The 144,179-nt window shown below is 42.4% G+C and overlaps 3 protein-coding genes across 4 annotated transcripts in view; all 3 read left to right on the top strand.

Moving 5' to 3' along the window:
- The first annotated feature begins 25,259 nt into the window (after positions 1–25,259).
- LOC120927314 (pancreatic secretory granule membrane major glycoprotein GP2-like) lies at positions 25,260–44,821 on the top strand. The gene is made up of 11 exons (XM_040337898.1): positions 25,260–25,366; positions 29,005–29,025; positions 33,796–33,993; positions 34,116–34,217; positions 35,656–35,876; positions 38,152–38,306; positions 38,910–39,152; positions 40,303–40,459; positions 40,592–40,655; positions 41,988–42,017; positions 44,397–44,821. The coding sequence occupies exons 1-11, from the start codon at positions 25,318–25,320 to the stop codon at positions 44,456–44,458; spliced, it is 1,302 nt and encodes a 433-aa protein (XP_040193832.1). The 5' UTR covers positions 25,260–25,317; the 3' UTR covers positions 44,459–44,821.
- Positions 44,822–84,211: 39,390 nt separating this feature from the next.
- LOC120927313 (pancreatic secretory granule membrane major glycoprotein GP2-like) lies at positions 84,212–124,597 on the top strand. The gene is made up of 11 exons (XM_040337896.1): positions 84,212–84,404; positions 88,982–88,996; positions 92,586–92,765; positions 92,865–92,966; positions 107,042–107,262; positions 111,332–111,486; positions 113,699–113,944; positions 116,862–117,018; positions 117,998–118,067; positions 121,038–121,079; positions 124,149–124,597. Exons 1-11 carry the CDS (start codon positions 84,347–84,349, stop codon positions 124,208–124,210), a joined length of 1,308 nt encoding a protein of 435 aa, XP_040193830.1. The 5' UTR covers positions 84,212–84,346; the 3' UTR covers positions 124,211–124,597.
- Positions 124,598–129,976: 5,379 nt separating this feature from the next.
- Positions 129,977–144,179, top strand: part of LOC120927310 (uromodulin-like) — a 141,416-nt gene continuing 127,213 nt past the window's right edge. For both annotated transcript variants that reach the window (XM_040337893.1, XM_040337894.1), the window contains exons 1-2: positions 129,977–130,094; positions 133,531–133,569. In XM_040337893.1, coding sequence (XP_040193827.1) covers positions 130,046–130,094; positions 133,531–133,569 — 88 coding nt within the window. In that variant the 5' untranslated portion in view covers positions 129,977–130,045. The remainder of the gene's footprint in view (positions 130,095–133,530; positions 133,570–144,179) is intronic.

Raw genomic sequence — 144,179 nt, 5'->3', positions numbered from 1 at the left:
CACATCAGACTGAAAATAAGACATACTGTATAAAATGAAGCTTAGCAGGGATGGTGGAAATCCTTCCTATAGATATTGGCCCAGATTCAAGAAGCACTTGCGCCCGTGCAACCATAGGTTGCGCGGCGCAAGTGCTTACTTGCTCCGGTGTAACGAGTGCTCCTGATTCAGGAACCTCGTTACACCGACTGCAGCCTAGGATATGACAGACATAAGCCTCCTTATGCCTTCATATCTCAGGCTGCATTCTTGCGTTGGCCGCTAGGGGGCGCGGCCATTGTGATCGGCGTATAGTATGCAAATTGCATACTACCACCGATTCACAAAAGTTGCGCGGGCCCTGCGCACGCAAGGTACGGAGTTTCCGTACGGCGACTTTAGCGCAAGGTTGCTCCTGCTGTAGCAGGGGCAGCCAATGCTAAAGTATAGCCGCCCTTCCCGCTCGTGAAATTTAAATTTCACGTCGTTTACGTAAGTGATTCGTGAATGGCGCTGGACGCCATTCACGTTCACTTAGAAGCAAATGACGTCCTTGCGACGTCATTTGCCGCAATGCACGTCGGGAAAGTTTCCCGACGGAGCATGCGCTGTTCGCTCGGCGCGGGAGCGCGCCTAATTTCAATGATTCCCGCCCCCGGCGGGATCATTTACATTAGGCGCCCTTACGCCGGGCTATTTAGCATATAGCCCGCGCAATTTACAGAGCTACTGCTCCGTGAATCGCGGGCAAATCGAAATATTTGCGTGGGCGCAGAGCAAACATCGTTGCCCTTTGCCCACGCAAATATTGCACGGATCTACCTGAATCTGGGCCATTGGCTATAAAAAAGTATTCATCGGTTTAGGCCAATATGTATCCTGCTACATATTTTTGGTTAAAAAAAATCACAATAATGCTGCGTACACACGGAAAATCCGACCGTGTGTATGCTCCATCTGACATTTGCTGTCGGAATTTTCGACAACAAAAGTTTGAGAGCTGGTTCTCAATTTTTCCAACAACAAAAGTTCTTGTCGGAAATTCCGATCGTCTGTTGCCAATTCCGACGCACAAAAATCCTACGCATGCTCGGAATCAATTAGACTCATGCTCTAAATCATCAAACTTAATTTTTCCCTGCTCGTCGTAGTGTTGTACGTGACCGAGTTCTTGACGTTCGAAATTTCCGACAACATTTGTGTGACCATGTGTATGCAAGACAAGTTTGAGCGAACAATCCATCGGAAAAAAATCAACGTTGTGATGTCAGAATGTCCGATCGTGTGTATGCGGCATTAGAATATAATGATTTGTTTGTGTAAAAGTTATAGCGTCTACAAAATAGGGATTCGATTTATGGCATTTTTAATCCGATTTTCGGATAAATTTACGTTTAGTTATTATGATATTAAATAATGAATGTGGGGGCCTTTTGGTGGGCGTGATTGTTTTTTGTGGGGGGCAGAATTTAATTCTTGGGCCCAGGCAACACAATGTCTTGGGCTATCCCTGCCCCCCAGGCACTATATTTAAAGGAATTTTTATTGTTTCACTTTAAGCATCATTAAAATAACTGCTCCTGTAAAGAGGACCTTTTAATTATTTATTTTTTGCATTGATACAAGTCCCCCAGGGCAGTACCCGTGCCCCCGTTGCCCTTTTTATGGCCAATGACATGCATATAAGCCTTCAAAATGGGGACTTTTGATTTTTCAAGTTTGGGTGCCATAGACTTTAACCTCCCTGGCGGTCTTCCCGTGTCTGACACGGGGTTAGATTTTCCTGCTACGATCGGTAACCCCGTGTCAGCCACGGGCTTGCCTCGCTAGATCCACAGGCACAAGTTACTTACCTTGTCCCTGGATCCAGCGATGCCACCGCGCTGTGTGAGCGAGCGGGACCTCGCTCGATTCACACAGTGCCTCCGTGTGACGCCGATCTCCGTTCCCTGCGACGTTACGACGCACGGGGACGGAGAACGGCGCCAAATTCAAAAAAGTAAACAAACACCTTACATACAGTATACTGTAATCTTATAGATTACAGTACTGTATGTAAAAAAAACACACCCCCCCTGTCCCTAGTGGTCTGTCCTGTGTCATGCATGTCATTTTATATAATAAAAACGTTTCTTTCTCCCTGCAAACTGTAGATTGTCCATAGCAACCAAAAGTGTCCCTTTATGTCAAAAATAGTTTTAGATCAGCTAAAAAACAGCGATAATAAATTATAATCACTTGCAGAATTGTGCGATAGCGATTTGTGGGGAAATTCGTCATAAAAAAAAAAAAATAATGACAGCAACAATTCTGCAACTGAGCAAATTTCAGTGATTTTGATTTGATTACATTATTGAATAATTTTTATTATAATTATATTATTATTTGTTATAATTATTTATAATTATTTATTATATTATAATTTATAATTTTGTTTTTAAAAAAATGTCATACCCGGGATGCCTATTAGAAGCTTGTTTGGTCAGATTTAAGTGAGTTATTTCTAAAAATTACAGACCTACAATATAAAACGCCAAATTTCCTTGCAAATAATGGTACCGCTTTTAGCATGTTTTTTCTGACAGAATCATACCGCCAGGGAGGTTAATAGGGTTAAGGGTTTGGGTCCGAACTTTTGCAATGTTTAAGAGTTCCAGCGCTAACTGAACCAGGGGGTGTTTGGCCCAATATGTATAAATAAAGTAATAATGCGCAACCAGTGGCGTCTCCAGCTTTCATATTTAGGGGGGGCACATGGGGGGACAGGGACAAAAGTAGGGGGGCCAACTATAAAATGCAATTATATATATATATATATATATATATAACTGATAAACTACAGCGCTACTAAATCCAAAATACACCACACAATTAATAAATAAATGTAAAAAGCTGCAGTATGTGAAACAGGTTACCAACCAAACAACAAAATGTGAAAAATATAAACATATGCGCTAAAAACAACTAATTTATGTGATACCTTACTAAGATCAATCCAATTGTGATAATAATTCAAAACCCTGAATAGGGGATTAGTCGTGTTGCCACAGTGGGGTGAAGCACACAAAATATATATAGATGAGGAAAAAAAAAAAAATAATTAGTGTATAGAAATTAATTAATTAATAAATTAATACAAAGCTAATTAATTCAGAGCATCAAATAGTACTCAATCTCAGAATACCGTCCCTGTAGAGTAGATGGTAAAATAGGGTTAAACAATGTTGATTAGCAGCAGCGTGAGAGTGTCACTGGATACAACAGCTCTGTGAAACAGGTATCTTATACTCAGCTTCAAATCACTTCAGTAGCTCCAACGACACAGCCTTGGTCATTAGCGATGGTGCAAAAAACAGGCTTCAGCCCCCCTCTTCAATACACCACAACAGGTGTGGGACATGTAAGAAAAAGGGAAATACAGCCAGACACGACAATACCGCTGCCAATGCTATGCGCCGATCCACTCACGCTCTCCCCGTCTTTGAATCAAGCCACTCAGTAATGAAAAGTATAGAGGTCCTCACTCGGGAACTTCCGACAGATCTCGTACAGCAGACTCCTCCCCCACGCGTTGCGTCACTTGCCACGTGACTTAATCATGGGTAATGTCCATAGAGCCTATGGACATTACCCATGATTAAGTCACGTGGCAAGTGACGCAACGCGTGGGGGAGGAGTCTGCTGTACGAGATCTGTCGGAAGTTCCCGAGTGAGGACCTCTATACTTTTCGTTACTGAGTGGCTTGATTCAAAGACGGGGAGAGCGTGAGTGGATCGGCGCATAGCATTGGCAGCGGTATTGTCGTGTCTGGCTGTATTACACTATTGTGTTTCCCTTTTTCTTACATGTCCCACACCTGTTGTGGTGTATTGAAGAGGGGGGCTGAAGCCTGTTTTTTGCACCATCGCTAATGACCAAGGCTGTGTCGTTGGAGCTACTGAAGTGATTTGAAGCTGAGTATAAGATACCTGTTTCACAGAGCTGTTGTATCCAGTGACACTCTCACGCTGCTGCTAATCAACATTGTTTAACCCTATTTTACCATCTACTCTACAGGGACGGTATTCTGAGATTGAGTACTATTTGATGCTCTGAATTAATTAGCTTTGTATTAATTTATTAATTAATTAATTTATATACACTAATTTTTTTTTTTTTTTTTTCTCATCTATATATATTTTGTGTGCTTCACCCCACTGTGGCAACACGACTAATGCCCTATTCAGGGTTTTGAATTATTATCACAATTGGATTGATCTTAGTAAGGTATCACATAAATTAGTTGTTTTTAGCGCATATGTTTATATTTTTCATATATATATATATATATATATATATATATATATATATATATATATATATATATATATATCCTGGGGCCCTTTACTACGATCCCACTATGGGCCCTTTCACATGTTCTGCAGTGAGCTCCCTTCCTACTATACTGGGGCCCCCCAGGGTGGCAGAAAACAAGAGATATATGTCACCAGCACACCAAGAAAATATAAGGGTCCAAAGCAGTGGGAGAACTATCAGGGTTTATTTATTTATTTATTTAAAATGCTTATTGGGAGCGCAGTCATTACCAGCAGGCCTCGATGCGCTCATAGAACCAACATATAAAAATACAGAACACATTGCAAAGGTTGTCTTGCCACCGGGCCCTGGTGTTCTGCCACTCTAGGGTTCCCCAGCTGTCCTGTCCCTGCTATTTACAGAGCTGGTCTGGCGTCTGTCTCCTTGGCAGCGGCGGCAGTCTATTAGGACCTAGTGCTGGTGACATTATGGGTGCATGCAGGGGAAGGCTGGCACTATTGGTTATAGAGAGCTGAGCACCCAGCTGGTCACCTAGCAGCAGTAATGCTGTATAACCTTCTCTGTTGACATGCTGATCGGGATGTGATCCAGGTGATGCTCCCAATCAGATCTAATAAACACAGTATTTATTAGCATCAAGAGTACAACCACATAAATATAATCAACCGTATGATCATCAGCCATGTGGGCTCTATGCCTGTAAAGTGTGGGCTTTGATCAATAAAATCACTGATATTTATGACTAGGATTTGACTAAGAGCATCACCTGGATTGCATCCCGATCAGCATGTCAGAGAAGGGTCCACTGCTGCTAAGCAACCTGCAGGGAGCTCAACTGTCTACAACCAATAGAGATGGGCTCGGGTGTGTTTGAAATCCCACATGCCCGATCACGCCAAGAAGCCGACACTCCACAGTGCTAATCAATGTATGGGCTGCCTAAGAGCTAAGACCAGCCATAGACAGTTTAAATCTCAGCTGGTTCAGCAGAAACTGGCTGAGATTTGAACCATTAATGAGCAGATTCTCTTATAATTATCACTAGTGGTTGCTGTATAGCCACTGCTGATAATCACTGTTTGTCGGGAGAATATAATTGCTGGGCAGGAGGGATATTCCCCTGTCACCACTGTCTGTTAATGGGGGAATCATGCAAGTTTCTTTCCTGCAATCTGTGGATGCAGGAAAGAAAATTGCACCGTATATTATCTGCCTAACTGAAAGTGAAAGTAAATTGTGAATGTTTTGAAAGAACAGGAGAGGGGGAGGGAGACAGATCGGGGGGACAGATAGGATGGAGATAATGTAGTTCAGTGATTACAGTGTACTGCAGTCTGCAGTGCACACACTTAAACACGGTCCAGGCTAGAATATCTGGTTGTGTGAGCGCTCGCATTATGCAGTGTCGACGAGCACAGGGAGGGGGAGGAATTCCCCGCAGAGCTTACTGGGGATGCTCTCCCTCTCGGGGAGCAAAATACAAAAATTGCAAAAAAAAATAAAAATAAAAATTTTTTTTTTGGGGGGGCACATGGTGGGGCACAGCATGATGTTGGGGGGGTCAGGGCCCCCTCTGGCCCCCCCCTAGGGACGCCCCTGTGCACAACCCACAAACATATCAGTGCAGAAAAAAAGTGTACATTTGTGAAACTGAACCAGCATAAAGTCTGTAGTTAAATTTCCTGTGTAGAAATATATATATATATAAAAATAAAATAGTCCAAAAAAATATATATAAACTGTTGGGATCAGATGCATAAAATCATATATAGTCCAAGAAACTTCCTAATTTCTGACACCAAACGATCAGCTTGCTTCAGTATGCTTCAGTATAGACAAAACTCTACATCCATATAGTATGGGTGAAAACAATGGAAGGTGCAGATAAATAAGCCTCTTACCAGAGAGACGGTTTCATAGGCATGTCATCCCCGACCTGGGAGCTGCGGTTCATGCAAGCCGACAGGATCTGGCGTTCTCTGGTAAGAGGCTTATTTATCTGCACCTTCCATTGTTTTCACCCATACTATATGGATGTAGAGTTTTGTCTATACTGAAGCATACTGAAGCAAGCTGATCGTTTGGTGTCAGAAATTAGGAAGTTTCTTGGACTATATATGATTTTATGCATCTGATCCCAACAGTTTATACAGGGAGTACAGAATTATTAGGCAAGTTGTATTTTTGAGGATTAATTTTATTATTGAACAACAACCATGTTCTCAATGAACCCAAAAAACTCATTAATATCAAAGCTGAATATTTTTGGAAGTAGTTTTTAGTTTGTTTTTAGTTTTAGCTATTTTAGGGGGATATCTGTGTGTGCAGGTGACTATTACTGTGCATAATTATTAGGCAACTTAACAAAAAAAATATATATACCCATTTCAATTATTTATTTTTACCAGTGAAACCAATATAACATCTCAACATTCACAAATATACATTTCTGACATTCAAAAACAAAACAAAAACAAATCAGTGACCAATATAGCCACCTTTCTTTGCAAGGACACTCAAAAGCCTGCCATCCATGGATTCTGGCAGTGTTTTGATCTGTTCACCATCAACATTGCGTGCAGCAGCAACCACAGCCTCCCAGACACTGTTCAGAGAGGTGTACTGTTTTCCCTCCTTGTAAATCTCACATTTGATGATGGACCACAGGTTCTCAATGGGGTTCAGATCAGGTGAACAAGGAGGCCATGTCATTAGTTTTTCTTCTTTTATACCCTTTCTTGCCAGCCACGCTGTGGAGTACTTGGACGCGTGTGCTGGAGCATTGTCCTGCATGAAAATCATGTTTTTCTTGAAGGATGCAGACTTCTTCCTGTACCACTGCTTGAAGAAGGTGTCTTCCAGAAACTGGCAGTAGGACTGGGAGTTGAGCTTGACTCCATCCTCAACCCGAAAAGGCCCCACAAGCTCATCTTTGATGATACCAGCCCAAACCAGTACTCCACCTCCACCTTGCTGGCGTCTGAGTTGGACTGGAGCTCTCTGCCCTTTACCAATCCAGCCACGGGCCCATCCATCTGGCCCATCAAGACTCACTCTCATTTCATCAGTCCATAAAACCTTAGAAAAATCAGTCTTGAGATATTTCTTGGCCCAGTCTTGACGTTTCAGCTTGTGTGTCTTGTTCAGTGGTGGTCGTCTTTCAGCCTTTCTTACCTTGGCCATGTCTCTGAGTATTGCACACCTTGTGCTTTTGGGCACTCTAGTGATGTTGCAGCTCTGAAATATGGCCAAACTGGTGGCAAGTGGCATCTTGGCAGCTGCACGCTTGACTTTTCTCAGTTCATGGGCAGTTATTTTGCGCCTTGGTTTTTCCACACGCTTCTTGCGACCCTGTTGACTATTTTGAATGAAACGCTTGATTGTTCGATGATCACGCTTCAGAAGCTTTGCAATTTTAAGAGTGCTGCATCCCTCTGCAAGATATCTCACTATTTTTTACTTTTCTGAGCCTGTCAAGTCCTTCTTTTGACCCATTTTGCCAAAGGAAAGGAAGTTGACTAATAATTATGCACACCTGATATAGGGTGTTGATGTCATTAGACCACACACCTTCTCATTACAGAGATGCACATCACCTAATATGCTTAATTGGTAGTAGGCTTTCGAGCCTATACAGCTTGGAGTAAGACAACATGCATAAAGAGGATGATGTGGTCAAAATACTCATTTGCCTAATAATTCTGCACTCCCTGTATATATCTTTTTGGACTATTTTATTTTTATATATATATATTTTTCTACACAGGAAATTTAACTACAGACTTTATGCTGGTTCAGTTTCACAAATGTACACTTTTTTTCTGCACTGATATGTTTGTGGGTTGCGCATTATTACTTTATTTATACATCCTTAGCTTGCTGAATATTCCAGCGAATTTCACTATTGCAGCACCTAATTGAAAAAAAATTTTCACCTCAAACTTTCACTTATTTTTTTCTATTGGAATCCTATGGTATCCCAATTAGAATCATAATTTTTGTTTAACACTCACCCTTTCATTTTGTCAACACGTTTTTTCATTTATTTTTTAATATCTGATACCATTAAGGAGAAGCGCAAATCTACCTTGCTTTACATACGGTGTTTGGCCCAACTCTAACAATTATAAATGATACAAACAATACCCATTTTTCCTGACGTGGTGGTTTAATACCACAAAATGTATCAGAATCTGCAAGCATTTCTGTCATTCTTTATTGACTCCGAAAGCACTGTATAGGAAAATATTTGAACGATACAATGTATATTTATGTATACTATTTATCTAACGTGGAGAATTCAAAACCCTTAAAAAAAAAAAGTCTTGTTTGAGACTTTCTAATGCTTTTATACAAAAGTATTTATATGTATTTTTAATAATAAATTATTCAAATGAATTGATTATCGATATCTACTAATTTTAAGTATTACTTAAAAGACCCAAAAAGAAGGATGTTACATAGGGACCATTTAAATCAAGGTGAAGTGGGTTTTCTACACTAATTATAGTCCCTGTTATAATATTTTATATTTATAGTGCTTAAAGGTGTCTTTAAAAAACAACTATAGAAGACTAGGCCCAGGCTAAGGATGGCCATAAAACAATTTTTTTTGCAGACAATGCTCCTGATTGGAATGCTACTTTTAAAGATATAGCCCTATATGAGAAAACAGAAACAATGTAAAGCAGGCACCAATCTTTCCCTTGTCAGTAGTAGTAGAGAGTATTACTAGGCACTCACACCATTGTTGCATGCTCCCTGAGTATCATTCTGTGTCTCAGTATTAAACTTTGATAAAATTAAATAAGGGATCCTGTGCTTATCCCTCTATCTCTCAAAGCAAAACAAATTGGTACAAATTAGTACAAATTAAATCAAAAATTGTAAGCTGCAACTAAATAAGTTGAACACAAGACTAAATAAGCAATAATAAAAAATAAAAAAAAACACTAATCTAATGCCAATCTTAAAAAAAAAAAAACCAATGAAAAATGCAATGCCTTGGCCCCACATAAATAAACTTATACCAAATATTTCAGAATCTCGTCAGGAAAAACCTGTCGTTTTCCCTGACGAGATTCTTGGCAAGAAACTCTTGCCGCTAGAGTGTACTGACTGTCATTTCAAAAGAACCGCATTTCTCTTAAAAGGAAAGAACGCAGTGACGTCATTGCGTATGACGAGCATGCGCTCGTCACATTCAATGCCGTCGCCACCATCTTGCTTCACCCTACCATGCATCAAAGTCATTTCAAGCATGCGCGGGTTTCCACGGCGACAGCTAAGTATACACATGCTCGGGTTTCTCGTCGGGAAACAGGCCAACAAGAATCTCGACGAGATTCTTGTCGGCCTGTTTCCCGACGAGAAACCCACCAGCAAAAAGAATCAGTTTTCTTGCTGGTTTTTGCCGAGAAACCCAGTCGTGTGTACGAGGCCTGAGAAAAGAAAAATGTCTTTCAAGGAAAAAGTGTCCATACATAAGTCCAAAAAACAAACTCTTATGAGAAGAGTTAGCAATATCAACACCCAATTCAGAAATAGGGGATCTCAGATAATAGAGCTCACATACGCTTGTTTAAATTCCAAGGAACTCATCGGTCAGGCTGGGGAAAATATCTGATTCACAGGTGATGATGGTACTGACTCCAAAGTAGCCAATGCTTAGAAATCTGGTACCAGTACGTTGAGTATGTGTGGAGCGAAGAACATTTATTAAAAAATTAAGTATACACTTACAAATAGGCAGCTTAAGGTCAGCATAAAAACAAATACGGCGGCGGTCAGCACCAGCCTGCTCCTTCCTTGAGCCTAGGTTCACACTGCTGCGAATTCAAAATCGCTGTAAAATGCGCGATTTTACCGCGATTTTGCGGCTGCGATTTTGGCCGCAATTTAATGTAAATCGCGGCCCGAAATCGCAAAAAGTAGTACAGGAACTACTTTTTGAAATCGCAGATGCGGCGTCGCACTGATTAGGACAGTGCCATTGCCGACAATTGCCACCGATTTGAGATGCGATTTGACATGTCAAATCGCATCTCAAATCGTTCCAAATCGTACCCAGTGTGAACCAGGGCTGAAAGACATTTTTCTTTTCTCACAGGGTGTTTGTGTTCATTAATCATGTATACTCACATGTTGTTTATGAAATATTTTGCATATGTTTATTTAGTTATGGTCAAGGCAATGCATTTTTTTATAGCTTTTTCGATTTTTTTTTTTTGAAGTTTGACATTAAATTAGCCCACTTATTTTTAATTAATACACTTTAATACACATCAGGACAAGCAGGTGTGAATTAATTGCACTGGATGCCAAACGAAAAAAGTTGATAAAAGTGACAAAATAACAAAAAACATATACCAAGAATGATTAGGAATAACAGAAGAAGCCCTCTTCCTGCCTGGGCACTACCAAAATTCACAAAGGAAGTAGACTAGAAAGAGAACCAAATCTTTTGCGCTTGAGAACAATGTGCAGCTGGATGTGGTCGTGTATCTCCACTGGTTCAACCTCCAGATTGGCTGTACTGCCACTCACAACAGGTCAGGGAAACCCAAGTGGAACTCTATAAAGAAAGGAACAGATGGCTCACCAGCCTGGCACATTACCTTTGTGACAATTTATTGTTAAAAAAGCGTAAAAAAAATATACTCACAAACAAATTCATATATCAAGAAAAACACAGTCCACCTAGTGCTCAACCCCAGCATGGTTTAACAAGTGAAATAAAGTGAAACTAATGCGCAACCTAAAAAATCGCATAAACAAGCGACTATAAAAGTGTATATGTATATGTATATGTATATGTATATAAACTTAAAAAAACATATGAGAATTAATGTGAATATAAACACAATGCCGCTCATACACAAGTGATGAAAGCAAGCAGCAATATAAGTGAATGAAAACTGCCGCACACTTTCAGCAATAATCCTGAGTGATCACTTAAAGTCCAACAGAAAAGCAATAAAAAGCAACTTTGAAGTCCAAAATAGAAGCAAAGAAAAGCAAAAAAAATGCAAGGATTCAATCAAACACAGGAGCAGGGATACAAATCTTCAGTTTTGTGCTTCCATCAGGTAAAGGTAGATAAATTGGCCGCTCTCTATTACGGAGATCAAAAGGGCTCAGCACACCGGGGTTGGTTCACGCCCACTCAGGCACGTCACCGCTAGCACAGAGAAGTGTGGGAAATGTAGATTGTAGGTGCGGTGTACGATTTCATTATTTTTTCGATGACATTTCTACAGTCTCACGGCGTGCCCACCGAAACGGCTTGCCGTGTCAGGAGCGGCACGCGTGCCACGCGTTCACCATCACTGGAATAGGGCATACCGACAAAGGGGAGATACCAATAGCAAGTAGGACATATATATAAAAAATATATTAATACATTTAGAAAAATTAGTTAATCAAAATTAATAATTAGATAATAAACGGTTTAGTAAGAAATTATATATCTAACTGTTATCGATAAGAAAAGAAAAGAGTTGTCATTAAAAACATCCACTTTGGAATTTGTTTTAAAGTTACTTTGTTTTGCCATGGAACACAATTATTTTTTCTATAATGGACAGTTTTACCTGCAAAGTACCGGTGTGGCGATGGGGGCCACATTTGCCCTCAGCCTTGCTGGCCTTTTCATGGTTCTATGGGAAAATGACAGACTTTTTTCTTTGGTAGAGAGCCGCCTTCTTTTATGGCGTTGGTACATTGACGACGCCTTCTTTTTATGGAAAGGGGATGTGGGGTCTCTATGTGAATTTATGACTTCTTTGAACAATAATGAGTGGGGTATTACATTTACATGTAAATACGAAAATACGAATATAGTAAGACCTCTGTCAGCTTTTTAGATTTAGTTATTTTCAAGGAACAGGGTGCCCTTTTGTCTAAAACATTTTTCAAAAATACAGACAGAAATGGGTATATCCCTATTGACAGTGGACACCATCCGAATTGGCTCAAGGCCATTCCCAAAGGGCAATTCCAACGGATGAGGTGTAACTGCTCACATTTTGAAGATTTTGAATCACAAGCTACAATTCTAAAAAATCGTTTCCTAGAGAAAGAATATAAGTTATCCATGCTGGATAAAGAGCTACAAGCAGTAGCCTCCCTAGATCGACAGACCCTATTGGTGCCCAACAATAAAGATAAGAACAGTGCAACAACTGATTTACAATGGTCCTTTTTGACCACTTTTTCATCCCACTTTTGGTGGGTAACAAAAATCATACGCAAGCATTGGCCTGTTCTCAAATGTGATAAGATCTTGGGACCTGCACTGCCTGATTGTCCCAAGATCTTATTTAGGAGGAACCAAAATCTTAAAGATTTGGTGGCACCGAGTGTGGTCGATCCACCCCTGAAAACTCACATGTTTGGGCACCTAAAAGGTTTGTGCGTCATCTCAAACTATGAAAACCTCCACTTTCACTTTGCATTCTACTTCGACAGAATATCAAACAGCAGATTTTATCACTTGCAGTACTATTGGGGTGATATATTTGCTAGTCTGTCCTTGAGGTCTTCACTACATAGGGAGGACCACCCGTGCTTTGAAAATCAGAATAGGAGAACATCTATCTAATATACGTAGGGGTTTTATTAACCTCCCTGGCGGTCTTCCCGAGACTGACACGGGGTTAGATTTTCTTGCTACTATCGGTAACCCCGTGTCAGTCACGGGCTTGCCTCGCTAGATCCACAGGCATGGTTTACTTACCTTGTCCTGGATCCAGCGATGCCACCGCACTGTGTGAGCGAGCGGGACCTCGCTCGATTCACATAGTGCCTCCGTGTGACGCCGATCTCCGTTCCCTGCGACGTTACGACGCACGGGGACGGAGAACGGCGCCAAATTCAAAAAGGTAAACAAACACTATACACACAGTATACTGTAATCTTATAGATTACAGTACTGTATGTAAAAAAAACACACCCCCCCTGTCCCTAGTGGTCTGCCCAGTGTCCTGCATGTCATTTTATATAATAAAAACCTTTTTTTCTCCCTGCAAACTGTAGATTGTCCATAGCAACCAAAAGTGTCCCTTTATGTCAAAAATAGTTTTAGATCAGCTAAAAAACAGCGATAATAAATTATAATCACTTGCAGAATTGTGCGATAGCGATTTGTGGGGAAATTCGTCATAAAAAAATAAAAGTAATGACAGCGACAATTCTGCAACTGAGCAAATTTCAGTGATTTTGATTTGATTACATTATTGAATAATTTTTATTATAATTATATTATTATTTGTTATAATTATTTATAATTATTTATTATATTATAATTTATCATTTTGTTTTTAAAAAAATGTAATACACGGGATGCCTATTAGAATCTTGTTTGGTCAGATTTAAGTGAGTTATTTCTAAAAATTACAGACCTACAATATAAAACGCCAAATTTCCTTGCAAATAATGGTACCGCTTTTAGCATGTTTTTTCTGAAAGAATCATACCGCCAGGGAGGTTAAACACAGTGTTTCATTGCATTTTCGTCAACATCATAATCGTGATCCATCAGTTCTGAAAGTTATAGGTATTGAAAAATATACTCCACACTGGAGAGGAAGTGACCTTAAACGTCACATCTCACGTAGAGAGACTCCATGGATTTTTGATATGAAATGTTATAGCCAGTGGGGCCTCAACATCGAGTGGGATATCAACTGCTATATCGATAACAGTTAGATATATAATTTCTGCCTAAACCGTTTATTATCTAATTATTAATTTTAATTAATTCATTTTTGAATTTATTAATATATTTTTTATATATATGTCCTACTTGCTATTGGTATCTCCCCTTTGTCGGTATGCCCTATTCATTCATTCTTGTTTAGGGAACGAAGAGTTAACTACAATCGCAATAAGGGGAGTATCCAAATGTGTTTGCTATTGATTACATATAAATATATAATTTTCAGTGATTGGATATTAAGTGTAATGAATATGTTTTATGAATTCTTTAATTTTGTTCTAATGTTTTTTGTATAGTATGAGTTGTGCTGACAAATAACATGCACCCTTGGGGAGCTTGTTTTTTGAACCAACACCTGGGGGTTACACAGGGTTCCTATTAGAGGAAAAGCTAAACTGACATCTTATGTTGTTAAATTTAGTTGTTACATGCAATGTGTCTTTTTGGTTTGGTTTGTCTTTTTTCCTTTTTTAATATCTATGTACATTGTTTTTGTTTGACACTCACAAACCAACGTTTATGATGGAGTGAATTAAAGTATTTATGTCAGCCGCTCGGTTGCCTCCTTATGGTATACCAAGATGCCGCTCATGTATTTACTTTCTTTCTATGTAATGGATGGCAGGGGACAAGCAATTTCCCTTGTTTGGTTCCGGTGTCATCTCTCCTGCAATGGTATTTAATGTGGTGAGTGACGTCTGAGCCTCAGCCTCCTTTCCCAGAGGACTCTGACGTCATCACACTCCAGTTGGTTTGGCGTGAGCGGCCGCTGGTAGTCTGTTATTTATTTGTTTTATTTGGATGTCAGTAACCCATTTATTTTAATAAAGGGTACCTTTTTGATATACTGCACCATGAAGTTTTCCTCTTCTTTTCATTTATAATATGCCCAAACCTGCTCATTGAATGCCTTTACCTATCACTATCCCGGGAGGAGATAGTGTATGTGTCCTGGGATAAAGATCCAGCTGATACAAAGGGTTGCTTGGTATCCCATGGAGAGGTGAAAAAGTTTGCTAAGGAAGGATTTTCTGCTGTGGATCAACTTCCATGTCCGAAGCCTGGTGAACCAACCCCGGTGTTACGTACCTGGTTTCCAGAGTCTGATGCAGGGTAGCCTCTCTTACGACTCTGGTTCGCGAGCCACTGGATATGGGACAGCGGGCTCGGAGCACAGAGGGGTAGGAGTGCCGGGTGGTGATGTGTAGAAGCAGGTGGACGAATACCTCTGGCAAGTAGATGCTGAACGTACAGCGGAGGATGGGTCAGCGACCCGCACAGAAGCTGCGACTACAGCGGCACAAGTTAGTAACAGTTCAGGTATACCGGGAAAGCAGGGTCAAACAAGCCGGGTCATAACAGGTGATCGTGCAGAAAGATGACTGAAGAATAGTTGGTAAACAAGCAGGTGGATCTGGCAGCAGTGAAGTCAAGCAGGCGGATGGTCAAACGGAGCCGGGTCAGGATAGGAGAGATGAGAGGAGTCAGACAAGCCGGGTTCGGTGTTCAAATCAGGTTTCAGGTAGAGTAGTCAAAACAAGCCAAGTTCAGTGTTCAAATCAGGTTTCAGATAGCAAACAGGTCTCAGATAGGATCCACGTCAGAACTGCAGATCAGGCAGCAAAGACACTGTGCTGCTGAGGTGTTTAAATAGGGCAGCCTGCTGTTAATCACTGAAATCAGTCTGCACCATTAACCCTTAAGTGGCAGATCCATGACATTGCCCCCCCCCAAGGGGCAGCCTCCGGATGCCCAGTCAGGCTTCTTTGTCAGGATGAGCAAGGAAAAAAGCACGTAACAATCTCTTGGCATGTATATTACCTTCTGGCTCCCAAGAATTATCCTCTGGGCCGTACCCCTTCCATTTGACTAGGAATTGATTCTGGCCTTGTCGCTTCCTACAGTCCAAGATAGCTTCCACCACGTATTCTTCCCAACCGTCAACCTGGATGGGTTCGGGAGGTCTGGATCCTCTGTTGAGAAAAGGATCGGCCACTGCAGGCTTGAGTAGAGAAACGTGGAACACAGGGTGAATTTTCAATGAGTCAGGCAAAAACAGTTCGTAAGAAGCTAAGTTGATTTTTCTTTTAACTGAAAATGGACCCAAAAACCTAGGTGCCAACTTTTTGGATGGGCAAGGTAATTTGAGATTACTTGTAGACAGCCATACCTGATCGTCTGGTTTCAGGTCCAAGTCACCCCTTCTTTTCTTGTCAAAAAATCTCTTGCTATCGGCCTGGGCTTTAGTTACTGCGTCGTGCAATAACTGATTGTTGCGTTGGAGAAAGTCCATAGTACTCTGCACAGCTGGAACTGCTGACTCTGAAAAGAAATCTGGTAAAAATGTTAAATTAAAGCCATAATTAGAGAAAAAAGGGGATTGCCCAGTAGCTGAGTGATTGGTGTTATTATATGCAAATTCTGCCAAAGGCAGCAGAGAGACCCAGTCGTCTTGAGAGAAGGCTGTGAAACACCTAATATATTGTTCCAGGGTTTGATTCGTCCTCTCTGTTTGCCCATTAGACTGGGGGTGGTAGGCTGAGGACAAGGAAAGTTGAATCTGTAGTGTTTCACAGAGGGCTCTCCAGAAACGAGAAGTAAATTGGACTCCCCTGTCCGAAACGATGTTGGAAGGTACCCCATGTAGTCTAATGATTTCCTTGATAAACACGCGGGCCGTTTCTGCAGCAGAAGGTGTGTTTTTTAAAGGCAGGAAATGAGCCATTTTAGTAAAACGTCCACGACAACAAAAATTGCGGTACATCCCTCGGAACGAGGAAGTTCAACAATAAAATCCATTGCGATCATCTCCCATGGTCGGTTAGGTACTGGTAAGGGTTTTAGTAAACCCCAGGCTAGTTTTCGGGGTGTTTTATTTATGTTGCATATCGGACAAGAACTGATGTAAGACTTGCAAAATTCCTCCAAATTGGGCCACCAGAAGGTGCGTCGTACCAATTCAAGAGTCTTATTAACTCCAAAGTGACCTGCAAGTGGGTGATCATGAAGAAGTTTCAAGACTTCCACTCTAATGTTTTCTGGGACAAAAACCTGACTTCCTCTCCAAAACAGCCCGTTTCTGGAAGTTAGTGAGACATTAGAGGGTTTGGACGAATCGGAAGATGCTCCTCGGATCATGGAGATTAGGTCAGTGTGTAGGAGCAGGAAGTTGCCATCCGACAGGATGGTATCGGGAATAGAAGTATCCTTTGGGTTATCGTACATTCGGGATAATGCATCCGGTTTAATGTTTTTGGATCCTGGTCGGAAGGTAATATGGAAACAAAAACGAGAAAAGAAATGAGCCCAACGGGCTTGTCGAGGTTTAAGACGTCTGGCAGATTTCAAATACTCCAAATTCTTATGATCTGTGTAGATCAGTACAGGATGAATGGCGCCCTCCAATAGATATCTCCATTCCTCTAGAGCTGTCTTAATGGCCAGTAGTTCTCGATCTCCTACATCATAGTTCTTTTCTGTGGGGGAAAGCTTTCGAGAGAAGAATCCCACTGGGTGTATTAAATCTTTGTCCCCCAAGTGCTGAGAGAGAACGGCTCCTACCGCAACTTCGGAGGCATCGACCTCAAGAAGGAAAGGTAACGTTGGATTGGGATGTCTAAGGATCGGAGCTGAAGTAAAGAGTCTTTTTAAAATGTCAAAGGCCTTCTGCGCTTCAGGGTTCCAACAGAAACGAAGATTTTGTTTCGTGAGTTGTGTGATAGGGGCCACAATAGCCGAAAACCCTCTAATAAATTTTCTATAGAAGTTTGCGAATCCAATGAAACGCTGCACCCCTTTTTTATCCAAGGGTGTTGGCCAGTCTAAGATTGCAGATACCTTCTTTTGATCCATCTCAATTCCTGTAGGGGAAATTACCAGGCCTAAGAATTGGATGGTTTGCTGTTCAAACTCGCATTTTTCAGCTTTCGCATATAAACTGTGCTGACGGAGGCGATCCAGAACCTTACAGACATGTCCTCGGTGCTCCTCCAAGGAACGGGAGAAAATCAGTATGTCATCTAGATACACGATTACAAAAATGTCCAAAAAATCTCGGAATACGTCGTTGACGAAGTGCTGAAAAGTAGCGGGCGCGTTACATAGCCCGAAGGGCATGACCAAATATTCGTAATGGCCATAGCGGGTACGGAATGCTGTTTTCCACTCATGTCCATCCTTGATACGTATTAAATTATACGCTCCCCTTAGGTCTAATTTTGTAAAGATAACGGCAAATCTTAATTTTTGGAAAAGTTCAGGTATTAAAGGTAGAGGGTAACGATTTTTCACGGTGACTTTGTTGAGTTCCCGGTAGTCAATACAGGGACGGAGAGTTTGGTCCTTCTTTGTGACGAAAAATATTCCGGCACCTGCTGGTGAAGTGGACGGGCAGATAAATCCCTTTTCCAAATTCTCGTCAAGGTAGATTTTTAACGCGTCTTGTTCTTTTTCAGAAAGTGGGAAAATTCGTCCGAAAGGGATCTCGGCCCCTGGAAGAAGATCAATCGGACAATCGTACGGCCGATGAGGTGGAAGGGAATCTGCCCCTTTCTTACTGAAGACATCCAGAAATCCATGGTAGGGTTTGGGGATGGATTGAATCAAACTTGGGTCAGTGTTTAAGCACAGCAGGGCAGAAGATGGTTTGGGACGTTCGGGAAAACAGTGTTCCTGACAGTAATGAGATGGGAACGAAAGATTTTTAGATGTCCAGTCAATTTGAGGATTGTGTACCTGAAGCCAGGGTATACCCAGGATTACTGGAAACAAAGGAGATGAAATGACGTCCAAAATTAAAAGTTCCTTATGATTGGATGAAGTAATAGCAGGTAAAGGAAGGGTCTCATGGGTCACTTGCCCAGACTTGATGTGTGAGCCATCAGCCAAAAAAACGGAAAGTCTAAAGTCCTTTGTGCGGACGGGAATGTTATGCAGATCGGCAAATGAGGAATCGATTAAACAACTGCATGCCCCTGAATCAACGATAGCGTTGACCGACACCGTCTTTCCCGGAAGCTGTAAGGAAAGGAAGAGAGAAAGATGGTTGGGGTTGGTAGTAATAGCAGAGATGTTACCAGGAACTGAAGAACGGAACTTCCGTATTTTGACGGGACAATTGTGTACGTAGTGACCGGCCTCACCGCAATATAGACACAGGTTTAGCTGACGGCGGCGTGTGCGTTCTTCAGGTGGCAAGGTGGGTCGCATCACGCCTATTTGCATGGGTTCTGAAGTATCCATGGGTGGACCAGCAGAATTGGAAGAAACAGGTGGTGGAAAACGAGAAGGAGGCAAGGGAGCCCGGGTGGTGACCCAGACTGGGCGACTCTGTTGAGAGGATCGTTCCGCTCGGCGTTCCCTTAGTCGTCGGTCGATCTGAACGGCTTTGTCAATCAGATCATCCAGGGTGTCAGGTACCCCAATGTGGGCCAATTCATCCTTTAAGGCTTCAGACAGACCTAAGCGAAATTGGTGGCGCAAGGCTGCGCTATTCCACTGGGTGTCCGCACTCCAGCGGCGGAAATCAGTAACATAGTGCTCCACTGCTCTACGCCCCTGTTGGAGAGCGAGTAAAGCAGCTTCAGCAGTAGCAGTCCTTTGCGGGTCGTCGTAGAGCTGTGCCATAGTCTGGAAGAAGTTTAGCAAAGTCTCTGTCTGGACACCGTTCTCCTCTAACAAGCGATGTGCCCAATTTTGGGGTTCCCCTTGGAGTAGGGAAACGACAAATCCCACTTTAGTGGCTTCCAAAGCAAAGGTTCGGGGTTGCAAAGCAAAGTATAACTGACATGCGTTTCGGAAGTCCCGGAACTTGGTTCGATCCCCGGAGAATCGTTCGGGCATGGGAACCCTGGGTTCAGGTGGCAACATTAAAACTGATGGACCCGCAGATTACGATGATCTAGCGGTGGATGCTGAAGTTGCGTCCCCAGAAGCTGATAAGTTCTGAACCTGCCCCTCCAATCTCAGGTAGCCATCTTGTAGGTTTTTAACGGCCTGGGTAAGTGATGCTAAGTGTTTACACACCTCTTCCATAGCCGGAACTACGCCTGCAGACTCTGTCATGGCTGCCTGATACTGTTATGTACCTGGTTTCCAGAGTCTGATGCAGGGTAGCCTCTCTTACGACTCTGGTTCGCGAGCCACTGGATATGGGACAGCGGGCTCGGAGCACAGAGGGGTAGGAGTGCTGGGTGGTGATGTGTAGAAGCAGGTGGACGAATACCTCTGGCAAGTAGATGCTGAACGTACAGCGGAGGATGGGTCAGCGACCCGCACAGAAGCTGCGACTACAGCGGCACAAGTTAGTAACAGTTCAGGTATACCGGGAAAGCAGGGTCAAACAAGCCGGGTCATAACAGGTGATCGTGCAGAAAGATGACTGAAGAATAGTTGGTAAACAAGCAGGTGGATCTGGCAGCAGTGAAGTCAAGCAGGCGGATGGTCAAACGGAGCCGGGTCAGGATAGGAGAGATGAGAGGAGTCAGGCAAGCCGGGTTCGGTGTTCAAATCAGGTTTCAGGTAGAGTAGTCAAAACAAGCCAAGTTCAGTGTTCAAATCAGGTTTCAGATAGCAAACAGGTCTCAGATAGGATCCACGTCAGAACTGCAGATCAGGCAGCAAAGACACTGTGCTGCTGAGGTGTTTAAATAGGGCAGCCTGCTGTTAATCACTGAAATCAGTCTGCACCATTAACCCTTAAGTGGCAGATCCATGACACCCGGTGTGCTGAGCCATTTTGATCTCCGTAATAGAGATCGGTAAGCGGACAATTTATCTACCTTTACCTGATGGAAGCACAAAACTGAAGATTTGTATCCCTGCTCCTGTTTTTAATTGAATCCTTGCGTTTTTTTTGCGTTTCTTTGCTTCTTTTTTGGACTTCAAAGTTGCTTTTTTTATTGCTTTTCTGTTGGACTTTAAGTGATCACTCAGGATTATTGCTGAAAGTGTGCGGCAGTTTTCATTCACTTATATTGCTGCTTGCTTTCATCACTTGTGTATGAGTGGCATTGTGTTTATATTCACATTAATTCTCATATGTTTTTTTAAGTTTATATACATATACACTTTTATAGTCGCTTGTTTATGTGATTTTTTAGGTTGCGCATTATTTTCACTTTATTACATTTACTTCCAGTTTACTATTCAAACTATTTCTATAATTGCAGCACCTTGTCTTTGTCATATATATATTTTTTGTCATATTTGGAATTTTGTCCCAGTGGGGACAAGTATTATCCACATATATATTTAATTCTTTCACGTGGTGGCATTGTTTTGCACTTTGTTGCACTATTACACACCCCGTTTCCTTGAGGATAGCACGGATTAACCCTACTACACATGGTCTAACAAGTGCCAATAGTCAGATGAAAAGTCCAAAAGAGCTAAAACACTTTGAGGGGTGTCCCCTCTTCCTCAGAGCTCTGAGGAAGAGGGGGCACTCCTCGAAACGTGTCAGATCTTTTGTAAATTGTCACAAAGTTAATGTGCCAAGCTGGTGCCCCCTTTGTTCCTTTCATTTCAAGGTTCACAAATAACTGTCTGATTCGCTCTTCTATCCCATACATGTGTTGAATCCGCTACTCTGGTTTCCCACAAGGTAAAAATTGGATAAACTGTAGGTTAGAATTTCAGATAGCAACAGGGAAATTACCAATATAGAAATATAGCTTCTGACAGGGTTGGCTGTGGGTGCACCTTCTCTGAGCAATATGTTCTAGAGTAAGATAAAATACACCAAAAATAATTTTGTAAGCAGATCACCTACAGTACAGACCAAAAGTTTGGACACACCTTCTCAATCAAAGAGTTTTCTTTATTTTCATGACTATGAAAATTGTAGATTCACACTGAAGGCATCAAAACTAAATATAAAACTAAATAAAATATATTTCATATTCTAGGTTCTTCAAAGTAGCCACCTTTTGCTTTGATTACTGCTTGGCACACTCTTGAGGAGCTTCAAGAGGTAGTCACCTGGCGCAGCACCCCATCACTCTCCTTCTTGGTCAAATAGCCCTTACACAGCCTGGAGGTGTAATTGGGGTCATTGTCCTGTTGAAAAATAAATGATGGTCCAACTAAACGCAAACCGGATGGAATAGCATGCCGCTGCAAGATGTTGTGGTAGCCATGCTGGTTCAGTATGCCTTCAATTTTGATTAAATCCCCAACAGTGTCACCAGCAAAGCACCCCCACACCATCACACCTCTTCCTCCATGCTTCATGGTGGGAACCAGGCATGTAGAGTCCATTCGTTCACCTTCACAAAGACACAGGGGTTGGAACCAAAGATCTCAAGTTTGGACTCATCAGACCAAAGCACAGATTTCCACTGGTCTAATGTCCATTCCTTGTGTTCTTTAGCCCAAACAAGTCTCTTCTGCTTGTTGCCTTTCTTTAGCAGTGGTTTCCTAGCAGATATTCTACCATGAAGGCCTGATTCACACAGTCTCCTCTTAACAGTTCTAGAGATGTGTCTGCTGCAAAAGGTGGCTACTTTGAAGAACCTAGAATATGAAATATATTTTCAGTTGTTTCACACTTTTTTGTTATGTATAATTCCACATGTGTTAATTCATAGTTTTGATGCCTTCAGTGTGAATCTACAATTTTCATAGTCATGAAAATAAAGAAAACTCTTTGATCGAGAAGGTGTGTCCAAACTTTTGGTCTGTACTGTATTTTGTTGGAAATTTAAAGTACCCATAACCTGGCTTAATGTAATGGTTTGGATTGTGGAAATTTGAAAAAGAAACCTCCCTTGAAGTATTATCTTACTACTGCATTTTGCTTTTTGTGTTTGTGTTTTTAGCGTCTTTTGGAACTGTAACATCACAGTTAGTGATGACTGATATACATACATAATCTTTCAGATATAAAAGGTCAATAGTTCATGCATCATAATTATCTGGCTAAAACAGAATTCTTTGTAGATCAGAGATATATTTGCAAATATTCTGGATAATTAATGGGCTAGGTTTACTTAAAGAATAGAGATTGTTTACTGAGCTTAGTGAATAAAGTAAAGCTATGCAATTTCCCATGAGCGTGACATGACGTTCAAAGTGATACCTTTTATTTACAAAGCTAAATAAATGTAAAATACATTTGTAATTACATTACATGTAAAATATAAAAAAATACTGTAAATTTAAAAAAGCAATCCAGGTGGGTTTTGAACTCTCCTGACTCAATCATCCTTTGTTACAGTATTAAAATAAAAAATAAAAATTGTTTGACGAAAAAATAATTATCACTAGTGAAGTGTTTCAATATGTAAAGTAAGATGCTATCTATAAATATGCCCTATTCGTGCTGAAGGCTATTGTTTTATCTGGTTGTTCAACAGGTATTTAGACAGTACTTCCCTCAGTCTACTGCTTGAGGTGATTTTTTTTCTTTTTCTCTTTACTAATTGTTCTGTGGATTATTCTCTGCTCGGGGCATATTGTCTTTTAAGGAAACCTGGCCTCAGCCAAAAATATAAGCACTATAAAATGTCCAAATCCAATTCATATCTCATTACATTTTTCTTTAAAAATGCTTTCTTTTTTATTTTGATTGCTCTAAACCATCAGTCTTTGAAATCATTTCTGCATTCAGCCACAATTCCACTAATGATTTTTGGTGTATTCTATCCTACTCTGAATATTCATAGATAGAACATATTGCTTAAAGCAGGTGTACCCATTGCCTGTTTTTCACTAATCTGTATGGACCATACTGAGTAAAATATGTAGACCATCATCACTGACCTCTCCTGAATCTACTAATTGTCTGGACGTTAAAGTGCATGTTAAGACCTCTTCTTATTTTTAGTTTTGGATTAGGAATGGCTGAAAACACATTTTGTTCTTTGTGTCTCATTTATCAATTTTACATTACTTTATGTCCCATTGGCACAACAGTAAGTCAGAGGAAATCTATCCAAAAAAAGGCTAATGCCGCGTACACACGATCGGTCAAACCGATGAGAACGGTCTGATGGACCGTTTTCATCGCACCAAACCGATCGTGTGTGGGCCCCATCGGTTATTTATCCATAGGTTAAAAAAAAGCAATCTTGTTTTAAATTTAACCAATGGATACCTAACCGATAGAAAAAAAAACCGATCGTTAGTAGGCACAACCATCGGTTAAAAATCCACGCATGCTTAGAATCAAGTCGTTGCATGCATTGAAGCATTGAACTTCATTTTTTTTCAGCACGTCGTTGTGTTTTACGTCACCGCGTTCTGACACAATCGTTTTTTTAACCAATGGTGTGTAGGCACGACTGACCATCAGTCAGCTTCATCGGTTAACCGATGAAAACGGTCCATTAGACCGATCTCATCGGATGGACCGATCGTGTGTACGTGGCATAACAGTAGTTAGCCACATTCAACTGGACTTGTTCTAAATTGTTAAAGACATTTTGAAGCTTATCCAAGCTAGTAAAATAATCCCTAAAATGTAGGCTGCAGATCCCCCCATCTGATATCTGGTAAATATGTATTATAATATAGGACACAGTTGTTCTGCAGCTCATTTGTTAAATTACACATAATGTATGTAGAAACATTTACTAACAAAACACATATATTCTGTGTGTAACAGAATTTGTGACACCTCACTGATGACAGAAAAGATAGGTAAGGCCTAGGTGTCTTGCCAAAATCAGCTTAAAACCTTTGGTTAAAAAAAAAAAAAAGCTAGTACTGTATTTCCACACGTTAAAACAAAATAATACCCATCTTATTTTGATTTGAAAAATAGTTGGTAGAGCTGAATAAGTTGAATTGAATAAATTAGGATTTTACTAAATTTGCACACTTGCTATTTAGACATTGATTGCATTTTTTTTCCAGAGGAATATCAATGTTTGAATTCATCCAGGAGAAATTACAGTCAATTTATTAGTAATAATTATATTACTGGAAGCCACATAAAGCCGTATATATGACTTTATTTTCAACTTCTTTATTTTAAGTGACATATCAGAATATCCATTTGTTGAATGAAGGATACTTCAACTTAACATTTTTGACCCCTATGTTACCTCATCGCTCCATACACTTCCTTTGAATGAATTTTGACGTACATGTTATTATACACTAACAAAACACACCACTCCTATTTTTAAAGTGTCCTTTTCTCCTTAGAAATCCACTCTATTTAGATGTCAATCAGTACATGTATTGAATTGAAATTCCCTCCCACATGACACTATATATTGTCACAATATTAAGGCATGTTCTACTTCACTAGAACTGTTGTCCTAAGAGTGTCCCACCATAAGAGACAACAGCCAACATGCTTGTCCTACATGTCTTATTGCTTGTAGCCGCTCTTCTGCAGAAAGGTATGCTTTTTCAAACACTTTGTTATCTCATATAATTCTGCACATTAGCTAGATGATTGCAGTCCTTCAGCTGTTGATGAACTACATTTTCCAGCATGTTATATCAGCCGCTGATTTGCTGTTCCTCAACAATCAGAGGATACCAGACTTCATATGAAGGATTTGAACATCACTCTAGCTAACTAATTAGGGATTGGATTTGAGCTAGTTGTTGAGATCTCTATATCGGATAGCTAATAATTTATACTAAACTATTTATTTAGGTTACATTCAGTAGAATTAGTGTGGTTCTTGGTATAACTGATTGACCTAAAAATATGGTGTAGCAAGCTATGCTAAATATGTCTTGCACATCAATGTAATGCTAAAACAGAAGCATCAACAGGCAATGTCATTGGGTGTACACATGTGCATTGTTGTAAAGCGGAAAAATGTTGATGCTGACTTGCTGCAGGCTCCATTTTCATGCCTTTGTATGTGGCCAGAGTGCACCATCAAGTAATGAAAGCTTCAGTTAATACATATTTGCATTGCTTTACATGCTTGAAGTAATGAAAATAAATGTATCTCATAGGTATATTTGTATTGGAATTTTAGAGTTGTATACCATACTACAAATGTTATTATTATTTTTATTATAATTAATAGGAGTAATGTTTATTTTATACACAGAATGGGTGCACCATAGGTATATAAAGATACTTAAAAGTTGTTAAATTAATAATGACACACGGTACCTATGCATGTTTTTTAAGCTCAGTTTTAGTAACTCTGGTAAGCTCATCCTAAATGCATCCTCACTGATTGATGGCATGAGATATGAGTTTATCACTATAACAAGGCGATGATGTCACCTTAAGGTGATTTATCACCTTAGCAAGACAACCTTAATATGAGACCCATGGGGCCTTAGAAAAGTTAGTAATAACCCCCCCCCCCCAGCAATGATGTAAGTGACCTCAATAATCTCCCCTTCATTGGTGGTCAAACTCCCCCCTACTGGTGTTCAGACGGAGGCTTAAGCTGTAATAAGACCACTCTCTTCCCGTCCCCACAGTATTGGTGGTCAGTGGCAGGCTCAAGCTATAATAATAAACCCCAAAAAAAGCAAAATATAGCAGCCCCTCTGATCTGTTTAAAACTAGCAACAGGAAAAGTGCACATAGGCAGGGTCATATACAAGACAGTATATTTTAGTTGGATACATTTCCAGACAGATGTGGAAGCCACATCAAGGTACCTCTAAAAAGTGTGGTCCCTAACTTTAAACTGATGCAAAAAAGACAGCAGGCTCATCTGAAGTCAGCTTAGTTTAAAGGCAGCTATACGTTTGCTGGATAGCTCGAAGGGAACCCCTTTTGGATTGTTTTGTAATAGGAACTCCCAACATTGGTAGTCAGTAAAAGGCTCAGGCTGTAATAAGAAATGTCTTGCCCACAGCATTGGTGGTCAGTGTCAGGCTTAGGCTGCAATGATAACATTCCCAGCATTGGTGTTCAGTGGTTTACTTAACTGAGCACACACTCATGTGCTGCAGCCTCTACCCCTCAGATAGAACTCTACTTATGATGTTGGGCAGAGGTGATTTCACCTAACAGTTCCAACTTCTTTCAGTGCAGGGTGCTGGAATACAAAGAGCGTTTCAGCACTCCGCACATCAATGTCACTCTTCATGCCACCACTACACCCTCTAAAGCCTGGTGCTGACCACTGCTCCAGCCCCTGGCTCTGTGGGCAAGACAGAAAAAACACTCATTCTTGCATGCCAACTTACAACTGTTACTGTCAGACAATGCATCTTCACATCAAAACAATATCAACACACAAGTTCACAATCTTCTCCTCCATGACAATGGTCATATTTCCATCATTCTATGATAGAACCCCAGCCATGGATATGGTGGGTAAAGTAGAAAACATATGTCAACTTTTTGTTAATTAGGAACATCCTGAAAGAAGCAATATAATTATTTAAGAACAGAAAATATGACCATCAAAACTTTAGTTTCCCCACTGATTAAAAATATAGTTAAATCATTCTAACGACTGTTTTTACATTTTTTATATAGAATATATTTTAATTATTATTAATAGATTTAGCACCTTGCACTTGTTTCAATGGATTGCATGAATTGTAAAATTAGTTAATCAGCTAGAAATATGTGTTGGTTGTTTTATTACTAGACACACTGAAAAGAGAATATTGTCAGAAACATGTATGGTCTTTACCCATAGTTTGCTTCAATCTGTTATATGACGTTAGAATTGTTTTTAGATTTTGAGGCCCTGTGTCTTATCAAGTTTATATAATTAACAGTGGCAATTTGAAGTATTGCATCAATTCAGATTGCTGACATAGTTTGTGTTAAACCTAGTAAATTATTTCTACAGCTCAAATAAGCAAATATTACACTTTTTTCTAAATTGGATACAAGTTGAATTCACAACTCAAGTTTACATAATAATAATAATTTTTGTGTTCAAAAATAGAAGAGAGCATTATGCAATGTGTGAAATGGAACAATAAAAAAACACAAAGAGCAACAAAGCACAAAGCAATGGATTTGAAAGAGATTAGAAAGTGTAGCTTTGCATTGTAGTGGTAAGCAACAATCCACCGGAGTACAGACTGATATGATGATGTCAGCAAGCACAATGCCTTTTTTCTTTTTTTGGTGAGCAGTGATCCATACAAAACCACTGTATTGGTCTCAGTCTCACCCTACCACACCCTGCACAGGTGCAATACTTGGTAGGTCAGCTTTAATCCTAAGCAAATCACTTCTAAAGGTATGGAAAAAGTCAAATTATCAAAGGTACTTTACTTTTAGAAATATGCCAAAAATACAAAACCAGACTACTTATATATACTGTATTTATTGGCGTATAACACTCACTTTTTTACCCTGAAAATAGAGGGTAAACTGTGCCTGGGTGTTATACGCAGGGGGCTGTGAAACTTCCCTCTTAAAGTTAGGTTGCGTGTTATACACCGATAAATACGGTAATTAAACTAAGCAGGGCTACAGTTTACTCACCCTTTGTTATATGAAGTTTAGACCCTAGCGTCAAATGTTATTTTCTGAACATTTATATCTAATAATTTGAATATGTTTTGAGATGTGTGTGTATATATATATATATATATATATATATATATATATATACATATATATATTATCATTTAGTAATATCGTAGATTTCATTTATCTAAACATACTATCTAAAGAGTAAGTGTGTATATATATATATATATATATATATATATATATATATATATATATATATACACAGTATATATGTAGTGTTACATAGGATTTAAAAAGAAAATCCCCTCTGGTTGTCAAAGAATATACATGGTAAATGGGACATTCAATGTTTTTTAAATTGGGCAAATCTATAAATTATTTTTAAGGAGCACTAAAACCCATTATCTTGGTATCTTTGGACTTATAGTTGCAATAATTTATGATGATAGCAGTAGTCAAGACAAACATAGTCCACCTAATAGTTTATGAGCTGGGACAAAATGTCAGATGTAGAGAAACTGTTAACCAGCTACAATATCAGTTAATGCTTATAAAAACATGATGTATAAATGTTGTACTGATCTTAAGTTCCTTTTTTCTTCCCTTTAGGAGATGCTAATACATGCTACCGTAAGTATTCTTGGTCCATATGTCCCATGGCTTTATATACACAATAGATATATAGATAACCAGACATAACGATAATTAAACTATATATATACTGTATGTGTTAACACATGAAAGAAACATGACCTTTCCTTTGTACTGGCCACACCAGGGGTTGTCTCCGGCCATTTTTTATTTTTTTGCTGATGCTGGAGGGGAGTTTAATCTCTGATTCTGAATCACATGTTAAACTGAACACAGAAATGCTTAGTTGGAAAATGTAAAACTAGATAGTAAGCAATCAATGTGTAGTAATAATACAGACTGCAGCCCCCTTGGGCACATCAAATAGAAAAAAGCTATGGTTCATTCATGATGCACTAAGCAGTTGGCTAAAGAGGCATGGTTAAATAAAACATGAGTCTATTCACTATATACACTTATCCTTACCCAGAAAATTAGCCTTAATTTCTGTTCCACTAGGCAGACTCTCAGGCCCCGTGCACACGTTCGAGGAACTCGACGGGCAAAACTCATCGTTTTGCTCATCAAGTTCTGTGTGAAGCCGCCGAGGATCTCGGCGAGCCAACTTTCCTCATTGAACAACGAGGAAATAGAGAACATGTTCTCTATTTGGCTCGACGAGGAACTCGTCTGCTTCCTCGGCCGAAAGTGTACACACGCCGAATTCAGCTCCGATCGAGTTTCTGGCTGAATTCTGCCGAGAAACTCGGCCGTGTGTACGGGGCCTCACAGACAAACATAAACAAGACTGGGTTTATAATGTTAACATGTCTTGTGTAAAGCTGACCATACATTATACAATTTTCTTATTATATTTCTTTTAGATTTACCTTCAAATATGTAGTGCAAGGGCCTGCCGGATTGCATACAAATTTAAAGTTGACCTACAATACAAATACAATACAAATTTAGGTTTGACCTCATATTATATGGTTTTGGTAAATCTAAAGGAAAATTGTACAAGAAAATTGTGTAATGTATGGCCATCCTAAAGCCAGCTCATTTATTTGAATAGGCTACCTAATGCACCAAAACACTCCAAAAAGGTGCATTCACAATTTTTATTGTAGTGTATTACCATGCATTGCGGTACACTGAAAAAATGAATTAACCACTTACCGACCGCCCAACGACGATATACGCCGGCAATATGAAGAGGGATATCTTGGTTATCTGCCATAACCGAGGTATCCATCTGTTCAGGCGGCAGTCCGGTAAAAGATAATGGTGGTCTCTGTGGCGGATTCGCTGCAAGATCACTACTTTCGGCGGTGGGAGAGGGGCCCCCTTACCGCCACTCTCCCGCACCCTACGCCGCTTACCGGAGCTGTTGGTAATGGCGTAAGGAGATCGGGTCCTGTCAGTGGCTGGGTATGGATACGGGTGAGGGCAAGATGGCCCCCACCAGTCTCCATACCATAGCAGGGCGTAAGCAACGTCAAAACGTCACTTCTGCCCATTGCTCTTAAAGGGCCATTTCTTTGTAATTTTTTCAAATGACAATTTTTTTTTATTGCATTTTAGTCTAAATATGAGATCGGAGGTCTTTTTGACCCCAGATCTCCTATTCAAGAGGATCTGTCATGCTTTTTTCTATTACAAGGAATATTTACATTCCTTGTAATAGGAATAAAAGTGACCCATTTTTTTTTTAATTGTGTAAAAATAAATAAAATAAAGTAAAATAAATAAGAAAGAAAAAAGCGCCTGTCCCGATGAGCTCGCACGTAGAAGCAAACGCCTGCGCGAGCAGGGCCGCTGTTAGAAATCATAGGGCCCCGTACAGCCTACCTGACAGGGCCCCACTTCAACCACGCCCTTGCCACCTCCCCCGACCTCACTCCTGACCCCGACTTGAAGCAAAATGCAGGTTTGTTGCTGTTTACATATGTGTGTGGAGCCAATGCATATGTTTGCAATTGGTAAGCATGACATTTCTTTTAAATTGTATTTTATTTATTACAAATAATAAAAAAATATATATCTTTCACTGTATCTTTACATTTTGTTTGGTAATTTTTGCTTTCACAAGGGATGGACAATATTCCATGTGATAGCATGGGCCATGAGAGGTCCACTTTATGGAGAGAGATGTTTTTTTTTTAGACCCCATATCTGTCTTCTGGCCTCCAAAGCATCTGATCAAACTAAGACCAGTTTGACCAGAGGCTTGTTCAAGTCGGTAATGGCTTCTTTACGTGAGACCAAAACCAGGAGTGATAAAATCTTTGTCACTTCTGGTTTCTGATGTCACACGGTGGGAGGAACGACATCCATCTCTCTCACTGTGTCCCAGCAACTGGATGCTACTGGTCACATCTTAAAAGCAGTAAAGGCTGTGGTGGGACCCCCTTCCATTGCCCGTAAAAGTAATCCAGGGGCTTCTTAGCCACTATGATTACTTTTACTTTAAGCAGAGTCAATGGGTCTAAAAAATGATATCTCGATCATTGCTTTAGTGATGACCGATATATCAACCTTCCAATCCAGTGATGATGGGAAGCAGTTAAAGTGGATTGGTTTGGGGGTGGGCAGTAAAAATGTAGCTCCGCTGCACGTTTACTTCTCCCCCAAGTGACGTTTAAAGTAGCATGTTTCTTATCATCAGGTTACAATTATCACACAGGCAGCACAGTAAGCAGGGGCTCTATCATGGCTTTATCATGGCTCTGTCATGGCTCTATGTCCCATGGCTGTTGAGTGCTGGATTAGTTAACTTATGGATGTATTGTATATAACAGACTGTAACAGTACAACCAACCAAAGTCAGCACCCAAAAGCAATGTGACACAGAGCCATGACAGAGACCCTGATGTGCTGCCTGTGTGATGATTGTAACCTGCTGTGCGATAAATAATAGTATTCTTTCCTCTATTCCCCACTCACTGTGTCCAGTGCAGCCACGATCTCCTCCTGCTCTCCTGATCTCCAGCCGCTCAACTTCTTCACATCTCTTGAGAGAAGCAGCCAGGAGCCGAACGGAGAATCGCTGTATCACTCCGCCAGCTGGGACTCATAGAATAGTGGGGCGGCATGATGTACATGCACCCCGAAAATAGAGAAATAGTCCCACCACTGTGCTCCTCTCCTGGGCCCTGTGTTGACCAGATGAGGCCCAGGAAAACAATATACCCACTCTGTAAAGCAAGTGGAAGTGGGGAAAAGTGTAGAATTTTTTTTTTTAAATGCAGCAACAAATTGTCATGATGCCCGGGCCCCACTGTGTAGCTGATCTGGGCGGGCCCGGTACAACAGGGCTGGTTGTACTGCCCTATCAGCGGCCCTGTATGTGAGCATATGAAAACGGTGTTCAAAGCACACATGTGAGGTATCGCCGCCATAGTTAGAGCGGGAGCAATTATTCTAGCCCTAGACCTTCTCTGTAACTCAAAACATGCAACCTGTAGAATTTTTTAAACGTCGCTTATGGAGATTTTTAAGCGTAAAAGTTTGACGCCATTCCACGAGCGGGCGCAATTTGTCTTATTTTTTTATTCAAAAAAGTACATTTCTTTCAAAAAAAGTGCTCTTGTAAGACCGCTGCGCAAATACGGTGTGACATAAAGTATTGCAATGACCTACATTTTATTCTCTAGGGTGTTACAAAAAAATATATATAATGTTTGGGGGTTCTAAGTAATTTTCTAGCAAAAAAATTGTTTTTAACTTGTAAACACCGAGTCTGAAAAACAGGCTCGGGCTGAAGTGGTTAAGAATAAAACGATTCACACTGATACCAGTATGAACCCAGCCTTAAAGCGGGGTTTCAACCACAATTAGCATTTTTTAAATGTATGTCCTTTCATTATGCGTTTTTATAATATAAATCCGGTCACTTACTATTTTACAATCCGCCGCCGCTCTGCATAGTTATTCAAAAAAGATAGTTTATAAAACTATGTCCACACCGTTGTCATTTTGCTTGTGGGCATTGTGAAGCCCACAAGCACTTACTTCCTGGAAATCATGGATGGGGAGTGATAATTGGGTAGCGCACTGCATCCTGGGAAATGATGACACACATTTCCCAGGAGCATTAGAGGGAGATGATGTCATAATCCTAGGTGATTCCAAAGGCAGATTTTGTGGGACCGCATAGCAACAGGCATTTCCAGATGAGTAAAAAAAAAAATTTTTTTATCTTTTTTAAATCTAATGAGCACAATAATGAAAAAAACATTTTGGGATGAAAACTCCACTTTAGCCCAGGTTCACACTGGGTACGATTTGGTACGATTTGAGATGCGATTTCACATGTCAAATCGCATCTCAAATCGGCGGCATTTGCCGGCAATGGCACCGTCCTAATCGGTGCGACGCCGCATCTGCGGCGCTGCACCGATTTCAAAAAGTAGTTCCTGTACTACTTTTTGCGATTTCGGGCCACGATTTACATTGAACCCTGCACAGATGTCTCTTAAATCGTGGCTGAAATCGCGGCAAAATCGCGGCAAAACCGCAGCCGCAAAATTTTACCGCGATTTTGAATTCGCAGCAGTGTGAACCTAGCCTTAAAGTCAATTTGTTTACTTTAGGATTTCTTTAAGGACTAAATCAAGCAAACAAAATAATGTTTTTTTTTATAGACTAAGGAAAGTTTACAAGATTTGTAATAGTTTCTGGGTCTTCATTGTGGAGATTTCCTCTTACATCTTATACCAATGACAATTATAGAAATCAGAGGTGATACAGAGGATAGCACAATACTATTATGTGGTAAATATTGATTCTAAAGTAGTACATTCCTGCTGTTTTTATTATTCTTTACAGAACCACTAACTGCTGCAGACACAATCCTGTGTAGCGATCCTACATGTGGTGGTGGATCTTGTACAGTAGCCAATGGATGTGCATGTAATAGTGACGCCGCTATAACCTGTGTTCCGACAACTGAATGTGCCACAGTGGCCAATAATATTTGTTGCCCTACAGGCTATTACTGGTCACCAACAGACAAATGCTGTACAGGTAACTTGAGTTATTGAATTTATTTTGTCTTTTTGGATGCCTTTTCAGTAGAATCAACTGTAGGAATCTGAAGTTTAACTTGTAGTACTTTTGACAACTTTTTTTTTTTCCGCCTATTACAGCCACTCTTATCTGCAACCCTGCTTGTACCAATGATAAGATTTGCACAAATGTCAGCTCGGAAGCCATTTGCGACTGTAATACTACACTCTACAGTGGTCAGAGTAAGTCCCAGAAACCTTAAAATATGGTATAATAACTGTTATTGTTGTTATTTGCTCAATTGTTTTCAGCTTGTACATGTTGTTATCACTTGTGAAACAAACTGCTGCATTAAAAGCTGAAAAATGTTTTAGTGACCTCTAGCTTTGGAACACTGGACACTGGAGAAGATTTGCTAAAACTGGTGAACAAAGAATCTGGTGCATCTGTGCATAGGAACTAATCGGCTTCTAGGTTTTAGCACTCGTTCACATTGAATGTGGCATTGAAATCGTGCGACTTCATCTGAAATCGCACAATTTCAAAGCTGCATGTCAGTGCAACTTCAAAGACATCTGTGTGGCTTCATGCACAGATGTCTATGCAAGTTGCGCCCAAAATCAGTAGGACAGATGCTACTTTTTCAAATCGATGCGGCACCACAAAGTTGGTGTCGCACTGATATAAACAGTGCCAATAGGGGGTCAAATTGCTTAACAAGTCGCTCTAATGTGAACAAGGGCTAACTGTCCAAGTTTAACCACTTAAGCCCCAGACCATATTGCTGGTCAATGACCGGGCCACTTTTTGAGATTCGGCACAAAACAAACAAAATTGGCGTCCTTTTTGGTGGTATTTGATCACTTCTGCGGTTTTTAGTTTTTGCGCCATAAACAAAAATAGAGCAACAATTTTGAAAAAAAATTCAATATTTTTTACTTTTTGCTATAATAAATATCCCCAGAAAATATATATAAAAAAAATGTTTCCCTCAGTTTAGGCCAATACGTATTCTACATATGTTTGGTAAAAAAAATCGCAATAAGCGTTTATTTATTGGTTTGCGCAAAATTTATAGTGTCTACCAAATAGGGGAAAGTTTTATTGCATTTTTATTAATATTTTTTTTTCTAGTAATGGCGGCAATCAGCATTTTTTATTGTGGCTGCGACATTATGGCGGACACATCGGACACTTTTGACACTATTTTGGAACCATTGTCATATTTACAGCGAACAGTGATATAAAAATGCACTGGTTACAGTAAAAATGACACTGGCAGTGAAGGAGTAAACCAGGAGGGGGCGCTGTAGGGGTTAAGTGTGCCCGCGGGGACGGTCACAGAGAAGAGGACCGGATCTTAAAGGGGAAGTACATGTACGCCCTTGTGCCCAGGGGAGTACCCTTGTGCCCAGCCGTGCCATTTTGTCGGTGTATATCGTCGTGCAGCGGTCCTCAAGCTGGTTAATGCAGAGGGACTGATAGGAACACCAGATATTTCACACAAAGGAAGCAATATAAAGATAATAGGATACTTTTTAAAACATGCCCATATCAGGAATATGAAATGTTGGGTTTACATATTCTTTAAGATATCATGGAAGTAGACACGCTAAGTATGCATTGTCACATCCAACATTTGTAATAGTGTGCCTTCTTATTTTTTCTGCTTTGTTTTAGACTCATCATCTCTGTCTCCAATAATAAATTGTGGATCAAATGTCATAACGGTCTCCCTTAGTGAATGCTTATTGGAGTCGATTGGCTATGATTCCCAAAGCTTCCAGTTAAACAACAACTCAGACTCCTGCACTAACACCTACACACAGACCATCAACAACCAGACTATGATGACAATCCAGGCTTTACCCCAGACAGGATGGTGTGGGAATGTCATGACTGTAAGTATATCTGTAGAGATCAGTTTATAAATATGTGCTAGTATACTGACAATATAGTATCAAACACATCAATAATCAGACAAGGTTAGTTTGTTTTACACCTATGTCAACATTCAGATACAATGGATGTTTTGCATAAAGGACAGCTAGAATTGAAATAACGTATGAAGCCATTGCCTACATTCACATCCGAAATGTGGTGTTTTATGATTTGGCCAAGTGAGTGTTTATTATAGATAAACCCAATATTTGGGTAAGTAGGCAGTGTACTCAGACATGATTTACAGAGGCTCTAAGGGCCAGATCCACAGCCAGCTGCCGTAACTTAAATATTCCCATTTAAGTTACACCGCCGCAAAATTTCTACCTAAGTCCCCGATCCACAAAGCACTTACCTAGAAATTTTCGGCTGTGTAACTTAAATCTGGCCGGCGCAAGGCGTTCCTATTCAAATGGGGCGAGTCCCATTTAAATTAGGCGCGCTCCCGCGCCGGACGTACTGCGCATGCTCACGACGTCATTTTCCCGACGTGCTTTGCGCTGTTTTAAGTTGCGCTGGTTTTTGAGAATCGCGACGGGCGTAAAAAAAAAATCCGAGTTGCGGCGGGAAAAAAAAAAATTGAAAAAAAAAAGACGGCGACGCGGGATAGAAGGGTCTACTTTTACAAGGCCTAAACAGTTTAGGCCTTGTAAAACCAGCCCCAATTTTGCGTCTGCAAACTAATACTTACGGAGAAAAAACGAAGCGTAAAAGCTTTGTGGATCTCCGTAAGTGCTAATTTGCATACCCAAAGCAGCATTTCGACGAGAAATGCCCCCATCGGCGGCCGAGGTACTGCATCCTAAGATCCGACAGTGTAAGTCCCTTACACATGTCGGATCTTCTGCCTATCTATTGGAAACTGATTCTGTGGAACAGTTCCAAAGATAGAAACATGGATACGACGGCGTATCAGTAGATACGCCGTCGTATCCCTTTTGTGGATCTGGCCGTAAGTGTCCAAGCTCAGAGCAGGCTAGTGTTGGTCAACTGGGCAGATGTTAGCCTGCACACTTGTATTACTGTACATTTGCTAGAAAGTATGTTACACATTGGATACAATTTCAAAATGCTTCTACTTCATCTATGAGAAACACAATGCAAGTGGTGCCATTACATCCACAGAACATTTATATGTGCATTGAACTTCATGGTCTATTCCATGCACCTACAGTAGTCTAAAGCCTCGTACACACGATCAGTCCATCCGATCGTTAAAAAAACGATCGTGTCAAAACGTGGTGACGTAAAACACAATGACGTGCTGAAAAAAATGAAGTTCAATGCTTCCAAGCATGCGTCGACTTGATTCTGAGCATGCGTGGATTTTTAACCGATGGCTGTGCCTACTAACGATCGGTTTTTCCCATCGGTTAGGAATCCATCGGTTAAATTTAAAGCAAGTTGGCTTTTTTAACCGATGGTTAAATAACCTATGGGGCCCACACACGATCGGTTTTGACCGATGAAAACGGTCCATCAGACCGTTGTCCTCTGTTTAACCTATCGTGTACGATACGAGGCCTAATACAGCCTTTTACAACCTGGGGTGCCTTCAGGTTTCTTCAGGAGGGGTGCCTTGGAAAAATGCCTAAAAATTGTCAACATTTTTTGTACAAGACAGCGGGTGTATCAAGTATGCCTTTTAGTTAAACAAAGCCACAGGTTTTCATTGTGCACCATTACAACCTTACAGCCGCCGCCGTCCTAACACCCAATGACATCCTCGGTTGATAAGAAGGACATCGGTTGCCTGCATAGCATCCTTGTTTGTCCCTCCCCTGCCCCTCTTTAATGGGGGGCCTTGAGATTGTGCAGAATTTCAAAGAGTGCATTGACTGAAAAAAGGTTGAGAAAAACTGGTCTAATATGACTGAAGCCTCGTACACACGGCCGAGGAACTCGACGTGCCAAACACATCGAGTTCCTCGGCCAGTTCAGCACTGAAGCCGCCGAGGAGCTCGGCGGGACGAGAGCTCCCATAGAACAACGAGGAAATAGAGAACATGTTCTCTATTTCCTCGCCGAGCTCCTCGTCGGCTTCCTCGGCCGAAAGTGTACACACGACCAGTTTCCTCGGCAGAATTCAGCCAGAAACTCGGTCGGAAGCTGAATTCTGCCGAGGAAACTGGTCGTGTGTACGGGGCCTAAATCTGTGATGTTATCAAGCTTGTTGATCTGTCTATGCAAAAAAAAAAGGATCCAGACATATTTCCCAAATGTTTTGTTTTTCAGATGGATAACACAGCAGTTTATTATTCAAATGTCCTCCACATTGGAATTTCAAACACGAATGTAATTACAGCAAATCCTGTAAACCTCACCTTTTCCTGTTCCTACAACTTGACGATACAGACAAGCTTGGCTGGCGGTTATAATACTTCCACAAAGTAAGAATACTTTTAAAACTATTAAAGTGATTGTAAACCCTCATGTTTTTTCACCCTAATGTAGCCTATACATTAAGGTAAAAAAACACCTTTCAGTGTTCGGCCCCCCAGCCCCCCCGTTTTACTTACCTGAGCCCCGAATTTCGACGTCTCTTTCTCCAACGGCTTCCCGGCTCTTCATTGGACAGATTGATAGCAGCACAGTCATTGGTTCCCACTGCTGTCAATCAAATCCAATGACGCGGCCGCCAGGGGTGGGACCGAGTCATACACTCAGCCTCTATGGACGCTGAGTGTATGACACAGGGCCGCGCCCGCAAGGTAACCTCCTTGGGAGAGAGCTTCCCAAAGGGGGTTATCTAATGCGGGGTAGAGCCGCCGTGGGACCCCAGATCAGGACGATTGGGGCCACTCTGTGCAAAACGAACTGCACAGTGGAGGTAAGTATGACATGTTTGATATTTAAATTGTTTTAAACTCAAAGCTTTAATATCACTTTAAGTGCTAACATTTCACAGAAGAGGTCTAGAAATATTTTGGCCTCTCCCTTACATATACTGTATATTCATTTTCATTTTTCTTCCTTCCTTTCTTGTCTGGTAGCACTGTCAACCTCACGGCAAGCGGGGTTGGCTCCGTGACCACTACAATGGCAGCCTACTGGGATGCACAATATACTCAACCAATACAAAGCAGTGACACAGTACCTGTTGGATCAAGCATCTATATCGGAGTAACTGCAAATGCTGGAGATGTCAACACATTTGTTCTAAGAACAGAGAGATGCGTTGCTACTCCTGATAATAATGTTAATAATGTCAACAATGCAGTCATTTTGAGTGGAGGGTACGTTTTTTGTCATTTCTATAATCATTTCTGTTTTTTATTATTTCCATACTGTATTTCTGACTATCATACAGAGACAAACCCAGTTGTATTAAAGTAAAACTCCAGACAGACAGCCAAATACGCAAAGGAAATACATATAAATGAGTTGTTTTATCTGCCAAATTATTTGTATCTGTGTCCATCCAGTTCTGTCATTTATACATCTCAGAACACAGCTGTTGGGCAGAGCGGGAGACTTGATTTTTCTAATGCTACATTTAAATCTAAAAAGCAAATTTATATTATATTGCAATTTAGCGAAATTCTTAGATGTGGTGGCTGCATTCGTTTTCTTTTTTAGACTTTCTTTCTTTTATTTTCACCTGGTGATCCAGCCAGTGTGTCTGTTGTTTTTCAACACAATCATCTGTCCTGCAGATGTAGCTGTTAAAGGGTTAAGACAAACCATTTACTACTGACAGGGGTGCTTGCAATAGTCAGCTTTTATTTATGCAAAACCTTTATTCCAAAAGGAACAAAACTGTTGCTGTAACTGCTTATAAAGTGTGAGCTGGAGTTTGGCTTCAATTTTACTTAGTGTATCTAAATCTGCTAGTACATCTAACACCCCTCCCCCAAGACTGTTTAATTGTGCCCCCAGTGCTCCTTCATTTAGATGGGGGATCCAAGATTTGTGTTACTGGCCAGATCACCAGGTTTTATTTCAGTGTTAATTTGTCTCATTCACAAAAGGTACCAAGAACCGTGTAGTGTGAGAGTCTAAGGCCTCGTACACACGACCGAGTTTCTTGGCAAAAACCAGCAAGAAACTTGCTGGGATTTTTTTTTTGCCAAGGAAACCGGTCGTGTGTACATTTTTCGACAAGGAAACTGTCGAGGATCCCGTCGAGCCAAAAAGAGAGCATGTCTTCTTTTTCCTCTACGGGAATGGAGAAACTTGCCCGTTGAGTTCCTCGGTCGTGTGTACGAGGCTTCACTGTGTATAATTGGAATGGATTGCTTAGGTAGGCCACACTACTTGGCCGTTCAACCAAAATTCAACTGTGTGTAGACAAAATTAGAGATTATTGACTGCGGACGATGTGTTTAACCAATCTGTAGAGGAAATCCATGTCCAAAATATTAACAATGTTACATTTACTCACAGGTGTCCTGCCAACCAGGGAATCACTGCACAGGTTAAGGATAATGGAGGTTCTCTTGAATCCAGATTCCAGTTTAGCTCATTTGCATTTCAAGGACAGCCATTAGTTTATATCACCTGCACTGTTCGACTATGCAACAAAAACACAACCTGCACAGGGGTAAGAGAATGTCATGTCAAATCCACTAAATATTCTATTCCACATACTTGTAATATTATCATGTGGTTTTATTGTTTTCTATTGTGTAGACATAGTATATAGATCATAACACATTGCACATCTCTATTACAGTGTAATGCTGCTCGTGATGCTGATACTGGACTAGGCGTGTTACAGGTGCCAATCAACTTCATGGGTATGTTCCTCCTAACTGTTTTACAACATTCCTAGGTCGTGTCTTACATGAGAATGTAGGCCACACCTCTCCCTCCCCGAATACCGGCAGTATTCATTTTTAATAAATAAAGACAGTCAACACCAAAGCTTAGTTTATAATTGGCCGCGGCACATTTATTGATGTAATATTTAATAAAGTTAAAATCCATTTAATAATTGTTATTAATACATACATTTCTTAACTTGTAAATAAAAAGTACAAAACAGCTTAGTCTACAGGACCCTAGCAATACTGCGTATCAATAAACACAAGTCCCCCCCTTTAAATGTAAAGGGTGGCCAACCACATAACTTGCCTGCAACAAGGGGTTGGGGGGTGGGGAGCTCCTTGCTGACTTCTGCTAATAGTGGAATATTCCTGCAAGGGGCCGCCTTATATAGAGAGCCCCCTTTCTAGAACACTCCAGTTGATCATATGACCCTCTGGGAATTTCCCCGGTGGTCATGTGACATTCCGGGAAATGCCACAATGTTACAATGTTTTTCCTGCCTAATGCCGCGTACACAGAACCGTTTTTCATAACGTGAAAAATGCAGTTTATAAAATGGTCATTAAAAACGATTGTGTGTAGGCTCCAGAGCATTTTTCTCGACGTGAAAAAGGCCATTAAAAACTTAGAACATACTCTAAATTTTCGCAACGTTTTTCGCATTGTCGTTTTTCACATTGTGAAAAACAGTCATGTGTAGGCTTTGAAAAAACGTGCATGCTTAGAAGCAAGTTATGAGACGGGAGCACTCGTTCTGGTAAAACTAGCATTTGTAATGGAGATAGCACATTTGTCACACTGTAACAGACTGAAAAGCACGAAGACTGAAAAGTGCGAAATGTCTCTCACCAAACTTTTACTAACACGAAATCAGAAAAAGCAGCCCAAAGGGTGGGGCCTTCTAAATGGTACTTCCCCTTTATAGTGCCGTCGTACGTGTTGTACGTCACCTCGCTTTGCTCAAGCATTTTTATAAAATAGTTTTTTCTAGGACATTAAAAATGGTCGTGTGTACGCGGCTTAAGAATCAAATACATTTTTCTTAAAGTGACCCTTTTCTTTTCTTTTTTTTTACATAACAAACAAGTTGGAAGGGGGGGGGGGCACATGCCCATGCTGTTTATGCTCAAATACTTAAGCCCTCTTAGTCCATTCTGATCTGTAACTATTATTCTCCTTTCCATATCTCCCTTACCATCCTATTGATTGTTTCACAACTATTGTTACCCATTCGGCTGTTAGATTTTTTTTTTAATTAGCAGGCTGACTTGCAATAATTGAATATATCATTTTACTTTCAGATGATTACGGAAATTCAGCATCCAGCACAGGTAAGAGAAGCAACGTGATGCTCAGAATTTCATACTATAACACAGGATAACATTTTGAATCATGTGTACATTATGTAATGCATGGTTAATGCTAAGGTCACATGAAAGCTATTGTTGGAGGTTTATTTAAATGAAAATCACAGCAAGAATATTCCTGGTTATGTTCAGATTGCTGTATGATTTCAATGGTGTTCATGTCAGGATCACAGTAGTGACATTGCAGTCAGGAGTGACATTGAGTGTCAGACAGATGATTGTAGAGTGCCATTCGCTGATGAGCTACGTTTGTCAAACATACAAATGAATGGGAATAGCCCTACCCCATCACACATGTTGCTTTTGTTCCAGCAGATTGTTTTCCCAACGCTTGTGTGTCAGAAAAGAAGATTTATTATGATTCAGCACTAAGAACTTAGGGGTTGATTTACTAAACCTGCAGAGTGCAAAATCTGGTGCAGATCTGCATGGTAGCCAATACATTTCTAACTCCAGCGTGTTCAATTAAACTTTCTCCATAAAACCTGAACGATGGCTGGTTTCTATGCAGAGCTGCACCAGATTTTGCACTCTCCAGTTTTAGTAAATAAACCCTCCAGTGTACTTTAGATCTCCTCCTCGTTTCTTCTCCAGCTCTCCCAGGATTGGCTGCTCCACACCTCAACATGATTGGGCATGCTGAAGTCATGTGGTGACTTTTATGGGTTTTGACTAGATGTTAGTAATCATAGCAGAAGTTCAGTGTAAGAACAACACAGGAGAAAATGTGTGTTGACAAGGGGAGTGTAGAGGTGGGTGGGGAGTGTACTGACATCATAAATCCACCCACAAGCTCCGGAACACAGACCCATCCACAGAATCTGCATTTTTTTGGGGTCTCATAACAGACAGAGGGGAGACATTTGACAGGTAAGGATACATGCAGGAGGCATGTATATCCTTATAGATAACCACTATGGCAGTAATTTAGAAAGGATGAGAGTGGGTTTACATCCCCTTTAACACAAAGGGTATTTTTAGCTCAAATGTTTTTTTTATTTATTTTTTATAATTGTGGATAGACTAGGGAAAGGTTACAACTCTTGTAAGGTTTTATTTCTTGCTGTCTGTGTCCCATTGGGGAGTCCTCCATTCACTCCCTGTCCTAAAGACATTATCACTTCTAGATCTTCTGGAAATATTTATTGGTTAAGATTCAGAACATCAAATACAGCCAACATCTCAGGGGGAAGGCTTCTACCTTCTTCAGGGCTTCAGCAATGGAACTTATTAGAATCATGATGCGATGCAATAGAAGACCTATGTTAGGGCTTGTTAAAGACTTTCATCTTTTTGAACTACGCTACAAACATCCAGCAGGCAGACAGCAATACAAACCTGACAAAGGATTTATCACTTCCCTGCTCAAAACTAGACATTTTTTTTTGGCTAGAGATGTACTTTAAATGCTGATAGCTAAATGTTATTGAAGTAATCATTTAAAATCTTTTATTGTTGGAATGTTATTGACAATTGATTGCAGCCCAGAAACCTATATATATAAAGCCCATTATTATTAGACATGATGTGCATTTGTTTTCGTCTGAATGCATTTTCGTTCCGAATTTCAGGTATTTTCGTTATCGTTTTAACAAACGAAAACCGAAAGATCCGACATAAACAAATGCTTTATTTTCGTTTTCGTCGGTCGAATGTGCCTAACCTTAACTCTATTAGTCCAAGATTATTCTACATAGAGAGAAAAGATTCGACATTTTAGAGAGAAAAGATTCGACATTATAGAGAGAAAAGTTTCGACATTAGAGAGAGAAAAGATTCGACATTATAGAGAGAAAAGATTCAACATTATAGAGAGAAAAGATTTGCTGCTGGAATTGGGTGGGGGAAGTAAAATTAAAATAATGATGATGATGAATGTTATTGGCTGATTGTAACCAAAGAGGAGGAGCAGTTAAATAGCTAGAACTAACTTGACATTTCAACATGAACGACGAAGAATCGACAAAGCATTGAAAAACTTTGAATCTGCCATTGAAGGCTTATGGTGTCTGTTGATAGTTCTAAAAAGATTTGACGGAGCAGCTAAACTGTACGACGCGGCAATTGTACATTTTCGGTCAAATGCTTGGCCCATAGGCTATAGAAAAATTCTATTGTTGGTTGACTAGTAATAATAATTAAAAAATATAATTATTACTAGTCATACAACGTTAGAATTCTTCTATAGCTTGTAGGCGGAACATTCGACTGGAAAAGTATGATTTCGGGAGTAACTAAATACATTTATTTTTTGGACAAAAACAAAAATCCGAAACAAAATATTTCAGTGTGGACATGTCTAATTATTATTATTATATCTAACCTCTCTCGCTTTCTTTTTAGCTGTGTCCTGGACTCTGCTGACCAGCTCCCTTGTTGTCTTTTTCTCCATGAAATTCTTCTGAGGAGGATCCTGCTGCTGAGTGGGCTATAAATAAAAAATGGTCTTGGGATATACTTGTATTTAAAGCTGTTTTCTAAGGGACTATAAGTTATTTATTTTTCTTTACCATTCTGATGACAACACATAGTTAAAGGGCTTTGATATGGTTTGACCTTATAACTACGCACATGAGGTCGTTTGAATATATTCCTACTATCCATCACAGACCACATAACCCCTATTATTTTGAGAAACTACCCCACCAAGTGCTCAGGATGTTTTCTCTAAAAAAAATCAACTTTAATTTAAGTATTAAAAAAATCTGCATATACTGAATGTTCTGATTATTATTCCTGCATCAAATAAATATATTTATAATATATCATCTTGGTGGCTTGCTCATTGATATCAGTGTATATGGATATCTACATATTGGTAAAATTAAGATTTGCTTAGGTGATTAGGTCAACATAACTCAAAACCACAAGTGTACAGTAGTTTAAAAGTCCTTTGGGCATATTCATGCATGTAACTGGCTGCTGGATGATATAGCAGGTACCCCTAAATTCCTACACATGTGCTTCATTTAATTCCAGAACAGCACTGTACTCTGAATACTAGCACTTTGCTGGTTGCATGGTGTCCTGTCACCTTCCGCTCCCTTCTCCTCTCTAATGACCAGTGTGGTCACTTATTACGCTCTGTGGCCAATAGGGAGGCAAGGGGTGTGATATTGGGTAAGCCACAGAGCAACCCAATGCAATCCCATACAATAATACGGATACAGGCTCGGAAATATAATTTACGGTTGTAAATAAGTAAAGTCATTTATGATGCTGCCATCTATTCAGGTCCTAAAATGATTCAAAAGGAATCTGTCTTTTTGCATATAAATAATTGTTGCAATGGAGTGAACTCGTGAAGACTTCCTTTGCAACTTGTTAACCACTTCCTTACTGGGCACATATACTGTACCCCTTCCTGACCAGGTGAAATTTCAGCTTCCGGCACTGCGTCGCTTTAACTGACAATTGCGCGGTCATGCGACGTGGCTCCCAAACAAAATTGACGTCCTTTTTTCCCCACAAATAGAGCTTTATTTTGGTGGTATTTGATCACCTCTGCGGTTTTTATTTTTTGCGCTATAAACAAAAATAGAGCGACAATTTAAAAAAAAAAACAATATTTTTTACTTGTTACTATAATAAATTGCCCAATTTAAAAAAAAAAAAAAAAAATTCTCAGTCTAGGCGAAAAAAAAAAAATCGCAAGAAGCGTCTGGTTTGCGCAAAAGTTATTGCGCTTACAAAATAGGGGGCAGAATTATTATTTTTTATTATTTTTTTTTTACTACTAATGGCGGCGATCAGCATTTTTTTTCGTGACTGCGACATTATGGAGGAGACATCGGACACTTTTGACACATTTTTGGCGCCATTCACATTTATACAGCGATCAGTGCAATAAATATGCACTAATTACTGTATAAATGTGACTGGCATTGAAGGGGTTAACACTAGGGGGTGAGGAAGGGGTTAATGTGTACCCTGAATTGTGTTACTAACTGTGGGGGAAGGGGGGTGACTGGGGGAGGTGACCGATGCTGTGTCCCTATGTACAAGGGACACAGATCGGTCTCCTCTCTCCCCTGACAGGACGTGGATCTCTGTGTTTACACACAGAGCTCTACGTCTTGTCCCTGTAGCCGCCGATCCCGAGTGCCTGGCGGACATCGCGGCCGCCAGGCACTCGCATCGGCACCTTAGCGATGCGGCGAGCGCGCGCCTCCGCCGGACGCGCACGCGCCCACGCCGCTGGCTGCGCGCGCAGGCCGTAAAAACACGGCCACCCAGAGATGTAGAGCCACCCTGCGGCCGTACAAAGTCGTACGGCCGTCGGAAAGTGGTTAATACATTTAGGGACACCCTGTCATGGAGGAAAAAAACAAATACTGGCACAGGTAAAAAAAACTCCAGATACTTGTGTAACCAACCAAACCTCCAGAGATGAGTAACCTACCAAACCTCCCTGTCACAGTTGATTGTCAGGCTGTTATTTCAGGCAAAGCTTCAACACTCCCTGCTAATGCTTATGATTGGCATCTTCTTCCTTCCATATTTCTCTTGATCATTTAGGCAGCCCATCACAGTAATCAGCCAAAAGGAATCTATGAGGGTGGGGCTTAAAAGTGCACTTCAACATTACCCAAAGGTCTGTGACCTTAAAATGTAAGAGTAGCCTATAATTTAGTAGATTAGGGGTGTAGCCACCCTGTGAAAACTAAAAGAAAAAACTTTTTTTTTGGTTTGGTTAGAGTGGAGATGGATTAGAACACCTGTCACTTTTTAGCCACTTAAAGGATCACTAAAGGATTTTTTTTTTTTAGCTAAATAGCTTCCTTTACCTTACTGCAGTACTGGTTTCATGTCCTCATTGTTCGTTTTTGCTTTGAAGTAGCTGTAATTCTGCTGTGATCTCCACACTTCCTGCTTGTCTGGCTCCTTATGAAAAATCTCATGGCAGCTTTTCACTGTGGTCCAAGCTGTGTGTCTAAAACTCCTCAGAACCAATCAGATTCATTTTAAAAACAAAACACTGCCCTGGATTTGTTTGTTTTTGTTCTGTGGGTCTCTTTACTTCACAGAAACATGAAACCAGTTTAAAAACGAAAGTGAAACTGTAAGTACATTATATGATTGAATTTAATCTATTTTTATCATTTTTAAAAGGAATCAGTTAACTTTTATGTCTCTATACCCTGTAAACAGTCATTTCAGCAAAATGTTTTTCCTTTAGTGACCCTTTAAGCCCCGGACCATTATGCAGCTAAAGGACCAAGCCCCTTTGCGATTTGGCACTGCCGCGCTTTAACTGACAATTGCACGGCTGTGCGACGTGGCTTCCAAACAAAATTGACGTCCTTTTTCCCCCACAAATAGAGCTTTCTTTTGGTGGTATTTGATCACCTCTTTTTATAAACAAAAGTAGAGCGACAATTTTGAAAAGAAAACAATATTTTTTACTTTTTGCTATAATAAATATCCCCAAATTTTTTTTCCCTCAGTTTAGGCCGATACGTATTCTTTTACATATTTTTGGTAAAAAAATCTCAATAAGCGTTTATTGATTGGTTTGCGCAAAAGTTATAGCGTCTACAAAATAGGCGATAGTTTTATGGCATTTTTATTAATATTTTTTTTACTACTAATGGCGGCGATCAGTGATTTTTATCGTGACTGCGACAATATGGTGGACACATCCGACACTTTTGACACATTTTTTGGACCATTGTAATTTTTACAGTGATCAGTGCTATAAAAATGCACTGTTACTGTGAAAATTACAATGACAGTGAAGTGGTTTACCTCTAGGGGGCGCTGTAGGGGTTAAGTGTGCCCTAGTGTGTGATTCTTACTGTAGGGGGGCGTGGCTGGACGTGTGACGTCACTGATCGTCTTTCCCTATGACAGGGAACAGACAATCATAGACAAGCCACTAGGAAGAACAGGGAAAGGTTTGTTTACACTTATCTCTCCCGTTCTTCAGCTCGGTGACCCGATCGTGGGACACTGGTGGCGTTCAGGTCCGCGGGTCCCGCGGGCGCGGTCACGGAGCTTCGAACCGGGTCGCGAGCACGCCACCGACGGCGCGCTCGCGACCTATTGCTGGGTTCTTAAAGGGGAAGTACCTGTACACCCTTGTGCCCAGCTGTGCCATTCTGTCGACGTATATCATTGTGCGTCGGTCCCCAAGTGGTTAATACTGTCTGTGCGCCTGTTAAGGAGATTCACCCTTTTTATTTGTCCTGTTTGCCATGATAATTGAAAGTGAAAGTAAAAGAAAATCCCAAAAATTTGTATTGTCCCCAGAAAAGTAATATAGGGAACACTAGTTCTGGTGACCTAGGGTATCCCCAAGGAATTCCCTTAATTCGCAGGGATTTCTTCTCGCTTCCTGTTTGGCAATGGGACAGGATGTGAAGGGAAATCTCCCCAATGGGAAACAGATGGCGGGAAAAAAAATCTGACAGGGGTTTCAACCCTCCAATTACTCTGTCCAAAATGAATGAAAGCGTTTTGAACATAGTTCTACATTAAGCGGGAGTACCTCACCAAATTTAGCACTGCCTGGCAGTATCCAGTTGGTGCTTACTTGATAGATGCCGCTATTTTCCTTGATTTCCCTATTTCCAGCCTGACTGCTTACTCATCCCTGCTATCAAGGAATGTTTCTGCTAACAGAGAGGGAAGAAGCAATAGGGCGAAGTATGATGATTTGTGTCCTTCTTAGGCCAACCACTAGAGGTTTTTGTTATCAGTGGTGCATGCTAGGAAAGCATATACATATTTGAGCTAGCATTGAGAAGATGCTTTTCCCCCAGGCTTAGGCCTAGGGAGAAGTGCTGTCAGTGTGGCTATCCTTCAAGGTCTGTGGTCTAGGTAGATATACGCATGTTTGGAGTTTAGGCCTTGGTCAACGTTTGTAGCTGTCCAGCTTGGAACAGAGGAAGCCCTACTCAAGCTGGATAACTAGGGGAAAAGCTCTCTCTAAGGCCCCGTACACACGACCAAACATGTATGCTGAAACTGGTCCGCGGACCAGTTTCAGCATACATGTTCGGTTGTGTGTAGGCGCGAGCGGGCCGAATTCCAGCAAACATTTGCCCGCTGGGCCTTTTCCCAGCAGACAAATATTCCTGGACGTGTTTTAAAACCGTCCGCTGGAATCCTGCCCGCTCGGACATGTACGGTCGTCAGTACAGACCTACGTACATGTCCGAGCGCCCGCCGTCCCTCGCATGCGTCGAATGACTTCGACGCATGCGTGGAAACCTTTAAATGTCATGCCCGCCCACGTCGTCGCGGCGACGACGCGGACACGCCCCGCGTATTGTTTACGCGCGGACTTCTGTACGATGGTTAGTACAGCCATCGTACAGAAGCCCTCTGGCAGGCATGTACGGTGAAAACGGTCCGACGGACCGGTTTCATCGTACCTGTTTGCCCGTGTGTACCGGGCCCAAGAGAAGACAGACTGTAAACTCTTTTAAAGAATAGATAGAGTGCCTTACTCATCAGCCAATGTACTGCCAAATAACAGAAATCCTGCCAAATGAAAGAAATGAGAAAGACACTCATTATGTTCAGCTGGGAGGGGAGGCTAGGAAATGTGCAGAACTTTGCTTTGGGTATCTGATACACTAAACTCTCTCTCCTTTTGCTCAATTGCTGCCAAATAAATACAGTTTATCAGCGATTGGCACCCATTGTCTTATATCCACCACTATTCAATGTGGACTCTGGGGGGAAATTCTAGCCCACCCTGTTTCTGAGAGTTCCTAATTCGCCTCTGGGGGTCAGGAGGGTGCAACAAACAAGTGGGTGTGGGAGCTTGCTGCAGGTGTCCACAGATTCCTCTAGGTGCCTTTATGTAGCCTGCTATTACTTACTTACTTCTGAAAATGCTAGTTGTCTGGTTCACAGACCTGGAACAAAAATGTAGGCAGTAAACACTCCTAATGCAGTTACATTTTCTAGGTTAGTGACTTTAAAACATGTAGCACCCTCTAGCCTAATGTACTGGCTGTAAATAGGTTTGTTTGTTAGTGTAGTAAAATTTAGCCTGGCTGAGAGCCAGGCTGGGTTGAATCTGGGTCAGGGTAAGTGACTCAGGAAGGTTGGATGACTCATCAGGCAGCACCTCTGGTACCTCCCTCTGCTTGTTGGAACCTTGGAGAAGTAAGCATCTAGAAGAATGGGAGGGAGGTTAGAAGGAGCTGTCTGGTGTATTGAGGAGGGCCCCCAGCGAGCAGGAGCCACTAAACTACAATGAGGACCTGCGGTCAGGACTCTGCACTATACAGCCACAGAAGTCCCGAAAGGCTGAAACGGGCCTGGAAACATCTGCTAAAGATGAAGTTGAGTCTGAGGCTGATGACTTCCCTATGACGATAACCGACATCGGGGGAGGGAGTTGGTGGTCTGCCACAGCCTGCAGCCCAGTCAGGGATCTGGGACCTGTGACTCCTGCCCAGCAGGAGCTAGATGACATCCCCGAAGTGCTGGCCATGCCCGTTGAACCTGCCAGCCCCACTAGGAAGAAGCCTCTGCAGAAAGACAACTCATCTTCAATTGAGCCAGTGGGAAGTTGTAGCGGTGGGTGCATAGACTGGGGGTCGCCCAGACTGTAGGCAGAATCCAGGCCCTAGGATAGTGAGTTTGTGGAATGGTCATTACACAGTAGCTTGGAGGAGGAGTGGGAGTGGAGAGACTCTTAGGAACATGTGGAAGTATTGCCCGAGGTGTTTAATGTGCCAGATCAAGCTGAAGGGACCAGAGGAGCAATGCAGATCTCAGTCAGTGTCAGACCAACATTCCTCAACAGACCCTCTACCCAGTAGTGTATTTAGGTTGTGTGCTGTCCTAGGCCTGACTAAACTCATGCACCCCTAATTTAAATATGACATACCCCTTCCTAGCAAGGCCACACCCCTTCCTGTTTAAGACCCACGCTGAATTTTTTGAGTGGGGCCTGGGGGAGGCAATGAACTCCCTTAATTTGCATAGATTTCCTCTCACTTTCTGTTTGGCTATGGGGCAGGAAGTGAAGGGAAATCTCTGCAATGAGACAGGGATGGTAAAAATAAAATGACAGGGGCTATAACCCTCCCTTACTCTATCCAAAATTAAAAAGTGTTGCCTATAGTTCTACTTTAAGCACAAATTTCTGATAATTTTATGGAGAGGACTAAGAAGATATAACCATGCCAATGGTGCAGCAGAGTGAGGAAGGTTTGTGGTCCTGGATGATAAGACAGTCAAAATTAGAAGAAGCGCACCCCCCCCCCCCCCCACAGTGTTGCGAAATGCTGGCCACCCGCATACCGGAAGAAGTGCGGCTGCTTTAATTTGCCTCTCAGCCCAGTCAGCAACTATAATACTGGCGCTACACTAACAGTGTAGCGCAAGCTGGCGGGGACTTATTTTGTGCTGCCAACCCTGCAAAGTGCTGCCCTAGGCCTGTGCCTTGATGGCCTAGGCCAGGATAATGCATTGCCTCTACCACCCAGTCCAGAGTCGCTGAGTACAGGCAGTGGGTAGTGAAGTCACCCAATGCCTGTGTTTTTCCTGGGAAGGGAAAACCTAGAGAACTGCCCAGGTTTTTCAGACTCGAGTGGGAAGTGCAGCACAAAACAGCTCTAGAGTGGGGTCTGGACTATCCCTATGGGTGAGTGACTCAGGGAGGATGACTAATTAGGCAGCACCTCTGGTACCTCCCCCTACTTGCTGGAACCTTGGAGAAGTTTTCCAGAAGAATGGGTAGGAGCTTAGGAGGAGCTTCCTGGAGCATTGAGGAGGGCCCCAGCCAATCACCAGAAAATGGTATGGCAGGGGGTTGGCCCCACTTACATTTTCAGGGTCAGGATAGCAGGGACAGGGAGTTTTGGTGAAAGCTGGAGAAGGAGTGCTGAGGAGGCTGTCAGTGGCCCTTGAGGGTAACCCCCTACTCTGGGGGGTGACCTCGGGCCTGGGGCTTGGTTGCTGGAGGGAACCCTTTTACAACACATGGAGGAGTCGTGTCCAGAGGCACGGGAGCAAGAGTGAGGACAGCTAGTGAGAGAGGCAGCTGCAGCCAGGCGGGCTGGCAGTGCCTGAAGAGGTGGTATTGTGATCAGTAGCCACAGGAATGTAGCTGGACACTGAACTTTTCTCTACACATCCAAAGGGCCCGTTGTCCCTGCCTGTAAAGGGTTTTTGCCTGATCTGGCTGAGTACCTTGCCAGATTCACCAGTGTTCCAGCTGGGTTTATGTTGTTGTCTGCAAGCAAGTGATGTGCTGGAGGAAGATGAGTGTATAAAGACTGTGTTTATAGTTAAAGAGGTTTGTCCCTGTCTAATGAGCATCCCATAATACCCCTATCCCCATCCAGGTTTATTAACCCCTAAATAAAACACAAACACAAAGTTGCTGGACTGTTTCCTGTCTCAAGGGTGCCTGTGGAAATTTGGTGTGCCTGGCTGTGCATGGTGGGTGATCCCTATTCACTAGCAGCTCCTATGGAGGATGTGCTACAAATATCAAAGCCACTGTATTAGCAACACACAAAGCAACTAGCATTTTCAGTAGGAGAGGTCAGCAGTGGAAGCATCTTGCTGAACTTGTCATATGTATTGCTGTCAGGAGGATTTCCTTTGGAACATTACTCTTAGTTGTTCAGAAGTAATTGACAACCCTCAGAATAGTTTCTACTGTAGCTGATGAAACAAGACACATTTTATTTCAGCTCCTAAAGATCAGAATTGTAAGCTTTCAGTGTAGACGCTTCGAGGATTCAGCATCCCTGCTCCTGGCAAAGGGCAACAGGGAGATATTATGCAAATAAGGATAATCTATTAGAGATGATCTAAATTGTTATATTAGATTAGTAGATTAGGCTTGTCATACAGTATACAAATTTATTGTACAATTTTCCAAAACTATATAATATGAGGTAAAACCTAAACACTTCATAGTTGAGGGCAAATCTAAATAACATTGAATAAGACAATTGTATAATGTATTGCCAGCTTTAGGCAGGCCATGCATAATTAATTTTCTTTCCTTCAACCAGCAGGCTGAACAAAAGAAAATGATTGGATTCCCCCATCCACGCATTTCTTCTTATAGATCTTTTTATTTATTTTCTTAATAAACAAACAGACAAAATAAACCATCATACACATTGGATCAAAATAATGAAGTGTAGCGGGATGGTTGCTACTAGTTACTAGTCCACCATATAACCCTGCTGCCAGACCTCCATATATCAGAGACCGTGAACAGTCCTTTTGCTTTGTTATGTTTTTGTTTATTTGGGGGATATAACTTGGTTGGGGAAAGGGGATATGGGATGCCCATAGAACATATCACTTTGCCATCATGATTAAGCACTGGGCTACAGGGTGAAACGCGTCAGCATCTGTTCTATGTTTTGCTGTGGCATGTATTTTTTGTGACCAGTTTTAATAAAAGGAATGTTTTTTGGAGTGCGGCTGTCCAAGTTTTCTTCTATATTTTTGCAAGCTGTTCAGTAAGCTGTTCTAGATCACTTTCCACTGCTCGGATGATGGTGGAAAGCTTACTGAGGAGAAACAGGAAGTGAGAAATTCAAACAAAGAAAAAAAACATTTAGAAGGGAAAATCGAAGGAAAAGGTAAGTGAACCAACAATGCACTAGCTTAAAGGAACCAATTTAGAAAATAAAAGACAAACCTTTACAACCCCTTTAAGCATAGAATCCTAACTACTACAGGTCCCTGCAGCTAGGTGCATATAAGTGGAGCCAGAGCATTGCTCCCTCAGAAGGAATACTCTGCCTCACACAAGTCTTCATCTGTTCCTGCAGTGGAAATGGACCCATCTCTGTGTTTCTAAAAGAAGACACACACACAAAAAAAACACACATTCTAACTACACACAACCATTCACCACTGAGAGGGGATTACTGTCCTCTCTTTCGTGAGGAAACTTTTTCCAAAATTACCGTTGTGCATGTTTTTCCCTGTCTGCTGTCACCCATCCAGGAAGGATCTAAGGGGACCTCCTGGAGAGCACAGCCAGACATACATGCATGTGGACGAAAACTCTCTTTGCTCCTGAATGGAGGGGCTCCTCCCAAAGTGGCAGGCAACAAGAACGGACAATACACCCTAGTGTCCATGATGATTCTTCCTCCATCAGGCACCCTGGGCGGCATGCAAACACTGTAGAAGTTTTGTCTTTGGAGAAAACCACCCAAGCCCTGCCCTGTCCTTGCAGTCCTGGTGGCCGCTCCTACCTGTGGGCTACACAGCACAGCAGTCCCTCTCACAGGTAGAAATGTGGATCTGGCAACCCCCTCCGGCTATCCCCTTCTCCTCGGACGGAGACCGAGTTGCTCCTGGTTTGCCGACCCGCCTTTACAACCAGGACCCGGTCTTTGTAAATTGCACTTCCATTTCTCATAATTGTCCTTGAATCGGGCCCAGACACTACTTTCTGGCACCCTCAAAGGTTTGGGGACACGCAGGTAGTCCCATATCATGTCATCCTCCCACTCTCCCCGTGAGTTCTCAATGACGTCCATGACTTAGGATGGGACAAACAGGTAGTCAAGGCCCCACTCCAGAGCAACCTTGCGTTGAACCTCCCTTTGGAAGTGGGAGAGATTGGGAAGTTCTTTGGGTTTTCCCTGCCAGGCAGAACATAGGGATTCTGGTCTTTTTTTTTTAAATCAAACACTTTTTATTTTACCATTTCTCATTTAGTACATATATATGTCTTTCGACATCCCATACAATTCAATTGGAATACATTGTAGAAAATTAAAATTGTTATATTATAACAATTTCCATATCTATTTTGCCTATGCCATTTTTTTCCCCCAGGGCCTTCCGTATCTCCCCCATACCTTTTTAAGGAGAATTCCTGTGGGTGCGGAGTGTGGTATACTGGGCAAGTACATCTCCAAATGGGAAGCCGCCTTTAATAAGGGGACCGAACTGGCCACCAAATTACTAATCGGATTCTCTCTTTCTTCCCGTCCCCATCCCGCTTACTGTTGAAACTGAGAGGCCAGAAAATACGTTTTAGGGTGGGGGACTGCAAGTCCCCCCTATCCTTTCCATATTGCAAGTTAGTTAGACTGATCCTAGCTACCATTTTCTTCCATATCAACTCCTGCATCAATGTGTCGATTCTTTTAAACCATTTATTCGATATCCACATTGGTGAATTGTGGAAAACGTATAAAAGTTGTGGAGCCCATACCATTTTTATTAGGTTAGCCCTTCCTACCACCGATAAGGGAAGTTTACACCAACTAATACATTTCTCTCTCTGCCTTTCCAGCAGTGGACCCAGATTCAGCCGAAGATACTCAGCCGTATCCGGGTAAACCACCACTCTCAAATAGCCAAAGCTGTTTGTTATGGTAATCTGTTCTGCTCCTACTGGCAGCTGTTCCCTCAACGGATCGATAGGCATTACATTGATTTAGACCAATTTATATTAAAGCCAGAAAAACCTCCAAATTCTCCTATGATCCCCATCGCTGTCCGTAACAAGGCTGCCATGTTGCCTAGGTATATAATTACGTCATCTGCATATAGGGAGATTTTATCTTCCCTCCAGTCCCTGCGAAAACCGACCACCTCCGGTGTATTACGGGTCAGTATCGCCAGGGGCTCAATTGCCAAGGCGAACAGCAGTGGGGATAGCGGGCACCCCTGGCAGGTGCCTCTATGTAGCTTAAATGAGGGGGAGAGATTATTGTTAATACGGAGTCTGGCTCTAGGTTTGGAGTAAAGCACCTTTACCCATGCTATAAACCTGCTCCCCAGTCCAAACCTTGTCAAGGAGGTAGGGCCAGTCCACACTGTCAAACGCTTTAGTAGCATCCAGTGACAGAATGGCCCTACCCCCAGGATTATCCACCGGGACCTTCAAATTCATATATAATCATCGTATATTATCAGCCGTAGAGCGAGTAAGTATAAAGCCGATAACCTGAGATAATCTCTTAGCCAGAATCTTAGCCAGAAGCTTGACGTGCGTATTTATTAATGAAATTGGACGGTATGAATCTAGCGAAAGTTTATCTTTACCTGGCTTGGGGAGTACTATAATTATAGCCTCCTGCATGCTATCCGGTAGACTTCCTGTATCAACTGCCTCAGATAGGGCTTCCAGCAAAGGCTGCAATAGAACCTCACCATAGTGAGAATATTCCTCCGCTGGTAATCCATCTGGGCCTGGGGATTTGTGTTGCCTCCAAGGCTTCCAAGGCTTTCTTCGATTTAACATCTGCCTATCCACCTCAGAAAGTTGGGGAAAGGGGCATCCTTGAAGAAACAAGGCCATATCAAAGTTGGCATAATTCGTTTTAGAGGAATATAAATCCTTATAAAAACCATAAAAATCATTTAACCACTTCGTTACCGGGCCTATTTTGGCACTGTTCTCCTTTATGTAAAAATCACAATTTTTTTGCTAGAAAATTAATCAGAACCCCCAAACATTATATATTTTTTTTAGCAGACACCCTAGGGAATAAAATGGCGCTCATTGCAACTTTTTTTCCTCGCACGGTATTTGCGCAATAATTTTTCAAACGCCTTTTTTTAGGGAAAAAAACAGTTTCATGAATTAAGAAATAACAAAACAGTAAAGTTAGCCCAATTTTTTTGTATACTGTGAAAGACGATGTTACGCCGAGTAAATAGATACCTAACATGTCACGCTTTAAAATTGCGCACACTCATGGAATGGCGCCAAACTTCGGTACTTAAAAATCTCCATAGGCGACGCTTTAAATTTTTTTACAGGTTACTATTTTTGAGTTACAGAGTAGCTCTAGTGATAGAATTGTTGCACACGCTCTAACGCACGCGATGATACCTCACATGTGGGGTTTGAACGGTGTTTACATATGTGGGCGGGACTTGCATGCGCGTTCGCTTCTGCACGCGAGCGACCGGGACAGGGGCGTTTTAAATTTTTTTTTTTATTAGTTTATTTTATTTTTTTACTTTATTTTTTTATTTTTACACTTTTTTGACATTTTTTTTTTTTGATCACTTTTATTCCTATTACAAGGAATGTACACATCCCTTGTAATAGGAATCACTGTGACAGGTCCTCTTTATGGAGAGATGTGGGGTCAATAAGACCCCACATCTCTCCTACAGGCTTACAAGCATGAAATCGGTGAAAAATATTTCACCGATTACATGCCGACAGCCGCGATTGCGGCTTTGTTTACTTCCGGGTACCGGGCGTGACGTCTGGTCACCAGTCATCTCTATGGTTCAGCAACGCGCGCCGGCCGATTCGCTCTCCGGGCCCCCGATGGCACGGGAGAGCCCGGAGAAGCACCGGATGGCGGCGGGAGGGGGGACGTCCCCTCCCGCTGCCTAGAAGAACGATCGAGCGGCGGAACCGCCGCTTTGATCGTTCTTCTGGTACACAGAATCGCCGCCTGAAGACAGAGATATCTGAATGATGCCTGCAGCTGCAGGCATCATTCAGATATCACCACTCAAAGTCCAGGACGTCCCAGGACGTCCTACGGGTCAGAAGTGGTTAAGATGTCAGCGCTAAGAGTGTGGGTCTCCCCCGACTCCGCCCTTATGGCTAGAATATTAGAGGAATCCCGTTTCTCCCTAGCCACCAGGGCTAGAATGTGTCCCGTATTTTCCCCTTCCTCAAAAAAACTCTGCTGATGAAAGTAGCTACTCTTCTCTGCTGCCGTCAACAAAACAGAATTATACAAAGATTGCGCCTCAATCCAAGAATCATGGTTAATTTGAGATGGATCTGCTACCAAAGCTTGTTCTCTGGCCTTCATTTCATCCCGGACCTTATTCTCCCATTCCCTAGAGCGGGTCTCAATACCCGAGATCTCTCTAATCAGACATCCCCTCAAGAATGCCTTTAATGAGTCCCATACCACCACTGCGCTAGCAGTTTCCCTATTAAATTGAAAAAACTCCCGTAATGAGCCTACCATCCTATCCGGGGATGGAAATAAGGTCAACCAAAAAGGGTTCACATTCCACAATGGGCGGTCAGATGCAACCGTGGCATCTAACCATACCCAAAATTGAGAATGATCCGACAATAGTCGCGGCTCGTAAGCCGAGTCCCTTACCCGTTGCATTAACGCCTCGTTCCCCAAGCCCAGATCTATTCGGGAAAGTCCACCATACGAGGCAGAGTGGCATGAGTAACATCTCTCGTCAGCATGCCTCTCACGCCAAACATCGTGGAGTCCCAGTTCAGATAGCAGTGAGGCAAAAGTAGTTTTGCCAGCTGTCAGTCCTGACGCCTTAGATACCAAAGACATTCTATCCAGACCCAGATCCAGGGTATTATTAAAGTCCCCTAATGCTAACACAGGGGTATCCGGATATAAAGCCATAAATTGTGCCAACCTTCTGAGGAGTGCTGTAGAGAACAGGGGGGAATATAGGGCCAAATTCTCAAAAAGCTGTGCAAATTTAGTATTATCTAACTTATGTCATTTAAGTTACGGCGCCCTAAGTTGGTGTCGTAAGTGCCGTATCCACAGCGCATTTGCGCACAAAATTGCGCCATCCTTAACCTAAGTTCCAATGCGTAAGGCGTGGTTATGGCAAGTGGGAATGAAGTGGGCGTGCTTCATTGTAATGAGCCGTGACCCCATGCAAATGAAGGGCCGGCCGTACTGCGCATGCGCGCACGAATCTGGACCTCACTGCGCATGTGCAGAACTTTGCTCATCGCAATCAGTGAGATAGGTAAAAGGCCAAGCGTACTTAGTTTGAGGATCGCCCTGTGTCTAAATAGCCCCAGTCAAACACACTTCTATTGCAAAAGTATTTCCCTGTGTTCCCTTCCTAAAGCAAGTTGCTTCTGCTTTGAACGTTTGTCAGTGTTTGTTGGTAAGATTTGTTTGTGATAAAAGTTGTTGAGGAGTTGGAGAGTATAGTTGGTGTTTGTTGTTGATAATTTGTTATTTGTTTTGATTGTTTGCCTGTTTGTTTTTGAGAATTTGTTATTTCTTTTGATTGTTTGCCTGTTTGTTTTTGATAAGTGTTTCTTTTTTGGTGTGTGATTGTTTTTTGTTTCCCTTTTTTGCCTGTTTGTTTTTGAATTTAGAGTAGCTGTCTGTTTTTTTTTTTTTTTGCTTGTTTTTCTTTTCTTTGTTGATTGTTTTTTGGGTGAGTTCCCTGTTGCTGGGTGTTGTCTGTCATGGCCCCCAAGCGCAGGAAGCTAAATTTTACAGTGGCAGAGAAGCATATACTTGCTCAGGGCGTCCTAAAATATGGGCGATTTCTCCATGGCCCTGAGAGCCACAACACCACCCCGGCCAGGAGGAAGGAGATCCTTAAAAATATCACCGATCGGATCAATGCGGCGGGGGGGGGGAGACCAGGACCATCGCTGGAGTTAAAAAAAAGGAGGAGCGTGTCCCGGAACAAGCTGGCAACGCTGCATGCCCATACCAGGGGCACTGGAGGAGGGGGACCCTGCCCAGTCAGGATGAGTGAGGAGGAATGGGCAGTGGCCCAGTGTTTCCACCCACAGCAGGTGGTGGGCCTGCCTGGCTTTGACTCTGATCCTCTTATGAGGACAGGTAATTTTTTTTAATTTATATCTGGTGATTAGCATGTGTGGGTGGGGGAAGGGAAGATGTGCCAAGTGTGTGGATCCACCAACCTGTGATTGTTTTGTGTCCTCCCCAGATGGCCAGGAGGTTGCAGCCCCATCAGCCCAGGAGGTTGCTGGGTCATCAGCCCAGGAGGTGGCAGCCCCATCAGCCCAGGAGGTGGCAGCCCCATCAGGTCAGGAGGTGGCAGCCCCATCAGGTCAGGAGGTGGCAGCCCCATCAGGTCAGGAGGTTGCTGGCCCATCAGGGCAGGAGGTTGCTGGCCCATCAGGGCAGGAGGTTGCTGGCCCATCAGTGCAGGCTGCTGCACCACCCCCAAGACAGGCTGATGTAGAGTCCCAAGAAGGGCAGGATTCGCCATGGGAGGGGAGTGCCCACAACTCCCCTAATTTGGATGTTGAGTGGGAGGAGGATGAGGGGGAGGAAGATGACAATATTGATATTGGCCAGCAAATCCTGATGGGCCAAGATATGACCTTTGAGTCATCCCCTGAGGGAACCCCAGAGGCGCACAGCAGTCAGGCCACCATCATGGGTGGCCCCTCCCAACCCTCCTCCAACATGCAGCAGCACCCATGGGTCACTCCAACCCCTCCTCCAAGGCCACAAGCCTCAGGGGCAAGTAGGAGGCCGACCCCGGAAACCAGGGGGGGGTTTGTGCGTCTGCCGGTCAGTCTGTTGAGGGACAATGCCCGGCAGACCCGCAGTCTGGCTGAACTAAAAAAATCGATGAGCAAGGTGGAGCACAGCCTGGGTTTAATGAGGGAGTCACTGGGTGACGTGGCCACCAACTCAGTGGGGGTCATCACGTGTTTGTGGGACCTGAAAAACGCAACAACAGGCGTGGCCCAGGAGGTGACTGCCCTCACCCAGGCTGTGCAGGCCAATACCCGGGCTGTGCAGGCCAATACCCGGGCTGGCCAGGCTAATACGGCTGACATTACTTCCTGTCTGACAAGGATAGCCATGGCCTTGGAGGGAAGGCCAGCAGGAGGACAGACACCAGGGGAGGCTCCTTCTTCCCCTGCACAGACCCCCCCCCATGAAAATACTCCCTCCCCTGCACAGACCCCCCCCCCCATGAAAATACTCCCTCCCCTGCACAGACCCCCCCCCATGAAAATACTCCCTCCCCTGCACAGACCCCCCCCATGAAAATACTCCCTCCCCTGCACAGACCCCCCCCTGTGAAGATCCCCCAGTCGGCCGTGGCCGTCCCCGTGGCCGTGCCCGTGCCCGTGGGCAGCAAAGAAGGAGCACTCGGCAACATCATTAAGTTGCAGGGGTACTTTTGATATATATATATTTTTTTTAACTGTACTTATGATTTGGTTTATGTGTGTGAATGATGTGTGAATGTGGGGGGGGGTGGCATTCCTGAAAACATAAGGGTGTCACCCTCAGTTTTGGTGGATTAGGGATCCCCAGGACCAGGGAGAAGTGGTGTATGAATGCACAGTGACATAATTGGAGCCGTGGCGGGGCGTTACTGCTCCCAAGTACCAAAGGGGGGGGGTACTTGGATCTAATCCAATTCGATGTGCATGTGATGTGTCTGTGCTAGGGACCACAGTGACGTGCATTCATGCATTCTCATTGTGAGATAATTAATGTGCGTTTTGTACCAAAAAAGACATTCTCATTGACATATAAGTAATGTGCATTTTATGTGCAAAGAAAATGTTTAAAGGTCACATAATCTCTGTGATTTTTTCTTGGCAAAGCAAAAAAATAAAGATAATTAGGGTCCATTTACTGGGCAAAGATGCCTTCAGCCAGTTGTCTCCTTATTGCCTGGCCCTCAGCAGACCGGGTAGAGGGGTTTGGGGGGGGGATTGCCTGGGTGGGGGGTTAGGTCAGGACATAACTCAACATGCAGGCCCCTTCTCAGAGCAAAATTATGGAGGATGCAACATGCCCCAATAATTTGACAGACAAAGTCTGGGGAATACAAGAGTGTACCCCCAGTCTTGTCAAGGCATCTGAATCTGGACTTGAGAAGGCCAAATGTCCGCTCTACTATTGCCCGGGTCTGGATGTGCACCTCGTTGAATTTCCGTTCTCCGGGTGTTTGGGGGTTCCTAAAGGGGGTCATCAGGTGGAGTCCCAACGCATATCCAGAGTCACCTGTAAGGGAAAAGACAGGAGGATATTAGTCATGCATGTGCCCCTTGTGATGTCTGCATCATGGGGGGCATACCTGACACCAATGTCACTCACCAATCAGCCAGCTGTCTCCATACACATTCTTCTCCAAGTCTTGGTAGATCTTGGTCTGCCGTAGAATGAAGCTGTCGTGGCACGACCCTGGAAACTTGGCACAAACGTGCCAGATGAGGCCATGGGCATCTACAATCATCTGGACGTTGATCGAATGCCAGCCTTTCCTGTTTCTGAACAGGTGTTCAGTTTCATGGGGGGGCTGTAGTGCCACATGGGTGCAGTCTATCGCCCCGATGGTCCTTGGGAAGCCAGCAATGCTGTAGAAGTCAGTCATGGCTTGCAGACGCTTCTCCTCCTGGGTGGGCTTCACAAATTGATTGGTCATGCGCCGCAGTATGGCAGGGACCACCTGATGGACACATCGGCTCATTGTCGACTGCACCATCCCAGCCAGACCTCCAGATGCACGCTGGAATGAGCCACTGGATAAAAAATGGAGGGTTGCCATCACTTTATGTAGAGGTGTCAGGGCATGGGAGCGTCTGGTTGGGGTGATAAGATCCTCCTGAAGAAGTTGGGTGATCTCCAGGATGGCTTCCCTATCAAACCTGTAGTTGCCATACACCTCATAATCTGGCATTTGGAAAAGATCACGCCGTGGCCGATAAACTCTCGCCTGTGCCCTCATCCTCCTCCTCTGTGCCCTCCTCCTCCTTTGTGCCTGTAAGGCGGCAAGTGCCGTCAGAATCATAGATGCCCCTGGCATTTTTAAAGACAGATCCTTCTCAACTATAGCTCTAAGCTCTAGTCACTACCTACAGCAAACCCTTCCACGGCATGTGTAAAATTAGGGCTGGTTTTATAATGTGGAAATTTAGTCAGGGAAACTAACAGGTGCGCACAGGGTGGAAAATACGGCGCACACACTTAATTTTGAGAATCGCCCTAACTCCCTCATTTGCATCTTTGCCTATCAAAAACAGCAGCGAGACTAGCGTAATTTGCGCCCGGGGATGCGCAGGTGTAACTAATTTAGGTACGGCTGAAAATACGGAAATCTGGGCTTAACTCGTTTTGAAGATCGTGCGCAAAGATACGCGCCGTGTAAATTTAGAAAACTTGAGTTAAGTCTGCGTATCTCTTTTGAGAATTTGGCCCATAGACTGCAGCAATGATACATGTTAACCTATTGAGTTTGCATAGCAGGAAAACATATTTGCCTTCTTCGTCCACCTGTTGTTGATTACATTCAAAGAAAACATTAGCAGAAACCATTACACTAACCCCCTAGAATAAGAGGAATATGTAGAATGGTACTGCGTTGGATATTTACGTGAGCGCATCAGGTGGATAGAGACAGGCCGCAGATGCGTTTCCTGCAGGCATATTATCTGGGGCTGCAGTCTTTCAAAATATTTAAACACTGCATTTCTTTTATCCCTATCCCCTAATCCCCTGACATTCCATGTCATAAGTAGTACACCCTTTTTTGTTACATTATTCATTGAGAATTGTCATAAACAAATTATGCTTATACATACAAGAGGAAAAAAAAGAAAAGGAAAAAACAAACTTAAAAGTTTCCATCTAATTGACGTGATAAGAAAAATACTCTTAAAGTGTATGTGCGTCATAGAATAAACCTAATGTTTATCGTGTTTTTCTGTTATCAAATACAGTACTCCTGTGCCATTTGGTGTGTGTATGAAACATACCTAAGCACCCTGGTGTTTGTAAGTGTATTTGTAGATCGCTATTTAATTGTAGTTTTTGTCATTTTTCTTCCTTCCCCTTCCTAACCCTTCCCCCCTCCCTCCTTCCCCCCAAACCTCCCTCCACCCATTTTTCCTCCCAGCCTCCCCCCCTTGGCCCACCTAGGCCTATCCCCGGGGTTGTACCTATGGCCTTAATACTCCACACACTCCTCCCCTCCCCTCTAACATACCTCCCTATACCACCCTTACCCATTCTCTCCTTCCCTCTACCATACATCTATACCCCTTTTTCAACTACCTCCTCCCTCCCCATCCCCTTTAATTAATACTCAGTGCTACTTTAGTGCTTCTTTCAGTGCTTATTCAACTACTATGGGAGATATACCTAGTATTAAATGTTTTCAAAGCTACCCCACCTATTTGGATTAGCGGGAGTTCTCTTAAACCGAACACATACTTGAACTACTTCTAAATTGTGCAATCTGAAAGAGAAAAGAGAAGAAAAGAAAAAAAAAGTGCAAATCTCAGAGCCAGTCCAATGTTCACTTGTCCTGTATCCCATGGAGAATTAAAGATCTTTCTTATTTTCCTCAAGCCACCTTTCCGCACTTATTGGGGAATCAAAAAATTGTGCACCACCCTTTGCCATCACTCACAGGCGTGCAGGATAAAGTAACGCATAAGCAAGTTTGTGTTGCTGAAGCATTTGTTTGACCAGGACATATTCTCCTCTTCGTCTCTGCAGCTCTGGGGAGAAGTCCCGATACAATGAAATTCTAACCCCTCATAGAATAAACCTAATGTTTATCGTGTTTTTCTGTTATCAAATACAGTACTCCTGTGCCATTTGGTGTGTGTATGAAACATACCTAAGCACCCTGGTGTTTGTAAGTGTATTTGTAGATCGCTATTTAATTGTAGTTTTTGTCATTTTTCTTCCTTCCCCTTCCTAACCCTTCCCCCCTCCCTCCTTCCCCCCAAACCTCCCTCCCCCCATTTTTCCTCCCAGCCTCCCCCCCTTGGCCCACCTAGGCCTATCCCTGGGGTTGTACCTATGGCCTTAATACTCCACACACTCCTCCCCTCCCCTCTAACATACCTCCCTATACCACCCATACCCATTCTCTCCTTCCCTCTACCATACATCTATACCCCTTTTTCAACTACCTCCTCCCTCCCCATCCCCTTTAATTAATACTCAGTGCTACTTTAGTGCTTCTTTCAGTGCTTATTCAACTACTATGGGAGATATACCTAGTATTAAATGTTTTCAAAGCTACCCCACCTATTTGGATTAGCGGGAGTTCTCTTAAACCGAACAAATACTTGAACTACTGCTAAATTGTGCAATCTGAAAGAGAAAAGAGAAGAAAAGAAAAAAAAAAGTGCAAATCTCAGAGCCAGTCCAATCTTCACTTGTCCTGTATCCCATGGAGAATTAAAGATCTTTCTTATTTTCCTCAAGCCACCTTTCTGCACTTATTGGGGAATCAAAAAATTGTGCACCACCCTTTGCCATCACTCACAGGCGTGCAGGATAAAGTAACGCATAAGCAAGTTTGTGTTGCTGAAGCATTTGTTTGACCAGGACATATTCTCCTCTTCGTCTCTGCAGCTCTGGGGAGAAGTCCCGATACAATGAAATTCTAACCCCTTTGAAAAAAATATCTTCTTTTTCTCTGGCCTTCCGGAGCAAAGTCACTTTATCAATGTAAATAAACATTTTGATAAGTAATGGCCTAGGATATTTGTTTGCCGGCCGAGGTTTAAAGGGGGTTCGATGAGCCTGTTCGATGCCAAAAAATTGTGAAAAAGATGTGGCCCCGAAGACCTCCCTGAACCATCCTTCCAAGAATGCTATAGCATTAGCTCCCTCACTCTGTTCAGGCATACCCATTAGCCTAACGTTATTTCTGCGATTTCTGTTTTCTAATTCATCAATTCTAGCCATATGTATATCCATTTATTTCTTCATCCTGGTGATTACTTGTTTAAGGGGGAGTAGATCATCCTCCACAGTACTAAGTCTCTCCTCCAAAATGCAAAAACATACTTGGGGGGCACACCCTAAAATGCTATACATCTAAGATGGTGCTGCTATAAGACCAAAGACAGTACAAAACAGATTATAGCGCACACATGCAAAAATGACATTTATCCTGCAAGGCTAATAAAAAACACCTGAACATATTCAAAAATACGGGGGTTTGGTCACACTATATGGTCATATAGTGCTAAGCCCACTTACTGCGACAAAGTACCCCGAATTAGTGGGTCCTACCCTAGTAATAGAATGAAAGAACCTGTGTCTCAACCATGGGAGATAAACTCCTCTATGTGGGAGAACTGAAGGGATTCTTCCTATACACTGGTGGCCACTAATGTGAGGTAATGAAGAGGGGGAGGGGTGCTCCAGCCCAAGAGACCTGGTCAGAGTCTATACAAAATACAAAAACATACTTGGGGGGCACACCCTAAAATGCTATACATCTAAGATGGTGCTGCTATAAGAACAAAGACAGTACAAAACAGATTATAGCGCACACATACAAAAATGACATTTATCCTGCAAGGCTAATAAAAAAAAATATATAACAAAAACCTGGGGAATGCCCAGGGAGAAACCAAGCCTACTTACCGACCAGCTTGCAGAAAACCAATTAACCTGTCTACAGTATGCGTTAAAAACAGAGGTTCGGTCCGCACGCATTTGCAAACGCATGCGTGAGCCACAGAGCCGCGCCAAGGCACCCTGCAATATCTGTGGTCCTAACACTAAACAATGAGCGTCCCTACAGTGGAGGCACATGCATTTTAATGGATAGACAGGGGCAGGTGAACTGAAGGGAAGCCACCCCTCCTTTAAAGGTACAAGAGCACACCAAGCACCCAGCATGTAGCACAATGGCTGCAAAGGTGTTGGTCCACTGATGGACCAATATAAACACCACAGGTGAAGCATAAACATGTCCACTGCCCCCATCTATAGCTGGCCATAACAGTAAGTAGCATTGGAAGGCTAAAGCAGATAACAAAAACCTGGGGAATGCCCAGGGAAAAACCAAGCCTACTTACCGACCAGCTTGCAGAAAACCAATTAACCTGTCTACAGTATGCGTTAAAAACAGGGGTTCGGTCCGCACGCATTTGCAAACGCATGCGTGAGCCACAGAACCGCGCCAAGGCACCCTGCAATATCTGTGGTCCTAACACTAAACAATGAGCGTCCCCACAGTGGAGGCACATGCATTTTAATGGATAGACAGGGGCAGGTGAACTGAAGGGAAGCCACCCCTCCTTTAAAGGTACAAGAGCACACCAAGCACCCAGCATGTAGCACAATGGCTGCAAAGGTGTTGGTGCACTGATGGACCAATATAAACACCACAGGTGAAGCATAAACATGTCCACTGCCCCCATCTATAGCTGGCCATAACAGTAAGTAGCATTGGAAGGCTAAAGCAGATAACAAAAACCTGGGGAATGCCCAGGGAAAAACCAAGCCTACTTACCGACCAGCTTGCAGAAAACCAATTAACCTGTCTACAGTATGCGTTAAAAACAGGGGTTCGGTCCGCACGCATTTGCAAATGCATGCGTGAGCCACAGAGCCGTGCCAAGGCACCCTGCAATATCTGTGGTCCTAACACTAAACAATGAGCGTCCCCACAATGGAGGCACATGCATTTTAATGGATAGACAGGGGCAGGTGAACTGAAGGGTAGCCACCCCTCCTTTAAAGGTACAAGAGCACACCAAGCACCCAGCATGTAGCACAATGGCTGCAAAGGTGTTGGTGCACTGATGGACCAATATAAACACCACAGGTGAAGCATAAACATGTCCACTGCCCCCATCTATAGCTGGCCATAACAGTAAGTAGCATTGGAAGGCTAAAGCAGATAACAAAAACCTGGGGAATGCCCAGGGAAAAACCAAGCCTACTTACCGACCAGCTTGCAGAAAACCAATTAACCTGTCTACAGTATGCGTTAAAAACAGGGGTTCGGTCCGCACGCATTTGCAAACGCATGCATGAGCCACAGAGCCGCGCCAAGGCACCCTGCAATATCTGTGGTCCTAACACTAAACAATGAGCATCCCCACAGTGGAGGCACATGCATTTTAATGGATAGACAGGGGCAGGTGAACTGAAGGGAAGCCACCCCTCCTTTAAAGGTACAAGAGCACACCAAGCACCCAGCATGTAGCACAATGGCTGCAAAGGTGTTGGTGCACTAATGGACCAATATAAACACCACAGATGAAGCATAAACATGTCCACTGCCCCCATCTATAGCTGGCCATAACAGTAAGTAGCATTGGAAGGCTAAAGCAGATAAAAAAAAAACTGAACATATTCAAAAATACGGGAGTTTGGTCACACTATATGGTCATATAGTGCTAAGCCTACTTACTGCGACAAAGTACCCCGAATTAGTGGGTCCTACCCTAGAAATAGAATGAAAGAACCTGTGTCTCAACCATGGGAGATAAACTCCTCTATGTGGGAGTAAATATCATTTATCATCTATGTGGGATAAATGTCATTTTTGGATGTAAGCGCTATAATCTGTTTTGTAGTGTCTCCACCAAAACAGTCATTTTTTCCACCGTCTTACTCACCCTATCCCCCATTGAGAGAAGCTCTCCCTTGATGCTTTTCAGCTTAGCATCAAGGCCAGTTATTGAGTCCCTACAGGCATTAATGGCGTGCAAAAGGTCACACAGTGTGGGCTCTTCCTCCCTTTCCATGGAGGCTCCCTCCATACTAGCCTCAGCTGGCTTAACAGGGGTTAATACGGCAGTTATAGTTGTAGTTCCCCCCCGCTCCTTTAGTACTCACTGTTTTCGTGCTGGACTTCACTGCTGGGCTAGCCACTGCCTGACCCCTGCCCTGGCTTTTCCGATCCGCTGCAGGTCCTACTTGGGCTGGTTGCTGGTGATAAATCCCCTTCGTTGGCGATAGGGTGGTTCGGGCAAAGCGTTCCAACTTTTTTGCAGCTCGAGTATTCTTGCTCCCTTCCTGGAGTGGTTGTACTGCCTGATTCTTTGCGGAGCGGGTAACTTGGGTTCCTTCTTGAAGTAGATGGCGTTGGACTAATTGCTCCTCTTCTTCACGCTTTTTGGACATATTAGTGTGACAATTTATAGTTTAATGCCATATGGTGCCTGCTCCTATTATATCACCTTGTTGTGATACCGGTACACCAAGCTCTTCCTTGCTCCTTTCACTCCCAAAATACCCCCATGAAGCATGGAAATAGCATAGAAATGACAAGAACAGCGACAGGGGCAGAGGGGAGGCAGAAGGGAGGAAGGGACAAACGAGAGGCTATATATGTCCCTTGAGTAATATTTCCAGGTCCTGTCTTATACTCGGGACCGGTGTCTGTCTTTCACTCAGCGCCTGTCTTTCACTCGGCTGCTACTTACTGAGCAACCGCTGTTGTTTGACGCAGGTCACGTGGGGCCACAATGTCTCGCGGGATCACCAGGCTCCAGGAGATTACCATGGGCTCCAGATCTCCGTCAGCCGTCAGCTGTCAGCCGAAACTGAAACAAGAACTTGCACACCACCGTTCTCCTTTTCTTTGTGCCGCTCGACTAACCAGCCCCCAGTGACTTTAGTGACAGCATGGATCTTCTGTCCAACGCTATACACTCCAGAAGCAGAGGCACGGAAAGAACGAGGTGTAGAGCCGGAAACCGACCTCCTATAGCAGCACTGTAATCAGCAGGTAAAAATGCATTGATTACTGTAAAAATGTCACTGGCAGGGAAGAGGTTAACACTAGGGGGCGAGGAAGGGGTTATTATGTTCCCTCATTGTGTTATAACTGAAGGGGGGGTGGGACTGACTAGGGGAAATGACAGATCGCTGTTCATACATTGTATGAACATACGATCGATCATTTCTCCCCCTGAAAGGACCGGGAGCTGTGTATTGACACACACAGCTCCCGGTTTTCGCTCTGTAACGAGCGATCGCAGGTGCCCGACGGTGATCGCGCCTGCCTGGCACTCGCTGCAATGCAAAATCACGTTATACTACGTGATTTTGCGCAGCCGAGCCGACCCGCCGCCGTAAAACTACGTTATTTGGTCCATATCTGATTAGTAAAGTTCAACATAGGCACAATTGTCTATATCCTGGAACCCCAACTAGGTCCCACCAAGGGGCTACTGAAACTCAAAGTCCTCTTTCTAGCCTCACAGAAGGCCTTTTGAACATTCCCATAGATGGACCTATCTCTCTAGAGACCCACTGTAAGGCTCACCTTTACCTTTAACCACTAGTCCTGACTATAATCTAATTATAATTACCACATCGTAGGCTGATTCCGTTGCTCTCATACCCAAATATCTCTTATGCAGGGAAGTATTCTGTGCCTCTGCAAAGCAAGGACTAAAATCAATCTCTTCCCCTAGTGAAAGCAGCACACTGTGTATGTACACAAAAACACTGGCTAGGCACACCTAGATGTTTAACCCCTTCCCAGCCAATGTCATAAGTACAGTGAAAGTGCATATTTTTAGCACTGATCACTGTATTAGTGTCACTGGTTCCTGTAAAGTGTCAAAAATGTCAGTTATTGTCCAATTTCCGCTGCAATATCGCAGTCCTGCTATAAGTCACTGATCGCCGCCATTACTACCGTATTTTCCGGCATATAAGATGACTTTTTGCATCCAAAATCATGCCCCAAAAGTCGGGGGTAGTCTTATACGCCGGGTACCTGTTGTCAGACGGCGGCCATCCATTATTCAAAAGCCACGCCTCCTCCTCTGACTGTTCCGTGATAGGCGGAACACTAATTTTCCCAGCAGAGCCTCTGTTCAGTGTTCCGCCTATCATGGATGCCTTCTCATCCTCAGCCTCGGCCTCGGAACGAGAGGACATCCGTGATAGGCGGAACACTGAACAGAGGCTCTGATGGGAAAATTAGTGTTCCGCCTATCACGTAATAGCCTGAGGAGGAGGCGCAGCTTTTGAATAATGGAATCGCCGCCGTCTGACATACTCTGCAAACAGGAGAAGGTAGGGAGATCGTCGAGGCAGGGAATGGAATGGCACAGTGAGGCATGTATAGATGGCACAGTGAGGCATGTATAGATGGCACAGTGAGGCATGTATAGATGGCACAGTGAGGCATGTATAGATGGCTCAGTGAGGCATGTATAGATGGCACAGTGAGGCATGTATAGATGGCACAGTGAGGCATGTATGATGGCACAGTGAGGCATGTATAGATGGCACAGTGAGGCATGTATAGATGGCACAGTGAGGCATGTATAGATGGCACAGTGAGGCATGTATGATGGCACAGTAAGGCATGTATAGATGGCTCAGTGAGGCATGTATGATGGCACAGTGAGGCATGTATGATGGCACAGTGAGGCATGTATAGATGGCACAGTGAGGAGGAGGCACGGCTTTTCAATAATGGAATCGCCGCCGTCTGACATACTCTGCAAACAGGAGAAGGTAGGGAGATCGTCGAGGCAGGGAATGGAATGGCACAGTGAGGCATGTATAGATGGCATATTGAGGCATGTATAGATGGCACAGTGAGGCATGTATAGATGGCACAGTGAGGCATGTATAGATGGCACAGTGAGGCATGTATAGATGGCTCAGTGAGGCATGTATAGATGGCACAGTGAGGCATGTATAGATGGCACAGTGAGGCATGTATGATGGCACAGTGAGGCATGTATAGATGGCACAGTGAGGCATGTATAGATGGCTCAGTGAGGCATGTATGATGGCACAGTGAGGCATGTATAGATGGCTCAGTGAGGCATGTATGATGGCACAGTGAGGCATGTATGATGGCACAGTGAGGCATATATAATGGCACAGTGAGGCATGTATAATGGCACAGTGAGGGGTCATCTTATACAGTGAGTATATCCCAAAACTGAAATTTTAGCTGGAAAATTAGGGGGTCGTCTTATACGCCCAGTCGTCTTATACGCCGGCAAATACGGTAGTATAAAAATAAAATAAATAAAAATAAAATAAATATATCCCATAGTTTGTAGACACTATAACGTTTGTGTAAACCAATCAATATACGCTTATTGGGATTTTTTTTACCAAAAACATGTAGCAGAATACATATTGGCTTACATTTATGAAGAAATTAGATTTTACATTTTTTTTATTGGATATGTTTTATAGAAGAAAGTAAAAAATATATACAGTGTATATATATATTTTTTTTTTTAATTGTCGGTCTTTTTTTGTTTGTAGCGCAAAAAAATAAAAAACTTAGTGGTAAAGTACTACCAAAAGAAAACGCCATACATTTTATTTGGATATAGTGTCACGCGATCACATAATTGTCAGTTAAAGTAAAATGACCTGGTCATGAAGGGGGGGGTAAATATTCCAGAGGTCAAGTGATTAAAGTGGAAGTCAAGCTGGAACAAAAAAACAAACACTGTAGCTGCTGACTTTTAATAAGCGCACTTACCTGTCCAGCATGCCCGCGATGTTGGCCACCCGAGGCCGATCCACCCTCTGGATCATGTGTCAGGACCGCCATCCTCACTAAGGGAAACAGGCAGCGAAGCCTAGTGGCTTCACTGCCCATTTCCTACTGCGCATGCGCGAGTTGCGCGACGCTTTGTGAATGGGCGGCTGTCCTCTGGGAGACACACAGTTTCCAGAAGACAGCGTGCCCCATTTCCCAGGAGGAAATGCGAGAAGGAGAAGAGAGAAGATCACCGCGGACGAGGAAGTGGCAGATTAGGACGATCTGCCTAGCAACAGCCATTTCTGGTAAGTATACTTTTTTTTTACAATTTTAGTTTTTTAGCCTTTTTGGCTATTTTTTTTTAAGGTGGACCTTTTAATAGACTTACTACTGGGACCACTGTATGAAAAGGATGCTAACCATGACATGTAATTATTAAATATCACAGCTGAGGTGTTGGTATTTCACATACTGTATGTACAATTACTATAGGTAAGCAGCATGTTGCATTGTGTTTCAATGGCATGTGATGCCCTTAAGACATACAGTACATAACATGTAAATAGTTAAATAGTTTTATTTTAACAATTGTAATAAAACCTTGTGACGTCCATTTTCTCACGTTCTCATATTTCTGAGACATTTTTTCAATGTGCTGTGATTTTGAAAAAACAAACTAAAATTAGACAATAGCATAAGCATGGTGTTTGCTTGTTGGGCCTCTTATTAACATTTTTTGGGTATGACCAAGATAACAAGAATCACTATTGGCAGCATCGGTCCTTGAACTTTAATATTAGCATAAAAATGATGGCATTCATTAATTAGTCACAATTTGTAGTGGTTGCTACATTCATTAACCTAATACCCCCTCGCCAGTTTTAAAGCAAACTCAAACAAAAAAGCCTTTAGATATATTTTCTGTAAAATCGAAGGACTTTATCATGTAAAAAAAACCTACCTAACCTTAAAACTTAAAGAGTAACTTCACTTTTGTTGAGAAAAAAAAACATTCTGTTATCAATCAGCTGACGTGACGTCACCCGCGCTCGCCGACCCAACGCTGACGTTTGAGCTGTGTAAAGATTCGGAAGCCCTGGAGCTCCGTGTTATGCTTATTTATTTATTTATTTATTAAAATTCTTAAAAGTACAAAAGTACAAAATGCTGCTACGCTTCACACTCGGCTCTGAGTGTTGTAATATGTGAGTTTATTTTGGTTTTTTACTTATTAAAATCCAGTTTAAGACAGAGAGCACTAGTCTGTCCCCCTTTTTGTCTTATATATTTCTCCGTGGTCTTTGGGAGTGCTGAGCCGTCTGCTGCCTGCTGGTAACCTTTAAAGCTTGGACGTGTCCTTACACTTACCTTGGAGGTTTTTCAAAAGTTTTGTGACCTAGCCATGGTCGAATGGCTGAGGTGAGGGGCCATCTTTAGCTATTGGTGGAGGAACCTTCCTGTTGATCACAGATTTTGAGATTTATCACAATTAGTCACTTCATTATTTGGAGCACCTTTTGGACTTTTTTCACTGATGCACTTTATGGATTTCTTTTTGTGTTATTATCAGAGTTATACTTATATATATATTTTTATATATTTTTGTACACTTTATTTGATCACCTATTGTGTTATTGTTTAATATATATGTCTTTGCGCTGCACTTTATTGTTATTGATCAATCAGCTGTTGCAATGTGTGCATCCATTTAGACAAAATGTACCTTTAGGAGTATCTCACCAGCTTTTATTGCTGGGGATTGCCGAAATTTGACTTGTATCTTGGTGCAGACTTCTGGGAAAAGCAATAAGTCAACCACACAAGCAGGAAATTTAATTCCTGGGGGAGCTTTCTGTACTCCAAGTTTCCATACTGCATTACATTTTACAGAAAATTACAGCACTGCAGATTGAAAAGGAAAGGTATTTAGCATTCCCAGAATTGTTATTCATTTTTTATTATTCTTATTAATTAGTGGGAATTAGTGGGAATGCTCTCTAAGCATTCCCAGTATTGTTATTCATTTTTTATTATTCTTATTAATTAGTGGGAATGCTCTCCAAGTATTCCCAGTATTGTTATTCGTTTCGCTCTGCCAAAAAAATGTACAGAATAATAAAATTAAAACTAGAAAATGCATTTCCTGCAGAAAATCCGTGGGAATGCTAAATAGATGAATTTCTAAAGCTAACTGATCGATAGCTTAAATCCATAAGAAAAAGTTGAAGAAGTGAGAATAGTTGGAAAAGTAGGAATGGTTTTAATGTTTTTTTTCCCCCAAAATTATTTATTTATTTATTCAAAAATGATCATTATTTTTTCAAAAAAAAAATGTTTAAAAAAAATTCACATATTTTTTTTCAAAAATGATATTATATATTTTTTCAAAAATGATATATATTTTTTCAAAAATTATATTATTTTTTCAAAATTATACAGTACAGACCAAAAGTTTGGACACACTGTCAGGAATGCTGGTAGATCAGACTGTGTGACCGCACAGAGGAACCAAACAAGGTGAGTAGTGAAATAAAAGGTGTTTATTTACAAATGTGTGAACCACCAGTGCACAATAAAACGACAAACAGTATGTACAAATAAAGGGGAATACCGTATTCATAAACGAGCCAAGCCGAGGTCATACACATGGGAGGTCAGTAGATGGGTGAGGATGGGAACACAGCGGATCAGGGAGCAGATGGATGGACAGGCTGCGGGGCAGGAATCCAAGAGGGAACAGGAACCAATGTAAACAGGCAAAGGGAAGAACGGATCCAGGATAAGCTCAGGATGGGGAACAGAAACAGGACGAGGAGTGATTACACACGCCGGGTATTTATAGAGGCGTGCTGATTGCATTCAGGTCACACCTGAACGCAGGAAGGGCTGTATGCTCCATAGTGCCAAGAATGCCCCGCTGGTGGATGCCAGTACTGCAGCCCAAGGATAACATAGCACCACCAGGGAAGAACTCCCCCGACAGTCCAAGACTGTCGGGAGACACCTGGTGGTGGGCCACAGTACTGCACGCCAAATACCAGGCAGTAACACCAGCAGGGGGAACCTTCCCTGACAGTACCCCCCCCCAAAGGAGCGGCCTCCGGACGCTCCAATTAGATGTTGCTGGAGGAAGTCCGTGGTGTCAAGCTGGGCAGCAGATAAAGTCACATCAGGTTGGGCGGGATGAAAGTCCATGACTTTTAACAGGGCAAAGTGCAGCTCAAGCTGGGCAGCGGGTACAGAAATCTTAAGTTGGGCAAAAAGTACATCAAGCTGGGATGCAGATAGGGGCAAATCAAGCTGGGCAGCAGGCTCCGGGTCGTCGAGCTGGGCAGCAGGCTCCGGGTCGTCGAGCTGGGCAGCAGGCTCCGGGTCGTCGAGCTGGGCAGCAGGCTCCGGGTCGTCGAGCTGGGCAGCAAACTCCGGGTCGTCGAGCTGGGTAGCAAACTCCGGGTCTTCGAGCTGGGCAGCGGGCAGGGACACCTCAGACTGGGCAGCGGATGGCACTGAAACAGGCAGGGCGGATGGCACTGAAACAGGCAGGGCAGATGGCACTGAAACAGGCAGGGCAGATGGCACTGAAACAGGCAGGGCAGATGGCACTGAAACAGGCTGGCAAACTGGCACAGCAACTTCAGGCTGGCAAACTGGCACAGCAACTTCAGGCTGGCAAACTGGCACAGCAACTTCAGGCTGGCAAACTGGCACAGCAACTTCAGGCTGGCATACAGGATCAGGCTGGCAAACTGGCCTCATAGCAGGTAGAGGTTTGGCAGAATCAGGTTCAGCTGGCATGCAAGCAGACTGGAGCAGGTTGGTTGAGAAGAGACAGATGGGTTGTATGCAGGATAGGTACAGGGAGCAGAGACTGGATATTGGTATCTGGTGGGAAGCAGTGTATACTGAGCTTCGACTGGGGTTGCCATTGGTGATGGACAGATGGATCTTTGGGAAGGTGAGTGGTTAATGGCAGGGTTGGAAACAGGTGGATTAAAGGCAGAAATCAGGAGATCTGACCATGCCTGCAGCACAGGCTGAACAAAAGCAGGTTCACACACACCTTGTCTAATCAGAGACTGCACAGAACTAATGCACTCAGACAACTTTTGCTGGGGACAGGAGGAATAATGCTCATCAAAAGACGCCAGATCATCCTCTAATAACCACACCAGGGATTCAACTTGGTCATGACTGAAGGGGGGAGAGAAATCGTCACTGCCATCAGGAATAAATGACAGAGCTGGCTTTACACACAAACGGATTAATGCCTGAACATCATCATAAAACATATAACCCTGATCCACCATCGAATGGGCTGATCGGATGGCTTCCATCAGCTGGTCACTTGTCCATCCCTCAAAAACCTGGCGACAATATTCCTCATCCTCCTCTGCCAGCAGAGAATAGTAAATGATTTCATTGAAATCCATCTTTAGAGCCACACACTACACCAGTATGGTTCCTCAAAGCAATCACGTCTGATCAAGGGATGGCCCTGGTATACTGTCAGGAATGCTGGTAGATCAGACTGTGTGACCGCACAGAGGAACCAAACAAGGTGAGTAGTGAAATAAAAGGTGTTTATTTACAAATGTGTGAACCACCAGTGCACAATAAAACGACAAACAGTATGTACAAATAAAGGGGAATACCGTATTCATAAACGAGCCAAGCCGAGGTCATACACATGGGAGGTCAGTAGATGGGTGAGGATGGGAACACAGCGGATCAGGGAGCAGATGGATGGACAGGCTGCGGGGCAGGAATCCAAGAGGGAACAGGAACCAATGTAAACAGGCAAAGGGAAGAACGGGTCCAGGATAAGCTCAGGATGGGGAACAGAAACAGAGTCCAGATAGCAGGCTCAGGTCCAGGAGGTATGACGATACCAGGGCGAGGAGTGATTACACACGCCGGGTATTTATAGAGGCGTGCTGATTGCATTCAGGTCACACCTGAACGCAGGAAGGGCTGTATGCTCCATACTGCCAAAAACGCCCCGCTGGTGGACGCCAGTACTGCAGCCCAAGGATAACATAGCACCACCAGGGAAGAACTCCCCCGACAGTCCAAGACTGTCGGGAGACACCTGGTGGTGGGCCACAGTACTGCACGCCAAATACCAGGCAGTAACACCAGCAGGGGGAACCTTCCCTGACACACACCCTCTCATTCAAAGAGTTTTTTTTATTTTTATGACTATGAAAATTGTAGATTCACACTGAAGGCATCAAAACTATGAATTAACACATGTGGAATTATACATAACAAAAAAGTGTGAAACAACTGAAAATATATTTCATATTCTAGGTTCTTCAAAGAAGCCACCTTTTGCAGCAGACACATCTCTAGAACTGTTAAGAGAAGACTGTGTGAATCAGGCCTTTATGGTAGAATATCTGCTAGGAAACCACTGCTAAAGAAAGGTAACAAGCAGAAGAGACTTGTTTGGGCTAAAGAACACAAGGAATGGACATTAGACCAGTGGAAATCTGTGCTTTGGTCTGATGAGTCCAAACTTGAGATCTTTGGTTCCAACGAGAAGGTGTGTCCAAACTTTTGGTCTGTACTGTATATATTTTTTTAAAAAATGATATATATATTTTCCAAAAATTATATATATTTTTTCAAAAATTATATATTTTTTTCAAAAATTATTTTATTGATGCTTAGCTTATGCATACTTTTAACATTGAAGTTAATGAGAGCATGCTTCAAATTCTTAAAATCTTCTTCTGCTCCCAAAAGTTTCAGCTTCTTCATACTTTCCCCTACACACACCAATTAAACTTTAAAATGTTCACAAAATATTCAGCTATCCAGATATATCTTTTCAGTTTGATATCTTTTACAGTTTTTGTGAAAAAGCTGTTTAAGTTTAGTGATCATTTCAGAAATGTTATTGATTAAATAGTGTCTATTGGGCTGGTTAGAGTGGATGATGTCACAGCTAGAGCACAGAGCCTTAAAAAAATGATCTTAGTTCCTTCTCTATAAATTGCTCTCACGCCCACAAGATTTATTTGTCATACACAAAAATTATTTTAATAGCTGAAAGTATGCAAAAGTCAAAAAACGTATGGAATAGCTGAATTGCTAAAGCTACAGAATAACTGAATTGCTAAAGCTACAGAATAACAAAAAAAAATAATGAAAAAAACATAAAAAAAAAAAATGTAATGGGATTCTGTCATGGAGTGTCTCCTGGTGGAGGATATATTAGGGTGTCCCCAGCAACTGCAGTAAGGATGGCAGCGTGGAACTTAGAGATGGCATGGACTGATATCCAGTTGAGGGGATATTGGCAGTAGTTTGTTTGTAGCGTGGTCCGGTTACAGCCGACAATAATAGAACAACGTGTAGTGTACAGGCTGTGCTGTTTATAGGAGCCACTCATGTGTGCCGAATGGAGCGTTGATTATGCTTGGCACTTCCGCGTTCCACACTGGAACGCACGCGGCGCCGGTCGATGACGTCAGTGCACGGTCGCCACGCCATATGCGTTCCAGCGTGGAACGCAATACCGCGATGAAAGCGCCGATTACACAACCCCCCTCTTAAGGGATACCCTCCTGGGGATCTCAATAGGTGAAGGTTACCTAGAATGGAATTTATTACATGAAGTGGGTGCATGTACTTCAGCTGAATCTGCCCAAGAGTCATCTTGTATACCATAATTCTTCCATCTAATCAAGTATTGTAAAAACTACGGTGAACGAGAGTGAACCACAACTGCGGTAAGGGAAAAGATTTCAATGCACTTCTCTGTGTAATGTGATTTTCAGTACTGGACCCCAGGCGTCACTCTAATCAGAGAAAAATAGTTTTGGGGTTCATTACATAATATCTCTCACATATAGGAATGCATTGAGCTACTAAGGGAGAAGGTAATACAACATACCTTCAACCCGTAGCATTAAAAAGGTATAGCGAACATGTTCGGTACTTACAGCCAGGAGGGCGTATACTATAAAGAACAAATGTCAAGCACGTAGCATATGAAAATACTGTATGCAGATAGAAAGGCAACTGTAGCTTAAATGGTTTAAGAGTGTATGTCCCTTTAAGATATTCCACAACTATTACATGAAGGCACAGTAAGTAATCCCAAGCAATGCTGCTTGGGATTACCATGCAGTAGTATAAACTAGAGCCAGATTCAAATACAGTACTTAGTAAAGTTATATGTGAACCGGGTAATTTTAGAGCAATAAGTGTAAGGTAGTAATGGTACTTATCCGTTTGCAGAGGATGAGAGTTCTTCAGTAAGGAGAGTATTGTAGCAGCAATGGGATTCTGTCATGGAGTGTCTCCTGGTGGGTGATATCTTAGGGTGTCCCCAGCAACTGCAGTAAGGATGGCAGCGTGGAACTTAGAGATGGCATGTATCCAGGCTGCACTGATATCCAGTTGAGGGTATATTGCCAGTAGTTTGTTTGTAGTGTGGTCCGGTTACGGCCGACAATAATAGAACAACATGTAGTGCACAGGCTGTGCTGTTTATAGGAGCCACTCATGTGTGCCGAATGGAGCGTTGATTACGCTTGGCACTTCGGTGTTTTACTCTGGAACGCACGCGGCGCCGGGCGATGACGTCAGTGCGTGGTCGCCCTATGCGTTCCAGCGTGGAACGCAATACGGCGACGAGAGCGCCGATTACATCAAGAAATGCTGCACCACCAAATTCAGGACATGTGCCAAGCATGGAACATGTGTCAAGTGTCCCTGTCAGATAGCGGAGAGAAGGTTGGTGCCATTGTCGCATACAACCATTCCTGGCTCAAGCTGCCATGGCTTCAACCATCTCTGAGTCTGCCCCTGCAGAGCTGAGATAATCTCTGCCTCAGTGTGGCTCCTGTCCCCTAGACAGACCAACTGAAGCACTGCATGGCATCTTTTAGCCTGACTGCTTGCATAGCCCATTGAACGCTTAGGGAGCACTGCTGTTTCAGAGGAAAATTCAGCAGAAGAGGCCATAGAGGAATAAGAAAAGGAGGGGGTGGAGCAGGCAGATATGGCACAATCACCACCAGCTTTTTGGAGGCATGGTGGCGGAACAAGCTCCAACACTGAACCCTGTCCTGCATGCTTCCCAGCTGCCAGCAGAGTTACTCGGTGCGCCGTAAAGTAAATTTAACATCACTGACCATGCCTACTGTATCATGAGTAAGCTGTAATATGAACCTTGCTGCTGACCGCCCTGTCCAACGAGGCCAAAACATTGCCTTTCACATGACAGTAGAGAGCTGGAATAGCCTTAGGTGAAAATACATTTATTTTTGGAACCTGCCACTGTGGTACAGCACATTCCACAATTTCACAAAAGAGGGCAGAGTCTACCAGATGAAAAGGCAGCAGTTGTAAGGCTAGCAAATTGGCCAAGCTAAAATTTAGACGCTGAGTATGTGGATGGCTGGGACAGTATTTTATTTTTCTACGGTTCAGCAACTGGGGTAGCAAAATTTGCCTGCTGAAATAAAAAGGTGGTGTACTGGCTGCAAGTACTTGTGGCACCTATTGCTATACCTTCATTCCTCTCAGTGCAGGTTTTTGAGAGGACTTGAGGTATAGTAGGGGTTGAGATCCCATATGTGGAGCAAGGAGAAGTCTGTTTTTTTATGATGTGGGTCAGTTACCTGCTTTTCTGCACAAGTACATTTCCCCGTCTGTGCTTCTGTGTTCCCCTGCACTCTTATAATTTCAGACTTTTTCACCTACAACCTTGCAAATCCAGCACCTCAGAGCTAAAAGGGACTGCATTTAGTAGCTGCCTACTCATGTGAGACAGAGGACCTCAACCTGGAAATTGCCTGCAGCGTAACTTTCCCTAGAGCACCATGGCCCTTCTTAGAGACCTTGCCATCACTGATTGAGTGGCATGCCAAACTTCCTGTGCTTACTCTGTGGCTTTCTCTGTTGTCTGCCCAGATGTTACAACCAAGTCCTCATCAGCTACTCTGTCCTTAGTGAAAGTGGATGTCCATTGCATGATCATGTTTCCCACAGTGCTCCCAGATGCCAACATTGTTGGTTACCATCTACATTATCTAACGGTCAATCTACCCATAGGTAAGAGTGTTGGGACTTTATTCTACGTCCCCACCTCTGTTTGCTATATGAACTGAGTTACCATTTAGCGTATTCTATCCTATTATATTTACAGATATACCCAGGCCATACTTGCTCCTGATGTGTGGAAGTCAATCTACGAAATGCGTCAAGCTTTTTACTGATGTTCTGTTACAGTAACTATTGTACTTTGTATTATATACATCAATTTTGATACAGTGATGCATATTATGGTATATCATAGGTACCATTATGTCATATGTAATTGATTATGTGATTTACCAATCATGCTTATTACTATTTGTACAGTATCTATTGTGATGAATGTTCATTGCCTGGTATGCTCTATTGTATCCAATAAATGTTATTTTAATTTAGTAATTGATTCATTATATTCTGGTGGTGTGTTTCATGTTAAAGTCCCACAATTCCTATTCCCCTTCTTTTCCCCTTTTCCCTCCCCTTTCCCCCTTTTCCCTCCCCCAATTTATGCTTCCCTTTTTCCTACAAGTAATAGGGCTGGAGACCTTGGTATATATTACTAGCCGTTGTCTCAATTACAGTCCCAAGGTTACTTTGTTTTTTACGTTATTACCTGTCCTATCCTCTTCCCTCCCCTTTTTCCTTCTCCTCCCCTCTACACACAATTACCAGGGATGGAGACGTTGGCTTATGAGCAGCCACTGCCTCATTGAAAGTCCCAAAATATTTTTTTCTTTTAAACAATGCATGACATACTTTGACCATAGAACTCCTTTGACTAATTATTACAATTATAAACGCAACACTTTTGTGTTTGCCCCTATTTATCGTGAGCTGAACTCAAAGATCTATCATGTACACAAAAGGCCTATTTCTCTAAAATATTGTTCACAAATCTGTCTAAATCTGTGTTTGTGAGCACTTCTCCTTTGCTGAGATAATCCAATCACCTCACAGGTGTGGCATATCCAGATGCTGATTAGACAGCATGATTATTGCACAGGTGTGCTTTAGGCTGGCCACAATAAAAGGCCACAGATGTTGCAAATTTCGAGGGAGCATGCAATTGGCATGCTGACTGCAGGAATGTCCACCAGAGCTGTTGCCCTTGAATTGAATGTTAATTTCTCTACCATAAGCCTTCTCAAAAGGTGTTTCAGAGAATTTGGCAGTACATCCAACCGGCTTTACAACCACAGACCACGTGTAACCATACCAACCCAGGACCTCCACATGCAGCATCTTCACCTCCAAGATCGTCTGAGACCAGCCACCAAGACAGCTGCTGAAACAATCAGTTTGCATAACCAAAGAATTTCTGCACAAACTGTCAGAAACCGTCTCAGGAAAGCTCATCTGCATGCTCGTCATCCTCATCGGGGTCTCGACCTGACTGCTGTTTGTCATCGTAACTTGAGTAGCCAAATTCTCATATTCAATGGCGTCTGGCACTTTGGAGAGGTGTTCTCTTCACGGATGAATAGGGTTTTCACTGTACAGGGCAGATAGCAGACAACGTGTATGGCGTTGTTTTGGGTGAGCAGTTTGCTGATATCAACGTGGTGGATCGAGTGGTCAGTGGAGGCTGTGGTATGGGCAGGCGTATGCTATTGACAACGAACACAGGTGCATTTTATTGATGGCATTTTAAATGCACAGAGATACCGTGACGAGATCCTGAGGTCCATCGTTGTGCCATTCATCCACGACCATCACCTCATGTTGCAGCATGAGAATGCACGGCCCCATGTTGCAAGGATCTGTACACAATTCCGGGAAGCTGAAAACATCCCTGTTCTTGCATGGCCAGCATACTCACCAGACATGTCACCCATTGAGCATGTTTGGGATGCTCTGGATCGGCGTTTACGACAACTTATTCTATTTCCTGTCAATATCCAGCAACTTCGCACAGCCATTGAAGAGGAATGGACCAACATTCCACAGGCAACAATCAACAACCTGGTCAACTCTATTTGAAGGAGATGTGCTGCACTACGTGAGGCAATAGGTGGTCACACCAGATACTGACTGGTTTTCTGACCCCCCGGACCCCCCAATACAGGAAAACTACACATTTAAGAGTGGACTTTTATTGTGGCCAGACTAAAGCCGCGTACACGCAACCATTTTGAATGTCCTAGAAAAAAACTTTTTTTCTACGTGATTCTTGTCAAGCCTGCATTGCATACACACGATCATGAAAAAAAAATGCTTGAATAAAGCGAGGTGACGTACAACACATACTACGGCACTATAAAGGGGAAGTTCCATTCAGATGGCACCACCCTTTGGGCTACTTTTGCTGATTTCATGTTAGTAAAAGTTTGTTGAGAGACGATTCGCGCTTTTCAGTCTTTGTGAATTTCAGTCTGTTACAGCGTGACAAATGTGCTATCTCCATTACAAACGCTAGTTTTACCAGAACGAGTGCTGCCGTCTCATAACTTACTTCTGAGCATGCTCGTTTTTTCACGTCGTTAAAGCCTACACACGACCGTTTTTCCCGACGTGAAAAACGACAACGTGAAAAACAACGAGAAAATTTAGAGCATGTTCTAAATTTTTAATGCCCATTTTTCACGTCGAGACAAATGCTCTGGAGCCCACACACAATCGTTTTTAATGACCATTTGAAAAAATTGCATTTTTTCACGTCATGAAAAACGGTAAAGTGTACGCGGCATTAGGCACACCTGTGCAATAATCATGCTGTCTAATCAGCATCTTGATATGCCACACCTGTGAGGTGGATGGATTATCTCAGCAAAGGAAAAGTGCTCACTAACACAGATTTAGACAGATTTGTAAACAATATTTGAGAGAAATAGGCCTATTGTGTATACAGAAAAAGTGGTAGATCTTTGAGTTCAGCTCATGATAAATAGGGGCAAACACAAAAGTGTTGCGTTTATAATTTTGCCAGAATAACTGAGAAAATGTCTGACATGTTTGAGCCAAAGTGTGACATTGGGGGAAAGGTTTGGCGTCCTCGCATGTTCAAAGCAATAACTTCCAATGCATCATTACATTCTTGAATGACAGATTTTTCTGTTTTTAATGGCCAACGTCTGTCTACCTGCAAGAAAAGATGAAAGCCGATATACCTCATAACCCAGCCACTCCTTGTAGCAACCCTCCAGCCAGAGTGTCATAACCTTTTTATAGACAACTGGACGTAGACTATACAATGTTAGATCAGGTAGTTTTGGTACCACCTCCTTCTATATTAAGAAGCATTTATCTATAAAAGCAGGAGATGTTCCCTAAATCTGAACTTGGAGAGCATCTGCATCTTACATACTGAAGAGAACACACTTGTAGAAATGAAAGTTTTCATCTTCATAATTGTTGGCATTATAACTAAACAAGTATCTGCAGTAGGTAAGTAAATGATATATTATTACAGCATTGTAATTTGAACCCCAGAGCTACTCATATTAAATGCACACAGAACATAGTTTGTAATATATGTTGCATGTCTGTAAAATGAGTTCATAAATGATGATAGTAATGGATAATGTAGTAAATAGAATTTCAAATATAATATGAATCCATGTACAGTATATCAGTTTTGAAATTAAGATTTTTCAGTCGGATGTTAACCACTTCAGCCCCGGACCATTTTGCTGGTCAATGACTGGGCCACTTTTTGCGATTTGGCACTGCGTGGCTTTAACTGACAATTGCGCGGTCGTGCGACGTGGCTCCCAAACAAAATTGTCGTCCTTTTTTCCCCACAAATAGAGCTTTATTTTGGTGGTATTTGATCACCTCTGTGGTTTTTATTTTTTGCGCTATAAACAAAAATAGAGCGACAATTTTGAAAAAAAATGAATATTTTTTACTTTTTGCTATAATAAATATCCCCCAAAAATATAAAAAAAAAATTACAATATTTTTTACTTTCTGTTAAAAAACATATCCAATAAAATTCAACATATTCATAAATGTAGGCCAAAATGTATTCTGCTACATACCTTTGGTAAGAAAAAAAATCCCAATAAGTGTATATTAATTGGTTTGTGTGAAAGTTATAGCATCTACACACTATGGTATATATACTGAAATGTACGCAGCTATAGACGCTATACTTGTAATTGTGGTGGTCAGCTACTTATAGTGTGTCTGTGATAGTGTGGTGGCAATCTGGCACTAACAGGTACTGGCTGGGAAGGACACAGACGTCGCTAGTGACACTAATACAGTGATCAGTAATAATACTGTACACTATACTGATGACACTGGCTAGGAAGAGGTTACCATCAAGAGGACATTAAGGCGCTAACTGTGTACCTAACAAGTGAATAGGGGCTGATTTTGCTCACATCTAGCTTGTTATCCCTGAAGTCAGATTGATTTCAGTGAGAAGATTGCTGTCTGTGTAAAGAGTTCTGTGTTGTGATTGGCCACAGCCGATCAGCAAGTTTCAGTTAATATCATTGGCTGAAATCTGCTGACAAATGAGTGCTGTGCCCAATCACATCAGATGTGCACACCAAACCCAGAAAAAAGGCCACGCCATACAAGTACGTTGCCTAGGCAGGCTGTGCCACCCATCCGCAGTATATAAAAGTAGAAGTAAATGTGAACCCTCACCTTGTAATAAAACCCCTATAATTTAAAATATAAATGAAAGGTAAAGCATTTGTGTGTGTGTGTGTGTATATATATATATATATATATATATATATATATATATACACACACACACACACACACACGTTATAAATACCCTTTTCTCTTTTTTTATTAATGACCACATAGCTTCAGTTGTCAGCTGCATAAGGAACTCAGAGAGCTAGGGAAGTTGAAACAGCAACACACTGATCTTCCAAGTGGATTGTTGTGCAGGAGAAGTGTGTCAGCACAAGTCTGGTCATTGGAGTTAAAGCACAGTCAGAAAACTGACCGCGCTGTGCCCTGATGCCTAGTATGGCCAGTTTTTATAAGAAAAGCAGAGGGGCTGGCAGGATTACCAGGTATTTCACACAAAGGAAGCAATACAAAGAGAACAGGATTCTTTTTCAAACAAGTACATGGTACAGCAGGCACATATCATGAAATGCTGTGATGCGAGTCAATGACTTAGATCGAATATAGAGATATGCATAGCCGATTTTTATTTGCTCCGTGCTTGTGTGTGTCTCAGAATTTCTGTTTTGTTGCTATGTGTGCTTTGAATATCATCTTTGATCTTTGCAGGTCTACACAGAATAATCTTTAGCACATTTTTAGACAAGCACAAAAGTGCACAGTGGAGTAACCCACTACACCCCATAGCAACCAATCATGTTAGTTCACAGTAGTCAGATCAGTTTTAAAATAATTTCTTACTAATTGGTTATGGAGTTTAAGAATTTCACATGATGATTGTTGTTCTTTGAACAACCTTATTTAAAAAAAAAATTGAAGTCTATTAGAATTCTGTAGCTAGTCCCTGAGCCTTATAAAGGAATAACCACTGCCCCTTGATTGGACACACTGCAAAGCTGTGTTCTGAATAAAGCAAGGGAGTAAGAACCCCTATCAGGTTTATATCACTGTCTATAGTGAAAAGACTTCCCATCGTTGTGAGCCCCAGTGACTAGGGTGACCACATTTCCAAACTACCATTCAGGGACACCATCCCTTCCAAAAAATCAGCTTGTGCTGTAACGAATCACAACACAGTGATTGGACACAAGAGGCGGGATTTATGATTTCTCCAATCACAAGCAGGGGGGCGGGGATTGTGCTCCTCCAGGCATTCCCGGCCAGGACACGTGCTGTCAGTGAGTAAAGGGGTGATGTGGCAGCCTTTTTTGGGGGCATCAGATTGGCCCGGGGGGGGGGGGCTGTGTCAGTTTCATTCTGGGACACTGTATTGTCCTGGAATAAATGTGCCCGGGACATACCTGCAAAATGTGAGACTGCCCGGGACATGTGGTCACCCTACCAGTGACACCCCTGTGACACAAGGACAAGAAATGAGAGAACAGGCACAAAAAATAAAAAGAATCCTCACCAAGGTTTTAACTTTGCTTCACTACAATAAAAATATGTTTTTGTTGCTCTTGTCATCCCCATTAGGAAGATTTCTCATAACTCAGTGCCTCTGATCCCATGTCATTGTGACAGGAAGTGAGGAGAAATCTCTTCTCTGGGGAATCAAAGAGCAATAAAAACCTGACAAAAGTTCTGAATCGTTTCCATCTTCTCCTAAACAAAATGGAAATTCTTGATACAATTAGGTTCTATCTATTTTCTGTACAAAAAGTCACAAACAAACAAAAGATTTCCCAGCACACTTACCAGCCAGCATGCAAAACAACCAAACTGACCCTGTCTAACAATTGACATTATTTGTTTGTGATCTGTTTTCTGTCTACACTAGTAGATAAGGTGAAGGGAACTAGTCATGCTCCAAGCCCCCTACCTTAGGGTCCCTATGGTGGCCATTTGATGTGCTGTTGCAGACGTTCACTACTTTGTCTTGGGAATATGGTTTGAGGACTAATAAGCATCTGGAAACAACATACCTTTTATTTACTAAACCTTGCAAGTGATTAGAATTTCAAGCATGTATAGTATTCTTTGAAGTAGTAAAATATGTGCAAAAACTACCATGCAACCCCTTTGAATGCAGTGAAAATTAATTAAGTATATAGGTAGCAGCCGGCACTGACATGCGATCCCACACCTCAAAGCAAAAATGTTAAAAAAATAAATTGAAACGCTACCGTGGTAAACTACAAACGTGATTATATATTAAAGTGGTTGTAAACTCAACCACACAACTTGCACCTACAGGTAAGCCTAGATTAAGGCTTAAGTGTAGGTGTAAGATATATCTCCTAAACCTGCACGGTTTAGGAGATATTTACATTAATTACAGGTGCCGATGTCTACGGCACGGGCGCAGGCGCACTGAAAGTGGCGTTTTTCACAATGGCATAACCTGGGTTAATGGCGAGTTTTTGCGCATGCGCAGGAATCTGCTGGTCCCGCGTGGGAGTGACGTCATCGCCGCTCTGGCCAATCACAGCGCCGGAGCGGCGAAACAAGGAAGTATCTGCGAGGGGACATGGCGGCAGCAGCGGCGAACGAGGAGGACTACGGGGGCTTTGATTTCAGGTAAGTGGCACATAATGAGCTAGTATGCTATGCTATATTAAGTTTTTCCCCGTTTTTCACGGGGCGGTTTACTTCCTTTTTGAGAATAATGCTGACACCTTTCAATGCTGATATTTCTACATAAGGGGGTTTCAGCATTATTTTATATAATTAAATGTTAATAGTTTCAATAACAATAAGATCTTAAAATGCGCCACCAACAAAGATCAAAACACTGCGCCACAGAGCTAATTAGTGATAATAAACATGTATAGCAGGCAGGCACTATAAAGAGAAAAACATTAAGAGACAATAAATTACATATATATATATAGCTAGCACTAATATTTACCTTTACTATATATATATATATATATATATATATATAGTAAAGGTAAATATTAGTGCTAGCAAATAAAAATATAATTAATATAAAAAGCCCCAGAGTGATATGGTGTGAAGAAATGAATAGTCCTTGAATAACTTCTTAGACCCCTTTCACACTTGAGCGGTTTGCAGGTGCTATCGCGCTAAAAATAGCGCCTGCAAACAGACCCTAAAGAGCCGCTGCTGTGTCTCCAGTGTGAAAGCATATTTTCTCAGTCAACCTGTGCCAGGATGGCACAGGGTGACTTATACATAAGAGGTGCATGGGAAGCTGGAACAAGGGTTTCCCAACCTTTCCAAGGGATTCTGGGTTCCACGGGCCCTCCCTTCACAGGGTTCTTAAAGTCTCAGTTTTACTTTATGTTGGTTACTGTACTTGTTTTGAATTCCACTGATGAATGTTTGTACATGAATGCTCATGTAATCCTACTGTTAATTATGGATAATATTTAATTTCACTTTCTGTCTTTTTCTTTCAGATCCTGAATGCTACGGTAAGCCATTCTTTTAAGTTTTACTATGGCAATTTTTACATATAAATGGGTTTTACTTCATGCCAAAATGTAATATTGTACTACCTCTGGTGCAAAGCCTACACCATACTCGGTTCAGTGGTGAAGGAACAAGATAGCAGAGATAGTGACCACTACCAGGTCAATGACCACTTGTGGATTTCATCTGACCTTTACTAAAGGTGTTTAAAGAGATTAGATGATGGTTTCCTGGTCCAGCAGTGTTTAATGATTCAATGTCTATGAAGAACCCTCAGACAGACCTGCACAGTAGTCCCTGGGGCGGGGGGCATGAGTAAAAAAAAAAGGAAGGGAAAGGAAGAACTTCTAACTTACCTGGTCTGGTGCCCATTTGCTGTCTAACAACACTTCACTCCTAGAAAGATTAGCAGGTATTTTTGGAATTATTGAAAATGTTCTTAGCTTCTAAAAGGAAAAATAAAGCAGCCACCACATCCACAGCCACTAATATGCTGCAATATTAAATATGCTTTAAAAGTGGTCAAGAGGTAGCAGGTGACTTATTTTATTTGTGCGAAGTAGAGAAGTATGGAATTCTAGAGAAAAAAACTACATACTCACCTCCATGCAGCAGCATCAGTGCCACATTGCAGCAGTCCTATGCTTATTCTCAGGCCTTGTACACACGGCCGAGTTTCTCTGCAAAAACCAGCAAGAAGCTTGCTGGGTTTTTTTTTCCTGAGGAAACCGGTCGTGTGTACACTTTTCAACGAGGAAACCGCTGAGGATCTCGTCGGGTCAAAAAGAAGGCATGTCTTCTTTTCCCCCGACAGCAATGGGAAAATTTGGCTCGCCGAGATCCTCGGCGGCTTCACAAAGAACTCGACGAGCAAAACGTTGTGTTTTGCCCGTCGAGTTTCTCGGCCGTGTGTAAGAGGCCTAAGTGTGGAGGACAGTGACCGTCACCACTCTCTGCTCTGCTCCTTTAACGCTTACTGGAGTGCCAGCCTGGGGAGGGGGTGGGCGCTGCTAACTGTGGGATGAAAGGCAGGCCACTTGTCAATCAGGCAGCAGGGTGGATCTGGAAAATATTGTTGGGATCCTTCTCCAGCCTGACAATAGCCCACTATTAGCTGTACTTTTGTGACCCAAATGAGAAGTATAGCCAAAAAAGCTTTAGCCATACTTTTCTTTTAAAGTGGAGCTTTAGTCAGAATATTAAGTCCTGCAAGATCACTTGAGACTGGCCCTTTTGCAGGTATAGCCATGTAAAAAATTAAAACTAAGTATCTATGAAGTTTAAAATCCAGTAATACACAGACTCATCCTGTTCTGCACATGCAAGGTATTCCTTATTCTTGATACTGTGCCAAAAATGTAGAGGCCAACCTGCTGACAGCCTAAAGTTTTACTGCTGCTCAGTGGCTTTGGGCTTCAGCAAAATGGCAGCCTCCATCAAGAAGAGACAGGGATGATGCTAGAGACAAATTACAGCACACACTGATTTTGGTTGCATAATTTCATGTGAAATGTTCCTTGCTTAAGAACATTCCTTTTTATTAAGTTGTTAGGGGTAAAGTTTAGACTTAATACCCAGTAAGTGAGGGCTTTGTACACTGATCTGCCAAAAAAAATTGAATTCATTAAAACTTAAAGTGCAGCTCCACCCAAAAGGGTAATATCTGCTTGTTCCCCCCACCTCCACTGCCATGTTTTTGAGAGGTATCCACTCCCACTTCCAGGTAAGATCGTCGACCTACGACATTTCCTTCCCCTCCTCCTCCTCCCGCTGCAAGGCTTCACTTCCGGTTTCCCTTAATACAGATGCTGGTGCCTGTACCCAAAGCCGATTGAAGAATTGGTTTGGGGTGCCGACATCGTGGAATCCCTGGACAGGTAAGTGTCCTTATATTAAAAGTCATCAGCTACAGTATTTGTAGCTGCTGGCTTTAAAATTTTTTATGAAGGAGCCTGGAGCTCCTCTTTTATTTGCTTCTGGAAATGCAGAAGAAGGGAATATGAATGTTTTGCCACTTAATTTAATATCCACGGAAAAAAAAAAGTTAGCAAGTAATATAACTGAAAAGCAAATGAGTGATGGATTAAATAGAAAATCGTACAAAAAAAGAACCATGCCACAGATGAAAAGAGAACAATAAACAATTTCACTGACATAGACATGGCTTGGAACAAAGTGAAGACACCGAATATGCACAATTCTTCTAATAATACATTTTTCATATAACAGTTTAACAGTTTAACTTTTTCGCTGCGTTTTTTGCAGACATGTTTAAAAAACAAATTTTAGGCATGAATATTACACAAAACCCCCAAACATATATATTATATATTTTCTGAAAGCAGACAACCTAGAGAATAAAATAGTGGTAGTTCCAAGTTTTTATGTCATATGATATTACCGCAAAGGTCTAGGAAACGAAATCTCAGTAAAAAACACACTAAAATTTATTTTAGGGCAAACAAATGCAATAGATTACACACACACATTTTTGGTAAAATATAAAAGACGAGGTTGTACCGAGTAAATAGATACCCAATATGTCAAACATTAAATGTTTGCATCCGTGAAATGGCAATAAACTTTAGTAGCTTATATTTTTTCTAGGCGACACATTTCATCCGTTTAGTGTTACAAAGGAGGTCTTGTGCTAGAATTATTGCTTTCACTCTGGTATGCATAGGGATATATTACATGTGTAGCGCAATCGCCATTTTCATGTGTAGGTGCCCCCGGTGCATGTGTTTACATTCGTACATGCGTATATGTGAAGGTGGAGGGCCTCAACATTTTTTGGAGGTGGATTTTATGTGCTAGGGTGTAACTATTTTTTTGCAAAAAAAATGTTTTTACTTAAAGTGGACGTCCACCCAAAAGTGGAACTTCCGCTTATCTGATTCCCCCCCTCAGGTGCCACATTTGGGGGGGAGCGGATACCTGACAGGTACCCTTCCCTCAATTCCAGGAGAAGTACGCGTCAAAGTACGTCAGCAGCTGGTCCCCTTCTGCCAGGCCAGTGAGAGAGTGCAGCACGCTTCATGCATGTGCAGTAGGGACCCAGCCGTGAAGCCAAACGGCTACACTGGTGGGTCCCCTTATCGGCAATGGCAGTGCCAACATTGCTGGACTTCAGGACAGGTAAGTGTCCTATTTTAAAAAGTCAGCAGCTGCAGTATGTGTACCTGCTGACTTTTTATTTTTAAAGGGGGGGGTGGACCTCCGCTTTTAAAAAAAAATTCATCACATAGGGGACAAAACGTCCCCTATGTGATGATTTTTGGGTGACAGGTTCAGGCATGTCTCCTCTGTGATCCACTGAATGTTTGGCAATACAGATCGACAAAGCTAGCTGGGGATAATGAGAGGCTGACCTGGAAGTGACATCATAGATGTCACTTTCCGATTCACAGCAAGAAGGGGAGGAGTGTCTGCTCTCCTCCCTCCCCTCCACCCGCCATTCCGATCACGGGCCCGCAGATCGTCAAGCGGAGCCCGGTAAACATGGCGGCCGTGGCAGCACAGGGGCACTAGTACCGGGGGGGGGGGGGGGTGAGCTGACTTAAAGTTAAAAAATGTGTTCTTTAATTACAGCTGGAAGTGACCCTCCTCTTTGTGATGATGCTGCATGTGGAGGAACTTGTGATGCATTTAATGGATGTAACTGCAATAATGGCGTGAAATGCTTTCCTTCAAACTGCATATTGGATTCCAATGACTGCTGTGATGTGGATTCCGGGTGGTATTATGACTCAACAAAGCCCTGCTGCACAAGTAATACAGTATTGTTGTTCAAATACATTGAAGAGCTTTCTATGTAAATATTCATGCATTGCAGGCTCACTTGTTTCTGTTTTCTCATATCTTTTACAGAGACATTTCAATGCAATCCACGTTGTGCTAGTGATGAAGTTTGTGTTGAGTCAAATGGTTTACCAGACTGTCCATGCAATGTGACAGTCTACAAAGACAAAGGTAAATAGCACTGTTTTCATACAGTACACAAGATTGCCAATTCTAATGCTAGTGCCTTTTGTAAAGCACTTTTTAGAAACCATCCCTTTATCACTGAGCTAGATCAAAGTGCTTCTAAACCTCTGAGATGAAAACAAAAAACAAAGTGTATCCTTCTATAGTATGCACTTGCCTCAATTCAAAATATATATATATATATATATTTTATATATATATATATATATATATATATATATATATATATATATATATATATATATATATATATATATATATAATGCCGCAGTCCTCTGCTATCTGCCGAGTCATTTCTGACAGGCTAAGCTGAGTCCAAGGGATTGAAGAGGACAGGGGAGGGGGCCTACAGAACACAGCCTGTGATTGGCAGTCTCAACTGTGCATATTTCCCTATATAATTGTGTAGAGGTGGGGGGTGTCCTTTACCTCCACTCAGGTCTCAGATTACACTCTGAGCTGTGCAGTATGTGACATCAGATGCCCGCCCCCTGCCTATCGAAGCTCAGGAAAGCTGTGTAAATTCTGGACTTTAAACAGATGTAGAGAAGAGATGGCTGCAGATAAATGGGTACTACTTATGTAGGAGGCTAGTCACTTCACTGGATATATGTAAGGGTTTACAACAACTTTAACAAAGCAATAGCTTTAAAATTCAACCTAGCAATACTTTGGATAAATGGAAACCTCATGATGACATGTTTCATGAAGTGGGCCAACCTTTTCTTATTTGTTGCATTTTAGAAAGTTTGGTGGTAGATAGAAAATGTATCCCTTTACACACCAGGTACCCATATTAGTGGCAGCAAAAGGCTGGGCTTTGATTTTACTCGAGAGTATTTTTTACTTGCCTTTGCTGAGCTCAGGTTGATACAAATTATAATTATTATTATTTTAGAAGCTACATCTGTTTTTTCATTACTCTTTATTCCAATGAATTTTTCTGCATGATAGAAAAAGGTAACTGAAAAACTGATATGCCATGAAAACTTCAACCGCATTGAGCCTAGGTTCACACTGCTGCGAATTCAAAATCGCGGTAAAATGTGTGATTTTACCGCGATTTCGCGGCTGCGATTTTGCCGCGATTTCGGCCGCAATTTAATGTAAATCGCTGCCCGAAATCGCAAAAAGTAGTACAGGAACTAGTTTTTGAAATCGCAGATGCGGCGTCGCACTGATTAGGACAGTGCCATTGCCGACAATTGCCGCCGATTTGAGATGCGATTTGACATGTCAAATCGCATCTCAAATCGTTCCAAATCGTACCCAGTGTGAACCAGGGCTAAAGGAGAGAGAAATAACACTATCATAAATCCCCATCATTATTATCCATACAGGAAAATTAGCAAATATTTACTTGTATGTGAAAAATGTTGGGGGTTATTTACTAAAGCTGGGGAGTGCAAAATCTGGTGCAGCTCTGCATATAAACCAACCAGCTTCCAGGTTTTATTGTCAAAGCCTAATTGAACAAGCTGAAGCTAGAAGCTGCTATAGTTTCCCTTTTTAGCCCTGGCTGCTGGCTTTCTTCTAAAAGTGATTTGGTCCCCCCGCCTGACCCTTCTTCCCCTGCATATGTCCTAGGCTCAGCTGTTCCTCCTGAGTGTTCTTCAGGACCTTTTATGGTGTGTGAGTGGTGGGCAATCAGCGAATATCCATTTGCTGATCCCCCTGGGTGGTATGACCCCGGAAGTGCTCAGTTCTGTCAAACTTTAGCTGACTGGCCAAGGAAGAAGCTGATCAAGCACTGTTGGTGATTGATAGCTTCAACCCACTTACAAAGAAATTAAGGGTCCATAATTTTTATTATAGGTGTAAATGATAGACAAAAATCCACAAAAAACACTTGATACAAATGTTATAAATTGAATTGCAGTTCAGTAAGTAAAATAAGTATTTAATCCCCAAGCAAAACATGACTTGGTACTTGGTAGAGAAACCCTTGTTGGCAAGCACAAAGGTAGGATGTTTCTTGTAGTTTAGTGACCAGTTTGCACACATCTCAGGAGTGATTGTGGTCCACTCTTTACAGATCTTCTCTAAATCCTTAATTTTTCTCGGCTCTCGCTTGGCAACTCAAAGTTTTAGCTCCCTCCATAAATTTACTATAGGATTAAGGTTTGGAGCCTGGCTAGGCCACTCCGTGACCTTAATGTGCTTCTTCTTGAGCCACTTCTTTGTTGCCTTGGTGGTATGTTTTGGGTTGTTGTCACTCTGAAAGACCCATCTACGACCCATCTTCAGTGTTTGTTCTGGCTAAGGGATGATGGTTCTCATGCAGAATTTTGCAATACATGGCCCTGTCCATTGGCCCCTCAATGCGGCAAAGTTGGCTTGTACCTTTAGCAGAGAAACAGCCCCAACGCATAATGTTTCCACCTCCGTGCTTGACTGTAGTGATGGTGTTCTTAGTCAGCATTTTTCTTCCTCCAAACGCGGCAAGTCGAGTTAATGCCAAAGAGCTCAATTTTGGTCTTAACTGACCACAGCACTTTCTCCCAATCTGTCTCTGAATCATTTAGATGTTCATTGGCCAACTTCAGACAGGCCTGTCCTTTTGAGGAGGGGGACCTTGTGGGCACTGCAGGATTTCAATGCATGTCAGTGTATTGTGTAACCAACAGTTTGTTTGGTGACTGTGGTTCCAACGGCCTTGAGGTCTCTCACTTTTCTCATGATCATCCTTACCCCATGAGGCGAAATCTTGCATGGAGCTCCAGACTCAAGGCTATTGATGGTTATTTTGTATTTCTTCCATTTGATTTCCAATCACCCCAACCAGTGGTGGCAGAGGCAGAGGTGATGGGGGGGGGGGGATATGGATGAAATCAGTGACAGTGATGACAGGGTTGAGATTGGTAGTGGGGGAAGATGGCACAACCACTGCCACTGACCTCATCCCCCACAATCAATCTCAACCCTATCCCCCATCAACACTGCCACTGATCTCATCCCTATCCCCCATCATCTCAGCCACTGATCCTACCTACCTCACCACCATGGCTGCCATTGATCCCACCCTCCCTCACCACCATGGCTGCCACTGATCCCAACCCCTCACCACCACGGCTTCTACTGATCCCACCCCCCTCATCACCACTGCTGCCACTGATCCCACCCACCCCACCACCACTTCTGCCACTGATTCTACCCCCCTCACCACTACCTCTGCCAATGATACTACCCCCTCATGACCACCGCTCTCACTGATCCTATCCCCCTCACCATCACGACTGCCACTGATCGCACCACTACTGCTGCCACTGATCCCACCCCCATCACCACCACCGCTGTTACTGATCCCACCACTACCACTGATCCCATCCCCCTCATCACCACCACCGCTGTTACTGATCCCACCACTACCACTGCCACTGATCCCACCCCCCTCATCACCACCACTGATCCCAACCCCCTCACCACCACCACTGCCACTGATGCCACCCCCCTCACCACCGCCACTGCCACTGATCCCACTCCTTTTACCACCACCATTGCCACCGATCTCATCCCCCTCACCACCATGGCTGCCAATGATCTCAACACTGCTGCCACTGATCCCACCCCCCTCACCACCACTGCTGCCACTGATCCCATACCCCTCACCACCACTGCTGTCACTGATCCCACCCCTCTCACCACCACCGCTGTCACTGATCCCACTATCATGGCTGCCACTGATCCCCCCCCTCACTACCACAGCTGCCACTGATCCCACCCCCTTCACCACCACTGCTGACACTGATCCCACCACTGTCACTGATCCCACCACTACTGCTGCCACTGATCCCACCCCCTCACCATTACTGTTTTCACAGATCCCACCACCACTGCTGCCACTGATCTTACCCTCCTCACCACCACCGCTGTCACTGATCCCACCACTACCCCTGCCACTGACCCCACCCCTCTCACCACTACTGCTGCCACTGATGCCACCCCCTCACCACTACCACTGTTACTGATTCCACCACCACAGCTGCCACAGATCCCACCTCCCTCACCACCAACGCTGCCACTGATCCCACCCCCTCACCACCACGGCTGTCACTGATCCCACCCCCCTCACCACCACCACTGATCCCATCCCCCCTTATCACCACTGCTGTCACTAATCCTATTCACCGCTGCAACTGATCCCACCCTCACCACCACTGATCCTACCCTCACCACCACTGCTGCCACTGATCCAGTGGATGAACTACCAGAATTGCAAAGGTCACACTTGCGACTGGGCCCTGGTGTTCTGCCACTGTGGGGGGGGGGGGGGGGGCAGGATGGCAGCAATGGTGGCCAATCTGTGCTGTAAAAACCGAGCAACTTTTCTTCCATACAGACAGGAGTGCTATGGCTGTGCTGTAGTGTATTTGATCACCTCTGCAGGTTTTATTTTTTGCACTATAAACAAAAATAGAGTGACAATTTTGAAAAAATTCAATATTTTTTACTTTTTGCTGTAATAAATATCCACCAAAAATATATAAAAAAAATGTTTTTTTTCCTCAGTTTAGGCCTATATGTATTCTTCTACCTATTTTTAGTAAAAAAAACACAGAGGCTGCTTGCCATTTTTTAGTGGCCTGTGAGCGTCTGCCTCTTCTTGTTGGCCTTTTGGACATGATGAGGATTTTATGGGGGGATTTTTATAATTTTTTATTATAGAATGTAGGATAAAAATACGGTGCTTGGGTGCAATACTTTTGTTCTTGGTGCACTATAAAACGCTTTATTATTATTATTATTATTTTTTTTGGGGGGGGGGGGGGGTTATAACTTTTTATTGAAGAGCGTGGGATGCAAATATGGTGCTTGAGTGCAATACTTTTCTGCTTGGTGCACTATCAACCGTTCTATTATAGTTGTTTGTTTTAGTAAAGAAAATAAGGGTGCAGTAACTGGGAAGAGTTTTTGTTACTGCTGCTGTTGCTGCAAAAAAAATGTAATAAATGTAAAAAAAAAAATGATATCCTAAATATTTTTAGTGCTACTACGGCAATTTTTTTTATAAATAATATATATATATGTATATATATAGCACTTACCCCCGAAGGAGCTGCTGGTTTGTTTTTTGGACTTGCAGTCTCGGTGGCAGCGTCCACCTTCAAAACAGGCACACATTTCTTTGTATCAGAGTCACTCACTTCCGGCGACACCATCGGAGTGGCAGCCGATGGCAAGGTCAGTGTAGACGAGACAGCATCGGTGTCAGCAGTAGTGGTAGTAGGTGCTGGCCAGGGAACCTCTTCTTCCGCGGTCACCGCTCCGGAGATCCAATCGACACAGTACTCGCGGGGAGACTCCGTTGGTTGTTCCACTCGGAACAAATATTCCCGCCACTTCTTGAACCGAGCAAAAGGCAGGATTCGGACAGCTAGCCCCGCACATCGGGGACAAGACAGACCAAGGGCCTCCACGCTGCCGATAGTAAACAGCACAAACCGCCCCTGCGTCCCCATTCGGATCCCCGTATCGGTCAGGGAAGCTCCAGTGACAACAGGCATCGGATGGACTCCAACTGTAGACATCGGAGGCCTCAATCTTTCGAATGGTGTCAGGGGCACAGACATATTGCACGGTCCTATCTCGTGGGCGGGCAATCACTCTGTCCTTTGGCGCCAAACTCACCCTACGTCTCATGCAGGGGTGGGTAACTCCTCCCACTTTTAGTTCTTTTCTGGGCACGTTGCAGGCACACGTCACTCTGTTGCACGTGCACCCAGACTTTCACTACCTGAAGTTAACTCCCTCCTCACCAGCACAGTCCAACACCATGACAATTCCTGGCTCTCAATGGCAGAATAAAATTGCACAGTTCCGTTGTCAGAGGCAACAGCCGATCCCGGACTAGCCCCCAGGTGTAGCACTTACCCCCGAAGGAGCTGCTGGTATGTTTTTTGGGCGGCATATTACCTCTGTGACTCCGCCGTCTAGGGTGGTTGATGAGAGCCGTAGTAATGGAATGTCTACACAGCAGGTGTCTTTTTCTTGTGCTTTTATTTACCCAACAAGGTAGAAATAATAAAACTTGCGGTGAAGAGTAAAGATGCAGTAGGGGGAGAAACAGCAGATTCAGGCGTAACAATAAGGAAACAGTCCCGCTTTCAACAACACTTTGTTTTTTTCGCCACTCCCGCCAGAGTGGGTTTAGTGTACCTGGACAGGCCTCTCTCACCGACCTGGCAGCCAGAGTATCACTCGGAACTTTAAGGGAAGAAAGTCTCTGCCACAGACCCTCCCCAGAATTTAGATCATGGAGACAATCCTCCTTGATAGACTTTGTGCCTGGATCTCCCTCAGGCAGTTTGCAGCTAGGTTACCGACTGACAGGTGACCAACATCCAGCCTTTCAGTGTCCGGTTATCTTGATCCCCGGTGGATCGTTGAGACCCTATTGGATTGCTAGCCTCTCTTGGCTCTCCTCAGGCGGACTCCCCACCGAACAGCCTCCTCTCAAAGGAACAACGCTTGGGATCTTCTCAGGATTGGGGACCCAGTCGATCACTGGGGCCCAGCCACGACTCGAACGTTCCGAACCAACGTGGTCCCGGAACCAGGAGCACCGCGTGGCACGCGCACTCCGGCCAGGTATGCCATAACGCTGGGGCGCCGTGGTGCAGTCACGCTAAAGGTGGGTGCCGCACTGAGAAAGAACCCTGCCTCAATGGCGTCTGCTCCAGAAGTACCCTCTCCCAGCATGCCCAGCGAGAACACTCCCTCCTGATTGGCTGCTGGTAAATGCACCCAAGCCTCAACTCCACCGGTGCCACCTGTCGTCCCGAGGTGGGATAACACCCCAACAACAACAGTATGAGCCCACAGTACAGCCAAGCTGAAACAGAGACCCCCACCTAAACATTGCAATTGAAATCAGAGTCCTTAAACTCTGATTACCCCTTAAATTTCCACAGCACCGGTTACCTGGAAAGTAACCCGGCGCTACACACACACACACACACACACACACACACATATATATATATATATATATATATATATATATATATATATATATATATATATATATATAATTAAAATAAACTAATAAAAAAAGAAAGCAAAAAGGAAACAATTGCTGATGCAGAAAGAGGAACACCTGTGACGCAGAAAGGGGGGGGCAACAATGATATCCTAATACTCTTAGTGCTGCTGCGCCAAAAAAAGAAAGAAAGAGGAAACCACTGCTGATGCAGAAAGAGTGTTATTTATTTATTTTTTTATATTTTATTTATTCAGTACTTTTTTTATTCTTTTCATAACAATACAAGTTATACATGTATGCACACATTATATCCAGATGCATGTTCTTGCTTCTAACATTCCCCCACCCAAAACATCACACACAAAAAAACGGAAAAACCCCCAGAAAATCAAACCACAACTCAACCCCATTTCTCCTCCCCCCACTGTACCCCCCCCCCCCCCCACCCTCTCATTAATAATCCTCTCCCATATTGAATCATCTTAGATTTTCATGGTCCCAAACCTCTACCCATCCTTTCCAAATAGCATAAAATTTGTCTCGACTCCCTCTATGTATATAAGTAAATTCCTCCTTTATTATGGTTTCTTTCATTTGTATTCTCCATTCTTCGACCGTCGGGGGGGTATATATATATCCATTTCTGGGCTATTAATTTTCGTGCCTGAAACAAGCCTCTGATCATTGCAATATGAGAAATATTTATTTCCTCCATTATGCTTAATAAACAAAGTTTCAGATCTAATGGGATTTCTATACCTAAGGCACTATCTATGTTTTTAATTATTTCCTGACAATATCAATGGAGTTTGGGGCATTTCCACAGCATGTGAATCAGGTTAGCCGGTGTACCATTACACCAAGGGCATAAAGAGGTTATTTATTTTAAAAACCCAATCATGTGTTGGGTTCACTATACTACACTGTGTTATTCACTACACTGTGTTATTCACTACACTGCACTGTGTTATTCACTACATTACACTGTGTTATTCACTACACTGCACTGTGTTATTCACTACTCTGTGTTATTCACTACACTGCACTGTGTTATTCACTATACTGCACTGTGTTATTCACTACACTGCACTGTGTTATTCACTACACTGCACTGTGTTATTCACTACACTGCACTGTGTTATTCACTACTCTGTGTTATTCACTACACTGCACTGTGTTATTCACTATACTGCACTGTGTTATTCACTACACTGCACTGTGTTATTCACTACACTGCACTGTGTTATTCACTACACTGCACTGTGTTATTCACTACACTGCACTGTGTTATTCAATACACTGCACTGTGTTATTCAATACACTGCACTGTGTTATTCACTACACTACACTGTGTTATTCACCACACTACACTGTGATATTCACTACACTGCACTGTGTTATTCACTACACTGCACTGTGTTATTCACTACACTACACTGTGTTATTCACTACACTACACTGTGTTATTCACTACACTGCACTGTGTTATTCACTACACTACACTGCACTGTGTTATTCACTGCACTACACTGTCTTATTCACTACACTGCACTGTGTTATTCTACACTGTGTCATTCACTACACTGTGTTATTCAATACACTGCACTGTGTTATTCACTACACTACACTGTGTTATTCTACACTGTGTCATTCACTACACTACACTGTGTTATTCAATACACTGCACTGTGTTATTCACTACACTACACTGTGTTATTCACTACACTGCACTGTGTTATTCACTACACTGCACTGTGTTATTCACTACACTACACTGTGTTATTCACTACATTACACTGTGTTATTCAATACACTGAACTGTGTTATTCACTACACTGATTTCGTTTATAGACGTTTTTAAAGGTGACCTATTTTTTTACATTAGAAATCTAAAAAATGATGGCAAATGATGAAAACCCATTAAAAAAACATAAAAACTGTAATTGCTTGCATTGCATTGTGGACAATCCACAACTTGTGGCAGGTGACGTGGCCAGTGGACAATCCACAACTTGTGGCAGGTGACGTGGCCAGGTGACGTGGCCAGTGGACAATCCACAACTTGTGGCAGGTGACATGGCCAGGTGAAGTGGCAAGTGGACAATCCACAACTTGTGGTAGGTGACGTGGCCAGGTGATGTGGCAGGTGACGTGGCCAGGTCACGTGGCCAGTGGACAATCCACAACTTGTGGCAGGTGACATGGCCAGGTGACGTGGCAGGTGACGTGGCCAGTTCATGTGGCAAGAGGACAAACCACAACTTGTGGCAGGTGATGTGGCCAGGTGACGTGGCCAGGTGACATGGCCTGGTGACGTGGCAAGTGGACAATCCACAACTTGTGGCAGGTGACGTGGCAAGTAACGTGACCAGGTGATGTGGCAAGTGAACAATCCACAACTTGTGGCAGGTGACGTGGCCAGGTGATTTGGCAAATGGATAATCCACTTGTGGCAGGTGACGTGGCAAGTGGATAATCCACAACTTGTGGCAGGTGTCATGGTCAGGTGACGTGGCAAATGGACAATCCACAACTTGTGGCAGGTGACGTGGCCAGTTGACGTGGCAGGTGACGTGGCCAGGTGACGTGGTCAGGTGACGTGGCAAGTGGACAATCCACAACTTGTGGCAGGTGACGTGGCCAGATGACATTGCCAGGTGATGTGGCCAGTAGACAATCCACAACTTGTGGCCAGGTGATGTGGCCAGGTGACGTGGCAAGTGGACAATCCACAACTTGTGGCCAGGTGACATGGCCAAGTGACATGGCAGGTGAGGTGGCCAGGTGACGTGGCCAGTGGACAATCCACAACTTGTGGCAGGTGATGTGGCCAGGTGATTTGGCAAGTGGATAATCCACTTGTGGCAGGTGACGTGGCAAGTGGACAATCCCCAACTTGTAGAAAATAAATGAAATACCCGTGCTTAGGATAAGAGGTGGGAAATGTAAATAATGTAAATTATAAGACTGCGGCCCCCCTCTTTTGTATCCCCAAGAGGATACAAATAAAAAAGGAATAAAATTGGGGTGTGGGGGTAGTGGCGCTGTCTGTTCAGTAGCCACTGGCTAAAGAAAATAAAAAGAGACACACGGCAATATATATGCAGTAATGCACACTAGTTCCACCAGAGATGGCGTACACCAGCCTGGAATTATGATATAATGCTAGGCACAGCTGGGCCTGATTCCCAAAAAAGCTGCCTAACTTAACTTTCAGCAGTTAAGTTACACTGACTTAAAATCTCTACCTAAGTGCCTGATCTTCAAAGCACTTACCTAGAAATTTCAGGCCGTGTAACTTAAGTGCCGCCGTCGCAAGGCGGTCCTCCTCTCCGGGGGGCGTTTAAAATTTAAATGAGGCGCGCTCCCGCGCCGGCCGTACTGCGCATGCGTGTGACGTAATTTTCCCGACGTGCAGCGCGCGAACGTAATTTACGCCGGGCGGCTTTGTGGACTGCGACGGGACACTAAAGTTGCGACGGGTGAAAAAAAATATACGCGCCGGGAAAACAAATAATTATAAAAAAAAATGACAGCGTCGCTCAGCATGCATTCCTGAGAGGGAGAACTCCATGCCAATTTTCAAAGAAAAAACCGGCATGGGTTCCCCCCCCCCCAGGAGCATACCAGGCCCTTAGGTCTGGTATGGGTTGTAAGGAGACCCCCCCTACGCCGAAAATTCGACGTAGGGGTCCCCCTACAATCCATACCAGACCCGTATCCAAAGCACGCTACCCGGCCGGTCAGGAAGGGAGTGGGGACGAGCGAGCGCCCCCCCCCCTCCTGAGCCGTGCCAGGCCGCATGCCCTCAACATGGGGGGGTTGGGTGCTCTGGGGCAGGGGGGCGCACTGCGGGCCCCCCCACCCCAGAGCACCCTGTCCCCATGTTGATGAGGACAGGACCTCTTCCCGACAACCCTTGCCGTTGGTTGTCGGGGTATGCGGGTGGGGGGCTTATCGGAATCTGGGAGTCCCCTCAAATAAGGGGGCCCCCAGATACCGGCCCCCCACCCTAAGTGAATGGATATGGGGTACATCGTACCCCTACCCATTCACCTGGAGGCAAAAAGTAAAAGTTAGTAAACACACAACACAAGGGTTTTTAAAATAATTTATTATTCTGCTCCGGAGGCCCCCCCTGTCTTCTTTATTAGCTCTAATACCAGGGGGGGCTTCTTCTTCCGCTCTCCGGGGGTCTTCTTCCACTCTCCGGGGGGGGTTTCTTCTTCCGCTCTCCGGGGGGGGCTTCTCCGCTCTCCGGGGGGGGGGCTTCTCCGCTCTCCGGGGGGGGCTTCTCCGCTCTCCGGGGGTCTTTTTCTATCTTCGCCGCTCTCCGCTGTTGACTCGGCGAACCCCGGTTCTTCTGCAGCTGTCCGGTGCCTTCTTCTTCAGCGCTGGCTGCCTGTTATCTTTGTGTGTTAGCTCAATTAGTAACAGGCAGCCAGCGCGGTCTTCTGTGACGTCAGGTTCTTCTTCTCCCCTCTTCCGATGTTGACTCGTCGCCTCTTGTCACTGTAATGATGGAAGCGCGCCTTGCATCCCATTTATATAGGCATCACCGTCCCATCATGCTCCGGTAGGTACCCACGTGGTGGGTGCACGTGGGTAGGCACCCACCACGTGGGTACCTGCCGGAGCATGATGGGACGGTGATGCCTATATAAATGGGATGCAAGGCGCGCTTCCATCATTGCAGTGTCAAGAGGCGACGAGTCAACATCGGAAGAGGGGAGAAGAAGAACCTGACGTCACAGAAGACCGCGCTGGCTGCCTGTTACTAATTGAGCTAACACACAAAGATAGTAGGCAGCCAGCGCTGAAGAAGAAGGCACCGGACAGCTGCAGAAGAACCGGGGTTTGCCGAGTCAACAGCGGAGAGCGGCGAAGATAGAAGAAGACCCCCGGAGAGCGGAGAAGCCCCCCCCGGAGAGCGGAGAAGCCCCCCCCCGGAGAGCGGAGAAGCCCCCCCCGGAGAGCGGAAGAAGAAACCCCCCCCGGAGAGTGGAAGAAGACCCCCGGAGAGCGGAAGAAGAAGCCCCCCCTGGTATTAGAGCTAATAAAGAAGACAGGGGGGGCCTCCGGAGCAGAATAATAAATTATTTTAAAAACCCTTGTGTTGTGTGTTTACTAACTTTTACTTTTTGCCTCCAGGTGAATGGGTAGGGGTACGATGTACCCCATATCCATTCACTTAGGGTAGGGGGCCGGGATCTGGGGGCCCCCTTATTTGAGGGGACTCCCAGATTCCGATAAGCCCCCCACCCGCATACCCCGACAACCAACGGCAAGGGTTGTCGGGAAGAGGTCCTGTCCTCATCAACATGGGGACAGGGTGCTCTGGGGTGGGGGGGCCCGCAGTGCGCCCCCCTGCCCCAGAGCACCCAACCCCCCCATGTTGAGGGCATGCGTCCTGGCACGGCTCAGGAGGGGGGGGGGGGGTTCGCTCGTCCCCACTCCCTTCCTGGCCGGCCGGGTAGCGTGCTTTGGATACGGGTCTGGTATGGATTGTAGGGGGACCCCCTACGTCGATTTTTCGGCGTGGGGGGGTCTCCTTACAACCCATACCAGACCTAAGGGCCTGGTATGCTCCTGGGGGGGGAACCCATGCCGGTTTTGAATTTAAAAATTGCCGTGGAGTTCTCCCTCAGGAATGCATAGCAAATGCCGTCGCTTAAATGGGCCTTTACAAGGTGTGACTAACTTTACACATTGTAAAACCAGCCCTAGTTTTGCGCAAGCAAAATCGGAACTTACGCAGAAATCACAATGCTGAAATGCTTTGAGAATCTGCTTAAGTCCTCATTTGCATACTCAAAGCTGCATTTCCATGAGAAATGCCCCCAGCGGCGGATGCGGTACTGCATCCTAAGATCTGACCGTGTAAGTGTCTTACACATGTCAGATTTTCTGCCTAACTTTGGAAAAAGCCTTTTGAGAATAGTTTCCAAAGTTAGGCACAGACTGAACAGCAGTTAAGTCTGCGTATCTCTTTTGGGAATCAGGCCCAGCTGAGTATATCTAAACCAAAATATGAAGCAGCATCTAAACCAAAGTAATGGAACTATATAGTGAGTCACTAGAGTGGAAAACTATTGCTAGTTAGACCAAACATACTATGTGGATAAAAATAGGCGCATATGTGTGAAATAGATGCAAATAAAAATAAATTGAACTAGAACTCCGCTAGCAAAATATAAATATATGTGAACCTAAAGTGAGATAAAGTCCTGTGATGCCCGTAGCATAATAGTTGAATATAAATATAGTATGCGCACAATTGTGCAAAAAACATCAGCATATATCACCAAAAAGTATTGAATCCTGTGCTTATAATAAATACAAATAATAGATTGTACCCAAATAGGGCTAAATGGTATATATTATATAGAAAGAGTAATAATTTGCTACAATAACAGTTTATATGTTAATAAAGGATAATGAAGGGTTATATGTATATGTACCTGATTATATGAGATCCGCAACAAACCTAATAATGTCCGCTGTCAAACAGTACACTGTATTACTACAGGGATAGAAAAATATATGACATTACTATAGGGATTAATCTAGCCATTCGCCCCCCTTTCTGTTCCACATATTGGTTCATGTTGATGGTTACATGCTTTTATATACTGTACGTTTACAGTCCTAAACCTAATCAGCTTTCTTAGATGGTCATAGCAAATAAAAAAAAGGGTTATAGGTGACAGAATAACAGATTAGTCAACCCAATGAGTTTTGGCAGATCCTGAGGGATTAAACCACCTTCACAATAAGCCACCTCGAAAATTCTGAACTTGTGATCTTGGATGTGACCGTTATGAACAAGTCCAACTCTCCCTATTGGATGTTTTACACATATCATGAGGCATGAAACAAGAGGTGGTAGAAAGATGGGTCAGGAATTATAGCAGGGAGATTACACTGTCAGTGTATCCAAGACATATAAAAAGTGTTGATTCACCCCACCAAGCTCCAGATGTCACCAAAAAAAATAATCACTTTTAAGAAAACGAACCATGAAAGATTCATCAAATAAAATATTAATATTACTATGCTTATTGACATTATTTTACAGTTATTGGAGATTTCAAACCCTCAGTGAGCTGCGCTGGTAGTACAATGACAACATCTTTTAGCAAGTGTGAGTTACAAGCATTGGGATACAACTTCAGTTCAGTTCACCTGTTCAATACTTCTGAAATCTGTGTCTATCCATATCCCGAAATTCAGAATGGTATACGTATGACCTTCGTCCAAGTGGCAGCACTCGTAGGATGGTGTGGAAACATTGATACGGTACAACTTCTTGCAAATATTTGTTTACTGTAAATGACTCTAGATTAAAGAAGACCTTTAATAAGTGATATATCTATATTAGCACAGAAATGTATTATTAACCACTTGCTTACTGGGCACATAAACCCCCTTCGTGCCCAGGCGAAATTTCAGCTTCCGGCACTGCGTCGCTTTAACTGACATTTGCGCAGTCGTGCGACGTGGCTCCCAAACAAAATTGACGTCCTTTTTTCCCCACAAATAGAGCTTTCTTTTGGTGGTATTTGATCACCTCTGCGGTTTTTATTTTTTGCGCTATAAACAAAAAAGGAGCGACAATTTAAAAAAATATATATATTTTTTACTTGTTGCTATAATAAATATCCCATTTTTTTTTAAACTATTTTTTTTCTCAGTTAAGGCCGATACGTATTTTTCTACGTATTTTTGTAAAAAAAAAAAAAATCGCAATAAGCGACTGGTTTGCGCAAAAGTTATAGCACCTACAAAATAGGGGACAGAATTATGATTTTTTTTTTACTAGTAATGGCGGCGATCTGCAATTTTTATTGGGACTGCGATATTGCGGCGGACATATCGGACACTTTTGACACAAATTTGGGACCATTCACATTTATACAGCGATCAGTGCTATAAAAATGCACTAATTACTGTATAAATGTGACTGGCAGGGAATGGGTTAACACTAGGGGGTGAGGAAGGGGTTAAATGTATTCCCTGGGTGTGTTCTAACTGTGTGAGGGGAGGGGACTGACTGGGGGAGGTGACCGATGCTGTGTCCCTATGTACAAGGGACACAGATCGGTCTCCTCTCCTCTTACAGCACGTGGAGCTCTGTGTTTACACACAGAGCTCCACATCCCTGCTGTCACCTGCTGTGTCACCGCCGATCGCGTGTACCCGGAGGACATCGCGGCCGACAGGTACACGCATCGGCTCTTCAGTGATGCGCCGGGACAGTGTTTACCCGCTGTGCGCCACCCAGTGGCGCGCGCGGGTAATGCTTTTAAAAAGATGTCCAAAGACGTCCACTTGGCACTTGAGAGCCGCGCTGTTGATGTCTTTTGTCAATAGCGCGGGTCTGAAGTGGTTAAAACATTGCAAATGATTCTGTGAAAAAATGTTTGTTTGGGTGTGTCCACGTATATAACTGTCAGGAAACATAAAGAGAAATTTACATTGTTAACCTGTCCACAGCTTTCTCCTAAGCAAGATTTAGCTAGGTTGGGGTTAAAAAAGTTCATATGATATAATGGAGGCTTTTAAAGCCTTTTTGGTGTACACTGAACTGTCAGGCCTCGTACACACGACAGAGTTTCTCGGCAGAATTCACCGAGAAACTCGGTCAAAACCCGGATTCTGCCGAGAAACTCTGTCGTCTGTACAGTTTTGGCTCGATGGAGCCGCCGAGGAACTCGACGAGAAAATAGAGAACATGTTCTCTATTTTCTCGTTGTCCTCGTTGTTCTATAGGAGAAGGCGGCCCGCCGAGCTCCTCGGGGGCTTCATCCCAAAACTCGACGAGGAACTCGACGTGCCAAGCACGTCGAGTTCCTCTGTCGTGTGTACGGGGCCTGAGTTTTATTATAAGATTGACAGCTTAGTGTACACCAAACTGTACACATTATTATTTTAACCACTTATCCACTGAGGACGTCATATGATGTCCTCAACTTTGTGCGGTGATATCTGAATGATGCCTGCAGCTACATGCATCATTCAGATATCACCGTCTTCTGCCAGCGGCTCTGTGCATGATAAGAATGATCATAGCGGAAGTTCCGTCGCTTTATTGTTCTTATAGGCATCGGGAGGGGAAGTAAACAAAGCCGCAATTGCGGCTTTCGGCATGAGATCGGTGAATTTTTTTTTTCACAATCTCATGCTTTCAAGCCTGGAGGAGAGATGTGGGGTCTTATTGACCCCATATATTTCCATAAAGAGGACCTGTCACAGTGATTCCTATTAAAAGGGATGTTTACATTCCTTGTGATTGGAATAAAAGTGATAAAAAAAAAAAAATGAAAAAAAAAGTGTAAAAATAAAAAGAATTAAGTAAAAAAAATAATAATAATTTAAAACGCCCCTGTCTCCGGTAGCTCGCGCTCAGATGCGAAAACTCATGTAAGTCCCGCCCACATATGTAAGCACCATTCAAACCCCACATCGCCGTGTGCATTAGAGCGTGTACAACAATTCTAGCACTAGACCTCCTCTGTAACTCGAAAATAGTAACCTGTAAAAAAAATTAAAGCGTCGCCTATGGAGATTTTTAAGTACCAAAGTTTGGCGCCAATCCACGAGTGTGCGCAATTTTAAAGCGTGACATGTTGGGTATCTATTTACTTGGTGTAACATCATCTTTCACATTATACAAAAAAATTGGGCTAACTTTACTGTTTTGTTATTTTTTAATTCATGAAACCCTTTTTTTTCCCCAAAAAAGGGGTTTGAAAAATTATTGCGCAAATACCGTGCAATGAACGCCATTTTATTCCCTAGTGTGTCTGCTAAAAAAATATATAATGTTTGGGGGTTCTGATTAATTTTCTAGCTAAAAAATTATGATTTTTACATGAAGGAGAGAAGTGCCAGAATAGGGCCGGTGGAGAAGTGGTTAACATTATAATGATATTATTGTAAAGTACTTCAGCAAATCAACCCCATACCAGTATATTAGAAGGTATTGTTTCAAGTAACGTACAAATTTGGATTTGTGCAGCTGAGAGTAGTGCGACAAAGTACATTTTTTACTGTGTGACAACAGAATAGCTACAAAAGTCAAGGTCTAGTTTTAAAGAGCACTATAGGGTTACCTAATGAATAGAACATAGGAAGCAATTTTACTTATCTTACCAAATAGGATGAAGATGTGTCATCCAATCATTTGCCAGTATTGCTTAGCACATGATTGGGTATTTAAAATAAACGCGATTTTATCTTTTTTACTAAGCTAAACGAACAGTGTCTATTGCTTTAGTTAACCGCTTGCCGACCAGCGCACGCAGATGTACGTCTGCAGCATGGCACGGACAGGCAAAAGGATGTGTATATATACGTCCCCTTTAAGAAGCTCCGTTACTCCGACCACGGGTCCCATGGACTCGATGTCCATGGGCAAATCCCCTTGATCGTGTCAAGGTTGAGGAAGAATGGGGAAATGCTGATGTAAACAAGCATTTCCCCAGTCTTCCTAGTGACAGGACAGTGATCACAGCTTCCTGTAATCGGAAGCTGTGATCACTGTCGTGTCACACACAGCCCATCCCCCCTACAGTGAGAAGCACTCCCTAGGGCACACTTAACCCCTTCAGCGCCACCTAGTGGTTAACCCCTTCACTGCCAGTGCCATTTCCACAGTAACAGTGCATTTTTATAGCACTGATCGCTGTAAAAATGACAAGTGTCCAATGTGTCTGCCATAAAGTCGCAGTCACGATAAAAATCGCAGGTCACCGCCATTACTAGTAAAAAAAAAAATAATAAAAATGCCATAATTCTATCCCCTATTTTGTAGACGCTATACATTTTGCGCAAACCAATCAATATACGCTTATTGTGATTTTTTTTTTACCAAAAATTTGTAGAAGAATACGTATCGGCCTAAACTGAGGAAAAAAATGTTTTTTTTGGGGGATATTTATTATAGCAAAAAGTAAAAAATATTTTTTTTTTCAAAATTGTTGCTCTATTTTTGTTTATAGCGCAAAAAATAAAAAACACAGAGGTGATCAAATACCACCAAGAGAAAGCTCTATTTGTGGGAATAAAAGGACGTCAATTTTGTTTGGGAGCCACGTCGCACGACCGCGCAATTGTAGTTAGAGCGACGCAGTGCCGAGTCACAAAAAGTGGCCTGGTCTTTGGCCAGAAAAATGGTCCGGGGCTTAAGTGGTTAATTAACCATATAATTGCTCTTCCATTAAATATATACATGGAGCATTCCTAATAACCCAGAACATTGGTTCAGATCTGTTTTTGTTTTTTATATAAAAAAAATAATAACTTTTATCATAGTCTCTATGTGTCTTTAATTGCTTCACTTTCCTGTTTCTTGTATTTTTTTTAGGTGGGCTCATCAGACATTTATTTTACCAATAATCTTTACATTGAAGCAAATTCAGGACCTCTTATCACTAAGAATCCAATCACTTACAACTTTTCTTGTGTTTTTAACCGCACTATGCAGACCAGCCTCAATTTCTTTCTGAACCCCATATCAAGGTTAGAAATAATTGTACTTATATTTTTATCAAATACTGTGCTAGGGCGATTTTGCTTGGTGTTGCCTATACACTACTAGAAGAACCAACCTGTAAAGGTTGTGTCCCAAAAAAAGCTTTTCCAAACTCAGTGCTGAACTCTCCAAGCACAGACAGAACTCAGACATGGTGATATGCATTTATATCTGTTTTTCTCTGCCACTCATAAGCTGCAAGTGAACTAAGAGATTGGTTTCCCACCCAACCTTTCCCAAGCATAACCTAGTTGTAACAAGTATAAAGCACACACGATCAGTCCATCCGATGAGAACGGTCTGATGGACCGTTTTCATCGGTTAACCGATGAAGCTGACTGATGGTCAGTCGCGCCTACACACCATCGTTTAAATAACCAATCGTGTCAGAACGCAGTGACGTAAAACACAACGACGTGCTGAAAAAAATGAAGTTAAATTCTTCCAAGCATTGATTCTGAGCATGCGTGGATTTTTAACCGATGGTTGTGCCTACTAACGATCGTTTTTTTCCCCTCGGTTAGGAATCCATCGGTTAAATTTAAAGTAAGTTGGCTTTTTTTTTTAATCGATGGTTAAATAACCTATGGGGCTCACACACAATCGGTTTTGACCGATGAAAACAGTCCATCAGACCGCTGTCCTCTGTTTAACCTATCGTGTGCACGAGGCCTATGAGAAACAAAATGTTACCCCCAGCTCCACTGCCAATATAGAAGTCCACAAACTGTGATCCGGTGCTCTAGCCAGGACGTTCAGGCCCCATAAATACAATACTTGAATCAAAAAGGGCTGGGAACTCGGATGCTCTTGAATAAAAGTACTATGTTGGTCACATGGGTACATGGGTACAGGCTAAGCGTATAGCCTGTACCTGTGTATCCAATATAGTACTTTTATTCAAGAGCATCCGAGTTGCCAGTCCTTTTTGATTCTAGTTATAACTAGAGTATAACTAGAATCAAACAAGTATAACTACCAACCTTGCCAGTAACTAAAGGTAAGATGATCAGTCAGTCATCAATGTCAAAGTTGGAATGACAGTTTTCCTTTGCGTGAAGTAAGGTGATAGCACTGGGCCAGTAAAGGTTCACTCTAGTGGCTAATTTAAAATTCTAAATTGGAAGTAAAGTCATGGAAATATAGAAGAACAAGCTTTATAAATACCTGAAAGTCTCAACAAAAATGACTTTAAAGCTGCTCTCCAGCCTTACCTTCATTCATGCACAATTGTACAAGCTCCCTTCCTCTACTGAAATAGCTTACTCTGAATTTACTGCACACTTTGAACTCTTATGCCCTGTACACACGATTGACCGTTTTCATCGGACGAACCGATCGTGTGTGGGCCCCATCGTTTTTTTTCCCATCGGTGAAAAAAAGTAGAACCTGTTTTAAAATTTTCTGATGGTTAAAAAACCGATAGAAAAAAACGATCGTCTGGGGAAATATATCGGTCAAAAATCCACGCATGCTCAGAATCAAGTCGACGCATGCTCGGAAGCATTGAACTTAATTTTTCAACTGATGGTGTGTAGGCAAGACTGATGAAAGTCAGCTTCATCGGATATCTGATGAAAAAATCCATCGGTCCGTTTTCATCGGATGAACCGATCGTGTGTACGTGGCATTAGTGTGCATTAAAAGCTGTAGCAAGTCAAAGAGAGGCCACCTAATTTCATGGCAGGGGGACATTCTAACCCTGACCTGCCCCTTTTATTCTCTGAATTTTGTTCTTTTCAATCATGGAGACTCGGCATCACATATGGACATTGAATAGGACAGTCTGAATGTCTTAATGTCACATGCTTAGAAATGTCCACTCCTCTAGACTGACATGTGCCCATTAAAGCATTTTGAGATTTGTATAAGATAGCCCACTGCTTGTATCAGGGCTAAGGGCTCTTGAAAGCAGGTACTGAGATAGGGTGCTGTGATGTTTTAAAGAACCTATGTACCTAAAAAACTATGTAATGAAAATGGTAAAAGTTTGAAGAGGCAAAAAACCAGGCAATACAAAATGTAAAGCAGAATACAGGGTAAACAGGGCAATGATCCTCAATTTAAAAACTGTAACACTCTACAGAATCTATTCATTCCTTTTTCCCACTTGATATAAAATGTGACACTGTCCCTGCAGAAATATTATGGACGGTTTGTGAACTTTAACATTCTATTTTTTTTTTTTAATTTCCTCAGCACAATCACCATTCCACCTCAAAATGGAATCAGCAGTTATACTGTAACATTGGCAGCTTACAGTGATGAAACATGCACTTTGCCATTACAGGGAAGTAATACCTTGACTGTTGGAACAATTTTATACCTAGGCATATTTTCCCCAGATTTAAATGGAGATGCATTTAGTTTAAGAGCAGAGAAATGTTATGCCACTCCTACAAATGACTCTAACTCCAACCTCAACGTAATACTAGTAGATGGAGGGTGAGTATAATTTATAACATGGAAGATGCAATGTATATGTATATATATATTTTTAATGTCACAGGTGCCAATCCAACAATAAGGATAATAATTACAGTTACAAGGTGAATTGGTTTCAGCACTTATGCTCACAAGTACCACAAATTAATCATCCAATCAACTATTCTGCCTGTCTGATTTATGGTACGACCTTTAATTTAGCAGCTTCTAAACAGGACTAAGGTTGAGATTTAATACTACTGTGGGATCAGGTTTAACCAAATGGGTTTGAAATTCACAATCCTGGCGATTTTGTCTGAAGATATTTTTTTTAAAACATGATGGTAGGAACTGCTGCTGCTGCATCATTTCAAAGTAAGAAAACTAATAGGAAAAAGAGTGTGCACCTAAACCACTTCAACTCATATCAGTCACATTCACCTCACCTCCCTAGTAAAAATAAAAATGACATATAATCTGAGTAGACTATTATCTGTGATGAATACTGTCCTGCTGCCAACCAATTCTACACTGCTGTATCCTCTGTGGATATCCTATTGCTTGTTGTATAACACCCGCCTGTGCTTTTGCACTTTAGTAAATTAGTAGTCTTCCATATTTAAATATCTTGCTACTGGCCAATTTTATGCTGTTTAACCATCTATCTCTTAATTATTGTAGTAAAATACCTGCCTGTACTTTTATATCTCCACTACATTTTGCCCTATTCTCCCTCATCAAACACTGCCTGTGTGACAGGATAACTGTACTTCCATTCATAAATGTTTCACAGGACCGCACACCAATATATTGAATCACAAAACAAATGATCGCAAACTGGGTTCAGCTGGCTCTCCATCCAACAGGAAAGCCCCTCTAACATGTTTCACCCATGTAGGGCATAATCAGAGAGGCCTCTTCGATTAAGTTCTACATGGGTGAAACATGTGTAGCACGTCCCCCGAAGGAGCTGCTGGTTTGTTTTGGGTGGCATGTTACCTCATGGCTCCTCCGCCATCTAGGGGTGTATGGTGAATGTAGTAGTAACGGAATGTCCACCACAGGTGTCTTTTTCTGTGCTCTTTATTACCCAGCTGGGTAAAAACAATAAAACTTGTGGTGAAAGGTAGAGTTGAAAGTAGAAAGAGAACAGCAGATTCAGGCGTAGTAATAGGGAAACAGTCCTGCTCCCAACGGTAACACTTCTTGTGCCACTCCTGCCTGAGTGGACTTAGTGTACCTGGACAGGCCTCTCTCACTGACCTGGCAGCCAGAGTATCACTCAGGACTTAGAGGAAAAGTCTCTGCCACAGACCCTCCTTGGAATTGAGATTGCGGAGGTGATCCCCCTTAATAGACTTTAGCCTGAATCTCCTTTAGATAGTTTACAGGTTCCCGACTGATAGGTAACCAACATCCAGCCTTTCAGTAACTGGTTTCCTTGATCCCCGGTGGATTGTCGAGACCCTATTGGATCGCCAGCCTCTCTTGGCTCTCCTCAGATGGACTCCCCACCGAACAGCTTCCTCACAAGGGAACAATGCTTGGGATCTTCTTAAGAATAGGGACCCAGTTGATCACTGGGGCCCAGCCACAGCTCAAATGTTCCGGACCAACATGGTCCCAGAACCAGGAATACCGCGTGGCACGTGCACCCCTGCCCGGAAAGGCCATTTTGCCGGGGCGCCGTGATGCAGTCACCCTGAAGGTGGGTGCCGCACTCGAAGAAGAACCCAGACCAATGGCGTCTGTCCCATAAATACCCTCCCCCAGCATGCACAGGGAGGAAACACTCTCCTGATTGGCTGCTGGCGAAAAGCACCCAAACCTCGACTCCACTGCTGCCACCTATCGTCCTGGAGTGAGAATAGCACCACAGAAGCAATAGAATGAGCCCACAGCACAGCCAAGCTGAGACAAAGACCCAATTTGCACAGATTAACTGGATCAGAGCCAATTAACTCTCTGATCCCCCTCTAAATTTAAACTAGCACTGGTACTTTGAAGTAACCAGGTGCTACACATGTTAAAGAGCTTTCTTGAAGGGTGGAAAGCCAGCTGAAGCCAGTGTGCGATCAGTTGTTTCATGATTCACTATATTGATGTGCAGTCCTGGGAAACATGTGTTGCTATATGGACGGGCTTGACATTCTCTTATCAGTGACCCAGCACCCAGCAGCAATGTTTAAACCAGACAGTAAATATGACAGGAGCATATAAACAGTGGTGATTTTTATTTGGTTTATGTACTGCCGTGCCTGTTTTTAGTAAATCAACCCAACAGTCCTTACGCCCATCTCTCACGCTGACTATAATCTTCTTAGGTTGAGGCAGTTTCAGAGTGAGTAGCTTTGCCAAACAAAGGATTCAAAAGAGGAAGTCTCACTCTATCCATAAAGAAGAATTTATCAGTGATAGTGGGATCCTCATGTAATGGCCAAGGAAGATGGTTAGAGCTGGGAACTTACACACAGAGTTATCTCCAGAAGAGTCCCCAAGAGATCTTTATGGCGAATTGCCGATTTGTCACATTTGCCAAAATATTAGAAATTTAAACTGACAATAAACTCTGAGCTATAATATATATATATATATATATATATATATATATATATATATATATATATATATATATATATATATATATATATATATATAAAAATCGGTAAATAAATATTGAGGCATTAATGAAATATGTTGTTCCAATCTAGACCTAATAAGAGCCAAATAATCCAATCCAAATAGTTCACCAGAAAAGTTCAAGTTAATTATTGCTGGATACCGAAGATTAAACTATCCATTATGGTGAAAATAGTAATAGCCACAGGAGATATACAATGTTGTAATCATAATAGAAGGAGATATAGAAACAGACGGTTGATTCTGTATTGTTCAAATTGATCATATGAAAACATAATGTATATCTTTTTTATACTAGTTGTGCAGCTGATGGCAGTGTTGCAACAACAGTTTTAGAAAATGGAGTGTCGACAGAGGCAAGAATCCAGATCAGCTCTTTCCTATTTCAAGGATACAATGACATTTTTATATACTGCAGTGTGACAATATGCAACAAAAGTGAAGATTGCACAAAGGTAATAATCTATTTACAGTTGATTTGCTTAACATCCTATAAAAAAGTTTATATATATATATATATATATAATCTTACAAAAGTGAGTACACATTGTTTGTAAATATTTTATTATATCTCTTCATGTGACAACACTGAATAAATTACACTTTGCTACAAAATAACTCAACACACAGCAATTAATGTCTAAACCGCTGGCAACAAAAGATAGTACACCCCTAAGTGAAAATGTCCAATTGGCCCAATTATCCATTTTCCCTCCCCAGTGTCATATGATTCTTTATTGCTCTCACTCTCTCATGCTGGTCACTGGAAGGTCAACATGGTACCTCACACTTTTAAGAGATACTGTATGTGTGTGTATGTTCCATTGCACTTTTTATAATCACTGCTAGCTTTTAAAATTGACTCTTTTTTTTACATTTCTAATGGTAGACAGACTCTACAGAAATATGGCATGGCCACACAATCATTTGAAGTCCAGTTACATTTTAAATGATTTTAGAAGCAACAGAGCATAGATGAATTGTAGGTACTTGGCAAATGAGCTTGGCCTATATGGGGTTACGAATAATACATTTACTCCCCTACAAATATTTAGACCTTCCTAGAAATTGCCTTTTCCACGTGAAGAAAATCATAGGCATTATACATATTAACAAAAAATGCTTTTTGTATCAGTCTTGGTTTGTATCAAATCAGATTTGATAGGAATTTTTTTCCTTGCTAGACTCATATCTTTATACTTTTCTAAATACCGGTACTTACTCATTTAAAATCAGTGACGTTGGTAATCATTTTAAGTGTACCTCTCTATACTGAATGGTGATAACAATTAGTTTTTGCTTTCCTTATGTGCTGTTTTTCCATTTTATATAAAAAAAAGTCTTGCTCAATCACTAGAATGTACAACTTGGCTAGTCTTTTATATTGGTATATGGCACTCGAATCTATTGATATCTTAAATTGTTTTCCTACAGTGCAACTCCGTATCAGCCCGTGCTGCAGATACAATTAGCCCAGTTATATCAATAAAGCTGAACTTAGAAGGTAAGGCTATAATACAATGATCATTTTTGTTTTCATATACCTACTTCCAATGTGAAATATGTAAGCCCACAAGTACCAGCTAGCACTTTCTGCAGTAAAAAAACAATGCAAATGCATATGTGCTACTCAAATGGCCGGAATTGTGCTACCATAATGTTTAATGTAATAGTACTTATAATTAATAGTAATATTTTTGTATAGCTCTCGCCGACAACCCAACACCATGGAGAACTATGCATCAGCATGTGTAGAAATGGCTTTATTTTCAGTAATATTTGTGTACATATCATGAATTTACTGTATGTCTTGAGAATGTATCTGTGGGTTAAAGTGATACTAAGCACACACTGTATAATTTACATTGTTCCTTCTATTTCTGTATTTGGATGATGGCAGTGTAAATATTTTAATGAAAAAAGTACCATTTTCCTAATCGATATACAGCTATCACATGACCCAGATTTTTCTCAGCCTGTCTGCAGGGAAACATAAGCAGGAGGAGCTTCTTTTATCTAAATATCAAATAATTTTTCTTTAAATTGGTATACAAATATATATATAGATATATATATAGACAGATATATATCTATATATATATGTATTTGAAATCAAATATTTATTATTTTTTGACAATAACATGGTGTGGGTGGATTTATGCCAGTCTCGGGATGTGTCACGTCCCTCCAGACTGTGTCATAGAATAAGAGGAAGGTGAAGCTTCTATCAATCTACATGTACTATCCTGCCCCCATTGTGTTTAGATGGTTAGTGGACATAGAGGAGGAGGGAGGGATTGGGCTGTCATTTACCACTGTATATACGCCCACATGTGTGATTCTATAGTCACATGGGCTGCTCAGATGTGATAGGGAGGAAATGCTCAGCATCAAAACTCGCTGAAAACTGGGCATGTGCAGAGTTACCACTACAGCTGAAAATTCACTAGCTGAGCTGGGGATATGAACAGAAGGGGGAAATAAAGAAGAGCAGGATCAACCAGGTTTTTTGCAGAATACAGAAAACAAATCTCATAGTGAGAGAGTATAAACAGCATGTAATACACCATTTATTGATAGTTTTCTATGATGTGGGTTTAGTGACACTTTTTATAGGGGTTATTTTCTTAGAAAAACACCCTTTATACCTGCTAGTATAATCTTTATTTTCAGTTGTAAGAAATTTGAGTACTCCTTTACATTGTTAGGTTGGCAACATTCCTCCAATCCTTGTTAAAACATTTCTGCAATACATGGAAAATGAGGACAAATAAAGAATCACACACCAGCTATTAAAAGCTATAATAGTGAATATAAGAAACAGTGGATTTATAATAGATGATAAGAAGAAGGTAAAAAGACCTAAAAAGTAAATTCAGACAGAAAATGGAAAGACTAAACAGAAGAAGAAAATAGAAAGTGATTCAGCGCTGGAAAATCAATAAAAATTAAACTAAAATGCAAGCCAGCACTGTAGATATAACTCAAAAATATCTCAAAGTGAATATGTAGAAAAATAGTGCAGCACAAATAATACAATAAATACAATAATAAATCAATAAATAAATTTGGTAAAGTCCATAAAGTGCAAAGTGATAAAAGTGCTCCAAAATCAATGGTGATCAAAGGTGCAAATAATCTTCAACAGATCCGTGATCCACAGGAAAGGGTTAACCTCCACCAAGAGAAAAGGGTGGCCTCTCACCTCAATAATTCGACCTGTGGCTAGGTCAAAAGGCAAGAAGCAAAATCTCCAAAGATTGGTAATCAGCTTTACATGGGTTCAATTTCCAAAGAATCCACCAGATGGCACCAGCGGGCAATAAGCAAGGCAACACTCTCCTGGGGTGCCCAAACTTTCGATCCCCACTGTAGTCTTCTCAGTTTTCTTCTTCAATCCTCCCAAGTGTATGCCTGGGAAAGAGATGGCACCAGGATGTAGTATGGGAAGAAGGCAAACTGGCATAGAAAGTTTGATGCTTTGGACAATGTGCAGCTGGGAAAACTTGGTCCTGCCATTCATGTGGATTTTACTTGACATATCACACCTACCCAAACATCAGGGCCGCTGTTAGAAATCATGGGGTCCATAAAGCTCTAAAACACATCTGTTTTTTTTTTTTTTTTTTTTTTTTTATGTCTTTTTTTTTTTTTTTTTGTCTTTGCAAAACAGATGTGTTTTAGAGCTTTATGGACCCCATGATTTCTAACAGCGGCCCTGATGTTTGGGTAGGTGTGATATGTCAAGTAAAATCCACATGAATGGCAGGACCAAGTTTTCCCAGCTGCACATTGTCCAAAGCATCAAACTTTCTATGCCAGTTTGCCTTCTTCCCATACTACATCCTGGTGCCATCTCTTTCCCAGGCATACACTTGGGAGGATTGAAGAAGAAAACTGAGAAGACTACAGTGGGGATCGAAAGTTTGGGCACCCCAGGAGAGTGTTGCCTTGCTTATTGCCCGCTGGTGCCATCTGGTGGATTCTTTGGAAATTGAACCCATGTAAAGCTGATTACCAATCTTTGGAGATTTTGCTTCTTGCCTTTTGACCTAGCCACAGGTCGAATTATTGAGGTGAGAGGCCACCCTTTTCTCTTGGTGGAGGTTAACCCTTTCCTGTGGATCACGGATCTGTTGAAGATTATTTGCACCTTTGATCACCATTGATTTTGGAGCACTTTTATCACTTTGCACTTTATGGACTTTACCAAATTTATTTATTGATTTATTATTGTATTTATTGTATTATTTGTGCTGCACTATTTTTCTACATATAAACAGAAGAAGAATTAGAATAAAAGTAAAGAATAAAAAGGAATGGTCAAAATTGGGTGGTGGCCTAAGACCCTTTAATATCAGTATTGCAAGATAGATGTGACTATTTCCATATTTTTTTTCTTCATCAGTGTTTTAGTTGCTATATATTTGTTTTAAGAAATTACATCATATTTATAATATGATTTCATCAACAGATCTGAATAACATTGAGTACACTAACTCTGGACATGTTAAAGGTAAGAATACTATTTTATGAATAAATAGATTTCTTCAGTTGTTTTCATGCTTGTGATGGAAAGTATGACATATTTTCCTGGCCTAACAGCCACTCAAGTGGCACTAACTATGTCTGGGGAAGAGCAACATATATCACTGTACATAACAAGAACTTTTTGTAAAAGTCACTTTTATTTCATAAACTAAAATATGTTTTGTTGGGGGACTCTTATGCCCTGTACACGCGATCGGTTCGTCTGATGAAAACGGACCGATCGTGTGTGGGCCCCATCGTTTTTTTCCCATCGAAAAAAATAGAACCTGTTTTAAAATTTTCTGATAGAAAAAACGATCGTCTGTGGGGAAATCCATCGGTCAAAAATCCACGCATGCTCAGAATCAAGTCGACGCATGCTCGGAAGCATTGAACTTCATTTTTCTCTGTACATCGTTGTGTTTTACGTCAATGCGTTGGGCACGATCGGATTTTTAAATGATGGTGTGTAGGCAAGACTGATGAAAGTCAGCTTCATCGGATATCTGATGAAAAAATCCATCACTCCGTTTTCATCGGATGAACCGATCGTGTGTACGTGGCATAAGGTTGACCGTGGTGAGTGGCATAGTGGAGGGTGAACTCTTCAATCCATTAGTAAAAGGAATGATCTATGCTAAATTGTGTACTTCATCTCAAGGTGATTTTTTCCCATGCCAATTCTGCAATTGTATATCCTCTTCATGTAATACAATGTGCAACTAATAATTTCTGAATTACGCAGCTTATACTGAACATTGAAATATTGACAGATTGATTTACTAAGACTGGAGAGTGCAAAATCTGGTGCAGCTCTGCATAGAAACCAATCAGCTTCCAGGTTTTTTTTTTTTTGTTGTCAAAGTTTAATTGAACAAGCTGAATTTAGAAGCTGATTGGCTACCATGCACAGATGTACTAGATTTTACACTCTTCAGTTTTAGTAAATCGATCCCAATGTGTCAACACTTTTTTTTACTTCAGTAAATATTTTCATTGTTTTAAGAAAGCACATATAATTGCAATCATTCAAATAGAACAGATGTCTGGATAAGGCACGTTAAAGACTTGTGAAAATATTTGCGCTCATAAAACAACACGCAATGTTGCAGAATAAAGATCGATACATAGGACAGGATTCTGGAGCCCCTTATCACTCTATTCATTCTGTATAGAAACAATGAGGCACAAGACAGATTTCTGTCAATGCCGTAATAAGACAACCCAGAAATAAACCACTGCAATATACATAGATCTGGAAATTTAACTACTAGGTCATTGAGTTTGAACCTCATATTGGTGCATAATAGACAATCACTAAATGAGATTGGAAAGGAAAAGGAAGAGAAGAAGAGGTGAAACAACAGCAGTGGTAGAAATAGGATGAGTGTTCTATAGCTGGTATCCTTTGAGCCCCTTTTTAAGTTGATAATGTCATATTACATCCATTTTATTAGGCATCAGTTTTTTTATGACATGATAGTCAACAGTATACTGATATCTGTAAAAGTTACAATCACTCAACTTTTACCATTCTGTGACTTGCACAGCAAAGCACTGGTTTTTAACACTTTTTGTTAAAATCCTAGTACTATAGGGGTATATACACTTTTATACTTTGTGGTAAAATGTGCGTTTTACTGCACGTCACCACAAAACATGGTAATTCATGACCTGTTTAATAGCACTCCATGTTACAGTGGCAGGCAACACACCCACACTACATTCATTTCCTTAAAATGGAAGTCACATATATATTTTTCATGTGTTATGGTGCAATGCCAGACTATTCAGTATGAATTTGGCTGCCTTGAAGCTGTGTGCCTTAACACTCCTTAACGCAATGCTTAGTGTGATGAGGACATAGTTGCAGGGGTGTCCAACCTGTGGCCCGTATGTGTCCCAAGTGAGTTCAGCATGCGGCCTGGGCATGTCTTGAGGGATGCTGTGCTAGTATAGAAGACACAGTGGCCAGCAGGGATAAGCTGCACACGGGCACATATGGAGGAATGCTGGGGATCAGTGTTGCCAACCGTCCGTATTTTTTGGACAGTTCGTAAAAACTGCACTTTTTTCCCCCGTTCGTAAAATGTCCGTGGTTGCGGGAATGTGCCAGTAAAAAAAGCTGAGATCGGTTCGGCTTGGAACTGCGCATGGAGATTGGAGGCAGGGGGTGATGTTGGCTGTGGTGGCACCGCAGAGGGGGATGGAGGCAGGGGGTAATGGAGGCAGGGGGAAATTGGAGGCAGGGGGAGATTGGAGGCAGAGAGAGATTGGAGGCAGAGAGAGATTAGAGACAGAGAGAGATTGTGTTAGTGGTAGGGGGTGTTGGTGGTACGCAGAGGGGGATGGAGACAGGGGTTGTTGGTGGCACCGCAGAGGGGGATGGAGGCAGGGGACGATGGAGGCAGGGGGTGATTGGAGGCAGAGGGAGATTGGAGGCAGAGAGAGATTGGAGGCAGAGAGAGATTGGAGGCAGAGAGAGATTGTGGAGGCAGGGGGTGATGTGACTAAATAATTTGCCCTTATTGTAGCGAAGATAACAATATGTTTTTTTTACCTTAATATCTACCTTAAATCACATTGCTATTTGCATAGAGTACTTGTTTGTAGCCTAAATACTGAAATGTGCACCTAAAAACTTAATTTAGTAACTTTTGTGAAATGCCAGTAAAAATGTGGTTGCGCCATAAAATTTCGGGTGTCGTGCCAGTAAATTTCACTCTGGTAGGTTGGAAACACTCCTGGGGATGCCATGCAAGCATAGAAGCCACAGTGGCTGGAGGTTTACAGAGGCTGCCATGTTTAGTAGCAACGGCAGCAGTGAATACAGGGACTCCCAATAGTGCCAGGCAAGTAAATGCTATAGGGGGTGCTGGGATGGGCTGAAGTTTTATTATTTACTTAGGTACATTATCTATATCTGTGATCGTTAACGTCAGACCTAGTGGGTTATAATTAATGTCATGTTATATGGATTTTTTTAAACATGAAAAGTATGTATATTAACATAAAAAAAACTAAAACTTAGATCTCCTCTCCTTCATCCTTCTAGGTGTCTCCTGGGCTTTGCTGGTCAGCACCCTTCTTGCATACTTCTATGTTAAGCCTTTCTAAAAAAGTGACAGCATTTTGCTCTATTAAGCGGATGATGGTTGGGCGAGGTCATAGGCTATCTTATAAATGAGAATTTCTTCATAGGGACACCATTTAATTTATGTATCTCAATATATGTATGACAAGACTAAAAGAGACTATATGGAACAGGCAGCATCTGATGTAATTTTACCATTTTGGACCAAAAAAATTGGGTTTTATCTTTCCCCTGATCAGACATTTAGACATATTTATCTCTTAATGATGCTTGACACTTTGAAAGATAAGTGGCACATCTGTGCATAACTGATTATTATATAATGTACTAAATTTGTAATATATATACAATATTGCTTTGGAGTGCTCATTGCATAAATAAAATATCATATTTGGCTGATAAAAACAGTGGCTTGTGTAATGATGTGATATGATTAATAGTAACTAATTTTGTGTTCTTTTTATTGAAATCGTAAACTTTGAAGGACATTTTCCTTTATAAACCATAGCAAAATTTAGATATGCAAATGTTAAATGGTGGGATGGGTCTCACCAGGGGCGTTGCTAGGTCTACAAAAGATCTGGGGCTAGAGCCCTGATGAAACCCACATAACATAAGTGGGAGAAACGCATTAGTTTAGCACCCACGCACGCCCGCTATCCCAGCCATGCTTGGGCGTCCCACCATCTAGCCGCCCACCTCCATATACGTTCACAGGAAGTGTAACCTTTAGAGCCGGAAGCCGGAAGTGAGCAGCCGGACGGTGCTCTGAGTACCTTCGATCAGCTGAGGAGTCACGGGGAGGTGGAGCAGTGACACCATGAGAGACATCAGTGAATGGACATAGAAGTGATCCTCCATCATATGGAAGACTATCTTGCCAGCAAACCGTAAGTCCCGCTCCCCCGCTGGGGATGCGACTACCCTAAGAGCACTGTGTCTTAGGCCTCTTACACACACGATAGGATAGCCAGAGGACAACGGTCTGAAGGACCGTTTTCATCAGTCCAAACCGATCGTGTGTAGGCCCCATAGGTTATTCAACTTTAGGTTAAAAAAATGAGAACTTGCTTTAAAATTTAACCTATGGACTGGTAACCGATAGGTCAAAACCGATCGTTAGTATGCAAAAGCATCAGTTAAAAACCCGCACATGCTCAGAATCAAGTCGACGCATGCTTGGAAGCATTGAACTTCGTTTTTTTCAGCACGTTGTTGTGTTTTACGTCACCGCATTCTAAAATGGTCGGTTTTTTAACTGATGGTGTGTACGCACGCCGGACCATCAGTCAGCTTCATAGGTTAACCTAAGACAACAGTCCTTCAGACCGTTGTCCTCTGGCTATCCTATCGTGTGTACGAGGCCTTAGAGCTATTTGTACCTTTACAGGCTGTCCAGTCAGCACTGGGGACAGTGACCACTGTGCATGCAGTGGTCTTCATGTATGGCTCAGTTCATTCTCTTATCCCTGGAAAAAAACTCCCAGATTAACTGTTTGCAGCCCACACCTCCCACTTCACCATCTACATTTTAAGTTTTTTTGTTATATTGCATATTTTTGAATAAAGTCTATTTAAAGAGTATACCACAGTCTGTTCCCACTCCTCTTTTGAGGTATGGACCTCTTTTGGGACTTCTTTCTATAGACCTCTTTTCCGTTGTTTCTTGAGTTATTTGTTCCTCTATTGGTGAACTCCACCCAAAGCTGTATTGGACCTGACCAGGTAGATTTTGGTCACCAGGTTCCTGCCCCTTCCCTCTCCCCGTCCCCTCTAAATTGGCCCGCCTTGCGTCGGAGGCCGCCGGCGTAGTTTTCATCGCAAGTGCTTGGTGAATCAGGCACTTGCGATGAAAAATTGCGGCGGTGTAACGTATCTAGGATACGTTACGCCACCGCGATTCTACGTGAATCTGGCCCAAAGGGCCAGATTCATATAGACTTACGACGGGCGTATCAGTAGATACGCCGTCGTAAGTCCGAATCCGCGCCGTCGCAACTTTAAGCGTATGCTCAAACTGAGATACGCTTAAATGTTGCTAAGATACGGCCGGCGTAAGTCTCCTACGCCATCGTATCTTAACTGCCTATTTACGCTGGCCGCTAGGGGCGTGTACGCTGATTTACGCCTAGAATATGTAAATCAGCAAGATACGCCTATTCACGAACGTACGCTTGCCTGTCGCAGTAAAGATACGCCGTTTACATAAGGCGTTTTCAGGCGTAAAGATAAACCACCAAAAACATGGCGCAGCCAATGTTAAATATAGACGTCGGAACCGCGTTGAATTTTTCAAGTTTTACGTCGTTTGTGAATGGGGCTGGGCGAACGTTACGTTCACATCGAAAGCATTGACTATTTGCGACGTGATTTGGAGCATGCGCACTGGGATACGTTCACGGACGGCGCATGCATTAGAAACGTCATTTACGTGGGGTCACACTTAAAGTGGAGGTTCACCCAAAAAGTACATTTTTAACCTTAGGTTGATGCTCATTTTGTCAAGGGGAATCGGGTAGTTTTTTTAAAATCTAAGCAGTACTTACCGTTTTAGAGAGCGATCTACTCCGCCGCTTCCGGGTATGGGCTGCGGGACTGGGCGTTCCTATTTGATTGACAGACTTCCGACAGGCTTCCGACGGTCGCATACATCGAGTCACGATTTTCCGAAAGTAGCCGAACGTCGGTGCGCAGGCGCCGTATAGAGCCGCACCGACGTTCGGCTACTCGTGACGTGATGTATGCGACCGTCGGAAGACTGTCGGAAGACTGTCAATCAAATAGGAACACCCAGTCCGAAGACCATACCCGGAAGCGGCGGAGAAGATCGCTCTCTAAAACGGTAAGTACTGCTTCGATTTTAAAAAAACTACCCGATTCCCCTTGACAAAATGAGCATTAATCTAAGGTTAAAAAAATTTTTTTGGGTGAACTCACGCCGGCCCTAATACGCTATGCCGCCGTAACTTCGGCCGCAAAATCTTTATGAATACCATACTCGCCTCTCAAAGTTACGGCGGCGTAGCTTATAGGAGATACGCTACGCCCGCATAAAGGTATCTGAATCTAGCCCAATGTTTTCTGGCTCTTCAGGAACCCACAATTCAGAAAACTGAAACACAGCAGCTAGAGTGCTTATCACTCATCAGTGTAGGGAAGACGGTATATAGATTGCAAATCTTATTCTGTTTAATAATTATAGTTTTATTGTCTGACAAGAAAATAAGCTATCCTTTTTGGTGTATACAAGTATTAATCCATATTTAGCAGCAGTAGGTAAAAAATGTATTATATTTAAATGAAGTGTTTAAACCCCAAAACATAATGAGTTTTTATGTGTTGTAAAATACCAGTCATCAAATCAGATGGCTGTAATTAGTTTCATTTTTTTCAGGCTTGTTTCACCTGGTAACCCGAAAATAACAGCCTTCCTGTCCATTTGTTGTTATAATAGTTTCTCCACAGTATCTATGATGGTGGTTGTCACACAGGCTGGACTTCAAACATCCACCTTTGTTTATTTCCAGCACATAAGGGATAGATGAGACTAGTAGTTTATGCAAGGAATATAAGGATGTTTGTTTATATTTCAATGTTTTTTTATTAAAAGAAGAACAAATTCTAGAACAAACAGACACATTGACAGAACAAAATACATTTTTTAGATTGTCAACATAACAATACTGAAATATAGAAGGTATAGCCATAACACATATCGATTATCTATCACAACGGGACGTAAAAAATGTGCAATATGTATCCAAATACTAATGGGGTTGAAAAAAAGTCTCCCAGCCATGATGCGGAAAACCACCACGTGGTAAGAGATCTGAAATCACAGAGAATTCCGACATAATCTCAGAACTCATGGCCGTCTGAGGCCCCATGTGCAGTCATCTGTATTGCACATAAAAAATCTAGAAGAATAAGTAATAGAGAGAAAGGAAAAGAGAAGAGAAGAGGAAAAGAAGAGGGAAAGAGAAGAGAAAAAAAAAAGAGGGGGAAACGAGGAGAGAGAGGGTCATCCTGGAGTTCCCTACGGAGTTGAGATGTAGTCGATCTACGGGTCCCATATCTTGTTAAATTTCTTTGTGTTATTACAAGTATATGGGGGAGTTTATCATTAATCATAATCCAGTTGAGTTTGCTTTTAACCTGGTCAAGAGGAATTACCGACTGTCTCCAGTGCCTAGCGATTGTGATTCTCGCTGCCAGCAAAATATAATTAATCAATTTTACCGATTTTTGGGGTGTGTCATCAGGTAGTTTGTAAAAGAGAGCGGCTTCTGGAGATCTGCGAATGTTTACCCCCTTTACTGAGTTGATAAAATTGAATATCCTGATCCATAATCTAAGTACTAAAGGGGCATTGCCACCAAATATTATAAGGATGTTTATGCTGTGTTTTCAGCTCACAGATAGTTACAATGGGCCAGATCCTCAAAAGAGATACGGCGGCGTAACTGCTGTTACGCCGTCGTATCCCTGGTCCTAACTATGGAACTGATCCACAGACTCAGTTTCCCATAGTTAGGACGAAGATCCGACATGTGTAATTGAATTACACTGTCGGATCTTAAGGATGCAATTCTAGGCCGGCCGCTAGGTGGCGAGGCCATTGAGGCCGGCGTAGAATATGCAAATGACCAGTTACGGCGATCCACGAACGCTCCGACGGGCCCGACGCTCTAAATCTACGTCGTTTACGTCGAGTTCCGCCGCGTAAAACTAGGGCTAAGCCCTAGTTGTCCTAAGCCATGTTAAGTATGGCCGTCGTTCCCGCGTCGAATTTTAAATTCTACGTCGTTTGCGTAAGACGTCCGTGAATGGCGCTGGACGCCATTTACGGTAACGTCTAAGCAAATGACGTCGGAGCGACGTCAGTTAGCGCAATGCACGTCGGGTAATTTACCCGACGGAGCATGCGCAGTACGTCCGGCGCGGGAGCGCGCCTAATTTAAATGGGACTCGCCCATTTGAATAGGAACGCCTTGCGCCGGACGGATTTAAGTTACAGCGCCGCAAAATTCCAGGTAAGTGCTTTGTGGATCGGCACCTAACTTTGGAATTTTGCGGCGGAGTAACTTAAATCAGAAAAGTTACGTTGCGCCAAGGCTTTGTGGATAACCCCCAATGACACTACGAGGTCGACAAAAAGTATCTTCTGTACCCGCTGAAAATGTTCTTAGAAAAAAAAAAAAACAATGCAGCCAGCACCACTAGGAACTGGTAAAGCTGCAATATAATAGTTCTTTTGGTTTAGATATAATTGAACTGCTCACACTCTGGTTATTGGAAAATGTGTTGTGATTGTTTAGTAACATAGCTTATTGCATTCTGCACTGCTTTGTTAAATAAGCCTTCTAGTGACATACACAGCTAAATATGATTAAAAAAAATGATATATTCTTTAAAAGGATTGTTAAAAATATAGAACATTTCCAGAGATGCACATTGATCCAAAATGTGCAGGTTATGTTAGCAGCGTGACCTGAGCTGGGGGTAAGGTAGGTCTCTCCTTGACGTGTAAACAGTGACACAAGGTCTGATTAGTCACATTCCTATGTTACAGATTGAATGCCGTGTACATTCTCATGAACTGAAGATGGTTGTGAAATTAACACCCGACTGACAGGAAGTGGGCACCAAACGAGTTAAAAAGTAAGTCAGCCTTGGCCAATTAGTCCTGGGGGTTTTTGCCTCATATTACTTTTTCCAATCTTCCATTATTCGGCCTACTTTATCGTTTGATCCCACCCCTTTGTCTATAAAGTCAGCTGTAAGTGAAGATTTCTGCATTTTGATCTGACACAACATTCAGCTCATATTAAGGACCAGGCATACAAATACATGCACAAATGAAGCTACACTTTGTCATTGCATTGGCTATTCTTATCCAGTATGCAGGTAAGTTGCTGCAAATTGAAATTAATAAATCAATATTAAATAATTTGTACACTAAAGCCCTGTACACACGATCGGTTTGTCCGATAAAAACAGACCGATGGACTGTTTTCATCAGACAAACTGATTGTGTGTGGGCCCCATCGGTTTGTTTTTCACCAGTGAAAAAAAATAGAACATGTTTTTAATTTTTCCTATGGATAAAAAAAACGATAGAAAAAAAAATATCGTCTGTGTGGAAGTCCATCGGTCAAAAATACACGCATGGTCAGAATCAAGTCGACGCATGCTCGGAAGCATTGAACTTCATTTTTCTCAGCACGTCGTAGTGTTTTACGTCACTGCATTTTGGTACAGTCGGATCTGTGACTGATGGTGTGTAGGCAAGACTGATGAAAGTCAGCTTCATCGGATATCGGATGAAAAAATCCATCGTATTAGATTCCATCAGATATCTGATCGTGTGTACGAGGCTTTAGACTGTATTTTTAATACTAAAGCTTAACTCTCTGTATCTATACAAATAATTTAGTTAGGAATATTCCTCATCTATACATAATTGTAATATGTAATATAACCTTGTGTATTTTCTGCTTTGCTATAACTGTGCAGAATGTATTGTATTATGCCCAATTAAATCACCACTAAAGCTATGACGCTATAGAATCTAGAACTTAAAGGCACTCTTTCTGTGCCCATGATGCAATTTATGGTTACATCAGTGGGTCCCTTCTTTATGTAAATTAAGGTGCCAGGGCTGGACGTAATAGGCACACTAGGCCTGTGCTATAGCCTAGGTGGCAAAGAGTGGTAAAGAGGCAGCTTTTCCCTGGATAATTATCAAGCAGAATTGTGTTATTATCAGAAGAAAATGCAGTCTTCTAACTAAAGCAAATTTTCACATAGATTGTATTATTACATATTGTCAAAATATTCTAAGCCAGGTTAGGAACACTGATTGAAAAATAATTTCCAGCATCAAACAACTGACTTCTGTCAAGCCGGGACAGCCACACGCTGATAGAAATTTGACTGGTCCTTGCTAAACCATCAAAATTTCAGTAAATGTGTGACCATCCCTGCTTGACAGAAGTCAATCATTTGAGTTCTGCTGAAGAATTATGTTGGAGAATAGTCCTTGATCGGCAGCTGCAGCTAAACAGCTGCAACCCCTGATCAGTGTATTCTGATAGTGGCAGGTGCCATTGTCAGAGAATAATGTCCAGGTGAAGAGGATTCCTCCATCCACCTCATTTAGATGGAGAAAAAAAAACTATTTATGTATGGCCAGCCTAAAAGAGGTAATACTAGCAGAGGGATGTTCCTTTTGACATTTTGGTTATAAGGTGGGGCAAATGATCAGCGATATTCGACATAGTTAATCAGGTTGAAAAAAAGTCACAAGTCCATCTAGTTCAACCTATAAGGCCCCTTTCACACTTGTGCGACTTTTTCTGGAACTGTGGACTTCAGATTCGCATAACAAGTCGCACCCCATAATCCCCAATGATAACCATTTATATCTGTCCAACTTCAAGTCGCACCGACTTCAAATTAGTCCCTGTACTACTTTGGTCCAACTTTGATACGAGTTGAGGTCCGTAGACCTCAAGTTTACACAGGCATTCTCTGGAATTGTGGCAAAGTATGGGCTGCAAAATTACGGCAAAATTACCTGACATTCAAGTCGCGGCAGTGTGAAAGGAAAAAAGAAAAAAATATATATAATCCTATATACATAATCCTATACCCACAGTTGATCCAGAGGAAGGCAAAAAAACAACAATAAAGCATGATTCAATTTGCTACAGCAGGGGAAAAATTACTTCTTGATCACCTGAGAGGTGAATAGGATTTTCCCTGGATTAACTTTACCTATAAATGTTAGTACCAAGTTATATTATGTTCATTTAGGAAAGAATCCAGTCTTTTGTTTATAACAATTTACTGAGCTGGCCAGAACCACCTATGGAGGCAGTCTATGCCACATTTTTTACAGCTCTTACTGTGAAGAAACCTTTCCGTATTTGGAGATTAAATCTCTTTTCCTCTAGATGTAAAGAGTGCCCCCTTAATCTCCTCTTCTCAAGAGAGAATAGATTCAGTTCCTCTCATCTTTCCTCATAGCTGAGCTCCTCCATGCCTCTTATCTGCACTTTCTCTAGTTCCCTGATATCCTTTTTGAGAACTGGTGCCCAAAACTGAACTGAATATTCCAGATGAGGTCGTACTAATGATTTGAACAGGGGCAAAATTATATTTCTCTCTCTGGAATCCATACCTCTCTTAATACGAGAAAGGATTTTGCTCGCTTTGGAAATCACAGCTTGGCATTGCATGTTATTATTAAGTTTATGATCTTCCAAAACCCCCAGATCCTTCTCCACTCTCATTCACTACTTATTTGCATTGTCAACATTTCCTCTATATCTGGATGCTGGAGCTCCAGTCAGTGGGGTTGTTTTACTAAAAGCGTACCTGACAATTGGCAAAGTAAATTTTGCTTAGTGGATAAGTGCAAACTTCATTCTCTCCATTCATCCTTTGCTGTGTAAGCAAAATAATGTCTTATAATTCCTTTACACATGAATGAGTGTTCAGCTTTATTTACTTTGCCAAATTAACATTCCCTTCATTAAGTAGACATTCTCTATACCCTAGTAAATGACTGCAAAAGAGCTATTTCGAGTATAAGGGGGGTCTAGCCCTTGAGTTGTCAAGCATCCGGCTGTTTTTTTTAGGTTTCTTAAGGTTTTCTTCTTATTGTGTTTATTTCTGCCTTTTAGTACAAGGCCAGCACCAACTACATTACAATTTATTTTAGCTCTATCACTTATCTTGTGAGGAAACACTTGGCTGGCCATGCACTGATCTTTGGTTGGATCCTGATACAGATGGTTTACTATAGTTGTGACATAAATACAGAATACATAAATATAGAATCACATGAAAAAACAAAACAAATGGCAGTTGTTTATTCAGAGATTTTACAGTCCTCGTGTGCAGTAACAAATATACACATTCAGAAACTGTTATCAAGACAATTGTAATTGAGCATAATTGTGTATGTGTGTGTTTGTGTATCAGCATATTATATATATATATATATATATATATATATATATATATATATATATATATATATATAGATAGATAGATAGATAGATTTCTATATCTACATATATATATATATATATATATATATATATATATATAGATAGATATATAAATATTTATATATATATATATATATATATATATATATATATATATATATATATATATATATATATATATATAGATATATATATATATATATATATATATATATATATATATATATATATAGATAGATAAATAGTGTGTATTGATTTAATATACATATGTCACTTTGGAACACTGCCTTTGACTTTTCCTACTTTTTTTTTCCTATTTCTAGGTGCTCAATGCATAGATACCTGGCCCAATCCTGATGACTGTAAGTACAGTACATGTTAAAAAAAAGACAGGAAAATTGCCTAATAAGCCCAAATTTAGATTTAATATTAGTAATAATTACTAGTATCAAAGTATAGACACAGATATTTAGAAGATGTAGTATGACTATAAATCACAGCTTTTCATAGCCAGATTGTTGGTAATCAGAATTAGCACCTCATTCATCAAAATCAATTAAAGGGTTAAAGTACGAATACAAAGTACAAATACTCAACAAAAACACAACATTTCTTAGCTAAATTATCACATTTTAAATTCAAACAATTCACCTCTTCAAGGTCTTATACAGCCAAATCAAACAGTCTCATAACTCAAGGAACAAAAAACCATAAATCAAAGCTCACTTCTTAAGCTTGCCTTACATTGATCAAAACTCATGCCGCTTACTCACAACCGTTTTTCATGATGAGAAAAATGCAATTGATCGTTAAAAACGATCGTGCGTAGGCTCCAAATGGCCATTTAAAATTTAGACCCTGCTCTATTTTTTCTCGCAGTTTTTCACGTTTTTCACGTTTTCTCGTTGTGAAAAACGGTTGTGTGTAGGCACATGCTCAGAAGCAAGTTATGAGACGGGAGCGCTCGTTCTGGTAAAACTAGCATTTGTAATGGAAATAGCACATTCGTCATGCTGCAAATTATTGCATCGTTTAATGCAGCGCATTCTTTTCTTCTTTATAATGCTACAATAATCAAATTCTTTTGCTGTTGATATTCTCACAGAGTTCTAACAAAATGTTTCTTTATTATTTATCGTGATCTCATGAATAATCTTTATTTTTGTAAGCCAGATCTCCCTAAAAAAATGTTTATACATTTTTACAAACTTTTAATGAAGATCTTCTTTTTTGGTTAATAATTGGATAATATTTTAGACTGATTTCCAATTTCTTTTTTTGAGTGTGTCAAGTTACCGCAACAACATTATTATTTACCCTCAAGGAGGTTAGTGTCCCTTGTTAATTTGAAAATGTTTTTTTTTAAATGTCCCTGCCTACTCATTAGCAAACTCTATTTTGAATAAAAACACATGGTCAAGTTTTGACTGTAAACCAAAAATTAATTTAAAAATTAAAGGTGAAGGCAAACCCAGGAAGGCAGCACTGGAGACCCTGCTTGAATGTGTGCAGACACAGATCCCCACAGCAAACAACCAAAGATGTGAATAACAAAATTGGGACCATGAGAAACACAATTATTTTCTTGTCTTCTTTGTAGCCTTCCCTGCAGCTTTTGTTAATCACGTCTTCGGAGGCTGTGTCCCTGGAGGAGAGCTTGTGACAGGAGCAGGAGCAGGAGGAGCGACCTCCACAATGTCCGTGTAGTCAGTCAGCTTCCCTATCAAGCCCATGTTGACCACCTTCAAAATAAGGGTTTCGCTTCTGAGACGCTGGCCCATGTCCATTCTGGGAAGTTTTTCACCAATAATGTCTGCAAATCCCTCTGCAGCGGTGGGGGGCTCTCTGAGGGCCGCAGTAGCCTCTATAATTAGGGCATGTGTTTCTTCCTCCATCTGTTGAAGCCTCCTGGCCTTTTTTTGTGGCATGCAGAGAGGAGGTATTTGGGAACTGGTGCTAAGCCTGGCCACCTCCTGGGTCCCACTGGGGCCTGCCTCCTCCTGTGTCCCACTGGTGCCTGCCTCCTCCTGGCTCACAATTTCTCCCCCTCATCCTGGCTATGCTCTGTCTGTGTATAAAAAAGGTACATAGTTAAATGTTGGTCTTCATCTAACACACACATTTTTCACCTCATGACAGTTGCAAATTGAATGCTAATAAATATTGAAAGACAATCATTCTGACCCCTGCATTCTTCATTCTTGTTCACACTTTCTGTTCAATCATTAAATTTTTAGCTAAAGTAACATCTATTTTACATCATTATACTTTTAGTACAATAAATCTTTAGCCAAATACTATACCTGGCTCCATTTGATCAAATCAGGCTCCTCCAGGAACTCAGGTTGTTCCTCCGAAGAAGGCTTATCTTGGCTGCAGGAAAGGCTGGAGGGTTGGCAGCAGGGAAGGCTGGAGCTACATCTGGGGGGAAGGGTTGAAAGCGATTCCCTTGCTTCCAGATGGTCGTCAAGGAAGCCTAACTGACTGAAGTACCACAGACTAGGCTTATAAATCAGATCTGCAGCTGCTCCTAACCTTGTGGATTTCAATACTTTATTCCGTTCTCTACGATATGTGCCCCTTATGGTCCCAATTTTGGTATTCACATCCTTGGTTGTTGCTGTGGGGATTTGGGTTTTCACAAATTCAAGCAGGCTCTCCAGTGCTTTCTTCCTGGCTTCTTTATTTTTATTAGTATTGCCTTTGGTCTGCCATAAAATCTGAAGATTCTTCCACCTTTGCAGGAACTCAGCCATAAAATCATGATCCTTGAAGACCTGCATGATTTCTGCAAGTCAAAAACCAGACAAAAATACTAATGTCAGTCAAGACTCTACTATTAATCTTTCTCACCATATATAGGCCACAAACTCATCCACTGATCAGTCAAGTCAAAAAAATGCTACATACCCTTAATCTAAACGTTCATTGCTTCCGCCTTCTTCCACACACTGAACATAGTTTTGACCCACGCGGATTACCTTTATATACACTGCCCATGCGTGAAGCTCCGCACTCTTTCCCCGCCCCTAACGTTCGTTATAGTACTTTCCCCACCCCTTCTCGCTCGTCGTAGTGCAAGACAACATGGCGGACACTCTGCAAGTGGCAACCTCAACCGAGGAGGAAAGTCAGGAGGAACCACAGACCCACAATATGTGGGAGACACAAGGCGACAAACGTGTCGTTCGAGGAGATGGTTGAAATGGTGGCAATATTGAGGAGGGAGGATTATGATGCAAAACATGGCCCATACAAAAAGCCTAATCAGGTCAAGGCCAAAATAATGGACAAAGTGGTGAAAACTCTGCAAAAAAAATTTGGGGTGCGCAGATCAAAAGAACAGCTCCGCAAAAGATGGTCTGACATCAAGATGAGGGAGCCGGAGCAATACCACAAAATTAAAAAATGTATTGGAAAAAGTAAGTAATTTTCCTGTTTAACTCAGATTATTATTACTAGCATGGTGCTGCATGTGCTTTTTCTTTAATGTAGTACAGTTCAAGATGTCAAGTTTCATGTTCATAGGCACAATAATCGGTCGTAGGAATCATTGTTCATTCGCTCACTAATAATAATACAATGATTTTGTCTGATACAGTGTTAACTAAATTTGACCATGCCTAAATAGGCATGGTCAAATTTTGTTGGCAATGCCAGGTCATCAGATAGTAGCCTATGGGTGAACTCAGTCTGGGCAAAAACTCCGCCATCAGACATCCGCCCATTTTTCCCTACGTCTACAAAAAGGAACTCATAATTGGTAGACACCACCGCCATGAGCACGATACTGTGGAACCCTTTATAGTTAAAATAATAGGATCCCAAACGGGGTGGTGGCACGATGTGGATGTGCTTGCCATCAATAGCCCATCCACAGTTGGGAAAGTTCCAACGCTGGGAAAACTCAGATGCACATTCTGCCATTCCTGTGGCATAGAAGGGAACTGTGGAGTCAAACAAGAAAAAATGTATTACTTTGATACATAAACATTGCAAGCAGATTATCCCAAAACATTCTTGCCCAAACATCAGTATAATAACATTAATTTAAAGGAGTATTTTAAGACAAAAAAAAATATTATTAATATGATTCCTCACCCCCTCTGATGGCCCATTTTAATTATTTTATGGGGGGGGGTTCGAGATGAGTTGGGGACCTCAAAAATCAAGGCTCTAGCACTCTGTCTGAATTTGAAAAAGAAACAAAATGCACACATTTTAGGGGGGGGGGTCAAGTACTACCATGGAGCAGGCAAAATACATTGGGAAGTGACTAGGCTAGGTGTGTTTGGACCCAGGAGAGCATGCTGGAGAGGTTAGTTATTGGAAATATGCATGTAGGCCAAAAAAAAGCATTAAACGCTTACAGCATGCATGGGGACAAAAGGGACATTCACAGCATAATATAATCATGTTGATTAGAGACTGATGAAAAAATACTATACATTAGCAAGCATTAAATACATAGAATGTGAGGTTAAAGGAGAAAACTTACCTTAATATAGTCCTCCTGCAGGACTTGTATTATGGCAGAACAGGTTTCTGGGATAATGAGGCCCAGAGCCTGGGGGGAGATGCCTATCGAGAACTTGAGGTCCTGCAAGCTTCTCCCTGTTGCCAGGTAGCGCAACGTGGCAACTAGCCTCTGCTCAGCAGTTATGGCTTCCCGCATAACGGTGTCCTGCCTGGTGATATAGGGGGACACCAAAGCCAACAGATGCTGAAAAAAGGGGGCAGACATCCTAAGAAAATTCCTGCAGTCATCAGGGTTATTCTCCTGGATCTCCCGCAGCAGATGCATGTGACAGAATTGGTCCCGCTGGAGCAACCAAATCTTGGTCCATGAACTCCTCCTCACCCTGTTCATGGACTGGAGTCGGGATAAAGCAACAATCCCAGCACCAAGCATAGCACGATCTCGGCAACGAGAATGTCCCCTCAACTTGGCTAGAAAACAGTTGTCTAATCAGAACAAACTAAATGAACGCACTGAAGAACAGCAAGGCCTATGAAGAACGACCTGAAAAACAGTAACCAGTGGACAAGAATGCACTGCAAAAACAGATACGAACTGTCTACAAGCACTGAAAGACAGATACCAACCCACAAGCACAAACTGAACAACAAAAAACGATCTTTAAAGCACGAAGACTGAAAAACGCGAATCGTCTCTGACCAAACTTTTACTAACACGTGGTAACACAAAGTCAGGAAAAGCCGCCCAAAGGGTGGCGCCATTCGAATGGAACTTCCCCTTTATAGTGCCTTTGTACGTCACCACGCTTTGCTCGAGCATTTTTTTTTCACGATCATGTGTATGCAAGGCAGGCTTGAGAGGAATCACGTAGAGAAAGACACAGTTTTTTTCCATGACATGACATACGGTTATGTGTACGGGCATCAGCCTGTTCAACCTGTTCAGCAGGGACTGGCTGAATATCTATCAGTGTATAGCCATCCCACATCGTCAAAACATCACTTCCGCCCATAGCTTTTAAAGGGCCATTTTTTTTCAAATGACACCATTTTTTTTTATTATTGCATTTTAGTGTAAATTTGAGATCTGAGGTCTTTTTGACCCCAGATCTCATATTTAAGAGTACCTGTCATACTTTTTTCTATTACAAGGGATGTTTACATTCCTTGTAATAGGAATAAAAGTGACACCATTTTTTTTAAAAAGAACAGTGTAAAAAATGAAAATAAAAAGGTAAAATAAATAAATAAGAAAAAATGTAAATGCGCCCCCCGTCCCGCCACACTCACGTGCAGAAGCAAACGCATACTTGAGCAGCACCCGCATATGAAAACGGTGTTCAAACCACAAATGTGAAGTATCGCCGCGATCGGTAGAGCGAAAGCAATAATTTTAGCCCTAGACCTCCTCTGTAACTCAAAACATGTAGAATTTTCTAAACGTTGTCTTTGGAGATTTTTAAGGGTAAAAGTTTGTTGCCATTCCACGAGCGGGCGCAATTTTGAAGTTACAACAAAAAGGAATTCTGCGCTCATAAAGGTTTACCACTATAATTCCACATAATGTTTGTGAGGAATAACATTCAGTAGATCTCAGCTTGTTCGGAAGAACCAGTTCTTTATGTAGAAAAGATAAACAAATGTATACAGCACAACGCAAAAAAATGTTCCCAGTGCCTGCATGAAAACACACACAATCTTTCAGGGCTTCAAGGGTTAAAATTTTGCAATTTTGTTTCCAGCTGCATTCATAGAAAACAACCGTGCTGATTGTAATTGGAGTACATTACCCAGGACGTCACTATGGCGTTTGATGTCACTTCCTAGTTAATATCTGGCATCTGGGCTCCTGGACACTCTCCTGTATGTGTCCAAACGTGCTCCAGCCTCAGTGTTTGCAGCTGCTAGGAGCGCAGCACAGAGATGACAGCCACGGAGAGACGTTCTTCCTGTTGGAACGTGCTGACAAGCAGCAGAGAAAAGTTCAGCCGAATGTTAGGCGCAATTTTGAAGCATGACATGTTGGGTATCCATTTACTCGGCATAACATTATCTTTCACAATATAAAAAAAAATTGGGCTAACTTTACTGTTGTCTTATTTTAATATTCCAAAAAGTTTTAATTTTCCCCAAAAAACTGTGTTTGTAAGACCTCTGCGCTAATACGGTGTGACATAAAGTATTGCAATGACCGCCATTTTATTCTCTAGGGTGTTAAAAAAAATGTTTGGGGGTTCTAAGTAATTTTTTTGCAAAAAACATGTTTTTAACTTGTAAACAACAAATCTCAGAAAGAGGCTTGGTCCTTAAGTGGTTAAACTGCATTGAGGGTTCTTTACTGTCCAAGTGTTATGCCGCGTAGACACACGACCGTTTTTTGGGTTGTAAAAAAGTCAAGTTTTTAAGGGTCTAGAAAAATCGACCTTGCCCACACACGATCGTGAAATCACTATAAAGGGGAAGTTCCATGCGGATGGTGCCACCCTTTGGGCTGCTTTCATGTTAGTAAACGACGATTCGCACTTTTCAGTCTGTTATAGCGTGATGAATGTGCTTACTCCATTATGAACGCTAGTTTTACCAGAACGAGCACTCCCATCTCATAACTTGCTTCTGAGCATGCATGTTTTTTTCACGTCGTTAAAGCACACACACGACCATTTTTCACGACGTAAAAAACGACAACATTAAAAGCGATGTGAAAAATTAGCGCATGTTCGAAATTTTTAATGGCTATTTTTTACATCGTGAAAAATGCTCTGGAGCCCACACACGATCGCTTTTAATGACATTAAAAAAAAACTTCATTTTTTACAACCCGAAAAACGGTCGTGTGTACGCGGCATTACGGATGTGATATTCTCTTCCACAAGCAGTGGTATCAGCAGGGAGCATCGATAGTTTAAAAAAACGATTAGATGGGCACCTTAACGACCACAACATACAGGGATATACGATGTACTTGTAACGCTATCGGTAACCAGTCCTGGCACATTTGGCTCTACTGATGCCCAATTGGTACATGCAAATGTCCCAGACCCACTTACTTGGTGATAAATGTCCCAGGCACATTCCTTCTCAGGGTGAAAGTCCTTTTTCCGGGTGGTGGTGGATTAATTGAGGGCGCCAGTCACTTTAAATTTGTTTTAGATGTTTTAATAATGAACATGCATGAAGAGTGGGAAGGAGGGTGAAGGCAACACAGGATACCTGAGTGGTTCCATTAACAATACACAGTCTCTGATCTCATACATGGTCTTCTCACTAATAACAATCCTTCTGTAACAGAACTCTGCTGGATGGAATACATCTCATAAATGTGGCACCTTGTCAACTGAGGTTCCTGTGTATTCTCAGGCCTCGTACACACGGCCGAGGAACTCGACGTGCCAAACACATCGAGTTCCTCGGCCAGTTCAGCCCTGAAGCCGCCGAGGAGCTCGGCGGGCCGAGAGCTCCCATAGAACAACGAGAAAATAGAGAACATGTTCTCTATTTTCTCGACGAGTTCCTCGGCGGCTCCATCGGGCCGAAAGTGTACACACGACAGAGTTTCTCGGCAGAATCAGGCTCTGACCGAGTTTCTCGCCGAATTCTGCCGAGAAACTCTGTCGTGTGTACGAGGCCTCAGTCTTAGGATACAAGGCAGGACAGCAGTAGGAAGGTTCATGTGGTGCTTCCCAGCTCAGTCGGTCAATCATCATCCCTGTGGTAGGACAACTGCTGCTTTGCTTCCCCAAACGACCAGTAGCACTTCATCTCAGCCAGCAGCTTAGGGACACCTCCCATGACAGGAGATTCCTCAACACTCCATACCTCTAGGCCCTAAGGCTTGAGGCCTAGATAGGTGGATTACACAGACACCCTCTCAAGAGAAATCCCTGGAGGAAAAGAGAAAAAGCAGGAAGTGACTCAGATATTTAATACCTTTCCCAGCATGCACAGCAAGCTCCCCAGGCCTACTGATTGGACAGATATTAAATATCTATAATGTGCAGCAATATGTCTAGCACACCCTGCTGGAGAACACATTTACACAGCATGTGACTGAGAATAATCCCTGGACACTTTTTATACTACACTAACAGATCACAATACACAGCAAAAAGAATTTAGGAAATCACTACATACTATTGACATAAACGTACACTCACACACACGTTGAACTGGATGGACTTGTGCCTTTTTTCAACCTCACTAACTATGTAACTATGTAGCCAGCTTTTAAAACAGCTGACACAATGGGGTTGATTTACTATAGGAAAATAGACTGTGCACTTTGCAAAGTGCAGTTTCTCCAGAGCTTAGTAAATGAGGAAAAGCTCTGCTGAATTCCATCATCCAATCATATGCAAGTAAATAGGCATTTTTTTTCATTTTCCTTGCACATGATTGGGTATTCATTGCAAAGTGACGCTTTACCTCATTAAGGCTCTGGAGCAACTGCACTTGCAGAGTGTACAGTCTATTTTCCTTTAGTAAATCAACCCCTATATGTCCATGTACACATAGGGCTAGATTCAGTAAGGGCAGCGTATCTTTGTGCGGGCGTATCGTATGTTCTTTACGCTACGCCTCCGCAACTTAGATGGGCAAGTGCTTTATTCAGCACTTGCTCCGTAAGTTGCGGCGGCGTATCGTAAATTGGCCGGCGTAAGCCCGCCTAATTCAAATGTGGAAGGGGGGCGTGTTTTATGTTAATGTATGATGACCTGATGTGATTGACGTTTTTTACGAATGGCGCATGCGCCGTCCGTGTACATATCCCAGTGTGCATTGCTCCCAAGTACGCCGCAACAACGTATTGGTTTCGACGTGAACATAAATTCCGTCCAGCCATATTCGCGAACGACTTACGCAAACGATGTAAAAAATTCAAAAATCTACGCGGAACGACGTCCATACTTAACATTGCGTGCGCCTCATAGAAGCAGGAGCAACGTTACGCCGAAAAAGCCTTACGCAAACGACGTAAAAAAATACCGCCGGGCGCATGTATGTTTGTGAATTGGCGTATCTAGGTCATTTGCATATTCTACGCCGAAAACGACGGAAGCGCCACCTAGCGGCCAGCGTAAATATGCACCAAAAGATACGATGGCGTAAGAGACTTATGCTGCTCGTATCTTAGCCTAATTTAAGCGTATCTGGTTTCCAGAATACGCTTTAATTTACGACGGCGTAAATTCAGAGTTACGACGGCGTATCGACTGATACGCCAGAGTAACTCTTACTGAATCTAGCCCATAGGCTTTTAGCAGAGTTTAGGAGCTGCCGTGGTTAGCCCAGCTTAAACCTCCCTCTCCTGAATGTGGAAGAAACTTCTTCAGGATAGGAACATTTTGCCCACCGGCTACAGGAAAAAGCAAACCGCAGCAAGACTGCAGCAAAATAGATTTTTCCACCGTTTGCCTTTTCCCGCAGCTGGCAGCCAAAGTAGGCTGTGTGTACATAAAGCCTAACGCCTCGTACACACGATCGGATTTTCCACAGACAAAGCCTCTGACTTTTGTCCGAAGGGCGTTGGCCAGGAATTTGTCTTGCATACAAACGGCACACAATTGTTGGCCAACAAACACAAAACTACATAGTTTTTCAGCTCTTTAGGCCACCCTTTGGGCACCTTCTGGTATTGTGTTTGGTGAGCATTGATTCCGAGCATGCGTGTCTGTACTTTGAACTCTTGTTCTACGGACTTGTGTACACAAGCTCAGAAAATCCGACAATTGTCCACGAACATTTTAAAGCCTGCCATCCAACATTTGTCCGCGGAAAATTTGAGAACAATTGTCCGATGGAGCGTACAAACAGTCGGATTTTCCGACAACAGCCTGTCATCACACAATTCCTGTCATACAATCCGATCGTGTGTATGAGGCTTTAGGGACAGATGTCTAAATGAGCGTGGATAAAACTGACCACACGACCCAGTCATTCCAACAGCGAGGGCCTGCCGATTCTTGCCGCAGGAATGCAGCAGCCACAGCTACCCAGCTACGTGAAAGAGGCCTAAGAATACGTTCTGACAGCTGAATAACAGCAGCCAGGGGCAGCCGCTGGCAAGAATCAGTAGATTCTTGCCAGTGGTTATAAACACTGCCTGTGCACACTGGATGCAAATAGCTACAGGTGTCAGCAGTGGCTGTCAGATCTGTACTCTGTACAAATAAAAGGCCAGTGCTGCTGCTGTTCACATGCAACTGTTCATCAAAGCAGACGTAAAAGGGTTAAAGTACAAATCATGTTGAGATTAGTGGTCAAGGTTTTAGAGGGCCACTTGTAAAATATTGCATACTTGTAATAAAAGAGGGTTTGTCTTTCTGGCAGCCCATTTTTAATGTTAAAGGGTTTGTAAAGCATTTTTTTTTATCTTAATAGCTTCCTTTACCTTAATGCAGTGCTGTTTTCATGTCCTCATTGTTCGTTTTTGCTCTCAAGTTGCTGTAATTCTTCTCTGATCTCCACACTTCCTGGTTGTCTGGTTTCCTGATAA

This window comes from Rana temporaria, chromosome 2 (assembly GCF_905171775.1).
Source record: "Rana temporaria chromosome 2, aRanTem1.1, whole genome shotgun sequence".
Classification (NCBI taxonomy): domain Eukaryota; kingdom Metazoa; phylum Chordata; class Amphibia; order Anura; family Ranidae; genus Rana; species Rana temporaria.
Note: the sequence above shows the minus strand (reverse complement) of the source record. Positions and strands in the feature narration are given on the sequence as shown.

Coding starts and splice junctions, on each gene's coding strand:
- LOC120927314 (XM_040337898.1), top strand. CDS start 25,318: ATGCTTGTCCTACATGTCTTATTGCTTGTAGCCGCTCTTCTGCAGAAA. Junction 34,218..35,655: donor TACACTCTACAGTGGTCAGA/GTAAGTCCCAGA, acceptor GCTTTGTTTTAG/ACTCATCATCTCTGTCTCCA. Junction 40,656..41,987: donor GGTGCCAATCAACTTCATGG/GTATGTTCCTCC, acceptor TTTTACTTTCAG/ATGATTACGGAAATTCAGCA.
- LOC120927313 (XM_040337896.1), top strand. CDS start 84,347: ATGAAAGTTTTCATCTTCATAATTGTTGGCATTATAACTAAACAAGTA. Junction 92,766..92,864: donor AACAAAGCCCTGCTGCACAA/GTAATACAGTAT, acceptor TATCTTTTACAG/AGACATTTCAATGCAATCCA. Junction 113,945..116,861: donor GTAATACTAGTAGATGGAGG/GTGAGTATAATT, acceptor TTTTTATACTAG/TTGTGCAGCTGATGGCAGTG.